Raw genomic sequence first — 144179 nt, 5'->3', positions numbered from 1 at the left:
GATGCCTGTTTGGGGGAAATTTGATTTAATAACTGGATCAGTAAAGCACCCTGATTGCAGCCCTTTCTCCAATTTGCATATTAATGTGGCACAATGGTTGCAGTCTGCAATGTTTACGGATGGGTGGGGCTGAGGCGACTGTTTTTTAATTACCTTTACTTTGTGCTGCTCTGGAGGTGTCAGGATAGGGCCCTGTTGTGCCGCAATGGAGGCAGGAAAAGGCAGCAATTCCCTGGTGGAAACTTTGTAATGCCTCTGCATATTTATTTATAAAAAAAACCAGGTATTTTGTTTGTGGGATTTTCTTTCAAACGCAAGCTGAAGAGAAATAATTACACCAGTACGAAACCACCCTCATGGATTTCTTTCTTCAGTGAATACACTCTGAGTCATTTGTGCTCCTCCACATAAATGAATACTTAAACTGTTATTAAATGTCAAACTTCGGGACAGAAGTCTGTCCATGGACACATAGATTATGTTTTAATGGATGTGTGGGGAAATACTGGGAAATCATTTTATGAATGTCTGTGCATTATGAAGATTTATTGGATGTTTGGAACTGAATACATATTCTGTAAATACATGAATTATACAACAGTTATATGGGAACAATATGAACTCACATGTTTCTCAACCTGGAGGAAAATTCAGCACACACACACACACACACACACACACACACACACACACACACACACACACACACACACACACACACACACACACACACACACACACACACAGACTGCGGGCAGAGCGAGGGAGATAGGAAGAGAGGGAGAGAGAAAATGGCACGAGAAAAAGATTCGCTATTTAAAGAGGCAACCAATAACACCTCAGCCACAATTAGAGCAATATAAATGTAGTTTTTAAGGGGCATGACATTTTTAATAATTGTAAATCTAACTATTACTTGAGATTTACAATAAATTTTCAGCTAATCCTGATCGTATAAGGAGTAAAAAAAAATCAAATTCCCACATATCTATTTTGAGCTGAGAAATGGTAGTATTACAAACAAGCAGATGTAACTTGCAGCTACCAATAGTGCTCAAAACATAAAGGATCAAAAAATCAGCAACGTACATAAAAAAATAACACCAGAGCATAAAATCTCTACATCCAATAATATGTCATATATGTTGTGTATCTAATTGTAAATTATAATTTTATTTTTTGTGCGTATATTACTGAGAATCAGATCATGCTTGTGTTATGGTCTCGCCATTCTCTCAGGTGTTGAACCACCTGATGTTCATCTACAGTTATCAACAGTATATAACCCCAGTTTTCCTGTATTGTTGGACCACACAAATACAGTAATGTAACTCAGCTCTTTTAATAATGAAGCTTTGCTTGCTTGGTGGTAACTGGACTTTAACCTGCAAGGAAATCAAACTCAAAACTTCCATTGTTTGTAGCTGTTTATCTTTCTGAGTTACTATAAATACTCACGGATTGTAAATTAGAATGTGTTCATTAAAATCACAAACACTGAACTCCAGCGCGTCCTGCCTTTGAGTTCCTTGCACAAACCATAATAGTTAATTTATGAATTATGTGAAGAGAACTAATCTTGTTTACATCACATTGACAAAATTCCTCATCTGAATTATATTTACCTTTACAATGTATTCAGTGGTTTAAAGAGGCTGTTGTCTAAATTGTTTTATGCTCCAATAGAGGAGACATGTATTATAGTACAAAGATGTCACAAGGTCAAAATGTCAAATTGTGCTTTGTGTGTACAAGATGTTGTGCATGTTTGTAATAATTGCGTTGCTCTGATGTTCAGTCAGATGGATTGCTCTGAAGGCAAGTCATCTGTAATCATCTGTTGGGGCAGGTGTGAATTAAAAACAACAGGTTCTGTTGTGAGTTGGTAGTATTTCACACAAAGTCAAAATATATTAGTTCATGTATCTACTATGAAAAAAAAATACAGAGCAAATATAATGCATATAGAGACAAACTTGTTCTGATTCACAATTAAAACTATTTAACTTTAAAAAAAATTAACCTATGAAGTCCAGTTTACAAGAGCGAGGTCCTGGAAATGGAGCACTTTGATCCAGCTATAGTTCTGTATATTTGTGGCTTACAACTACAGGTTTTTATAAAAAGGAGGTCTCATGGCCATGCTCTGGTGTTTTTTGATGGATCACATTTTTTTCTTCTTTTTAAAAACTGTAATTTGCCACAGAACAGAGAGGAAAGAGGAAAAAGTTCTGTCTCTTCAGACAGATCTTTTGATCTTCTGGGGAGAGAACAGCATCTCATTTCCGTGACATACAGTACATGAGGCCTGGTCTCTGACAGTCTTCCCACTTAACCTAGATTTCACTTTGTATGTCACTCTGTCTCCTTCACAACATTTTACTTTCCTTGCCTGAACTTTCTTATTTAGGCTGCCATATTTGATGTTTCCTGTATTCTATTGCTGCTCATGAGCAGCCCTGCATTTCTGAGCATGTTTCATATATCTGCACCCTGTCTGAAAACAGAAACTACTTTAATAAACACATCCATCCAGTTTAAATATTAGCTTCCAGCCAGTGAAAAATACTAGTAAACAAACCTGAGCGTTTTTCCCCCCATTTATAAGATTACAAACCTCCTACCTATACTGATTTTGGTAATGGGATACAACCCAATGGTGTTAAGTAGGTCGGACCAATTAACGCTAAACTAAAACATAATAACTTACTAAACACATGTCAAAATGTTTCCCGCTGGTTTAATGCAAAAAAGTAAATTTTGAAAATGCTCTCATTTGTGAACCATCCATTTACCAAACAGATTAAATAAAGCCTGTCTGATATCTGAAAATAACTGCAATTTCAACACTATTTCTCAGTTCAGTTTGCAGTGAGTCTATTGGCACTACAAACAAATTGTCATAATCCAAAGAAAGAAAACAAAGGCAATATTGTGAATTTTCCTGGTTAATTAGCAAGCTGTAAAAGTGAGAATGATTCAGATCTTTAGCTGATAACAGCTCCACTTCCATTCTTTACATGTTTAATATAATACTTCCTGAATCAAAATAGAAATGTTGCCATCTTCTCTGCAGTTTTTTAAATGGGCAATATTTCAAATGAGCTGAATTGGACACACACACACACACACACACACACACACACACACACACACACACACACACACACACACACACACACACACACACACACACACACACACACACAAATTGTTTAAAAACACTCATTATGACTATTATCCTGCTTTGAAGTTATGTTCAGAGTCTGGGAGGTTTCTTGACTTAAGTAGGCTAAGCAGTGCTTAACCTGCGTAACAGAGAAAATATCCAGTGATTCATGTTTTAGTAACACTTTATAAGCAATTTATGAAAGCTTTTGGTCTGTGCTGGTGCCTTAGAATGAGAATTTATTCAAAATAGCTCCTTATAATGTTCAAAATGATATCAGTTATCCCTTCATGTTTTGAACACTGCAGGCCTGATAGAGCAATGCTTTGAGAGGAAAGTGCCCATACTGTTTGCACCAAGTCTGAAACTGATTTCTTTCTTCAAACTCACCTCCACCAGAAGCACTAATATGTAAGCTTAAGAGAATTTCTGTAATATCATAATCATTCCTCGACAGTTTCCCGTACTTGGGCAGCAACAAAATAAAAGCTTAGCTGCTAAATATAAATGCTGTAGATATTCTGCATTGACATCAGCAATCGTCAGTTCCAGCAGGTTGCCTGAAACTGCAACTATTCTGCAGTGATTCTAAGCAAAAACATTATCCAGTATCTGTCAGAGACCAATGTAGGTTTGATAGGCCTAGCTGAGGAAATACCAAATGAGCAGATACTGATACCACCTGCAGTATCTACAAGCTACACATACTTTATTAAAGTAAGCAGAAGGATTCAGGAAGTCTTCAAACTTTCAGGTTTTCCACATTTTACGTATTATTTTTAAATTGAGAATTGTGGTTTTTTTTTGTTTTGTCATTAGCTTACTCAAAGTACTCTATAATGACAGGGTTTTGAAGTGCTGGGCACAAATCTTACAGGGAGAATTCTCAACTCTCAGAACATAAGGAGTAAAATCCTTTGGGGGTATAGAATGAAAGTTTATGTATTTGGCTATGATGTTCAGTGGTATATGTTTAGGAAACTTGGCATTGCAGATAGGAGTGGCTCTATTGTGCTATTCCAGGCAACTGATGATGGTCGATGTGAATACAGATTATGTACAGAGGCTATTTTTAGCTTTTAAAATATGCTTTTGTTGCTCCTCAAGAACAGGATACTGTTGAGGAGTGAAAACTGTGAGGCTTGCAGTGACCAAGAGGCTAGAGCCTCTCTATCCAATTTGGCTAACTTTGAACAATTTTGAAGAACTACAAAAACTTTCAAACAACATGCATGACAAAAAATATCAACTGAATAGAATGATTGAAATATTTTTGTAAAATTCTGCCCTCCACAATTACTGATGGCCCATTTAAACAAAAAGTTCCCTCTCTCTTAAAACATCACAGAGCAGGGTCACCTGCAGTTATCAGCGGTAAAAGCAAATGCAGTTTAATACTACTAATCATAAATTCTGGGACCTGCAAAACAAAGTGTTGTCACTTTAATGGATGAAGCAGACAAAGATTGGCCTTTTTTTCCATCATTCTGGGATTTAATGCTGCATGTGGAATGAGTCTGAAAAACACAGTTTGGGGGAGAGTGACCTTTGCTCAAAAAGCCTGTTGCCTGAAGCTCTTCATAAAAGACTCTTAAACATTACATGGAGTAATGGAAGAAAAACTAATTTGCTGTAAGACATTACAGTTTTGTTGATTGGCAGACTCACTACAGGAAAACACGCTAAATTTGCAAACAATGACCTTGTATTTTCTTGGTAAAATTCATAATAAAAGCCAATGCATATTTCACCAGTTAAATACTACTAATGTGAAGCTGCAACAGTGAACCAGTTAACTCCACGATCCTAAAACTGCAAATAGCTTATATGAGACTTACAATATGTGCATCAGTGGGCCTGATTACAATAGATTTGCTATCTAATTTAGACAGTGATCGTGACTTATTAAGAGAAATATATGTACATTAAAATCTTTGCAATTTTAATCCACCTGGTGAAAAAGTAATATAATAATTCCCTTTGTATATGGATGTGATTTGTGGCTCCTTTAGCATCTTTCATTTTTTTAGCTGGTGAAAAGTGTTTTCCTTTTTCTAAAAGTTTCTTTTTTCAGTTATATTGACTTACCAGCCTGTTATTGCTCAGCTTGTGGCTACATTGTGATGTTTGTATTTATGTATCCTGACTTCTTTTCCCTTCTGGCACACCAGACCTAAAATTTCATCTCTTTTCTCCAACAGCATCTTACTGTAATTACGGAAAGAGACATAAAAAAAAAAAATCAGTTCAAGGGTAAACCTTTACTGCCTCAGCGAGGAGTGCAGCGTTCTGACATCAGGTTATAAAATGGAATCGCCCGTGGTTGCAGCCCAGAATGGATCTACTGTCCTTCCTTCATAAAACAGCACCTAATGAGATTAGGGATGCAAGTGCTGAATCAATGGAAGTTTAAAACACAATTAAAGAGGACATTAATGAGGAAGGTTCTCCAAAGAGGTGAGTAGAGTAAATTAGCGTCTTCTCCAGCTAACCCATTATTCCATCTCGACACCCCGGCACCTTTGCTTGCCTTTAGAGTTCAAACATGAATATGGAGTGTGGAAAAAAATTAGGAAACTGAGTGCAAGTTATGTTTAATCATGAGGAAACAAATGTTCAAAGCCCTGTTCATAGCGTTTCTGTGTCACCTCAAGGGGCAGGGTGTAGAGGAAATGTTTACTGTGAATCTGAACAAGAGGTGGGGTGTTGTTCCAAGTGTGGCTGAGGGCACAATTAATGAGGAAGGTGATGTAAAAGGTTACAGTGAAAGGATGCATAAAACAAGGCTGGGGTGATTTGCAAGTTTTCCTTTCAGAGGACAGAAGTTGCTGCATGACCTACTGTATGAGTAGAAGGGACAGAAAGCAAATGTACTCTCAAGTTTAATCAAAGAGGAGTGTCTCAGGACCAGCTGCACTCACAAAGATGATTGTGTTTCAATCAAAACAAACCCTTCTTCTCGAGGATGGGTGCGTGATTAAACTGGAACTGGCTTTGCTTCTTAATTCTCGAGCTGTTCTGTAGCTCCTCTCCTGCCAATGAATCTCACCCCATGCACTCTATCAAGCCAGTTCTGTCGCTGCCACCTGCACTCAATCAGTCCGACTGCATGTGCGAATGCATGTTCATAACCACTTTAAGGAAATCAAACCGGCAAAGCCACTCTGTCGCCTATTGTTCTTTTTAGATTTCAGCTCTCCATTAATGGAAGCTGCTCATGCTGAGAGATTTCTGTAGGTTAATACGTTCTGTCTTGGTTATTATTCATGCAAACTTTAATTTTAAAGTTTGTTGTTTTGTTTTTCCTGGGGTCCTGTAGCTGTGACTTTGCACCATGAGAAAATGTGCAAAGTCACAGCTGACTCCAACAACAATGAAAAATGCAACTGCAGAAATAGCTAAAGGTCTTTCCACATGAACTTTCTTTCATACTTTACCACAAATGACATGAATCAACAACTTTGCTGTAAAATTATACTTTGCTGTCCAGCCTGGAATGATGAAATAATAACACAGCAAGTCATTTCAAACATTTTAACCATTAATTTAACCCTAATCCCAATTTAACATCTGAAACATTGTCACTATGAATTTTTAAATTAAATCCACAGTTTAAATTGGTGGTAAATGATTTTATTCAATCATTCAATTTACAGTACTGTGCAGTACAGCACTTCTTTCTTTATGTTTCACCTCCAATGAGGCAGACGTTCTTGTAATGTTTTAAAGTGGTCTTGAATATTGGTTCACTTATTATACTGATTGTCAGTCCTGCCCTTTTATTTGAGGACATTTAAGAGGATTGTGTTTTGTTTGTTAAACTGTTTTAACGCTGACCTATGTATCACTCAAAGGAAGTGTCAAAGACATCACAGTCTGACAGTCATAAAATAGCATTTTTGTATCAACAATGTGATTCCCAAATAGCTTTTAGCCAAAAAAGCTTAGCAATGAATCCAAATGGGAAGATTTTGTTTCAGATCATCATCAACATGTACAGAGGAGGTCTGGTAAAAGGTCATTATGGATCAGACTTTAATCCACAAACACGTTGTCTGATTGGCAGTGGCTTCTTTTTTCAGCACAACAACAATCCTGAACAAACTGACAATGCAGCACAAGCATACCTGGATAGATGCACAATGGAACAGTATCAACTATGCAGTGGTCTCCCCAGAGCCCGGACCTCAACATTACTGAAGCCGTGTGAGGATCATCTTGACAGAGAATAGAACAAAAGGCAGCCAACATTCAAAGAAGAACTCTGAATATCCTTCAAGAAGCCTGAAGGACATTCCAACGAGATGACTACTTAAGGAAATTACAACAAAGCTGCCCAAGAGCTTTGTTCAGGCTGTGTTGAAGAATAAAGTATACCAGATGCTTTCAAGCTTGTTAAACGTGTACTAATTTACAAATTCTGTTTTTTGCTTTACGTAAGATTTTTCCTTGTACTGTTGCACATGTGTCAATTCTTATGCTTCTGTTATATCATAATCACTCCATGACAGTATCCCATGCTTGAGGAGCAATAAAGGCATAGCTTAAATGCTAAATATAAACTGTACTGTGCCTTCTCATCCACAATCAACGAAGGGTCAATCTCTGCTTCCATTGCACTTTTGGAATGGCATGTAATTTGAATTAATACAAGATCCCCTGCAAAATGTGGTGTAATGCACATACATTTGTAGTTTTTGTCAGCACTGCGTCACTAGTGTTAATTCATAATTAAACAGAACACATTCTGAAGTGTGTAGAGCTGCTTTTCACTTTAGCAAAAATCCAGTAAAGTTCTTCTCATTACACATAGAAAATCACCCAAAATGCTACTAAAGCAATGCAGGGAGTATTATAAAGCTAGAAAGTGCAATATTCTTCAGTAGCTAAGTTAGTTCCCTAATCTCATCCTGACTGAACAAGCATTTTACTGAAGAAAAAACTAAAGGTAGAAAGATTAACACACAAATAAAAACTGAAGATAACTGATATAAAGGCTACGCATATAACCAGAAAGAAGGAAAATCACACGTTGGTGATATTCATGAGTTTAAGACTTCATGCGTCATTGCTTGCATTTTTTATGATTAATTCATTGAAGGCCTTGCAAATAGAAAACTGTTTCACAGGGGTTGATGAAATATTTTTGTTCAGATATTAAATCTGAGAATCCACACTTTATTCATCATACTGTATTCATCATACTCTGATAGAACAATAAAAACACTTATTTAGCTAATAAGCACAAAATCACCATCTTTCACTAATTATTATTTTTTAAATTCAATTTATCTATTCAACTAATACCTCTTGCTCTAACTTATAATATATTTTTCCCTCATATATATTTTTTAAAAACATTTGACATGTCGCTTCTGAATTTTTACTACAGTACATTTTTACACGCCCTGAATCACAACCACCTTTTTCAGCCTACTGTCTTTTATCCTTAAGATGATCCTGAGGAAAGATGGCACATAAGTACTGTTGCTTGGCAGCAGGGGTTTGTGCTCTGACAAACTGGCCTTAGCTGAAGATGATCTAGACTGACACAGATGTGATGATACAATACTCAAATGGGGTCACCACATAATGATTTGGTGCTATTCTTTATACCCCTGATCTCTGTCTTTGTTATTGCCACACCGACACCAACTGGGTGGCACAACAGCACATATGTTGGTCCTTGCAAAGCTCTCTTTTGATTCTTATCTGTTTTGAACTCTGTTTCTTTTGAAGAAACATTAATTTAAAAAGAACCCACTGCTTAAAAAATGTCATATTTTGTGGAATGGATAAATATTCCATTCACATTTCTCAGAGGAGTGCCTGTTTCCAGTCTCATGGCTTTATTTGTCTGTTTAGTATGGGTCACTATTTCCTTGCTTTCTTTATGTTAAGAAGAAAGCAAGAACGTTTGCTAGCTTGAAAATGCAGTCCTGTCTTTACCACTCATGGCCATAATCAGTCACGCCTAACTTCAAATACTATTTTGTGCTTATGAAACTATAAACTATAAAGTTTTTTAAAAGGTGAAATTCTATTTATACTATAGGTGATGTCTTGGTCTGTTGTATATATTCTTGCAAATTCAGGATGTGCTGCACTGCTTTTTAAAACCAGTTGCGTGTGTGTGTGTGGGCAGTGGGAGAGCAGTGAGTGGTGGACCTGTGTTAAGAGCACATTCAGTCTCTGTTAACTTTTATCTGTTTCTTTGTTAACCAGTTACTTTTACATGTGAAGTAATATTGTGGTAGCTCCAAAACCTTTATTTTTCCCAGTCAATACTGTTTCTGTTTGATGCTGTTAGATGCTTTGTACCTTTTTTTTATTGCATTGTGCTTTAAATGTCAGCTGCTACTGTGTATGAACTCATCGGGGTTCTCTTCAGCGTAGCACTTATTGATAGAAAGGTCATCTAGGATAAATCCACCATGGTTACTACAAAGAACAGAAAAGTTGAATCTACGATATTATTTTATGTTACAACCCCTGCAAAGCATGCACAAACCTTATAGATGAAAGCACAGAAATGAAGCACAGCGGGCTGTTGTCTCCTCCATGCAGCACAAAATGCCAGTATGGCTTCTGAAATATTTCAGTGGTAAATAATGACAAAGCTGCAATAAAAGGACTGCAGGTTGAGAATTTCATGCGAGCCGTGTGCTACTGTGTGGTTTGCATTTTATCATTTTTCTGCAGAAAGCATCTGAGAGGAGCTGTGGGACTAACAAGATTAAAGCAGATTGGAGCCTGACAAGCAGCAATAACAAAGAAGTGTCATCTCTAATGTAATACCTTTTACATTCTGTCTTTCATTTGCTGTGGATTCTTCTCGACCCTTTGCACCACCATCTGCTCTTTTTATCAGATGTTTTGCTTGCACTTTCAATTCACCTTGGTAAAATGAAATGTAAGTGGTTGCCGTTGCAGTTAAATTCAACGCTGTTTGAATTTTATTATCCTGCGTTCACAGAGTGCTGTGCTCTGTTGTTTTCAGATGGAAAATCTTTGGTGATTTTTCCAGACCTATAATTTAATGCAACCTTAGAAATGGTCTTGTCAGTATTCTCATGCTGTCCTTTCATCATCTTGTGATTTGGTAGAATAGAGTAGATATAATTATTGCATTATTTTAATTGGTTTAAAATGGTATCATTTGGCATATTTTGTGTGTTTAAGTATTTCAGGCTAGAAAAATAGCTTCAATATTATTCTAAATGCATCTTTTGTGCTTTGTATCTGTCTGAGCTAGGCTTCAAGGAAATAACAGGAACATTAACAACACAGACAAAGGAAATGTTACTCCTATTTGAGCCTTTCACGTTTGAAACCACATTTTCAGACAGATTTTTCACCTCTTCCAAAAATTCATCTAAGGTTTTTGAAATCAAAGTGACAATGAAATACAAAAGCATAAATGGTAAAGAGGATATTTATTTATCATCACAAATAAAAAGAACCATGCTTACTCATCACAGAAAGAAAAAAAGAGAGAGAAGCGCTCAGTCTTTGTATCTTTGCCGACCTTACTGTCGGATGGTTTTTTGAGAATGTGAGTAATAGCACTCTATGAAGTTTGAAATTCATTAAAAAAAAAAAATCCAAGCCTATACCCATACATTAAAGCCCCCAACCCACACCTCCCATAGTCTGTGCCCCCCACCTCTGACACCCCAGAACAATAATCACAGCATTTTTTAAATCAGTCAGTCTGAGGGTCCTCAGTCTCCAGAAGTCTTAATAACCTGGAAGAGTGTGACATTGTACAGCACCTGGTGTCCGTTGTTCCAGGTATAAAGGACCCTCTCCCTGGGGTTATAGTCCATCATGGAAATATGGGAGTATTGATTGTGGAAGGGGATGTCTGTGTACTCATAGCTTGATGTGTTGGTGTAATAAGCAAAATAGATCTTGGCACCAGCCAGGTGGGAGTTGGTGACATATAGTGTGCCGCAGATCATAAAAGACTCTCCAGCACTGCGCTTAGGAAAGCCTGTGTCCCAAGTCTGCAGCACCTCCAGACTCTGAGGCTCCAGGCGGCTGATGACAATGTTTCCAGCATTAGGGATGGTGGTGTAAACAGCCCATAGGCCATTCTCGTCCGCCATCAGGTCGATGTCAGAGGAGCCACCCCAGGAGTAGGGAAAAGTGTTGTTATAGCCGGCCCCACTCAAACTGCGCTGCACCAGCACACTTCGAGAACGGAAGTGGTACTTGATGATAATGTTGCTCTGGTACTTGTTGTAGTACAGTGAACCATTGTAGACCACATGACCAGTGCCAGCCCAAGGGTGTGGCAGCAAGTGTTGCACAAAGTTCTGGCCCTTCATGAAATCATTCATTGTGCGATATTCCAGAACCCGACGTCCCTTGAAGTAACCGTCCATGGACCACACCTGTGGAAAAAGGAAAAATGAATAACATCGGAAAAAAAGGTCAGAAAAATAAGTTAATGAGAAGGTCTCGAGATTACTGGAGAAAAATATTGTTGTGTTAAACTTGACCTTTCTGTAAGAAAATGTAAGTCACAGTTCATTATCAGTAGCTGCAATGGCCTAAAATAAGAATGTTTAGTGTGCTTGTTTGAGTGTGTGTGTATATCGATTCTCTGAGTTGTGCATGCATCGATGTGTGTGCAGAGCTACTGATCTGCCAGGCATGTGGGAGTGAAGATGTTGCCTGCGCTTTGCAGTCAACCACTGCTTGTACTCCTTGCCCTTTCCAGTCCACATTTACAGAAAATCAATCCATTTAGCAACTCTATCTTTTTCCTCAAGCACTCTCAGCGGATCTCTCCACTGACATGGCCCCTCTCTGGCTGCATTTCCCATCTCATTCCCTCAGTGCTCTCACTGAGGCACAGTTCAGCTTTTAATTGATTCAATTAAACTGCAGTTGGCTTAGATGGTTATTTTTCTCTTGAACATTTGAAGGAAAGCTTTGCTACGATCTACTGCTTTTTCTGATTCTCTTACTGCAATTTTTCTTTCTTGTCCCACTTTTGCTTGCTTCTCCATTGTAGAGTAAGTATTTTCAAATGCACAGAGGAGAAAGGAAGGGTATGGGAGGAGCTGATGGTGAAGAGACACAGCGGCTGAATTATGTAGGAGGGGAGATTATAGAGCATTAAGCGTTGTTTCTCCTATGCCTGCTAATTTGGGTCTCTAGAATAGAATAGGAGACAGAAATTGAGTAAAGCAAAGCTCTTGCACATTCCGATTTTTTTCCTCCTTTGCCTTTGGCTCATGAGCAACAATGAAATTTCCCCAGAATGATTATGATTATTGCTGCAGATCTTAATGTGGCATTGCTGATGTATCTGCCTATTAATACTCGGAGAGATTGAAGTGATTGAGCCAGGTGATTAAAGACAAAGATCAGGACATTCAGTCACAAAAATTGACCTTTTCTGTCCACAACACCTATTTAGGCTGTTATGATTCATTGCAGGAAAGAAAAAGGCCAAGCTCATCTCTCCTCTTAAACTTAATCAGTTTCCCTTCTCTTCTACACATGGCTAATAATGCAGTCTTCCACTTTTCCAACACCACCATTTCATCTCAGTCACCATAGACCACCCTTAATCTTCTATATTATTCTTCCCTTGTCTCTTTCCTGCTGCTTCTTGCCATGTGCCTGGCCGTACAAAACTGCATGTCATGTCTGATCAGCTGAACCCATTACTATATCATTTGGGTCCAGAGCACACTCCTGGTAATTACCCAAGTGATTTGGAAAACTTTTGCCCAAACATCTCATTCATTTCTCCACTGATGATGAAGTGATTAATCAGCTGGAGTTGTAGTGACAGAGGAAGACAGGGAGGAGGGAAAGATACGCTATCCATCAGTGGCACAGCTTTGGATTCCCATTTTTCTCACTCTCTCTCCCCCTTGAAAGCTCATGAGAAGTCATTTTCATGGAAAACAGTGCATCAGTCACTGAAGTGCCGTATAGTGGCACTGCCCTGACACATATTTTCTTCTTTTTTTTCCTCACTGAGAAGGTTGACTGTGGTTATCCTCTTTGCTTGGTTATCCTAATAATAACAACAACAATAATAATAATAATAATAATAATAATAATAATAATAATAATAATAATAATAATAATAATAATAATCCTGTGTTCCTGTATTTGTGAAATGCAGCAGTTGAGAAACTCACTCTGTTGTCGGAACTGGGTATCATAGTATCTGTCATCCAGGAGCCAAACCTTGACCCTGATGCACGTACTGTGATGGGATTACTGACGCCAGTGAGCTTCCCACAGCCTGGAGGTCAAAGAGGCAGAAGAATTAAGAAAGCATGTATGCCTACATACCTAAGAGGCCACACAGACGCACATGCACTCAGGTGATTTCTCTATCAGATCACACTAGTTTTCTTTTATAATTCATCTGAAATATGGCATTTCATTTGTTTTGGTTCAGATTGTTCAGTTCAATTGTTTTCACTGTAGAAGTTTAAATTTTTGTACACTAAGAAAATGTACTATTTGTATCATTATCTCAGATAAATGCGTAGATAAATATTTTGTGCAGTCATCTTCTGTTGTCTTGTTTTCATTTGTGATTCTCCACAATGAGATCTTGTGTTTGCTTTTTGAAATCTGTAATACACAAAAACTGGTTCACCGACTGACTTTGCGGCATCATTTTTATATTTCCATTGTTGTTTTACTGTCCTGGTTTTTACCCAGTACTCAAAAAGTGAGCATTATTTTTTTTTTTAAATTCTCTTGACATGTTGGTCAGTCACAGGAGCTCGTTCAGTGAGAGACTGAGATTACCAAAAAGCACCACTGAACGACACAGGAAATCATTCCTGCCTGTGGCCATCTCCCTGTACAACGCATCCACTTAACACACTGTTTGCTGCTACAACTACACATGTTTCTTTTCCAAATATTTATTTATAAGTGACTTATGTATGTATGTATGTATATATATGTATATATTGTACTATTCTTAGTTAGCGTATTGTCTGTCTTGTCTTAATGTTGGTTTAAAATGGAGCACTGTAACAAAAAATAATTTCCCCCAGGGATCAATAAAGTATTCTGATTCTGATTCTGGTTCATTTTCAAATGTAAAACTATAATAAAACGCAAATTAGCTAAGGGCTAAACTGTAACTGCAGTCTTTTTTGTTAACTCATCAGTTTATATGTGTGGGGTTTTTGTAAAATCATCAGTTTAAGCTAACATATTACACACAAATGCAATCTATTATTCATTCCATTTTTCTAGGCCAGTTTTTCTCAATTTATGCAGATCATTTGAGATCAGAGCAACGTGGAAATGTTAACTACATGCTACAGAGTTTTGACCAGCGATGATCCTAGTGTAATCATTAATTCTGTTCTGTGCAACTGTTGTCAAATTGATTAAATGCTGCAATGATATATGGTAATACATTTTTAATTGGGTAACAATGACCACATACAAACACCCACAATCGTTTCCATATATACCAAGTTTCTGCATGCAGGAGTGGAGTCTGGTTTCAAGTAGCAGGACTCTCTGTCGCAGCTCCTCATAATCGTAGGCCCCCATCTCCTCTTGGATAGCCATAAGCACCAAGGACAGATTCCTTACTTCCTCCCGAAGACGCAGGATCATCTTGGCATCAGTCTTGTACTGTTCCAGCACTGGCAACAGGGGGAGCAGCTGGGTCACCTTGTCTTTTAACTCCTGTGATAGTTATCACAGAAAAGGGGGAAGAGGATTACACCCTTAGAGAATAGTCAAGATAGGGGACACAACTGCCCTGTGATAGTCAGTACATGGGAGTGAGTGCAATCTTCCCTTGGTGTTTGTGGTTCATAAAGCTTATGTCTCCATTAGGTTCTGGTTTATCTGTTCAAAACTATAGACCTTTGATTTTTAATGAGATGTACAACGTCTATTCTTAATATTTTATGTCAATACCCTGAAATTAGATGTCCTTTTATCTTCTTTCAAGGACAAAAGGAATATTTTATCTATTTAAAAAGCAAATATTTTGTTTTTCCATGTCTGTAAATACAGTTTTACTTCCTTTGAAAATATTTTGGATTGGAAAGCCACCTATATGAGAAACACTATTCAAATTGGCCAAACGCCTGTGATCTGTTTTGGGTGATGAAACTTCACCTACTTGCTGCAGTTGCAGAGCTAGTTGTAAATAAACTTGGACTGTGACTCATCGTGTGTTTAGAAGTTAAAAGAACAACATGTCCGTAGGAGTACAGGAAGCTGCAGGAGAACCTGGCTGCCTACGTGGAGAGAAGTGGGTTCAAGAGAGAATTGGGCGTATCAATAAAGTGTGGCCGCCACAGGAGGGACTGTTTCCTCCTTGTTAAGGTTTATCGTAAATCTGGTGATGGAGCAGCTCTCAGCCCTGTGGCGCCACATCATAAATCTCATTTTCACTTTTTCAAGAAGAGAAAATTCACTCTCGTTAATCTCCCGCACTCTGCCATCGGCAACTTTAAGCTGCACACATTCATCAGCCAACCTGGTCTGGACAAATCCAGCTTTTTCCCCTCTTTGTTGAATTAAGATAGATCAGAAGATATAACTCATTTCGTTCTGCATATTTTAGTCATCTCAGGCAGTGCTGATGAATTGGTTAATTTTATAAACATCTTCATTACCTTCTTTGGAATGGCTTTCATAAAACACACTGAAAGCAAAACACAGGCATTCGTGCTTGTCCTTGTGCTGCAGTATGGACCCAGCAGTAAAGCACACTTATCATTTATCAAGCCATCTTTTAATCAAACTATTTTATGGTCCATCTAATATCTGTAAGAGTGTGAGAAATGTTAAAAAACCCCAGTAGGACAGCCTGCTGACAGGAAGACAAAAAGGCTTACTAATAATGGCAGCTAAGCCCTAGCTTGTAGACAGATAAGGTAGAGATAAATGTGAATGTATGTGCCTGTTATCTAAAGGCAGACAGCAGAATGTTAAGTATATCAAGTAGTAAGCTCACTGAAGATAGAGAACAAATGGATACAAAGAGACAAATGCAACCCCCCTCCCCCCCATAAAAAAACCCCATACTTTTTCTAGGTCCAAGAATTTAATCACTCATGAGTGTGCGATTTACTTGGATTTCTCTGTGCATGACAAAAGAACTCATATAAGACTGGAAATGAATTTGTGTACCTATGTTTATGCTGCAGTGCATCGCGAGTCATACAAAATTTTATTGTCTGTGAAGAGCAAAAGAGATTGCAATGCATAAGTTTGGCGAGCAGTGCCAAATCAACAGTGTCTGCATTCACTTGACAATAATATACACACATATAAACACCAACACACACACTGTACATGAGGAGACACAGAGCCAATTACCTGAAAGCCCCTTGGATTGAGGCTGCGGGGATTTTCAGAGGCCACCTTCAGCTTTCCATCTACCACTTTCATTAGACTCTCTGTGTTTCTGACATACTGTAGATCCCTGTACGTCCTTAGGTCCAGCACCTCCATTGACTGGCTGATGTTCTGAACCTGCGTCACAAAAACAAACCCACAATGACACTAATGATCGCGGGTTATCTTAGAGGAGGAGTTTTTTTTTCTCATTTTACACCTCAATCACAGATCATTTATTGTAAGTTTCATTTTTGCAGTTGTTCATTATTTAGTTTAAATTGCAGTAAATGAGTCAGGCAAGAAAAAAAGTCCTGCTGTAATCCTGCCTTCGTAGTTTGGGGTTGGCATGGGTTTTCCAGATACACAGGTGGGGTGAACTGAAAACTTTGTGGCCTCAGCTGTGAATGTGAAATGTCTATAAACTTGTCCTTTACTTGTCTGTAGGCATCTTTTTTGTAGTACTCGTGTGCAGATACTAAAAAAAAAAAACTAAAAAAAAACTTCTGCTCCCATTTCGTTCATATTCCAAGTTAAATATTACAGCCAAAGAAGAATGTGGAGGTGGCTCTGTTTTTGAATTTAAATATGTTAAGTTAAAGAAGTTGGTTGAAACTACATAATCTGTACTGTTTCATTCATAAGCTGTAAAAATTACTGAAATAAAGAATGGGCTTTAAAATGTACACTAATCACACTGAATATAGAATTAGGCATACAACTCTCAGTTTAAATAATTATGATGACAGGAATATTCAACAGTGATGACAATATTATTTCTATGGTTAAGAAATACAACTTCACAATCTATGAAATTTAAGAACATTCTTGAAGAGGTAGCTGCATCATTGTCACATTCTACAATCAAGAAATGCCTTCACGATAGGAAATACAGAGGGTTTACAAAATGTTACAAAATTGGTACAATCAAACACAGGAAGGCTCGACTTGGCTTTATCAGAAAACATTTCAAAGAGCCTACAAAGGTCTGCAAAGAAAAAGAAATCTACCTACCGTCTGTCAAACATGGTGGAGGCAATGTTGTGACATGGGTATGCGTGCTGACCAGTGGAACAAGGCAACTAGTGTTTATTGATGATGTGACTGCTGATAAAAGTAGTAGGATGTATTGCAAAATTTAAAGGGCTATATGCTCAGCTCAGATTCAACCAAATGGTGCAAAATTGTCAGATAGCACTTCCTAATGCAAGACCCAAAACATATTGGAAAAGAAACCCAGGAGTTTCTCCAGGTTAAGAAATAGGATATTCTTTACTGGCCAAATTATTAACCTGAAATCAATCCAACAGAGCTTGCTTTTCAGTTACTCAAGACAAGCCTGATTGCAGAAAGGCACATAAAGAAATGGCTAATGAAGGTGGCTGCAGTAAATGCCTAGTGGGGCATCTCAAGGGAGGGAATGTAGCTTTTCAGCTGAGTCTCTGAAAATGGGGGACTATGTGCAGCTAATCTAATAAAACTAATCAAAATTAAAGCTGAATGTCTCTACTTTAATCACATTTTCACTATCTGGTCTATAATCCATGGCAATGGTGTGCAGAGGCAAAATTACATTAAAATGTGTCATTTTTCAAAAGAAGTGATATAGGGGTAGGATTTAGTCTATAACTGCTAACTGTGTGATTTGTGGACTTTAATACATTTAATGTGCTGCTAAACATTTTTAAATGTGCGTTTTGGCAATTTGAGCACCACAAGGTCTTTTCCATTTCTTTTATTTATTTTCAAGGGAAGGCAGGCATTTCTACAGCTGAAGGTGTGCAAATCGCACATAAAAAACACTACAGGTCAGAAGAAAGTTATATATGCTTTTATTTACTGTCAATTTTTATATATATATATATATATATATATATATACATATTAATAAAAATAAGTAATGAAAAAGAAAGTTGGCAGCATGGGGAGGTTAAAAAGCAGCACAGTCCTATCAAATCTGTCGAGATAATAAACAAACAACGCAGCTATACATGACTTTCAACATGCAATGAAAGTCAACAAGTTTCACTCATATAAAAATGCTACAGCTATGAAAATAAGGATAGTAAGCTCATGATCATGACAGCGTGCAAAAGGTAATGGATGCCTATGAAATGTTACTAAACGAACCTCGTGGAGGAGCAAACATGCTGTTAAGTAGGCGTTTATTGAACACTCAGTTTTGCACTATGTTTAATTTTTACTAAGTACTCAGCTTATTCACTTTTGACAGCCCACTCTGTTTCTGCATAACCAACCTACTGATTCATGCACCCCCTCATCTCCTGCACGATGCACTGAACTGGCCAGAAATCAGTTGAACATTGATAAATATTACTGGGCTGTCGTGTATACTGGAGGCGTATGGGTACATATGTACAACTCCCCACAGCAACAGACGCCCACCCACAATGACATGCGCAATCAAAACTCCAAGCAAGCAAAATATACTTATTCATATCACTCCTAACATAAACAAAAAACAGGCCAAGCTCTCAAAGGTCAGTGTTTGGAACAAATTCTACTTTGCACCAAATGCTTTGCTTGCCTACTCTCTGACAACCCACTCAATTACTTTGTGTCCCTTGTTTTCTACAACCAGTTCATTCCTCATGTGCTTCATGAACCGTTCTGGTTATATTTGGTCAGAAAATATATCCCTTCACTAATTAAAAGTTGCTTTACAGCACTACATGTGCATTAGATGGAAGAATGTGGAAGGGTAAAATGTTCCAGCAGGATGGACTCTAAACAAATGCAGTGTCACCACCCTCCAGGGCAGTTGACAGCTGGGACCACTCAGTCCTCTGAGTTGTGGCATTTCATGCTTACCTTTGGTCACATAAGATTCTCTCTACACTCACCAGCTCAGATGAATCAGTCACAGGTGTATCTGCTTCTTGTCCAGCGCGATGACTCACTTTGTAACAAATCCTAAAAAGTGTCTTTATGTGTATGGCTGACTTTGGCCTCATATCACTTTTTTTTTTTTTTTTTACCTCAACACAGTTACATAGAGAGGTTAAAAGAGTCCATAAGGTGTTTAAAAGTATGTTGTGAGCACTCTTGCACAGTATTCTTCAGGTCAGCTCTGCATTAAATGGCATTTTGTCTGGCTTTACAGAAAGCTGAATAGAGATTTTGCACAAGGCTACTTTAAATTCTTTGAACAGAGGGGCTGTTTTGACATTGTTATTGTATCCTTGGCTTTCTTTGTCAGAGAGAGATTTTGTGGATCTGGTCCAATCAAACATTTCACCCGCATGCTCTGAGTTCAAATGAGGATGCTTGGTGGGCATGGAACTATAATGTGCTTATACACAGAGAATAACACGTAGTCTTTAAACTAACGTCTTGTGTGCAGCTGAAACAGCATTGACCCCAGGTGTCCTCAAGCTGGGCTGTGGACAGTAGTAGATGGGAGTGTTTGGTTCTAATAACTAGTGTCTTACAAGTAGTGTGCATGCAAGAAATTTAGTTTTTTCTTTTTTTTCTTTTTACAATGTTGCATAATTCCATTTGAGCATTTCACCCACCACAGCAATTCAATCAGGTCGATGTCTGGACTTTGGCTTGACCACTGCAAAACACTGATTCTTTCAGTTTTTAGTTGTTCTGCTGTAGATTTGCTGCTGGGTGTCTTGTTGCATGGACACATTTTGGACAAGGTTTAGCTTTCAGACAGGTGGCCTTACATGAGCGTTAATATTTAACATGCTAACTGATGCCTGTAGAGTCTGAAATGTAGCTCTCGGGTTTTTTTGCCATTTCACTGAACATCACATTGGGTGAATTTGTTGTGATATCCACTCGAGGGAAGATTGGCAACTATCTTTTCCACTCATGCATAATCTTTCTCATTGTAGAATAATGGACTTTAAATAGTTTAGAAAGAGCCTTAGAGCCATTCTCACCAATATTTGCTTCTTTGAGATCATTCCTTTGTCTTTTCTCCATGGCATTGTGTTAACACACACCTGGCCAGGAAACTACCTCTGCCGTTATAGAGGTGTCCACATTAGATGGTCAATTAATCAAGTGCATTTGATTAGAAGGACTTGTCTGCTACTTACCCTCTTCATTTCTAAAGAAGCAATGTACTTAGTTTTTCAGAAGACTGCATTTATATATGATTGTATGACTCATTTGAATCACTAAGGGGAAAAAAATGGCAAAGTACTGTAAGCCATTTATTTATTTTAATTTAATCAATCGCTTACTGTTAATCAATGCAGGCTGCTTTGTTACAACAGTGAAAAATAAAAATCTGGAGACGGGCAATAAACAAACTGACTTGATCAATCCATGCAACACTACTCCAGCCAGTCAGCAACAAAGGGGTGTTTGTACTTGTATGCAGGGCAGGAGGCCAGCGGGGAAAAAAGCTGACACCTTGCTTATACTGAACTCCAGGACATATTTGGAAACAATCAAAAAATAAAAGGTCAAAAGGGAAACCACTGAAAGAAACCACACTGGGATCTATGTCGGAAATGCTAATTATAATTTTACAATGGCATGCTACTGAAGAAAAAAAATCTATAAGAAACTACAAGCTTATTTTAATAAAATGTGTCATCCTCCAACCTGGATTAACAACACCGGTGCAACTGGCTGTGAGATAAGTGCTCAAGAACTGTATGCAAAGTACAACACCAAAAATTATATGTCGAAAATGACTTCACTTTCGTTAAATGGGTGGCACCAAAATCGAGCAGCCCTCTACATGCCGGAACATGGAATTAAAGGAATTAAAGGAAAAAACTCAGACAAAAGAGGGGGATGAGGAAATAGTATTAATGTGCACTTGCTTTGCATTCAGAATTAATCTAAAGTTTTCCAAATATAAACAGTATTTTATAATATGCACTTTTCATATACATTTTACCAGGTTATTTTTTTCCCAAAGGTTCAGAATGAAAATGAACTGAATCCTGTCAGTTCCCAAAGAATTATATTTACCAAAAATGAGGGGGAAAAAACATCAACATGCAAACAGACTAGTGCATTTTTATAGTGCATTATTATAAAACTGAACTTGCAGTCTTTTAATATATATAAAAATCTATTCTTTACACACACACACACACACTGTAAGAGCAAATATGGAGACTATAAAGGAATATATACTTTGCATCGCACAAATGTGTAGGTGAACTTCTCTCACCAGTTTTACTGAGTTTGTCTCTTTATGTTCAAGGCTCTTCCTTTTCTGTCGGAATATGCTTCGTTTCAAGTGTGGATGAGTGTGGATTTTGTTAGTGTGAACATGTGCTTTAAACAGGAGCAGACAGAGACTGTCAGGGGAAAAGGGAAACTTCAATGAGAATGAATGCAATATGTGAATTCAGGTGTCTCATTGATCCATCAGGACCTCGGAGCTTATTCAGCATCTCAATTTACCACCACCTCTCCTCACAAGACCACATCAATGTCAACCCCTCCTGTCTTTCCTCTCCTCCATTCTGCTTCTTTGCTCCTAGGCTTTCAGTTACTCGGTGAAGCCAGCCTCTCTTTCACCTACTCACTGGTTTTGATTGTCCAAGAAAAAAAATCAACTGTACTATGAATGAACTGGAGAGCAGACCGAAGATACTCTGCCATAGCCCATCAAGTACTTGAAAGGTGTTTAACATCATTTCTCTGGTTTCTACTGTTTAAACAGACATGAATACAAATTAAATGAATTAAATAAATAAAAAGAGACAGGTGTGCTGCCTGTAGATCTGGATATTTAACAAGCCTCTGCGGGTCATTTATGAACCTACCTGTTGCCTGACCTTAGTTGTGTGTTTGTGTTTGTGCACTAGGTATTAGCATGCTCTACGTGTCAGTCAGTAATGCTTTACTGCATCTAAATAATGCCTAGATTTATTCTCTGCCTGTTGAAAACTGCATTCATAATACACACTACATCATTAAATGCTATCAATATCACAAGTAAGCACAAAAGCTCTAATGAAATGTCCTAATCAACCCAGATTTGGTGACACAGTATTTAATTTACAAGTCTCCACCTAAAGTACTTGTAATCTTCACTGACTTGTTAAAAGTTAATTTTATTAATTTCTATCTCATAAATTTATATTTATAATAGAAACATTGTAAAGCTAAGGTTCAGTGAATTCAATTACATGGGTTGGTTTTTGGATATTTTTCATTAGCAATTCATAATTCATTAATTTTCAGGTACTCAGCTGCTCAACAACAGTCTTCTGACTGGTGTCATGTTCATATGCACAACTGATCAACTGCGGCGTAAAGGAAAACCGTTCACTTCAGCAGCCTTTATGTGACAGACGGCGTCAGACACGAGCCCAGTGTGGCAGTTTGTGCTTGCATGTCTGTGTGGGTAATACTCGTGTCCCAGTGTGGGTGTGTTATTGACAGCTGTCACCTTCTCCATGAGCTGGCGAAGCTGCCTGCTGCGTGGGTCGCGGTTACACATGTTCTGGGCTGGTGCAACGACGGTACAGATACACTTCCCATCTGCGTCCTGCGCTGAACTGTAGATCTCCCAGCCCTCCTCTGGTCTTGGGTATAGAGCCTGCAGAAATACAGAGACACATATATCTTACAGGCATAAAATAAAAAATAAAATATGGTTGTTTATGTCTGCAGTTGTTTATCTGTGCTACTACCAAATTGGATTTTCAAAATGCATGAGGGCAGACAAGATATTTTATTCTGCCAGCACGCATCAACGGTAATCTGAAAAGTGTTCCACCCTTATAAAACGTGTCTAAGACAATAAATTTATCTAATACTTAAAAGTGTTGCATAAAGCCTTTTGAAGAAAATAAAAGACTCTTTTATACATCCTATATCATGATTGGTTGAGCCTATTCTGTCACCATAAATTAGCTGCAAAGTCATAATTTCTCTATTACATTACTTTTTTCTTTGTGACTCTTTCAGAAATGAATCCTCTCCTAAGAAAATTAATGACAATTGCTCACCCCAACTATTCAAAACCATTTGCAGTTTAATTTCAGTTTTAACTGGAGATGAAGAGACTGACAGAGCTGGTAGTCACAGTAGTAAAAGACACCAGCAGGGAGAGATAGAGGATAGAAGAGTCATCTAGAAGATAATGGAGAGGGTGAAAGCTGAAATGGGTGTCGATTAAGATAAGACAAGACAGACTGGTGGAAAATACACAAATGGATGGAGAACACATTGACGTGACAAAGACAGAGCAAGAATTTTGTGGAGGATGAAGAAAGACAAAGATAAATTGGTGGAAAATGGGGATTTCAAAGAAAAAAGGAAGGAAAAGGGATCAGAACAGGCTGTACAAAAGCACAGCATCTAATAAGTTTGGACACAGAAAGGAAATGGAGCTGTTCACGATCGATAATGCAGCCCCTTACCAGTGAAGGAGGGGAGAGGCTAAAAGGATGGATGTTTCTCTCTCTGTCTAATCCAGTCAAAAGCAGCGCTGTGCGCTTGCAATCACACATGTATGCATTACACAATTTACGCAAAGGTTTTTCTATTCTGATTTGCTCATTTACATTGCATCTAGCATAGCCAGCATATGACGCAAGCTGTAATAAGACAAGAAAGAGCCGTTTTGGAGATGCAATTAAGACCCATCCATATAAGAGGTCGGAAAAGTCTAGAAATAAAATGTTATGTCTCAGCTCTGTGCCTGTCTCCTGCTTTCCTCTGAGCAGTGTTATGCTGTGATCTCGTCTCCTTGGGTCGGGGGATCAGATTAAAATGTCTTGGGGGACAGGGGGACTGTGTGATTGGAGTGTAAAGTAGCAACCACCCTGCGAGCCAATGTGCTCACTGTCACATCTTGTCATTCCTGCCAATCCCTTGGCACGCCACCCCCTCTCCACTCGTTCTGTTCCCTCTTTCACTGCCTTCTTCTTCCCTTGCAGTTGCAGAAAGAGTGTATCTTAAATCTGACTTACTTTAAATCGAGGGATGGCAAACAGACTATAGCTATGTGAGCGACTTAAATATCCTGTGCCAATAGCAACAATAAAGTTCTACGCGTAATTCTTATCACATTTTCTCTTTTTCATTATATTGAATGCATATTAAATAGACTCATGAATTATTTATATGACTGCATCTAAATTTAATTAAGCTAAGTAAGGAGAAATATTCTATTCATATAGTATTAAATAGATATATTAGCTATATTTCAGGATGACTGAATTTCTACTTTCCATGTGAAAGACTCACCGTGGAACGTATTGGCACACTGGTTAAAATATCTTTACAGTATTATCAGTTTTGCTGCATATTTTCCAGTCCCTGCAGTGACTTGCACCTTTTTCTGTCACTCAGTGCCTTTCTTATCATTAGTCTTCCTTCTCCGAGGCAATCGACCATCAAAAGTCTATAATATGGTGATACAGAGGCACAATAGCCAAAGCCAGAGTTAAGACAAAAGAGCCAGTCGCCACAGCAGAACCTTTCATCTTTGTCTGATGGTCTGTTTCATTCTGCCATTGCCTTGGCATGAGGGAGTTTGTATGTATGTGTGTGGGTGTGGGTGTGTTTGGTGGGGGGTGCATCTTTTTCAGCATCTACTTCCCTGCTCACGTCTCACTCACTGTCAGGTTTCTGTATGTGCTGAAGTCTGTGGCTATTCTCGCGTGTGAGAGCGGTCATCTGTGCTAAAACTTGTTCTGTCATAATGTCTATGTATATCAGTATGAGTATGCTTCAACATACAGTACTTACATACATTCTTGTGGAATAATACATACATTGTGGGATCACACTGAAATGCAACCACACATCTGATCCACACCCTCAAGATGCTATGTTTGGAAATTCCTGCAGCTGTAATGCATGCTTACTTCACAACTATAGAGTCTATGTAATGGCTGATATAATACTGTGAATGTGTGTAAAATACTAGAATGTGAAGTCACAGCTGGTTACAAGCACTTTCATTAAAACTGGTACCCTGCAGTGTGAACAGGTGGAGGTTTTCTAGATACAAACGGCAAAATCTACTTAAGCTGCTAATTCTTAAGGTGTCTGCAGTCTTCGGTAAAATAATTCTGCATATCCACACACCTAGGGCTTGTCCGCTTATGCACGAGATATTCACTTTGGGCTTAGCTAGATTTTTGCCAGTGGATGCAGAAGTGTGCATTAATTTTTCATATTGCTATCAGCTTCAAAGGGAGCCACGGTTGGTGTCGCACCAACTTTTTTTTCTTTCCCAAATGAAATCTTACGTAGCGGGCAGTAGAAATTCAGCAAAATAAAATCAGAGGCACGTTGAGTTTCGTCAGAAAGGCATCTACTGTAAAAACTTTGCCAAATAAAACATGTGGAGCTACTTGCTGTGGCGACCCCTTGCGAGTAAGGGAGCAGCTGAAAGTAGCTTCTTTTAATATCAGAGCCATGTCAGCCTATTATCATGCTTTCTTCATTTTCCAACATGTTTAATATCACGCTGTGCTCTTCCTGTGCTTTTCCAAGCCAGAGAGCTTTCACAGCAACCAATCTTCTCTTCTGTTCATTAAAGTTTCATAAATGCTGAGCTGAAATGAAGAGCTTATTTGAATCACTTCCAGTTTCATTACCACCCACCTATCCGTTCAGCACTAACTTCACCGTTCTCATCACAGTGACAGTTTAGGGAGCAGGAGAGAAAAGGTAATTCTTAAATGCAAATGTGCCTTGTCCTTATATGCTTTGTGCCCAGACGGATCTTTATATCAGAGCTAGTGATCTCTCACATTGAACATAGCGTCATAAACTTAAATATGTTTTGGAATGTATTAATATGATATTAATATGAGGCATCTCTACAGAATGGGTCATTGACATTGGTTCATTTAAGACAGTCAAAACTATGTAGTCTAGCAAACATCTCATTAGTAATGAAAAAGGCTAATTTCTCAATATCTTCCTTTATCCATAATTATGTTCAAGATATGCAGAGTGAAAACGAGTGTGAGTAATGTTTGCATACTGTATGCAGCTCGTGTATTAGTTTGCTACACTTGAGTAGTGACGATAACATAACCTGAGCTGTCGCCGTGCTATCAGTGCGGCTATCTGGAGTACCTAAGGTTTAAAGGATGATCCTTTTCTCCCAGACACAGATGGTGGTTTCAGCAGAGGGAAGGCGTTTAGCTCCCTATACCAGAAATTTATCCATTAGATGTATGGGATGAAATAAAATATGTAATGGACAGGTTTGAAACTGTAACATGGCTGCTATGTAAAAGCCCATTAATGGCGAAGACAGCAGCAATGAAAACAACAGGAAACCACAAAGGGTTGGAGAAATTAAAAATCAATTGGGTTTGCTCACTAAAATGAAAATTACTCGTTAATATTTCTGGATTTCCCACTTTGTGCCAACTCAGAGTCTCCTCCATTTCCATGACCTCATATCAGATAGCCTGGATGCATGACGTCCCATCACCATCAGCTGCAAACATATCTTCAAACCACAAACTTCCATCCTCCCAAGGGAAAACTGATTAAAGGAGGAACTGCTTACTTTCATAAGCAGAAAAGGAGAAGTTGTGCTTTCAGAAAGGCTGACGGAGAAGAGAGAAGTGGCTCTAATTTCCTCTAGCTTGGTTTAAACGGTATTCAGTTACAATGCTGATTGACAACTTTAGGGGAATCTGTGCTGAGATAAGTGAAGATTAGATGCTTCTCCACTGTTTCCTGCTGCAGAGAAATCAGAGCTGATTCCACCAAAAAAAACTTACTAAGTTAAACCATTATCTGAGTGATTCTCTGTAGCACAAAGAAACTAAGACTGCTTGGTTTTGTTAATGATTAGCAAAGTTTAGAGGTATTATCCAATTAGACATTTGAGCTGGTGGTATCACTGCTGATTTGCAGGATGGACTTCCTCTGGCGTTTCATTAAACCAACCCTGGAGCTTGCTGCTGTAAAGCCAGAGTTAAATGAGATCATAAATCTACAGCTCCCTACTTTATGAGCATGACGGGAAGTCTATTATAACTTTCATAAGCAGAAGGGGCAAACAGGCAGAGGCAGGCACAAGTTGTGAGATATGGAAGAGAGCTGACCACTACACTGTGAACTGTCAACACGGCTGAGAAATTGCAACACTACCGAGGATGGACAGGTTAAGAAGAGGAGGAGAGGTCGAGCTGTACACGGAGAAAGACAGAAGACATAGAAGAAGATGAAATCTAGACGTCATTGAGAAGGGGAATTCTTATTCAGGAAATAAAATATGAAGTTCTACCTAAATAATCTTTTTCTTTCCTTCATTGTCATCCAGCAGTGCCAGCTTTCATAAAAAATGCTTTACTTTACTTTCCTCTCTGTCAGCAGAATGATGCTTTATGCCAGGCATTAACATCCATCAGTACTTGTCCCCAAAAAACTAGACATCTGTCTCTGTTGCACAGTGTTCGATTTTATCTATATTATACCCAAACAATCGGTTCTCATTTTCAGATTTGCCAGTTATTGCTATAATTGAGTGTATATAGATAAACATGTCAATGCACACATTCACTCTTCAAATGAACAATCAGTAAATCCCTAATGCCAAAGCCAGCTGCTGGGCTTTAAAATAATAAAGACACCAAGTGAAGTCCCAGGTCTCCTCTGCTCCCAAGGAAAGTGATTAACACAATCAGCTCAGCATGGTTGCCAGTCAATAATATGAGTCATAAACTCATCATGGCCCTGTCCCTACTGCCTCATTTTGGCTCCCTACTGCCTTTCTCTCCGTCTTTCTCCATCACCCTCATGACTGCCGCCTTTCTCAGTGGCGTCCTGCTCGCTTTCCATCTGCACCCACAACCCGTTCCAATCCACCTCACACTTGAGTGACAGTGGGGGTGGGCATATGCATCAAGTGTTTTTTGAAGAGGGGGGGTTCTTGGAGAGGTTAAAGAAAATGACACTCGCTGGCACTCGGCATGAGTGCGCAACTGCAACTCTACACTTTTTCCAGCCAGCGCCGTGCCAGGTGCCGTAGTGAAAAGCATTTGGATTCTGCTCTTCTGTTGCAGCGATGCAAGATAGCTCTATCATGTCTGGTGCTAAACACAGGCAAGAGAGTGCCAGGGTGGCTTATGTGAGAAAACACTGTGTAAACTGTTATAACACAGTTAGTGTTTCATTGGTAGAAATATGGATTACAGAATTGCTTTTGAAAAATGGAGGAATTGCAACAGGCGTGAGTCCTGCAGGGTGGAATTATACTCTTATAATGACAAATGAACCATGTCAAAACCCTGATTCCCTTTTCTGGGATCAATGCTTTATGCTAGATGATCACATAATTAATTAAAGTTTAAAACAATTGAAAATGATCTTTTATAGATTGGCTGAGCTTGTCGCTGTTCCCACTGCATCCCATTAACCTGACGTTAGATTACACTTGTCAGAATCCCAACTGAGATAAATTTAATCGAAAGCAGCACAATGAATGTAAAAAATAAAGTGTGCAAATAAAAGCCTGCAGTCGTATTTAATTTTTAATCCATAGCTGAGAATCAATTTTTACAATACACTTTATTGGATTCCGCAGTGGAAGTGATAAAGTTTACGGTCTCACATCCTGACAGAGGCTGCGTGACCCCAATCAGTTTCTGTGTCCTGCCTCTTTGTACACTGACGTTTGTTGTTCCATTCTCTCCTCTGATGGTGAGAATATTTTATTCAGACTTCTTCCTCACAGCTTTCTTAATTTAGATATCAAAGGGAGCGTCACCACATGCATACACATCCAGGCACCCTGCTGCAGTTTTATTGAGAGGAACCTATCTATGCCAGTCTTGTGCACACATACATGTATTTATTTATTTATTTTTATCTATAATGAGACAGTTATCCTTGACTTATGCTGTGTTCACTGAAAGTGTTGAGAGATTCAGTGATTATTATTATTATGTAGAAAAGCAAGCATTTTTCATCTCAACAGATTTTCAGCTTTAACTTAGAGCACAGCAGGGTTCGATTCATGGACAAGCCTTTTTTTATTATGTGTCTCGCACTGTGAATGTGTCCTTTTATTTCTATAACTAAGGACAGACAGCTCTTTTTTTTTCAACGACAGTTTTTGTAGGTTGAACATACTAAGCTGAAGAACGCCAAACTGCATTAGAGACTTGGTGTATCTTGTGTCTCACAATTTATAGCAGGTAATGTTTGAATTGCAGTAGATGTTTATGGTAATTACTCTTTTTGGAAGGCAAATTTGGAAGTCTCATTATTTCTCCTAAACCTCTGCCCGAGATAATAAGTGCTCTCCTTGACACTGTTTTCAGCTTTGAACATCGTGCTACTTCTTTTACTTGAGTAGCACTTGTCACTTGTTTGTCTTGCGGTCAGACAGAGAAGATATATATGCTATACTAAGAAATTAAAACTCATTTTTAATCCATGCCTTTATGTCTCATTGACCAGAACTTGATAAATAATTGGAAAAAAGTGCAGAAATTTATCAGATATACCCCTGGTATCTGCTGTGTGTCCACACAGCACTTTAAGAACATTTCTTTTTAAACGTATAACACTCTTTATAGATGAATAAATCATTTTGCTATCATAATAAAAAAGATGATTTAGTGTGTACACTCTGTCTGGCAGGTTTATAGCTTTAACTTGTCTTAGCAATTCTTTATAGCCACGCTTCTTCTGTGTAAGTGTTTCCAGGGTCTCGTCTGCTCATTAAGGAACATGGTTCTGCACTACACAGATGTGTACAAGCACCCAGGCAGTGTTGTGCTCAGTGCCATCACAGAAAGGCCCACATGAATTCAGTCAGCTGTGTTCTTGGATCAGCTGGTTAGAAGACAGGCACAGAAAGCAAGTGAAGCAGACTTGGAAAATAGCTCTGAGCTTAGAGAATATGCAATGCAGCATGCATGGGTGCCAGGGTGGAAAGCAGGCAGGCAACAGCTACTGGCATGTTAGCACCAGAGTGTCACAAGACCACAGCTAGATTGTCTTTGATTCAAACTCTAAACAATTTGTGAGTCATGACTGCTTCTAAGATCATCACAGGCAAAAGTCTCATTAATAGTGATGGGACTTTGAAGCAAGGTTTTACATTAAAGTTTTATTTGCTGCCATTGTTTATGAGCGGAGATTATCCCTGTCTCAAAGAGAAGACATTTCCCATCACAACAGACTGTTACACAGTAATAATTTGTGGCACCATCAAACGGGCTCATCAGTTTTGTTAAAACTTTGATGAAATGAACTTCAGTAGCAACATTTTTCCTCCTTTGGCAGTGAATTAGGGCTGCCTCAAAGAAAATATCCACTCATGACTATTTATTGTATTTTATTGTATCCAGTCTTTTGAAATGCAAATGATTAAGCTTCTGATCTCAAATCTTGTTTGGAAAGAGTTTATTGAAAATAAACATGGCGATGTTTATTTTTATCCCATCTGATCCTGAGCAGAATGAGTTGGTATAGAGAAGAAATCAGCGATTAACTAAGCCATAACCTCTAAGGAAAACTGGAATAATAGAATAATATAAAAGACTTATAATCCAAACATTTCTTACCTTGAGTTCTGCTCTAAATTACCCGACATATGCGCAAGTTGTTTGAAAGATTAACAGTTTGAAGCAATTTTCCAGGTGCTTGACATTTTCAAAAAAAGATATTACTGTCTGAAAGTGTTCTTTAAAGGGGAAACATTTCCACTGGCACACCACTGCTACATTAGGAAGACATAAAGTGGTAGATTTATGTTTTAACAAGCCACTTTACATCCTAAAACTCTTCTTACCACAGATGGACCTTCACCCCTGAGACAAGAATGTCTAAACATTCCGTGTGTACATGTCTGAACACACAAACACTGTCATGCACAATATGCATGCGAAACCACACATCCAGATGGTCACAGACCTCTTGGGACTTTCAATTTCATTCTGTCTTTTTGAACAGACCAGAACATTTACTTAATGGGTAAGCTGCCATAGAAAGACACTCAGGATAGAGGAAAAGCGATCACTTACTGCAGATGATCCGGAAAATATTACATTCATTTCTTTCTTTCTGTTTTTGTTTGTTCCCTGTCTGTCTCATTGTCTGTGTTACCTCATGAGAAAGAGAGTACAACATTATGCAAGCATTAACCACTAAAAAATATTCAAAATAAATAAATAAACTGCTGTTTTATTTATAAAACACCTTAATTGCCCTTATGACCTTTCAGGATGAGGCCAGTGTTTAATTTGAGGCGATAACAATCTAAAATGCTTAAAGATAGACATAGCAAGGGAGGAATAAGACATACTCAAAGCTGTAAAACTGTATTAACCTCTCGGTGTTCCTCATCACCTCCTTCCCACCCTGGAGGTGACTGACAGATAGGATCAGCCTGAGCATCAGTCAGGACAGCTCTCTACCTCCTGTCACCCTGGCAAAAACATATGGTCTCCTGCAAACATCCACACTTAGACTGTCCGCCACTCACCATCACTCACAATCACAAGCCAACAATTCTGCATCCTTATACTTATGACTCTCCCACAAACATATGCATCATTCATGCTTCACTGAAACCTTGTTCTCACATGCGTATCTGTCTCCATCGTCTCTCTGTTAACACAACGTGGGCTCTTTTATTCTTACTCGCGTCTTCACACGTCTCTCTGAAACCTCTCTTCTGCTTCTTCACTTTCTCCCTCTGTCTGCTGCTGTGTCACTCTCTTTAATCTGTCACATTCTCGCTTTCTTTCTCACATTCACAACAGCATGCTCAAACAAAAACACTGCACACGCACTTGCAAATAAGCAAAAAGAATTGATACGCACGCTGACAATCCTTTCTGATGTGCCCCCTCTGGAGATGGTGGTTCCGTTGAGTCCCACCAGAGAGGGCAGAGTCTGAGACATCCAGTTGGTCACCATGGCCATGGTGCTGAGAACTGCCCCGATCTTTAGCATAGGAACGCTCATGTTTGCTTCCTGTGGGGCCCTGGCACAAATGGCCCAACAGCCAGCCCTGCCCTGCCCTGCCCTAGACCTCAGCTCCAGTCAACCCCACTCTGCCTCAGACAACCTAGCCAGGGAACCAGCCAGTCAGCTTGTGCCTGAGCCTGAGCAGCAGCAGCACTCCCCACAGCTGGTACAGCACAATTACTAGACCCACACACCACTGTTTCAGTCAAAGGGATGGGCAGAGGCTGGTTAGAGGAGAGCAGCTCACATCCAAAAGCACCACACTGGAGCCTTCCCTCTCAGAGTGACTGCCTTAGCTTCACCCTCTCCCTCCCTCCCCCACATTCTCGCTCTCATCTCTCTCTCCCTCTCTTTCCACCTCTCTCACTTCCTTACTCTCCTCTTAGCTCTCTCCCTCTCTCTCCCCTCCTCTCTTCCTCAAGATGCAGAGCTCCGCATTGGCTGCCTCTCCGTCTCATCCCCTCCCAATCAGCCCTTCCTCTGTTCTTTCCAGCCCTGTTTTGCATGCATGTATCCATTCTTTTTCCTTCCCCTCTCGTTCGCTGACATTTGCCTGTTCTTTTATGACTCACATCTTGATGTGTGCGCGCGTGCACTTATTTCTTAAGCAGAGAGATCTGAGACTGATTTCATAGGACTGATCTGTGCTCTATGTTAAGTGACATGTGAATGCCCAGGGCAACTGAGTGCAATGTTAGGCACAGGAGACCATCCTGCAGTTTCATCATCGTGTTTGTACTAAAGACAGGACTGAGAATGTAGACCGGTGGGTGTTTAGATTAAAAGGTTGGCTAGGGGCTCATCAGTGAATATGGGCAGGTGGTTTGGCAAAGTGGGAGACATGATGTGGGAGAGATGCAGGTGCTCCAACCCACGGCTGCTTCTGACAGCTCATCTTTCATTCTGCTTCATGACATATCCTAAATTAGCCTGTAGCTTGTACTTTTAAAGAATCAATGTCGGAGTGATAAGAAAAGTATCTAATGACACTAACTTCTTGATGCTCACTGTGTTAATTTACTCTGATGTTACGTCGTGTAATTGCAAACATCTGCAAGAGGACTGCTTTTTTTTTCCAACTTGGAATTTTGGCTTAAAGTTATAATAAACCTGCGTTTTCTCACTCATCCTGGTGCTGTGAGATGACCTGCTGAAAAAATGATGCTTAGATTACTTTTCAAGTAGCAGAGTTTTATTGTTGTGATCAAACAGAAGGTAAATCAGTATCAGATAGCTTACCAACTGTTTCTGTCTCATTTTACTGTCATTTCCCTTGGTGAAAGTCTGGTTTGAGCCTGTGTCAGGCCAGACATCCAGCATGTTCTGAAGTCTAGACCGATTTCGTGGAAACATTTTGTCTTTGAGATCATAGCTGCTTGAATTTTCCGCTCACCTCTACAATGGACCAGATGGAGCGGTATGAAAATTGAACCATGTCTCAAGCCTCTGCTCACAGCAATTACTGGAAAGTTATTTGACGACTGGCCGTGTCATTTTATGCCCTAAATGATGACAGAATGGCTTGCTCAGGCAAAACGGCCAGGTCATCCCCTTTTCTTGCCTTCTTCCTGGTCTGCTGACTTATTCATTTTGTCTGCCATGGCTGGGCTCCCTTTCTCAAGCAGTCACATTGGATGAATGATATGGGCTCTTCTGTGTGGGGTGTACAGTGAAGTGATAATCAGAAGAGACAGCTTTCTGAGCCCCATCCAAAACACGTCAGCCATCCTCAACTCACCTGCTATTGCCTAAGTCGTGCTTGTTTGTGCCCTACATGTGGCAACACTGACCCCTTGTGGTAGCCAGTGGAATTGTAAACAAGAGCCGTCAACATACAGCAGGTGATGGCCACTGCCTGTCGTTGTTATTGAGCAACACGGAATTTGTTGGCAGGTAGCTGTCACCTTATGAAAATTCTTCAAGGAGATATGAGGGTGAATGTGGCAGCACTGTTTAGAGTCACACTTTTCCATGTCTAACAGAGGTTTTAGTGAGAAAGGTAAAATGTAATGTGCATGATAGCACACGCACGCATTCACACGTGACCGCGCGCACATACACGTACATGCTTTCACCTGTTTCTTAAAAAGGTTATTCTAATGGAGCCCACGGGCATTTTAAAAATATACTCTTGTATTCATCTTTCATTATTAAATTAATAATATAACAGTTTGCTTCTTTTATGTTTTCTAACAAACCAGTTATATCTGTATATTTATCTCTGGATTATAATGTGCATATACAGGTCTCTAATGTAATTATATTTTTTAGAGCTGAGTCTTTTTGATTAGTTTCATTTTATTTCAGAAGGTTTTGTTCACATATGGAGGTTGAGGGAAGCAATATTTTACAAATTCCCTTACTGTTTGCTTCCTTGAACACATCATCTGTAAAGCATGCAGTATTGATCATATTCACAGGGTGGCAGCAAAGATTTAAGTATAGATACAGACATCTCTGAGTCTTTATTCCGTAATCAAATGAGCCAATCTTCTCAGGTTTCTCAAAGAAAAGCTGGTAACAAAGAAAGATGCCTGAGCGAAAAGGAAATTTAGGATGATGCTTAATATAGATATAGATATAGAGATCAAACATTCAATGTGCAGATGTGGCAACTAGAAGAAGTAAAATATATTTCACTTTGATTCGAAGAAAAAATCTATTTATTTGTTTTGTTCTTATTTTGTTTTTGCTTGTTTTTTTTGTTTGTTTTCTTTTTGTTTTTTTGTTTTTTTGTGGCTCCAATTTGTGCAGTTTGGCTGCTGAATAAGAGTTCAATAATGCATTATGCAATAGCAAGATAGCACAGAAAATGCTGAGAAAGTAAAAACACACACATTACTCTACACTTCCAAGGATGTTTTGACAGATTGCTGTTCCTAGCCCCTACTCAACAATTTCCATCATCAGAAAGACTGGCATCATGCCAATCTAAAGTAAAAACAAACTCTTATCCCCTCCTGTGAATGAAAATAAGGCAATACAGCTTCCGTTTTTCCACTATGTCATACTCAAAATTTCACAAAACATAAAAGGACATACACAGATAAAAGTAGTTATAATTTGTCTTTTTTTTAAAATCACAGACGCATCTTTGCATCAAGCTCAAGCTCTGAACTTTCTATTTTCAGATCTCAAAATAAACCAAATTGGTATCATTTAGGTCAGTTCAAAGAAAACTGTTATTTCCATCAGCTGTAATTTATATTTGGCAGCATGGCTCTCGTCTGCAACCAGCAGAATGAGAAATGTGGCATTAGGTACGTCAGATATGCCATAAAAGTTGGAGCTGTGGTGGTGGGTGGGCTGCAGAGTGGCCTGCAAATGCAGTAATGGTGAGAAGGCTAAAGCAACCTAAAGACCATGTCCTTTCTGAGATTTGCCAATTAGATGAGTAGAAGGGTATCAACTGAGCCTTCCGCTGGTGTAGGCTGACACAGGTCTATGGCTGAGCTGGATTTAATGGCCTGCCTGAACTATTGCTATGCTCAATTAAATAAAATGACCAGAGTTTTGATATAACCATCTACAGTCAGCAGCCATGAAGTATTCTGTACTAGTTATGTACTGCTCCAGCAATTAAACAGAGCCCCAGACATTGTCATATAATGTTCTCAGAAGTAATAGTCCAAATAGGTCAAACTAGCCAAAAAATAGTGTAGTCCTGTAAGGTTATTGTGATGGCTGCTTTGGTGTGCAGAACGGTACGACTGAAGTAGATTTGATATACATAACCTCAAACAGAGAAATGATTCATTCTAAGGAGCATATTTTTTTAGATGAAAGATTATGGCTGAATAAAAATGCATCAAGTTTCACATGGGAGGAGTTTTCTTAGCCCTCTATTTTCTACTAGCAGTGTACACAATTATGTATTCTTCAGTCTGATTTTTTTAGTGCCAGTAACAAAACCACATTGATTCCGTGCCTGCTAATTGTGCTGGTTAACAATATTGAAGGAGGCTCATGTAAGATCCAGCCTCATATCTTTTCCCCGACGTTTGACTTTTGCACATTTATCTTGCTTTTTGAAGCATCACTCAATCAAAGTCCGCTGCTGATAAGTGGTGCTTTAGCGGTTGCTGTATAGATCATGTTTCCACTGAGCTCTTTAAAATTCCTTTCACAGACTATGGGTCATATGCCATCTTTTGTGACTAGATGGACTAAATAAATGATGGCAAAAATGGGCGATGAGGACAATCTGTTATACTTCAAAGAATTCCAGCCTCTGCCAATCAACTGTCTAATCACAAAGTCTGTTGGCGGAACAAGCTTTTATTAAATATTAGCCAGAGAGGAAGTCAGCCATTTAACCTGTATTAATTTAATCCTTTTTGATTAATTTTCACTGCCATTCCATTCCATATCATTTTGACTCGAATAATTGGCCAGCATAATTTTCTGCATAACTCTGCTGTGTCATTGTCTGCAGTTTTTTGTCCCTCCCTTTTGTACTTCTTCACTGTAAATGTTATATAGCCTCTAAGAACCCTCACTGTCTCCCTTTTGTTTCTCTTTGCTTTTTGAATCAGAATCAGAAACTTTATTGTCATTGTCATGAGAACAACGAAATTAAGAATGGTCCCCGATCATTGCATCATCCCTAGCAATATCAAAATATAAATAAAACAATAAAATTCAATAAATAAAATAGATAGAATACTTAAAATACTAATAAGATATAACAGTAAAACATTCACATACATTCCCACACACATGCTTCAGACCGTGCATAGATTAACACAAGAGTGGCGTGATGGACATTTTTTTGTAGTATTCAGATGTGTTATTGCAGTTGGATAACAGCTGTGTTTGAGTCTATTAGTCCTTGCTCTGATTGCCCTGTACCGTCTGCCTGAGGGCAACAGTTCGAACAGGGAGTGGCCAGGATGTGAGGTGTCTTTTATGATGTTTTGGGCCTTTTTAAAACAGTGGGCGTTGTGTAGAACTTCCAGTGTGGGGAGAGGGCAGCCAGTGATCTTTTGGGCGGTGTTAATGATCCCTTGGAGTGCTTTCCTCTGAGCCCCTGTGCAGCTAGTGTACCAGATGCATATGCAGTAAGTTAGAACACTCTCAATGGTGGCTCTGTAGAAGGACACCAGCAGTCTCTGTGTGATGTTATTCCTCCTGAGAATTCTCAGGAAGTACAGTCTCTGTTGGGCCTTTTTCAGCAGCTCGGAGGTGTTCACACTCCAGGAAAGGTTCTCCTCTATATTGACTCCCAGGAAGCGGAAGCTTGCCACCCTTTCTACACAGTCCCCATTTATGAATAGTGGTTGGATCTCTGCCTTTTTCCTTCTGAAGTCTATTATGAGTTCTTTGGTTTTTGAAGTGTTGAGGAGGAGGTTATTGGCCTTACACCATGACGTCAGCTGCTCCACCTCGTCTCTGTACGTAGACTCGTCTCCCTTGGAAATGAGCCCCACCACTGTGGTGTCATCTGCAAATTTCACAAAGATGTTGCTGTGGTGGCGAGGAGTGCAGTCGTGTGTGTAGAGAGAGTAGAGCAGTGGACTGAGCACACAGCCCTGGGGTGAGCCAGTGCTGAGACTCAGGGCTGAGGATGTGTGATGGCCAACTCTGATGAGCAATGAGAAAAGATGCACATGATGTTTAACTCTTGTTCTGGCAATACATACATTACTGTGGAGGGATGCATGTTGCGAAGCTTTGCAGCACAGTCACACCAACATGGCCTTGTGTTGTTATTATAAACATCTAAAAAAAGGCCATTCTGCTCTTGCCTGTGGGTGTGGATATAAAGGGCATTTTTAATCAGTTCAAATGGTGAAGCTGCCCTCCAACTACAGAAATGGAAACACTTGTGCACACCCATGGGTGGCAGTAGAGCGCTACAAAGTCCAGAGGCTATAGGGACAAGCTTTGGGTGAGACTACAATACTAGGGAACAGAAAGCACCAAGCACAAGCAACATTGTCACCAAGCATAAATACACAGCCAGCTACAGATTCACAGCTAAAACACAGAACCAAATTACACCTCAGCTAATTACACAGACCTCTATCATCATGATGCAGAACTGTTATGACTGAAGTAGCAAGGCTTCGCAGAAATAAAGCCCCCGCCTGAGCGCTGAACGATAGCGGAGTCATCTGGCTCTAAGAATACTGGCTATTTTTCTGAGTCATAATTCATTAATTAGCTGATGGACACGGAGGCCCACTTCCTTCTAAATGTATCAAGATCAAAATCAGCTTAAACAAAGTGTGACCTCATTACCATGGCAACTATTTAAATCCCGTAAATAGGTTGTACCCCAAGGTTCAGGCCAACAGACACACTGGTATTTGCAACATGGAATGATTAATCTATTAATTGCTCCTGCAGGCCTCTGATTAAGGAAATTCATCTGGCGTTTTACATTTTACAGTAGTGACAGAGACCATGTGAGGACTGTATACACAATTCAAGACTTGCGTGCATAAAGTACAGAGGACACGCCCTTTTCTGAAGAATATGGTCAATAATTCAAGTAGTGAACAATCATCTGACCGCAGAGATGACTGACGATGATGAGTATGAATAATGACAGGATATATGACGCTTGCATTCAGACCTTGCATGGGAGTCTGTTAATCTTGAACTTGCATCAGGGTAACTTTTAAGCTTAATTAATCTGATGACAATTAGGTAACCTTAGGTACATACTGCCCGTGAGAGCTACAGTACAGCCCATTTGTTATGTTCCTCCTACGTTTCGATTTAAGTGTGGGTGTGTTCACATATGCATGCCGAGTTTTGCCTGTGTATGTCAAGGCTTTTTCACATTTGTGTCCACTTCCATGAGCAACAGCACTTTTTCTCCACTGAGCTGTGAATTTTTCTGCATTACCCTTTTATGGTGCTTGCGTGACAGTCCTGGTTAAGCTGTGCAATGCGGGTTAAAGTAAAATAAAACAAGGAACGTGACAGCATTAGCGTCAGGCTAAAAGCGCTTAGCTAAAATAAAAGTCATGAACAGGTGAGAATTTGTTCTTCTCACCTGTGGTGTAGGAATATGTAGTAAAGGAAATTAATTTGGTTAGTGTGTCTGCATGGCTATATTGACACCAACACAATACCTTACTGCTGAGCTTATTTACTGTCTTTACAATATAGCCCATAAATCCCATCTAATCAAATCACAATGAAAGCAAGAAGATCCATCCACAGACAAAGCAAGACTGAAGATTGAATACACATATCAGGCTCCTGAACCTCTAATATTCTCGACTGAGCTCACAGAATGGTCAAACTTACAGTAAGATTTCAAGAACTATTGTGCAGAGAGTGAGTAAAGCATTTAAATCCAAGCCAAACTCGCAGACAGTATTTCTCTTTTACCCAGCACACATGACATGAAAAAAAAACAATCTTGTATAATATACCGGGTAGCTTTCTGAATATACTGCTGGAACATGCATTCAAATTTATTCACAGAAGAACTGATTGCTCCTGATTGCTCCCTTGATTACAATCCTAACTGTCTATGGGGGGTTGTACAGTATTATTTGTAGGATACGATAAGCTGTATGTGTTTGGTTGAATCTTAGATAGCTCAATCAGGCACAAGCAGGGTGCCACGTTTTGCTTTGGGCTTGGAAAAAGAAAAGCCTTGATCAAACCAATACACAAGGACTACATGTGGCAATCAGCAGCAATGCATTCTGCAGCCCAGCATGGCTCTATGTTCTGCTCCTTCTCGTGCCCTCATCACCAGCTGAATGTGACTCAGTGCAGCCCTTCCTGAGGCTTGATACGCCCAGTTAAATTGACCCCCTCCCCACCCAGACACACACACAGAGCCACTGCACATATGTAGATGCGTGCAGACATGCATTGACACTTACAGATACTGTAATACTGTAGTCATTTTCTGGATATGTGACCTGTTTACCAATGTCCCACACACCAGACCAACAGCAGAGCCCATGCCACATATTGACCTTTTCTCCCAGCTAATCATTGATTCTCTGTAACATAGCGAAAGCTATTACTGTAAATGGAGTAATTACTGACAGCAATTTGGAAGTCTTCTTCACAACAGAAAGGTAACAAAAGCTCAAAGAAATCCTCCTAATTGAGACAGCCCCCCCATAGCTACCTGCCTCTTCAAAACAGCCTTTACTGAACTTACAAAATGATTTTTTTCATCCAGATTTTAACTTGTCTTATTCCGAGTGTTAGAAACCCTCAGATATTGAATCACTTTAAGACATTTCAGTTGATAAAATACATGTAATTGACATAACATTTACAAATCTCTATATACAATTTTGCTGTTTAGTCTTAAGAGCATTTTCAAATCTGCTTTAGCATGCAGCATAAGTGCTATTCCACCATCTTATCACTTTACTTTCAAACTGCTTTGTTTCATTAATGTTCTGTTCATGTGTGTTTGCAGTAGAGCTGGTAGCTATTCTTAGATAGCATGTATCTAGTACCTTGTTAGATGACCAAAGAGACAGCCAGTGGACAAAGTGGCTGTGTTTGGTCTTTGTCTGAGTCATTGTTTACAAATGTCACCAAGTCACAAAGTGAAGGTATCACAGTGATTAGCTAAGCACAGTGGTCGGCTACACAAAAGGAAAGTAAGCCAAAGATAAATCTGGAAACAGACAAAAAGGTTATAAAGGAAACTGTGATGCTAATAAGAGGCAGAGAGAAAGACAGCAAGACAAGGAGAAGGGTGTAAGATGTATTTTGAAGCTCCCTGAGGTAATGAATTTACATCTTTGTCGGTTTTCTGCCATGTCTGCAACAGTGAAACTAACAGGACCAGAGAGGAGTGGTGAGGTCTTGCCAATTGTACTTTGGTTTGCTGAGAGATTGCAACAGTCAGATACTAAAAAAAGAAAAAAACATGCTTGACATAGACAAGGAGCAAACAATGACCAGAACCTAACAGCTATGTACCGTATATTAGTAATTAAGGGACAGAACCAGCCTGCAGTCTTGTGTCCAACCTCTTTGTCAGAGCTCACATTGAAGCCTCCATTTGTATCCTCTGTCTTCAGGTCATTAATGCTCACAGAAGCTGTAACATTTAATTAGGGAGACATTATTAGTACAACACAGGCCCAGTGTGCAGCAGAGAGAAATCCCCAAACAGCCCCTAACTGAATATTACATTTACAGCCACATGGAATTATGAGGGTAAAGGTTAGCAGAAACTTGTAGATAAACAAATTAGCTTGTCACTTTATACTTTTTTGAGTTGGGAAGAAAAAGCCTGAAAAAAAAGGCTTATTAGAATAAACAGTCCTGTAATAGCCTGTGTTCTTCCTTTGCCTTCCTCCAACTCCCTGCCGATTTCAGCCATATACTATAATCTGCAGTGTCTGTGCTGCACATCAAAATGAGGAGCCACTGATCCATTCAGTGATTACACAAACAAACAGACAGGAAAATATCAGCAAACTGCAATGCGGTGCAAAAATGAGAAGTTTGTACAAATATTATAAAGCGGTAATATTGTGTGGAGTTAGTCAAGTGTGAGATGAGAAGATTGGGTGAGTTAAGTGAGTGGGGAGGTGATAGTGGGAGGAGGGTGGATAGGCCCTAATGGTAAAGAGTAGTTATAACGTCTTCTGCTATACCACATGGGACATTAGTCTGGATCTCTCAGCAACAGATGTAATGTTTAGCAGTTACAAAGCCGTAAACTAATAACTGTAGTAGCATTTGCTATGTTACTGTCTCTAGTCAGTTCTTCTTCAAACATATGAATTACACTGCAGGATTTATGTGAGTTTGTCTGTGTGCTAAACAAAGACAAGCAGCTTTGTGGATTTGTCTGCAGAAATTCTGTTGATGCAAGATGTTGTACAGCCTGCGTTTCACAATGAAGGCACTGCAAGATCTGCAGTGCAACTCGTGAGCGAATGTCTGCGTTCAGATAAGATAAGAGAAAGGTCATTCTTTGCACTAATATTTCATGCAGCACCAAGCACCACCTTTCTTTGCTAATCAATAACATAATTACTTTCATTGGTGGTCTTTAGGACATGGCAGTCTCCTATACTGCTCGATCCTCATTGGACAAACCATTGTTGACTTTTAGCTGATTGCCATGGGTAAAATGCATTCAAAATAAGATCTACCCTTTAAACAAAGGAGTTTCTAATAACAGGGAAAAGAATTCTGGTGATATTTTTTCTCCTCATAGACTAAATCATTCATTTAAATTTTAACGACACCCGTGCAAGGACCCACATCTGAACAACAACTGAGTGTTTGTGTCATTTTGAAAAGGAAAGACTTATGATTAAAGATGGCCCTTCCGAGATGCAGTCAATAATAATTACATTTTCTAATTTCCTTGATAATTTCCACTTATAAGCAGTTACCAAAATCCAAATCCTTTATGCTTAGATTTTTTTTTCCTCATTTTAAATGACCTCTTAATTCATCAAACTATGTATGGGCACAAATCGGTTAGTTTTACTTTGAAAGGAGTCCCACAGTTCACACGTAATACCCTCCTTCTGGGCTGTTTGGAAAAGTTTAGCCCTGATTTTAAGTATGGCAGCTGCAGATATTGATCCTGACATGCCAAGTAGAAAAATGTGGATGACATGTGAGATGTATTCTTCTGTGAAGATACTTGCACCAGCTCATTGCAAGCTGTTACTCTCACTGAGAAGAGTAAGAGATGAGAGCTGGGCCGAGAGGGCCGGTAGCCTGAGGCACTAAGGCGTAAAGAGAGAGACCTCTCCTGAATACCTATTCATCACATCACCATTAGTGTGGCTAAAGCACTCAGCTCTGCTGCTCATACCATATAACAAGAAATACTGCATTAGATCCCATTTCATAGTTTGACATGACTATCACTGCTGCCTGATACACAGCAGTACTTCAACCTGCTTGCTTTTCTCACCTTGTTATGCAACGAGATACAGACATAGTTATCATGCAGCTCATCTACACACACACACACACACACACACACACACACACACACACACACACACACACACACACACACATAAACTCAAAAGTAGACAAACAAGTGTGGACTCTAATCATCATGAGAGCAGGTTTTTATCAGAGCATGGCGCCTTTTTTTCCCTCCTCCAACAAAAATGCCACTCTACATCACATTCTTGTCGCATCTTGTCTGTCAACACTCATCCTGCTGCTTCCTGTGCCTCCCCCTCCCAAGCGACAGGATGCACATGTCATTGTTTTGTCATGGTCATGGCCGTATTGATTAAGCGATGTGAAGCTAATTAAAGACAATCTGCAAAAGAGTGTCGTTGCCAGTGAGGGGAATAAAATCACAATGACAAAGTGGTAGGCCTCTAATTATTATTCTCTTCTCGTTCAAGATGCGAGAGATAAAAACCCTGCAGACACAGTCGTAAGGCTCCCTCTGACTATTTCTCCTTCTGTCCCTGCTCACAATCTGAGTTTTCATTTTCAGTAACTCTACTCTGTCTTTCACTGTCTTTTCAGTTTCTCTCTCTCTCTTTCTATCACACACTCACTTACCAGCCATGCTGCCCTGCTCGGCTACTCCACTGGGCACTAATTCAAACTCAGTTCACATCCTTTCACTTTGTACTGATACTGCCCACCAAACCTGATCAACACAGCAGCTTTAGTTCACAGCATCTGTCCACAGTGTGTGTGCCTGTGTGGCAAAAACGTATGCATGCACACTATATGGTCTCGGTTATAGTGGATTAGCTTTTGGAACTACACTTTTTCCTACACACACACACACACACACACACACACACACACACACACACACACACACACACACACACACACACACACACACACACACACACACACAGAGTAGCTTTAATATAATTTAGATGCAATATGCATACGCATTTCCAAGAGTATTGCTAAGGGACAAGAGGGGGGAAAGGATGCTTTCTTTTCAGTACTTGAAGTACATTTTGTCCTTTGTGCAGGATATCTTCGTGTTTCTGAGACTGCCATTTTTTTTTTTTTTAAATAATAATAATAATAATAATAATGGATTGGATTTATATAGCGCTTTTCAAGGCACCCAAAGAAAAAGATGAAAACATTTTTGTTATGAAAAGTTGCTTTGCTCTAACAGGCTTATCTAAACCTGAGCTTTCTAATCTAGCATTGTGTTATCCATGACCCTACTTATTTCAGGACATTCAGCAGTGTCATGAAATAAACCAATGTCCTGTGCATATCATAGTTCTTGGTTAATATATATTCATGTGTTGGTTTTTAGCTGCATCATGGTCTCTACTTCCAGATGTTGCATTCACATCCAGTACTGCGCACTAATGTGTCCATGTATGTTTTATAGAGTTGGAGAAATCCTGGGGGTTTAGGCTCAGCTATCATAATGTAATGCAAGCTGGAGTTCCTTCCACTGGATCATCTTGTTATCGCCCCCTCTCCGGCATGTAGTGTCTTTATCAAAGGACCTTTCTACCTTGCTCACCGTGGGGCTGCAAAGAGCAGCATTGCCAGCCTGCTTGATATGCAGCAGTGTCTGGTCGCTGCTGAGCTCCCACGCCTCCCTGACTGGAGCCTTTAAGCCCTGGCGCAGTCAGAGAAAGTGAGTCTCCCTCATCAATGGCCCTACTGAGTGGCTGTGACAGTGCCACGTGGAAAACACATCGATTAAATGGTTCCTCTTGCCTTCTACTTCCTCCTCTACTGTGCTGTATAGCTCTCATCCTTCATTACCCAAAATGATCACCCTGCAATTGAGTTAGCTTTCAACATGGGAGGCAATGCTGTCACAGTCACACATGGCGGCGAGCAGACGATTCGATGGAACAAAGGTAGCAGGGATCACGAGAAGTAGAAGCAGGAAGAGATGAAAAACTGAGGAGATGAAAGGGAAATGAGAGAGAAGACGAAGGATAGCACAGTTTGAGCAATTCAACCAACATTTACTCTGTCACTTGTTTATCACCCCTCATTTAGTGTCAGTTACTGCTACAGCTCTCTGCTTCATACGATGGATGTCAGCAATTAACTAGGACGTTCAAAAGGAAAACAAAATCCACGACTGAGAATCTGACGTGAAAACCAACCGCTTTTAAAAGAAACAAGTTTGTATGTTGCCTAACGATATGAGCGAGCAGGTAGAGGCACAATCTGTGACTGGTGTTTTTGAATGCACAACGCTCCTTGATGTGTTTCTTCCAATAAAAGTGAAGAAATGTAAAGAGCAACGTTCAAGTAGCAGCTTGCCCAATCTGCTCAGTCTTATGAAAGCTTTTGTATCAGAGCGGGAAGAGGAGCTCTAGGCGCAACAGCCATATTTATATTCCAATCTTCTACACAGAAACCCACATTGCCAGGCTCATAAAAGATTCATCGAGCAGGGGAAAGCAAGGTCGTACAGAGAGCTGGTCAGGAGGTGCCTACTGCAATGCAAAAAAATAAATAATTTTTTTTTAAAAAGAGCCGATTGGCACACACAAACCCACACTCACGTACACCCCAAAACACTGGGTCACTCCCATAGTGACTGTTACTAGGGCTACATGTGTTGTTATCCTTATTACAGGCAGCTGTGTGTTCAGCACTGACCAAATGATCAAGCACGTCTGTGCACTAATTAGCATCTGTCACTTAGACCATGCACTTCAGCAGCCTTAATAGCTTTAGCCACGTTTGTTTGAATCGATTCTGTGAATTGTCTGGCTCTTTGTCTACTGTGGATCCGATTGCTGACATGCTTGGAAACTAGAGCACAAAGGCGAGAGAGAAAAGGAGACAAAGACAATGTGTATTTGCGAGAAGAAAGAGTGTGCGTAGAGGTGCATGTGTGTCTGTGCTGGGTGTTGTCAGAGAAATGTCACTCTTGCTTAGAGTCACAGACATAAACCTCTGGGAGTCCTGCACCCTCGAGCACACTCACACAGAAGGAAAGAGAGAAAGTGGGGTAGAGAATGCGATATAGGGATGATATTCATCCCACCAGTCAAGCCGATGCTTCTATACTCTGTCGACAGGAAGCATACAAATAACATCCTATGCGTTATATTAGCAGCCAGAATGTTTTGAGAAATTATTTATGCATGAGTCAAACATTGTAAATGCTATAGAAGAGAGATCAGGAGTCAAGGAGGGGGACATAATTTCAAAATATTTTTTAGGTCTCCTGTATGATTTTTTTTTTTTAATCATCCAGTTATTGCTGGTTAAATGTCAGGTTAACCAACCATTTATGTAGAAATGACAAAGCTAAGCTTTCTAATAGTGATTGCAATCTGTCCTCCAGTCAGACAGCTTGGTCCATGTGAATTCTAATGGTTGTTATACGACAGCAGGCTGCTGGATTTTCAACACGACAGAAAACAGCAATAGAGGTCATTTAGGGCCCACACATGCCTTGAGCAAATGTAGTGGACAGTTTGTGACTCGGAATGAGTAAGCGGTCATTTAAAGTGAAACTAAACTGTAATGTTCTATTTGATGCTGGCAAGCCCCTTTTCAAGTAATATTTAAATGTCTGCCAAGTGTGTTGAAGGTTTTACAAAACCTATTTTTTGGTTTGGCAATTGCAAAAGCAAACAAAACAAACACATAACCTATGTAAAAAGGTTATTCCATATGAAGAGGTATGGCCAAGCTTGTGCTAGCTCTACCTCTGGAGGCAATCATGACAGGGAGGCAGTATTAGTCTGAGAGTCAGGCCACTGACCTCACATGCTTCTCTACTCAGCAGTGCACCCGTTAACCAATTACCATGCAGACCACTGCCTGCCTGTGAGGCTCATCCAAGGCACCGCAGTAGTAAAATCAGCTACCCGTTTCACTTTGTCATTGAGACACACCTCAAATAAACTCCCCAGCATCATCAGAACCTAAGTCACCCAGGAGTGAGTTGCGAACAAAGTGATGAAGAGCAGGTAAATCATCATTAAGAACTCAAAAAGCACAATAACCTTCCTTTATCTGTCCCTGCACAGTACTACTTGATCTAAATATAACCGGCATCATTCACAGCTGTCCCAACTTTCAACTTTAATTTTACAACTCATTTGCTCATAGTGGGGTCATCTAATTGCTGGGGTTTTTTATTGTGGGGTCTTTACCTTACAATGGAAACTGAGTCAAACTGAATTTAAGTTTTTTAAAAAAAAAAAAAGTCTTACAGCAAAAAAAATAACCTCTTCAAGTCCTGATTTCCGTTCTTAGTCGTGAATCCATACAGTGTCGGTGCTTGTGAAGATTATTTGTCCCTGCAAACGCGATCACACACACATAAAAACGCCTCTGATGATTAAGCAGCAGGCTACATGAAAGCACATCAAACATTAAGATGAGGGAGTGAACAGTGGACAGCACAAAGGCTCGATAGCTCTCAGTGCATCAGCCCCTTTCTTAAGCAGTATCTCTTTTATAAAACAAATCTCTCACACAATGTGGTATCATTATCGTGCCCTAATTCAGGCCCTACCCTAATCAGTCATGACACAAGCACATACTACTCAATCTCTCCAAGCAGCAGTGAATCAGATATAACGCAACCTCATTATCTGTGGCTGATTGTGAAGCAGCACCTTTGTATATTGATGGGGAGCGCATGAAAGTGGATGCACAGAGGCTAATATAACCCTGCCTGCTCACTTACTCACCCACATCATGCTAAACATGATTGCTTCTGAGTCACAGGCAACACAGGTATTAGTTCACATAGGTAATTATGTGGTGTTTTATTCAAGAAACAGATGAAATTTACAGTAAACTTACATATTGTTGCCATGTAACGCAAAATATGTCTTTAAAACCACATTTTTTAGCAGTGAGTCAATTGACTCATCAGTTATGTGTAAGCTACACCAATACTATGTAATGCTCTTGGCGTATGAAGATATATCTTTGTTGCTGCTTGACCTTCTAATTACATGGGCTTGTGTGGTCATGCAGTGTTAATAATTCGTTCAAGCTCTGGAGCTGTCTAGTCCAGCAAGGTGATTTTATCAGCTGTGTCTTTGCCTCTCGCTGGCAGATTTACACCCATGCTCCTGCAGCTTTTCATTTGTTTAATTCTCTAGTTGGAGGTTATGATGCGGCTTGGCAGAGCACACTCAGTCCAGCGTGCTACTTAGTGTCCTTCTTCCTGGAAAACATAGATTCACATCTCTATTCTTAGAACATTATCCAGCTACACGTCTGTTTTCTCAACATTTATATAAACCTTTGCCTAGTGGGTTCTCTGATAATAATGGCAGTGGGAGAATTTCTATAAAGAAATATTTCTGACATACAATTTTTTTCTCTTAGATTTCTACTGTAATAGGCTTTTGGTGTGGAGACGAGGATGAACATTTAACATGGCTCTGTCACGTTCGTGTCTAGGGAAGGGTTTTTATTATGATCATGTAGCTTTGCTCTCATTCAGCTGGCACCAGGCAAAGCCATTTTTTTCCAAAGGGTCAATGCCAGGGTGGTGGATTATTTAAAACTGTCTCATGTGGACATTCGCCAACCAAGCTTTTTGTCCTGTCTGACTCTGAATGAACAAAGGTCTGTCCTTTTTGTCCTCACATGTAGAAGCACTGTAAACAGCTTTACATTAGGTCAGCTTACAGCATTATCGTTACTGTTTTTTGCACTTGTGTTACTAAAAGCATCTAGATTCTCTGACACTTATGCTGCATCGCTAAACTACTGTATAATTAGCTGAATGTAAATAAACGGAATGTTTGTGCCAAATGATGTTTTAAACAGCAGCCTGATTTACAAGTGCTTGTTCTGTTACACTGCTCGCCTTTCAGCTATAAATTGGCCCTGGCTGGGCAAGTTCCTCCTACAATCATGACACCAAACTAGAATGAGGAAACAAAATTTAACAAGGTCTTACAGGGTAGTATTTTCAAATTGGTTGTTTATCATGATCACTGGCGACAGAAGGGATCAAGAAAATTACTGAAGAATCTAGCCAATTGCTTACACAGGCTCCTGTCTCCCTCTTTGAGAACAACAAGGATTTCTCCCCCAATGCACTTTGTGTCTCAACGGCAAAACACCAAAGCAAGTGTTCATTTCCATCAGTCTCAACCACACTATTATCGGCAGGCTTCAAGGTGAGGAATCTTAAACCAATAAAGGCATTTCTCTGGCACTCACTCACTCGTCTGGGATAGAAGCGTTTGTATTTATTTATTTATTTATCAATTTATTTATTTTCCTTGCCCCCAAAGCCTAAGAGAGAAAGTACACGAACCAATCACTACGCCTTAACCAGTAATTGTGCCGCTCTAGAAAATGAAACAAATAAATCATTTGTTTAATTGGAACAAAATACACATTACATCCCCATCAGGCCCCTTGCATGCTTTTTAAAAGAGCTTGATTGTCGAGCAGGAATATAGTATTCTTCTCAAGTCTTTGATTGTAACATTAAAGTTATATCTATTGATGAAGAAGTCACCTTATTATTTATCTTTATTTCAATTCAATAATTCATTATTTTTAATGTATTACATTAGAGTAATTTTCCAAGCTGCAATACATTACACTCCCTATCTTGTTAATGATGAAACAAACAAAGTATACAATACATGCAGTATCACATATTGATGTAAATCCTAGCTCTTGATTGAGTTTACCTGCATTCTGTCATGCGTCACTTGGTGTGCACATTATAGCAAGACATCTGTGCCAAGGTCAAACAGGTGCCCATTTATATCAGTGGCACTAAGGACCCCTGGGCTTTATGGGCACTTAACAAACACACGCAGTGAACGAACAAGTGCATCTGTCTCATTAAAGCTGTCTAAATATTTCATAAAAGCCTGTGTTGAAACTGTGACTGAAGCTTACTGTGGATATGAGCTCTGCTGGAGTGTTATCCCCGTTGCAGTACATATGCAAGAATTCATCAATACTTTATGTTTGCAATGCAATCTTAAGACGATGGGTGGTGTCATATTTTCTTTCAAACCGTTCAATATTTAATGTAAACACTTACAACAAATTGTCCCCCAAAGGCAGCTACTATATAAATCCACTGAAGAAGAGGTTGAGATATAAAACTGTATCATCAGTTACGTTGTCAGGATCACATTTGCAAGTGTTTACCATTTATTGAAGTGCATCTGTGATGCCGTGTGAGTATTTGTTGAACAGAGAAAGTTGTGTAATTTACAAATTTCCTCCAATTTTGGCCAATTTTTTTGGTTTGGATTAGAATATATCAGTTTTTACTCCATAATTAAGCATCAGGGAAGTTTATTCATGCTGGGGTTGTGCTTGAAAATAAATTAGAGTTTTGCACGTTGTTACCACTCTAGGAGTTACACACAGTTCTCCTCTAATACCAGCTGTGCTGTACATGATTTATTTTAAATCTACCAAACAGGTGTATGGCACATCTACTCATCTCCTATAAATTGAAAACGCACAACAGCTTTCCCTCCTTTTACAGGTCAATTGTAATTGTTTACTCGGCTGGTAAACATAAATGAGTGATGTATGGCTAATGCAAATGCAATGCGAAATATTAGTGAATCTGAACAGTTCCAACAATATACTGCATTTTACAATGATAATCGACAGCTAAATGGAGTAACAGGCTGTGCTCATGTTTGAGATGAAAAGTCCATTAGTTTAACAGTATACATTTACTGCAAATACCTAAAGAGCCATTCTGAAAAAGAAATGCAATCGAAGACAATGTAATAGAGAGCTGATGCAATTCTATTGTCCATGAGTGACGGCCATATTATTCACTGTTATTTTTCATACCATTTTAACGTCGAGTATTTCACTGACCTTGTAAATGCACATATATTCCGTGTCATTTGATCTTTGGTGTTATATCTGCAAGACCCTGAGGCCTCTAGATGGCCTTTGCCAAATGGTGATACTCACCTCCAACGTATAAGGAGGCGCTGTCTTCGGTGCTAAATTGACTCAGGCGCGACACAGCGCTCTCCACGGTCCTGAATATAGCTTGGTTTGTTATTAAAGGTATAAACAGCGCTGACCTACAAGGACCATTGGCTAGTTTGTGTGATCCTAGTAAATGTGGAGAATTGTAGCTGGCTTCTCTGTAGACGTTACACTTTCTAATCCATCTGAGTTATGCTCATCACTGCACGTATGTTGACCAGCTGAACCCCTGCAAGTTCAAATGCTCTTGCCTTGGCCGAAAGCTTTTCTGGGTCAAATGATTTACCGTCCTTCACTTTAATTTACAACTGTCACATCAAAGCTCGTCATTTTTCCAAACGGGCACGGCTTTTCTCGAGTGTCATACACGAGAGCACGCCACACAAGCAGGCACACATCCCCAGAAACTACAACCATTTGTTGGCGCTGGTTTGGTACAGTATAGTAATTACTCATGTCTTGCATTCACGGCCACAAATCACACTTCGTTGCGTGACGCTTAAACAGCGCAATATCTGATTCTCGGTGAGCCCCGGGACCCCTCTGTCACTGATGTAGAGGTTGATAGGAAGATCTGTAAACAACGACCTCCAGGGCATCAAAAGCATCAGAGCGCCGACAAATCAATTACTATACTGTCAGAGGAAGATGGTACTTTATGTATTCTTACCATTCCCTTAAGGCAGTGACCATAAATTGCATGACGATATTCTTTTTTTTAATGTGTAAGGGCTCTAGTTTACGTGGATATGCCATCGACTGTTACAGCCCTTCTTATTGTTATGCTTGAACTTTCTCTCTATGTTTCAGTAGCATGATAGATTGCAGACTGAACTGCGATATTTTCGGATTAATAGGTCTTCGCAGTCGTTTAACATATTTTACCTTCTTTGAAATTGCGATGTTGTTCCAATCAAAGCGTTGGTTCACAGGTATAATGTCAATTTTGAGATTCGTAAATAGGTCCTTCAGGAACTTTTGAGCAATGCTTATTCATCGTATACATGCGTCCTTACCTCACCGGGCATGACAGCTAACATCACAAGTAGGAACATGGCACTGAAGAGATGCATTCTTGTCGAAATGTTCGCGTCCCAGCCGACACCGGTTCCGGCAGCTGTTCCTCCGTGTTTTTTTTTTTAATCGTTACTGGGGCGGTTTCTTCACATACAGAGGGATTCCTTCAATGCTGTATCGGCTGTGCGCCACCAGCCTCATCACCGGGACGCAAGGCAGCCCTATGTGGTTCGGTAAAGCAACCAGTCGCGTGTCTTTTGTGGAGCATAGACAGTTTTGCGGGAAGCGAACGCTGAACCTCCTATCTCTGAGAAGGAGAGAAAGGAGGTGAGAGAGAGAAAGAGAGAGAGCGAAATAGAGCGCAAACTCCTGAGATGCTGTAATGAGTCAAAGTGAACAGACAGCGGTCCCCTCCGTCCTGCAAAATAACTGCGACTGAGCAAAAGGAGCTTGGGGGGTGGGGGACCAGAGGTTGGAAGGTGACTGCTGTGCTTGCAAGGTGCCGACACTAGGAGCAGCACGTCTACGTGCCACGAGTCCAGAGAACGAAGTACCACTCTTTGATGCAGCCGAGGTTGGCTGTGCACCTGTGTGTGTGTGTGTGTGTGTGTGTGTGTGTGTGTGTGTGTGTGTGTGTGTGTGTGTGTGTGTGTGTGTGTGTGTGTGTGTAATAGATAGATAGATAGATAGATAGATAGATAGATAGATAGATAGATAGATAGATAGATAGATAGATAGATAGGTCCTTAAGAATCCGACATTTAGCATTAATGTCTTCCTGCTCATTATGATTGATAGGTAGAAAGGCTGTTAGATCAACATTAATACCATCAATTCAGCTCTGACGTATATCCAATTACAACATGCCAAAACAAAGGGTTTCTCTTGGGTTTAGGAAAATAATAAAGATTATTATTGTTCCGATTACAATTAAAATAATGAATGCTCCAAGCTTTATCCACTCAATTATCTAAGAGATAATTATCTAAGAGATAACTGAGTGATTCTGCTGACATTCATTTAATACCTATTGTCCGAGCCAGGTGAATATAGAATGGGTGTGCACACAGCTTCTTTGGTGTGTGTTCATGTAAGCTGTGACAGGCTGTGTTTGTGGTGATGGTGATGCTTTCTTGGGTATAAAAAAAAAGTATATATTTCAGCCTCTGCTTCCATCTTGTCCTAACCTCTTAAGGATGTTCTGGCTTAAAAAGTCTTTGAGGTAAATGCAAAGTGTGTCATCTGTGGCTCTGGAATCTCTTGACTGACCAAAGACAGCTAAAGCTGCAAAGGCAGGACATGAAACGAAAGGTGTATTGCTACTGAATAAAACATGCCTGTTTATAATTTTCATTGTCAAATCCACACAATACGGCAGTGTTGTTGTGTTTCTTATTTATTTTTCTTCTAAGGACACAGTAGTTAATTCCATAAAACATTACTCTTGAAAACAAAACCCCGTGGCTGCAGTTCAAAGCTTTCCAAAGCTAGAATAGCATAGAATAGTTCAAATAAAGGATATCAACTGTGATGAGTTGTTTCTACTATCCCTTTTGCCCCTGTATGGTTCGCGAGAGGGTTGACTTTCTCCACCCCTGCTGCTGCCCTCAGTGACATAGTGCACACCCCTCTATTTTCCCAGCAGGAAAAACTACAAGGAGGTGAAATGAGTAGCTAGAGGAGGGCGAAAGGCAATGGTGATATCTGAGAAAGACAAACATAAGAATGCATGAAAGATTCCTCCTTCCAGTCATGCTCTTTTCACCAGTGTTATTGTATTTTAGTGTTTCATTCTGGATGCTGTCTTTGCTCATACATACAGTAAAGCATGAGAAGCTCAAGATTGCCATAGTGTGTAAAATTGGTGATAAGTCATTGGCCAGGGTGCCACTGTTATTACTGAGGAAATACTGTACACTCTACTAACAGACTCATCCCTTCTCCTGGTTGCTCTACTCCATCTCCATCCCCTGTCACACTTTGCAGTCCTGGGGCATTCGGAAAATTGTGGGACTGCTTCTTGGGTAAATGCAAACAAAGCATGACCCATTTGTCAAACAATTGCACTATTTTTCTCTTGTTATCCTCAAGTCAGGCCAAAAAGGCCAAGGGAAAGAAGAATGAGACCTCCAGAGCCACTATATGTCTTCTCAGGCAAGCAGGCATAATCTCTCTGTTTCTGTATAAGGCAGATGTAGCACTAAAACCATGATGATCCCAGGGTTACTCTCAGTGATTATCTTATTAGTTGACTGATTCAAGATTCGGGGATCAATTTGACTGTGATCATGGAATATAGAATTGTGTAAGTTAAGTACAAACTTCTTTCATACTACTGACAAAAAACAAATAGATATATTTACATGGATGAATAAATAATTATTAAGAAATGTCGTGATATTGTTGTGGTGAAGGAATAATGTATTCTCACAGCCTGAGGAGAATACAGGCTGTGATAAAAGTTTGGTGGTATGACAGATAGCTCTATATTGCTTGCCAGATATTGTTTATAGCATCCTTTAGGCTTTGCTCAGACACCTCACATAACCAGAATAGCTGATTTAGCCATTTTTAGTTTTCATAAAAAGAACTATGTGATCAGCATCACAGGTTTCTGTGATATTGATTGCCATGAACCTAAAGCTGTTGACCTACTCTCCCTCATCTTCATGGAGGGAAATGTGTCTTTACCTTCTTTGTTCTATAAAACCAGCAGTCAGCTCCTTAGTTTTGTTTACTGAACAGTCGATTGATCTGGTGTTGTATCTGTAAGAGTAGAGTTCTCTCCTTATTTGGACAGTGTGGTTGTACTTCTATAGTATGAATTTGGGGTGGTGAATACACAACTGTAGGGAGCTTCAATGCTGAGAAGATTTGATTTGCGATCTCAACTGTCTGGTATTTTTTTGTTGGGATGTCCAGTATCCACGCCCAGGGAGGTTAATTTGTCAGTCAGTTTCATGGGGAATTTCTATTTAGGTGTTGTTATTTTCCAGACAGTATGAAGACAGGGAGGAGGGCATTCAACATGGCATCCTCTGTGGATGCAATGCAAACTGGTAGGAAGCTGTCTTTGATGTACTGGCGAACCAGCTTATCAAAACATTTCATCAGAATAAAGTTGATTGGTTGTGTGAATGCATTTCATGCTTTGTGGTTCAAGCTAGGATTACCTGAGGTGCTTTTCTCCGAGTTAGTGTGTGCATTGCTAAAATATTTGCAATAATGGAACACACTCAAAGTGGCCTAAGGACTATATTTAACAACCATGGCATCTTGGTGCTTAGGTGTATGTGTGTGCAAGTACGAGTTTGCACGAGTGTGTCTGACTGCCTGCAGGCATCTTGCTTGTCAAAGCATTCTTAAGCATTAAAACACAGCTGTGCAGATGGGGCCATTTATATTGAGCCACCGTTGCCAAGCCTATTATTATATAGATTTTCAATTTCCAAGACTTGACTCTCTTAAAACAATTGGAAAGCAAGAAGAATATTAAGAATACTCTGAGAATGAACTGTGGTATAGAAGCGCTAGAGAAAGAGTAACTACGCTTTGTTTGTGGTTCTAGTAAATCTAAGACAGGTGCATGGACCCAGGGAGTGACTAAATTGCAGAGCGCAGCACAGGCATACACAGACAGTCTAATTGGATTGTGTGACGTTGGAGTACATGAGTGGCTCCATCCATCTAGAAAACATTGGAGTCTGTCCCATAACAGAGCTTGTGGTTTTCATTGATCTTTGTAATGTTACTGCTGCTGCTACTGCAGCTGAGTTATTATGCAGTAGAACTGAAAGATCATGTGCTCCTTCAAAGTATCCAGATCTTTAGTCTATATATAGTATGTTCAGCTGGCATGTGGGAAAGTGTAGAGTTTATGGAGTTCTTAGTATCTGGCTTAGAATGTATGAGCAGACATTAATAACAATGTAAGATACTTCACTACAACATCAGCTTGTTGATAATAGTACAAATAGTGTAACCCTGGCATTCCAGAAAACATAACACAGATATCTAACAACAAAAAAGCAAAGTGCACAGCTTCCTAGAGCATGCATCTCACATTCATACTACCTAATGAATCTCTAATGCCTAAACAGCATGAAACATCTTATTCAGCAGTCCCAAAAGTACAGTGTCTTTGTGCAACCGAAGACTGCCACTGCTAACACTCAGCTGCCTGCTGAGTTTTCCTTTTCACTTCACTAGGGGAAAATCGTTGTTAATCTGACTTTGAAATTTTCAAATATCTAGTTCCAGAAGTCTAGGCTTGGTGAAAAGGGCAACGTGAAGTCATAAAATCTATTATCCTGATGTTTAAAGATTAATAATACAACAATGACAGCTTACTAAATCTCATCTTTCTCTCATATCCTGATAAACCTAGGAGAGAGCCTGGGTTTATCAGGATATGTCAAATAATATAAGGAGAAACACGTAAATGATGGCAAAGTTAAAGCAGTCAGTAGGACAGAAGGTTAAGAATGCAATGTGCCCGACGCAATTCTCGGCTGAGTGCCCAAAGGGAGAGGTGTGAAACCTTCAGTGTCTGCCTGAAGATAGAATTTAACATGGCTTTTCACACTCATCTTAAGCTGCTTCACTTCACTACCTGATCATAACCAAGGCAACGAAGACAAGGACAGCTCAGGTTCAGTTGGATTTTTTGCAAAGAGGCCTTGCCTTTCTTCCTGTCTGCGCCTCGCCATAAATCAGCAAACATCATCAATCACCATCTAGAAGAACTGTATGGCAGTGTGCTCATGTTGCAGAATCAAAACGGCGAGTTGCTGCCCAGCACAGACTCACAGCAACATAACAAATGAGAGGAGACGCTGGCTGACCTATCAAACATAGAAAGGGATTGTTTGCCAAGAGTTCCATCCTTAAGTAAAGCTATGTACACGCACAATCTTCCTATTGTTTTATCTTGTACTATCCTTTTTGTTGTTCATTGTTTCATTGACAAGTCTTCCTCTGTTTTGCTCTGCTTTTCTCTCCCAGAGTGAATAGTAGTGAGATGCTCCCTGAGTTGTTCTGTTGCCTGTATTTGTGCTTAATTGGATGAAAAGATGATGCATAATGCTGGAGGAAAGAAACATGAGAGAACCAAAGTCCATGTCGCCTGTGGCAATAGAAACCAGCAGCTATTTGTTGTTGACATTTTTCTCTGCTGTTTTTTTTTTCTGCTCCATTGAAACTGTGGCAGCTTCCTGTTTTTTCATGCATTTAGGGTTTTTTCTCCCTTTGCAGCCTGTCTTGGCGGTAAAGTTCCCAAGCATCACAAGATTTCACTCTCCACTGCCACACTCTCAAGGGTGAGCATGTGTTTGTGTGCGTGGAGCTTGTACACTGCGATATGGTGATCTCTGATGTACTACCGAAGGGGAGCTTTGATGTGGGTCTATCTAAAAAAGAGTACAGTCAGGTTCTCTCCATTAGGGACAGAAAGAATGATGTTTACTTCATTGCAAATAACCCGCAGCAGCCAGCGCACATCTTCACTTCCATAAGTGTGAAGCAGGAAATGTGTACAAGTGAACTTGAAAGAAAGAAGATATGAAAATTGCATGCACATTTCTTTTGAGCTGTACTGTTCTTCTGATCAGTACTTAGGAGGGGTAACAATAAGCTCCTCCACCAATAAGTGGTCAGGGCTTTGTGCTCATTTTTAAAGTAGCTCCAGCTAGTATAAATCCTTCAGTGCCCATTTTTATTACTCATTTGCCACTGTACTCTATTTTCCAACATCCACTGTACTCTATTTTCCAGCATCCATTAAGACCCAAATATGTGCCTCAGGTTGATAAGTCCAAGGATGTGTGTCCTTTTCTACTGCATTTTTACGATTTTCTTGTACATTATTTTCAAAATATGAGGCAGAGATAGAGATTGAGAGGGAGAGAGGAAGAGATAAAGACCTAGACATTAGTAGGATAGAAAAATGGTTTTACATAATTAAGCAGATAGAAGTGATTACAGCAGCTTATCCACAGAGCACGAACTGCGCACATTCAGCCTCATTATGATGTCAAAGACTCCAAACTGTCGCTGATGACTTAATTACAGTTTCACAGTGGTGCAAATGTTGTAGAGCCATTGTGGCGATTCACAAACCTTTCTCCTGAATGCAATCATCAGAGAAATCAGAGACGGCGCTTATATTCCACTCTATTTTTTGTAATCTTTTTCCTTCTTTTTGCTTTTCTCCTCCCACTGATATGTTTTATCATCTGATTCTGCTACATTTATGGTGAAAAATATAGAAATGAAGGGGATGGAAAGGTTCACTTTTTCCCTTCTGCTTGCATCACTAGGGCTCCTTGCAGTCCTCTGAGTGGTAGTTGTGGGCTGAAGTTGTCCCTCCAGCTTTTGCACTGCTTTGCCAAGCTCCATAGAGGAAGGCCGACAGGCAGCTGAGTGTGGATTCAGCACTTCTCCGGAGTTAGTTTCTAAAGCCAGTCACAGGGGTTCTTATTCTCCAGTCTGCTTCTGCAATATTGAATAAGTGAAGTGCCTGAAGCGTGGAACTGGACACAGCCGAGAGGCAAGATGCAGATTTGATTAATCATTATATTGCAGGGGAACACTGTGCAGAAACGACATGTAGAATATATACACTGGTAGAATGGATGGTATAGAACCAGAGCAAAGGATATCTTATATCTGCTACAATTGCTTATCTTTCCATTCTGCAGTTTTAAATGCCCACATATGTATATAGTCCTTGAGCGCGTACATTGCATATCACACCTGTACGTACATACAGTCACACACACATCCTCAAGCACACACATACAGATATAAAACACATAGTCCCGTGCTCCTTCCCCTGAAGGCCTTCATTAGATAAAAGGAAAACAGCTCTTTCCAGAGCTGCAGTGCAATTATTCAGTGTAGTCAAGCATGTCTCTGTGTGACAAAGCAAATTGCTTTTTCGGTTTGCTGTTCCTGATACAGATAGGGCTTTCAAAATCTGAGGGGAAGACTCGCGCCACTGCTCTCGATGCTGCAAGAGATACCGACAGTTATTTACCCCACTGTGTGTGCTCGTGTTTACAGATGACTTTATACATGCCTGTGTGCCACCTATTTGCGTGGAGATAGCAGTGTTTTGCGCTACATAGTGATGTGTGACAAATATCCTTACTGCATTTCACTGAAATCCACCTTGATTGATAGAGGTTTTGAGTGATATGGTCTGTTATAATCTGTGCAAAATAACTTCAGGCCCTGCACACTCCTTTGATAACATAAGATAAAACAGAGAGGCACCTGCTTTTTTCTGCTATGTAGTTTAGCATGCTCAGTACATTAAGGCTTATGTCCATAAACTTTGTAGCTGCAGTCTGTTTAATTTCAGTTTTAAAGAATAGACTTATAATGAGTTTCACTGACGAACTATAGTTCATACATAAAATATAATACGACTGAGTCGACAAGTTCTACCTTGAGTCTACAAGCCATTAAATTGTTGCTGAATCTAGTAGGTTTAGGAGCATGTTACAGTTGGCCCTGGGGATCCTTGTGGTGAAGGCAATAGTTGAGGCACTTTGCATGAAAGTAGCCTGAAAAAAATACATGACCACTTCCTCGAGCCTGGCAGATGATTATCCTTCCCTTCATGTTAGGGTGAGCGAGAGAGCTGTTCATGGCCACTGACTCTTTATTTATCTTATCCCTGCACCTTCCAGTAGGGTCCCAATCAATAACCTGGAACCTGAAGCGAGAGAGAGAGAGAGAGAGAGGGAGACAGAGGACAAGTCATCTGAAGAGAGGCAGAGAGAGGGAACAAGGACAGAGCAAAGCGTGGAGATTTATTTCTGCTGCCCGGTGGTTTGTGACCACACACAGGGAGACAAATGCATATGGGAAGCTTCAGGAATCTCCCCTGCAATTATGGAGACTGTCAATTGATTTTGTAGTGGTTTTCATCTCTGTACAATATTGACTAGCTGTATTTTATTCAGAGGTAATTTTAGTATATAATGAGACTTGCAAATAGGAAAACAGAACAATGAAAGTTTGGCATTTATTTGGAGGATTAATTATTGTTTTTGTCCAATAATCTTTTACAAAGACGTGTTAGATGGGAAGTCTTCATAGTGTGTTACTGTGGTGCTCAGTGTGTCTGTGAGAGGAGGAAAGGGCAGGTTAACCCCTTATGGCTCAGAAGGAGGTATTGATTATCATCTGCTCGCCTTTCACCATGTGACCAGGAAAACGCTTTGAAACAACACGACATGTTCAAACAATAGTGATTATTGTTGCTGGCCAGCCTGTTGCCATAGGAACAGGTTGTTGTAATGCTGCCAAGTTAGGTAGCATATAAGGGACGGGGTGAGGGAGGAGACCATCTTTCAGGCTGTGAATGCACACAGCTCAGACAAAGAGGGCTTGGAGGTTACATCAGTATTAACATAGGATGAGAGACACATAGAAAAAGAGTCTCGAAGTCTGCTGAGGAAGATGTTACACACTTTGGAAAGCAAAGTAAAAGAAAGAAATTTGGCATGAAAATGGAGCTAGAAGAGGAGGATTTCATCCACTGGTTCCACAGAGCTTTGGCTGCTCACTATAAGCAGTCTGAAGAGCCCTGCATGGGCACTTCAAAATACTCATGATTTATGCCCATCAGTGCTGTCCATATGTGCCTGGAATATCTGATCAATTCTACTGATGTAGCTCCACGCCTGCTGGGTGGGGGAGGGATAGACGGATGGAGGGAGGCAGGAAGAGAGAGGGAGAGAAGGTTGAAAATGGTGGAAAGGGAAGTACACATAGAAAAGAACAGGACAGGATGAAAGAAATAACAAAGGAAGTGCAACAGTGAGAGAGAAAAGAAGCTTGGGCTCACATGAACATACTGACATTTGACTTAGAGATGCTAAAAAGAGGCTAAGAAATGGGAAGAGAGTGAGTGAATGCAGGGGAGATAGAGAAAGAGTGAATGTGAATGGTGTTAGACCCAGTGGAACCCCCTGACCAGTCTAATTACACCCTATTTTCTTCAGAAATAGTTGGGTTTATTGTGAGTCAGTCTTCTGGGACCAGAACCAGTTCCTCATTTTCTCTGAGATTCAATTCCACTCCATCCTCCTCTGTCTTTTACATATAAAACACTTTCTTCAATTATCCCTCTGACGTTCATATCTGTATTATTTGACGCCTTTGCCTATTCAGAGTGACTGCTCATTTCGCCCCACTCTTGTGTGACTAGAATCAATCCCAGGCTCATTCCAAGATGTGCGGAGAGAGTGAGCGTGTGTGTGTGTGTGTGTTGGTGTGCTCATACACCCTCTATCTAGCTGTGTGTTGAGTTTGATTGAAGATAAGACACAGAGCAAGATTGGAGAAAAAGACAGACCAGGGGAGGCAGTGAGGGGTGGAGGTGAGGGCGGATATAATTTAAAAGGAAAGTGCAAATGAGTGTTTTTGTGTGTGTATGTGCACGTGCATGGAAGAGTTAGGCCAAGGAAGTAAGTGTGCTGGAGTGTGTGTTTGGTGTAATGAAGGTGTTTCCAGCTTATCCTTGCCCTGCTCTCTCCCTTGTGTAGGACAGCATGGTTTATTTGAGATCAAATGAGGCTACAATTACACGGTGGATGCCTTTCTCTCTCAATCGATTACAAACAAAAGGAGCATTCCATCAGAGTATTTTAACTTGGCATACAGCTGCATGCATGGTCATCTATAGCTTACTCCCTTATTGTTCCTCAGCTTTGAATCTTTGGGCTGTAAGAATACAGAGAAAGTGATTTTAAAATGTTTTCCATCTAAATAGATGTTTAGTATAAAACTGAAATTGGACTAAGCAGTCTTTTGCAGTTTCTCTCTCACGGAAAGCAGGTACTAATTACTCAAAAGATCTAAAGAAGTGTTCAGCAGATACATTATTTGATCAGAAATTGAATATTAATGTATATGCAACTTAGTTTCTGTACTGTTTTGTGTGTACTAAGCATAAACATGAGACATTTGGACAAAGAAAAGAATTAGTCATGAAAGTAGAGTAACGTAGTATGTGTCACAAATAACCTTTCAAAGTAAATTAATTTATTCTATCATTGATGCATGATTATTAGAACTGAGTGAAAGCATCATGATGGCCAGGTAAGAGTGATTCTCAACACAAAATGCACACTAGTGTAAGAAAATATTCACAGCTCTTATAAAAAACTTGATTGTGTTATAAAAATGTAAATGAATAAAATTCTTATTTCCCCTGGTGAATGGTATTCAGCCATTCACCAGGGGAAATGTCAAAGTAAAAACATAATTTTAGATATCTTTGCTAATTAATAATCAAGAGCACCTAAGCGAGTCTAACCGAGACAAAATGAATGATTTGGCCACAATTAATCCTGAATAAGGCAGTTATATTTGCCCTCAAATTTTCTACTACAAGAAAACTATTAAAGAAAATCTTTTTAAAGTTTATGATTTGGTTCCTTCTGAATGGGAAAAAGTGGCTTTTTATTATTTTATAACTAGGTTAAAACACAGCAACTGATCAGTCGCAAAGTTGGTCCTGGCTCAACACAGTAACGCAGAGATATCAGATGTGCTCCTAGAATCAAAGAGCACTCAATAATTATGAGAGGGGAGCAGTTTTAAAACCAGCATGGCTGGAGGTGGCCAGAGAGATGACCAAGAATCCACTGATCTCTCTTAAAGGACTTCATAAATACCATCCACTTCAGTAAACCAGGCCTTTATGACAAAGCAGAAAGAAGCCACCCTGAGTTGAAAGCATATGACAAACCGCTGGAAGTTCCTAAAACAAACTCAGAGAGCATGGAGAGAAATATTCTTTGGTCTAGCCAGTTAGAAACTGATCTTTTAGAGCACTGCTAATAACATTACATTACCTTAATAAAGGAGAATAAATGTAGAAAAATACAAAAATGTCCTTGAAGAAAACTTGCTCCAGAGTGTACATAACCTGAAAACACAGCTACAACATACAGATAAAGTAATACTTTAGTGACTTTAGGGACAAATCTCTAACTTTTGGTAATTAACCAAGCCACAGTTCACATTAAAACCCCATTGAACATCTGTGGACAGTTTATAGATGGTTCTATTCTTGTCTGAAAAGCTCGGCATGATCCGTTAAAGATGAATGTGATTAATACGCATTTGTAAAGCCAGCTGAGTCTCTGGGAAGCTTTAAGTGCTGCAAAATGAATTTCCACTAAATTAAAGATCTGAATACTTAAAGCTGAGATTCTAGCTTTTGAAATTTAATTTTAGGGTAGAACAGTTGCGCAGTTGTTAGCACTGTAGCTTCACCACAAGACAGTCCTGGACTTGAATCTGGTCAACTGGGGTCATGCTTTGTGGAGTTTGCGTGTTCTCCCTGCATGAATTCTCCCTACATTTGCTGGCTATCACCCATGATCTAACCATGTGCATGCTAGGTTAATGGGTTATTGTAAATTGGCTATAGGTGTGAACAGTTATCTGTCTCTTTGTTAGTGCTGTGATAGACTGGAGACCTTTCCAGAGGGTAACTCAACTTTACACACCATGACAGCTAGGCTGCAGCCCACCCCGTTACCCTCAAGTGGATCAGTATAAAAATGTCATTATTTTGTGGTTCTAGGTTATTGAGTGAAGACTAATTGTAATATTCAAAACTTTTCAAATATTATATTATTATAGTATATCTAGTTATATTGCAACACAGTGTATGAAATGTGAATGAATCTAAACAATTATGAAACATAATGCCCAATCCAGATGTTTTCATTGCCAGATAATCTCTGTTATTTCTGTGCAGTTCTGCCAAAATGTCTGTAGCCTACATTAGTTTACCTGTTACATTATGATTGTCTTAGCTCTTGTGATTTTGTCCTTTATCCGCCTGTCTGTTCTTTGAAAAAACCTGTTTTTGAACATGGTTCTAAGTAGACTGTAACTGCCAAGTCCTTTGAAAGCATTTGAGTCCAGCGTGTGTCCTGTTGCCAGTTACTGTGAGCATAGCTATCCAAATGAAAGAGAGAGCAACATGTACACCATTGAAGTTCTCTCTCTCGGCACATCTGAGATTTAATGCTAGTGGCATTTGATGGCTGAAAAATATGTATTGACTTCTTTTATTTTCTTTTATAATCATTCACTTAATGAGCACTGTGTTTGAAGCTTTCACTAAACTGTTTTTTGTGATGTGTTTGTCTGAGGTTTCAGCAGGAATTAGCACCCCTTACATATTACTGACATCTTTTCATTTGATCATACAATCTAGTCAATAATGCTTTAACTGAATTTCACAACTATTATGCATAGTCAGTTTTGTTTTTGTTCTTTTTAGAGCTCTAATACTGATTAGATAATACATTTCCAGTACTCCATGGCCCATATTTTTCTAAATGACAGATTATTTGTAGTTGTAATTTCTTTTCACCTTTCTACCAGGACAGGTAGCATTTCATGCTTGTTGAGTTTAATTGTCTTAGCTGACAGTGCCAATAAAATAAGTTCAAAACAGGGATCAGTGCACTGAAATCAACACATTTCACACCATATTTGTTTTTCACACATCAAGCATCAGCTCAGTCAAGCTTCAAAAATACGCCACGTATTACACAAAGTTATGCAATGGCTGAGTAAACAACTGACTTCCACACAAACAATATTTCCATGATTTCCACTATAAACCCTCAGAGCTCACAGAGTGTGAAAGCAAGCCATGCATATCTAAGATCAAAGACTACACTATTATACATGCACAAATTAGTTTATAAGAATGGTTGAGATACAAAAGCTTGAATTAGGGCCAGGAATGAAATGGTGACAGGGGCTTAAGTGACTGGGTGAATAGAGACGGGTGAATAATGGGCTTGGAAGTACTCTGGAAGTGAGACCGTGTGGGTGGGGTGGTGCTCATTGAGTAATGATGTCATCATTCAGCTATAGCTCCTGTACAATAAGAGGATGAACTAGCATTTTGGGTGAATGGATGGTTTCTGGGAACTAATATAATTACAAAAGCTGCAGCACACGGACACCTCCACACATATATAGATAGGGGTGGAATTAGGGCAGTGGATGTTAATATTTATTTTATATTTCTAATAATTTTGTCATGCTTAATAAATAACTTCAGCATTCACTTCTGTGTCACTGAGGTCTCAGGGCCTTTTGCTATCTTTGATTGTAGTAATGAATGTTAAGCGAACATCCAGAGACAGGAACTCTGATTTAAGACTGTGTCTTATTTAGCTGTTTTGCTATTTACTTTTTGATAGATAGAAAGTTAGTAGTAAGGCTTTTGACAGATTTTTGCCTTCTGGCTTTGTCCGAACAGAGAAACAATATCAGCAGCTGCCCTCTGCATTTCTTTTCCCACCAAGTAAGCTAAAGAAACTGTGAGGAAAGAAGAAAAAGAAACTTTCTTTTAAAAGTGTTCATTTTTTATGTCTTGACAGCTTTCAGAAATGGGATATGTTGTTTTAAAAGAAGAAAATGAAAAAGCTTACTTAACTTTTGACATGCCATGTAAAATATCACATAATGCTTTCAGTATCCTCCTGGGTTTGCCTTCTGATTTCAAGGAGCTCCAGTTTCAGACTGAATTATTTGGAAGAACAGCATGTCACCATTAGAAATGTAATGAAACATGAATGTATGTCCAATATCTAGGTCACCTTTCTTTGGAATTTTTACTTTAAGTTGTTAAAATGAAAGAGACAGACTCTGGAGGTAGCACACAATTCCTCATAACAACAGCATAAAAAGTACTGAATGTCACTTGTTCTGCCTTAGCTGTAATCTTTTGTGCCTTTTGCACTCTGGACCTCATTCAGAATTTACATCTAGAAGGTTTTTCCATATTCAGCAAGGGTCTTGCCCCAGTGGGAGTGGTAGGTGCATACAGGTAATAGCACACGGTGCTCATGCTGTCAGAGGGAAAGGCATGATTGGCCTCCACTCGACAGCAGGCACAAGGGATCCAGATGAAGGGGATATGAACTGTGTGGATGTCTGTGTGGTGCTCATGTTGTTCACCAAATCCCCATAGGATTGCACATATGTGTGTGTATTTTCATATTGGTGTGTTTATGTGCAAATGTGTGTGTAAACATAGAGGAAGGGCTGCTTTTCCAGTCTGCTGGCTGACAGACAGTCTCTTGGTTAATGAGCAGCTGTCGGCCATCACTATTCATGAGCCCTGTCACTCACCTCCTCTCTCAGCGCACCAGCACCTGAAACCCTGAAACCCCTAGTCTCTCATTAGTACTGCAGCAGCAAAGAAACACATCAAAAGTCTCTATATCACAAGGATACATTCAGTCTACATCATGACTGTAATACTTGTACTTGCACATAAAAAAGAAGATATACCGTACGCAGAGCATAAATGAAGCCTGGATCTTCATTAGAATTCAAATTGAAGCATTGTGCATTAGAAGAGTAGGTTTATTCAGGAGGCAATGAATTCAATCAAAACATCATTGCATTTTCATCAGATGCTGAAACAAGCAGACATTTGAGACTTACTGTAACTAGAAACCTCTGTTTGGTGTGCCCTGGAGGAAATGAATAGAGAGCTGGGGGTTTAACTAAAGACCTCTGTCTGTGCTCCATTCATACGAGAAAAAGTGAAAGAAAGCGAAACACCAGCATGAGTTTTTTATTTGAACATTGGCCTGTTTGCTATGTCTTTGTCAGCTATATCCCAGAGAAACAGGTCAGGACTTATCAGTAACAAAGACAGGAACCTTTATCTATGTGTAATGAAATAAAAAATAACCTAATGTTTGAGGGGTTGAATTTACAGAAGACTTTGTCGAAAAGCTGGAATTCTTCATGGATTTCTTTAGATTGCAAAGTGTAATTTATAACAGACACTGATTCTGTCACCAAAAAAAGAAATGCTATTCATTATCAACTTTTCCTGGATGCTTTTGCACCAAAGAATTCCCACTGTAGCAACCAAAGCCAACAACACACTCCATTCGTATGCACAGTAAAGACAGCATGGGGCTTTTAAGCGTTAGTGTTCGATTATGTAGCGAAAAGAGGGAATCAGAGTAAGTGAGTAAGACAGACGGGTAAAAAAAACAGTGCCTGGAAGAAGACTAATTCCCAATTGTAGTCTGAGAATATTGCTTCATGTCTCCAGTTAGTTCTAAATTATTAAAGAGCGACAAAGTCAGGCCCAATTGTACTCATTACTGTTAAACACATGAAAGCATAATTCAAATGCTGTCAGTTGCGCTGTCAAGCCAGGAGCAAATGATGCAGTTTATCTTTCTAGAAAGAGTATTGATTACTTGGACTTATCCATTTAGGTAGTATAAATATAAGCTGGTATAAATATATAGATTACATTCCACTGGCAGGTTTATACAACCAACAGGGAAAATGTTATTTCCTACCATTGAATGGCGTTTAGCACCCGCACACTTCAAGCAGAGTATTTTGTCTTTGCAGTTCACTTCTGCTTTGCAAGATTTATGAAAAGTGTCCAGGTGCCCATGAAATGCTGCCACTTCTGATTCTCTCTGATAGAATAACAACCTTGTTAGTGCCACTACTGATGCATTGATCACTCAGTGAGTGAAGTGAAGACAGAGGGAAAGGAGGGGGAAAGATGGAAGGGGTGTGACTGAGTAAGAGGTGGAGGATTTCTTTGCATTCAGGTCCACAGACAGGAGACAGGACTCACTGAGGTGAATGGAAACAATTTGTTTCCCTCGCTTTTCAACTGAAGTCTGAGCCAATGTGTTCTCAGAGCTGAATCATTCGGTCTCTGTCTTTCCTTTTCGCTCTTTTGCTCACAGCCTTGTCTGAGTTATGGCAAAAAATCATTTTGTATTGAGCGATGGGGTAATGCTGCTACCACTCTCTCACTTACTCTTGCTCACTAACAAGTCAGAAGCACACATGCATGTGAAACATAGCTGAATACAAGCCCCCTCTGATTATTCCTCATGTCTTTCTGATCAGGGCTAAGTTTGTTCATTAACACTGTCTGCCTTGAATTTATGAACATCTGTTCATGTTCAAATTGCTCTGAGTAATTCATCCAACTCTTGCCTGTCTAGTGAATGACTACCACTCTCTTTTTCTCCCATCTTTCTGATTTTCTGCATTGCTCTACCTCTCATTCTGTCTTTCACCCAATCTGGTAAGTAAGACACACTGATTACTTTGGCTGTCAGGAAAGACCAGCAAAAAAAGTTGTCTTCCTTTTACTTAGGACTAAGTTAACTTAAGTGAGGCTGGCATGGCGGTAGCAGTGCTTGCGGATTTAGCCGTGGTGGTGCTGAGAGTTGCAGCAGACGGAAAATTACGAATAGGATGTGTGTGCTGGAGGTGGCGGGGGTGTTCTCAAGCTGTGTGTTTAAATCTGGGCTCTCTGTCTGCCAGATAATCATCTGACACTCTCAGACACACAGGGCCTTGGGCTTCCGAATCATCACTGAGCTGTTTGTCCACTCGCCCAGGGATTTCTGTTTCCCTCCCTCGCCTTCAAGTCATTTTTTCAAACTGCTTTACTAATGTTAGCTTTGTTGATAAGCGCTTGACGGAAAAGGCATCCGTGGAAATGATTCCCCCAACCCTTCATGAGATAAAGGAGCTGTGGATGGGACCTGGCAGGCGAGGTGCCTGCATGCACGCTAATAAGAGAACCCCTGCTCAGCGGCAAATGCTCATGATTTTTACATGCCCACACAGACACACACATCCAAGCCTATGCATGAAGGACCATGCTCGTGCTTGAAATGATCCAAGTTATTCCCCACCAAATGTACAGTACAAGATGCTAAACTGAGAGCAGCATGCACACGTGCACACACATCAGTGAGTTGGAAAATAATGTCTGCTGTTATCTACTGTGACACAACATCCGCATTTGGCTGGACGCATTGAGACCAAGGATATGTCCCCGTTCTCCCAGAAATGTAAATGTTTCCACTGACTCTCTCTAATTAATCGTAACATCTGTTTAATTTGTTCATTTCTCACTGTGACTTTGTGACACGTTCAGCTTAGTTAGAATCAATGTCACAGGAGAGGAGCTGAGGGAAGGGAAAACTAGAGGGAGAAAGCGGGACGACCAGACAGTCCGACAACAAACAATAGAAAAATATCTAACATTTTCAGCTCCAGAATAATGAGACACTGCGCAAGAGAGTAGCAGCCACAGGGAGCGAGATAAGAGAGAACAGAGACAAAAAGGATAGTTCAGGAGATGCCATCATGTTCTTTTTCCCAGTATGTGGTATGTAAGAATTTTGCAGCTGCGTTACAAATGTAAACCTGGGTCAACTCATTTGTACCAGCTCCAACCATTCATAGGTCTTATCAGATTGTTCATGGAGTAGATGCAATGCAAAGCTAGCCAAGACCAAAGCTTACAAGGTGATATTTTGTGCATCACACGGATAAGGGTTTTTCATTAGAGTGCAAACGTAATTAAAAAACAAAACACCACTGTACCATCTTGTGGAAATTGCGCCTTTAGCAGTATAACATTTAGCAGTATAACAATGGTCAGCAATATGAGAAAAAAAAAAAAAAGATAAATTCGTTTTTGTTTTAGTTTTTTTTGTTTGCTAATCTTATGCAGAATTATAATTGTAGAAAACAATTGCTTACATACAGTTTTACCTTTCTTTTCAACATTATATCTTGCATTGTATTTTTTTTAAATTTGATATTGGTAATATGAAACACGTCTGAAAAGAAATAGTAAATCCGTATTTCATGGTACGTTGTTTTCCCATCCACAGTTTTAAGCACCACTCTTTGTATTGGGTATGTTCATATCTGCATGCTTAAAATGCCATTTTCCTGACACGAAAGAGCAATTCCATGGTATTCTCACAGGCTTTCACAGAGCTGAGCTCCCAGATCAGTCGGATGAAGAGCTCCTCTCAATGCTCTGTGCATCTGTGTGTGATGGTAAAAAACACACCACAGTGGTTTCCAAATGATTGTCATATTTGACATCGCAATTATGAGGATTTATTTGGCTATATCAGCATGTCAGAAACATTATCATCTATCAGCAGAGATGGTATTTGTGCACAGCACTAACAAAGGCTTAGCACACAGCAGAAACAAAATTTTGGAAACAATGTCACAGGAGTGGTGGGCCCTAAGATGGAATGTGGACAAAAGAAAAGGGCACAGTACTGTGGAAATACCATATTGACAGTCACATTGCCCTTCTGCTTGATCATTATTCTGAGATAGTGGCAACAGATGACCTTTCGTGGTCAAGAGCTTAATGTGGTTAAAATTCAATTGAGTGGAAGAGAGCAGAAAGGAGAAAAACATGGTAACCTTTATTCTGCCATTGATGCTAACCTTGAACAATGGTCCCAAAGGGGATGAGAAACTTGTACTCTAATGTGAGCAACAGAATGGGCTTTAGAGTGTGTGTATATGTGAGTGCTGTGTATTGGAATGATTCTGTGAGAATTTACTAATCATTTGAGTCTATTTCACATAAATAGTCATTTTCACAGCTCTCCCTTTTCTAACAGAAATGATTACATTTCCACAGCTTATCGTCTATTTCTTTACTGACCCCGTCTCTTATTCCTGCTATCCACTGTTTCATCATTCCCTTTCTGTCTGATCTCCACCTTCCCTCTTGAGAACCAAAAGAGCGCTAATTGAAATAAATGAACTGGAGAACACATCAGAGTAGATTGCATCTTCTCTGTGAGGATTCTGACTGAATGCTTGTTAGGCGAATGTTGCAGAACTAGTTTGTATTGAAGAGCATGTCTTATGTATTAAACTTTGACCAGTCATTGCAGACAGTGACATGTAATCATGGCCGTTGTTCTAACCTGCTTGCCAGGTTGGGAGAGGAAAACAAAACTAAATAAACAAACAAATAAAAAAAAATCTGAATTATTTTTGTTTGTTTTTATTTGGACACCAACGTTTGACAAATGCATTCGTTTTTCATTCACACAACAGGCTATTGCTCATAAAGTTCTGTACAGTATATAAAATTAGTACAACAAACACTATACATAGGAGGGGCAGTGCATGATGGGACAGGAGGAGAGGCGTTAATGATGGCACTGTATAAATGTTAGGGAAAAAAAACAGAGCAAATTAAACATGCTAGATACAATTAGTCAACTAATTATGTTACAGGAGGTATTTGGAGGATTAAAAAAATGTAACTTGCTAAAGGAAAAACTAATAAAACTTGCACAGAAATCTAACTTCTGTAATATTTCACAGCTCCATTTGTTAATTCAAAGAAGACTGTTTAAGCCAACGTACAGAGACAGACTGTAGTAATAACATTATCTAAAGCGAAATCCCAGAGCTGCTCCACAGACAGTGAATAATGGAATTACACTTGTGACACTACAAGTGCACCCATGGTAATTTTACTGAGACGTGACAATCTCTGATGCATAGCTCTACAATAAAAAGGATTTTGAAAAAAAAAATCTCCACGGAAAATGTATGATGGATCTACTTCTGCAACATTATTAACTCCAGTTTTGATGTTATAATTTCTACTTTAGGGGCTATTAAGCTGCTATCTAACTGTAATAGCAAAATATAAATTTGGTTTAAAGCTGGTTTTTCCATTTAAAGCCTAAGTGTTCTGAATTGTTCCTAACCTCCTCTTACAGGCCCTGTGAAATTGGCCAGAAGATGTGCAAAAAACAGGAGACTAGTCCCCATCCTCTGAGGATGGTTCATGCTGCTGAAAGAGCAGTAACCCTCTCACTCTCTAGTCCTATAATCCTGCCCAAAGATACAAACAAACAACATAGTGACACAAAAATAACAAAATCGTATTTAGCACCACTGAAGAGCAAATTGTTCCAAGTGAACAGCAATGCACTTTGTTCAGATAGCAAGATATGAACAATACAGAGAAACAAAAACCTCTGAGCAGGGCAGAAAAATGAAAACAGGTTGTGTCAGCAATTCTAAAAGCCTTTAAGAGAAGCTTGAAATGTCTTGTGGTTTGAAGGACTGCAGTTCAGACTAGAGAGCATTTAAACAGCATATTCTCAATTTGTGCCTTACCTCAATCCAGGTATTGAGGTATGCCACAGCAAGTATACAGTATACCACAGTAGGGACAATATTACGATGACTTACACACTACTCTGGTCTGTAGAAACATGGGCTCAAAAAGCAGTCCAATCAAGGAAACAACCTTATTTGTTCAAGTAAGTGTCGAGTTCAATAACTAGCTACACCAAATGAATACAAATCAAGGCAATTCACTGAGCAAACTGCAGTTGAAGGGTAAAAAGGATAATTTATCATTCCAGCACACAAGAAATTAATTATAGTGCTTCTGTGTAATTAATATGCAAGGCTAGTTCACAACTGCTATGCAATTGGCTTTAGAGTAAAATCCAAGCATGCAAGAGTGGCAACATCTCTGACTTTTTTCAGTCTCAGTCTTTGTTAAACATGAGATACGAAGCACCACTCAAGTGACCATTACCAGTAAAATACAGACTATTCCTTTGTGTGATTGGAGAGATCCATCTTGTTTGTGAAAGTGGTCATGGTCAAGTGGCATAGTCCTTGAAATTCAAGAGGATCATTTACAGCATAGTGAAACAATGAGGAAAAAAACAAAGACACAAGAACAAATTAAATATATTTAACTGAAATAATTCCCTTTGGTAAACGTGCTTTGTTCTCATTGTTGCATATCTTCTTTCTTACTATTATTCCCGCTGCTGGAAAGCCATAGAAACCATGTCATTGGCTGTTGAAGAGTCTTAAATAAAACCCACCACATACAGGATCATAACATAATAAATATTGTTTGGGGCAGCAGTTAAAGCCTAGTTTCTCTTGCTGAAAACTTGCTGCGCAGGCCTTTGTATGGGTTTGTCGTTGCCAAAGCGTTAACCATTGAAGCATACTTTTCCAACTTGGAATCCAAACTTCTGGTTGCTGCCGCCAAAGTCTGCCGGAGCAACATCTATAATAGGAAGTAATTCTGCTGAGGGGGAGTCAATCTCTAAGACAGTCTTTTCCTGACCTTTGCGAAGCTGAAAGAGAAGAATGAAAGCAATTAATGGAATTTGCTCGGTTTAAATCGACTACTACCTCTCTCCACTTTCCTCTTAATCCTAATTCAAGTCACTGATTTGGTAGTCACCCATGTACTGAATCAAACACTAGCCGACAACAGCAACACAATTGACAAACACATTAGCTTCATTAAGGTTAATTCCCATTTGTGCAGCTAGTCCCTTTCCCTGGCACTGTCACTGTACTGACCTGGCATCCATCATGCACTGCATTGATGAAAGGGCTTTTGGCTTGTGTCAGCTCCTCATCGTTGCTCCCCCGGAAGCGGAGGGCATGCTGGTAGGAGAGGGAAGTGCTGTCAAACCAGCCTGCTGAGTTCTGGCAGTTATAAGTGAAGGACTGCTTGGCCGTGGCACTTAGTAGTTTCAGGAAGGTCAGCTGAACTACATGAACAGGGTTCCCATCTCTGTCATTGTAGGAGAACTGAATGCCACAGATACACAGGTATTAGTGTTCAAGCTAAGCAAAAAAAATGTTCAAAACATCACTCAAATCTCACAGAGTACACGGAACCCTCCACTTTCACCCCAACAATAAGGCTGCACCTCACTGAGATTAGGAAAAAATAACTTGTTATTAAATAGTTTCAAATTATAATGAAGGCATTTACATGTGCAAGGATGAAAATGACAGTGAAGGAAAATTAGAAAGCAATGGAATTAAGGGAAGGAAAAAAATAATCTATTCCAATGACCTGGTGTGAATGAGTCAGTGAATTACAACAGGTCATTGCTGTGATTATCTGAGAGGGTTATGAGACCTCTAAATAGGTGCACATGAGAGACCATGAATACTAGTCAATGAGACACAGCTGCCAGTGACTGTGTGAGTCATTCTGACTGCTGAAATCAAAGGCTGGCAATATCATATTAGCTATGTCATTGCATGTGATCTACTAAATTATTATAAAATTACACAGTAAAGAGATTTACAGAGAAGCACAAAAATATGTTTGCAACCAGGTGCACTTGGATGGACACACAAACGTACATCTACAGAATCACATGAACATAATCCTAAACATTAGTATCACTCAGGTAAATTACCCAACAGCAGCTCGGATAAGTAGTTTACCTGAAAAGAACTGCCAGGCGTTTGGAACTACTTGAGATTAATGCTAGGAGGTGGGGTTGGTTAGGTTTAATAATATGTTTATTTTTGTTGTACCTGCTTGCCTCTCCTGAATTGGCTGTACCAGCTTCCTGGTTTCTCTTTGTTCCATGCTGCTAATTTCACCTAGATACAAAGAAGAACACAAGTACTGTTTGTAGTGCAAAATTATAAGGATCGAGGGATATAGTGAGCAATTTGTTGTCTGATTTGTGCATTTCAAAGACTTCTATCAAGAGACTGGAGACTCACCATCTCCGCCTTTTTGTCAGGGAAGAGACAGGTCTGTCCATCAGCAGTGAAATTACAGAACACCTTGATGGAGTCTCTGTTACACCCCTGGTTAGGATCTATCCAGTAGTCACCTGCAAAACCCACAGAATAATGGCATCAATCAATTACACCAAATGCTGATATAATGAAAACAACTAAGGTAACAAAATGGTGAGCAGCCTCTTGACTTAAAAGGGTGAGGGTTAAAGAAGATGCACATCACTTTTCTTTGAAGTAGATTTCTGATTAAATATTTGTTGGCAGCAAGTGGTGAAAGAAGCATTAATTACTAAGCATATTTCTTGCTAACCATCTTTGTATTTCGGTTGAACCATCATGAGCTCTTTGCATGTCCGAGCAGGGCTCTCAAAGGATCCAAGAGGCCGTCTCATGAGCTCCACTTCGTTTTTCATAGAAGACAGCGTGGCAAACACTTCTTCCATTCCTTCAACTTCCTCCAGAGGCTGGTCTCCTTGGAGGGGCTCCTCCATGTCCAATTCTATATTGTCATCCCTAGGTGGGGCTGCTCTTCTTGTCCGTTCCGAGTGCCTTCTTCTCTTCCGCCTGCCTTCCATGATAGGAAGGGGCTCAATGATTGTTGCAGGCAGTCCCTAAGGGAAGCAGAGTCAAAAAGGGGTCAAATAAAAAGAAAGAGGATAAAACCAGAACTGAGGTCACAAAGTGTATTATTGCAGGTACTCACTGGAGGTCCTGGGGGACCAGCAGGACCCGGATCTCCTCTGGGACCAATGACACCCTGGGAAATAGAAGGGGACAAAACTTTATGTCAATCACGTCTCACCTGTAGCCTCTCTAGGGCCTCTAGGCTAAATTCTGACATTATCCGGCCAGATATGGATGCCGCTTTAAAGGATTATCCAGCTGTGTGCATCAGCACGCTGTGGTCAAAGCCTTCACTCTCAAGACACACTATACTAGTTTTCATAACATCACACAAACCAGAGCCAAATCCTATTAAAATGGAAAAATGGAAAAATCAGACACAAGGCAAGCATGGCTGTACAGCAGGCTTTTAGTTCCAAAGACATGCCGTAAACACAGCAGAGTATTATGATTATGAAGCATGGTACATTTAAGCCAACAAAGGTACTTTCTCTCTCTTCCCCAGCATATGTTCCCAGCAGCTGCTTACGAAGCAGAGGTGTGAACACAGGAAGAGCAATGTATAAATAAGAGAAATTACTTAGCTCACCGTTTCTCCCTTAGATCCTTTCTGGCCAGCTGCACCCTAAGAGAGGAGATGATGAGTATGTTAGTATTAAAAACATACATAAATTTTTAGCAGCTATTAAAGATTAGAAAATGATCTAATTACTCAAGAAAGCACTGCAAAATACTAATCAGGCACCTTCTCAATAGCAACAATAATCTGCAAGCCAGCTGCTATGTTGGGTCATAATAAGTTATTATTTATTATTTATGCATTTCAAGCTTGTTGAGGTGTGTTTTACATTTGTACAAATTATTTTACGAAAAAGTATAAACAAGACAAAATTTACTGACATAGCTGCATACAAATGCTCATGCAAATACTAATGTTTTGGCCTTAGCAAAATCTAAGGATCCACCATGTATGGCCACTCAAAACGATTATTTATACATGCATGCAGTAGATGAAAAAGAGGACACTGTCTTAAGGGCTGCTGTGTAACACTTACTGCGAGTCCAGGTGGTCCTGGTGGGCCAGTGGGTCCAGGAGGACCATTCATACCCTGGATATAAGCAAAGATTTATCATATCTTGTTTGTAGACTGACGTTCTGCATGTATTGGTGTTCCTTGCTGCAACCATATATACCTCATCTCCTTTGGATCCTTGTGCACCCTGGTTTCCTGGCAGGCCTCTGTCTCCTTTCTCACCTGGTTCTCCCGGGGGGCCAATTAGACCAATCAGCCCACCATGACCCTGCAAATAGAGACATGGTTCATCATCACTGTGTCATTATATTTAGACTGGTGCAAAACGGCCTCTCTGTCGAAAGCTAAACACTCACTTTATCGCCCTTGCTACCAGGATCTCCTCTTAATCCTGGGAGTCCTGGTGGCCCCTGTTTACACAGTCAAATGTATTATTTACATCAGTAATGTAGAGTGTACAAAATATAATTTTTTCTGTTTTCATTATTTTATGAAAACCGATTCAAATATTAGCCACATATAAGAATCCTACTATTGGTCCTGGTGGTCCAGTCTGCCCTAGCGGTCCATTTAATCCTGTTTCACCCTGCAAAAAACACACACACAAAATATCAATGTGTATGGTATTCAAAGTCAATTTCAGTTTCCTAATATTATGCCACCTTTGAATAAAAATACAATTTTGCATCCATATACATACCGCTGGACCTGGAATGCCTCGAAACCCTTCTGGACCAGACCTTCCTGGCTGTCCTTGAGGTCCCACTGGGCCTGTCTTCCCCACTGATCCCGGGGGTCCACTTGTCCCCTACAGAGCCAGGAGACAGATGCAAGAGCAAGGCATCAATAGCAAAATAGATCAAAAAAGGATTCTTCAGAGAGATCACTGTTTTTTGAGCTTACCTTAGCTCCCTTCATGCCTTGCTTTCCTTCTTTTCCTGCAGCACCGACATGGCCCTGAAAAAAACAGCAGAGAATGGCATGAGCATGAGTATTATCTGCAAATAAACACTTCATATACCTATACATGCAAAAAAATATATATACAATATATATACTGTAAACTACGATTACCCTCCTTCCAGGTGGTCCTGGAGGACCAGGCTCTCCTGAAGCCCCTGGCGGTCCCTGCAGAAATAAGAGGGGAAAAAAAGAAAAAGAAATTCCCATCAGTTGGAAAGAAACTGGCAACCTTTACTTAATGTCACTGTGTCAACAAATGAACAAGATTTCAATTAATCTTATAAAAAATGAATGTTAAAAGAAACATTGCTGTTTACTGCTTTGCCGGGATCTCCACTATCTCCTTTAGGTCCTGATGCACCATCGACTCCCTGAACAAATCAATGTAATGTAAGAATAGAGACTAAAAAAAATCAACAACAACAACAAAAAAAAACAGAATACGACAGTAAATAGAAACATTAGCTCTGACCTTGACACCAAGCTCACCAGGGGGCCCTGCATCTCCAGGGAATCCAATAGGACCCTACAGGCAAAAGCAGTAGTTAAAAAAGCATCATATGTGGCACTAAAGGACTAGCCGGCCTAATAGCAAGAAAGCAATAAAATGTCACTGATCTGCAGAGACTAACAAGGTTGCCTTTGGGTCCGTCTTCTCCTGGTGTTCCTCTGGGCCCAGGGGGGCCAGCTGCACCGGGAGGACCAGAATCCCCCTTTTCTCCGACATCGCCTTTGGGACCCTGAGACACCAGCAAATGTAATGACAATCCTTGAAAGGTTAAGGAGCCTAAGGAAAGATAAAATGAACTTAAAAAGACCAGAAGATGGCATAAAGGTAATGTGACTCACAGCAATGCCAGGCTCTCCAGCTGGTCCAGGGTCTCCAGCTTCTCCATCATCACCCTGATGGTGAGGGAAAAATTGATAACACTCTATACACACAAGTTCACGTTTACACAAACCACTACTATTCTACTGTATGTGCATATGCACACACGTGTCTTTACTAATGGGAAACGCTGACCTTCTCTCCAACAAGTCCAGGCTGTCCGACTCCACCAGGCATTCCAGGTGGGCCCTGTGGCAGGAGGAGAGAGAACAGCTTGAACTGCAGCATCATAAAACAAGAGTGAGTTTCAAATATTCATCTGATTTTTGAAAATCAATTTTTGCAGCATTCTGCAGTATTTTGTGTTTGTTTGTCAGCAGTTTTCCCACAGAAGGCAGAAACTGGAACAGAGTTTTCACAACACAAGAAAATACTGTCAGATTTGCTGTGTGGATATTGTCTAAATCACAGAGGGTGGATATTCTATTTCCTCTCTTTCTATCACTTGGTTTGTTTGTTTGTGCAAGTATGTTATTATGCACACACATATGTCAGTGTACTTTGCCCTGTGTCTAGAGACAAACCCAGAAAAAAACATGTTTTTGGTAGAGTGCACAAGCCTGGGAGTTGAATACAGCCACGCACTACTACTGAACTCCTGCTGTCAACTGCTTTCCTCACATGCTGTCTCACCCCCATTTCACTCTTTCCCACTATTCCATGTACCGGTCCATTTATGGATCCAACCACCTCTGCACCGCTGTATTTCCAAGCTTCCTGTGATGAAGCAAAAGTGTGGCTCATATGCTTTCTGCAACTTGCTGCTAAATAATTGACTGGCATGAGAGGCTGTAGAGGGACGGCCATTACTAGAGGTAAATATAACTGCCTCTCAAGGATAATAGTCTAATACTTCTTAATGATTCATAGAGCAGTAAATATAACTCTCTCCCAGGGATTATATCCTAATTCTATTTAATAATTCAAGTTTCAAAGGCAGCGTGGAAGGAAGTGCTGAAAAGAGACTGTATAGATGAAGGGCTGGAAAATACAAAGCATTGTGCTTTGTATTTCACCGCACGAGCTATTACATTGGTATTTTTGATAGTACTGTGTATCTGTTATTTTAATGCTTGCACAAGGTGTGTGTTACTTCAGTATTTACAGACTTTCTACTTTTAAAATGTATTAAATGACAAAAATGCTAATGAAATCTTAATGACTAATTTTCCTAAAGACCAGATCAAGAACAAAGAATAAATATTTTCAAAGCTCTGAAAATGATCTGAAAAGTTACAGGATCATGGCAGAGTAATTATGAAAAGTTATGCACATCTATTCATCACGAGAGGCAAATTAGAATATCTGGTAATACTGATTATGCTGATTAGCATTACTAAATCAAGCAAACTGTGCTGGTGCATTTATTGTTTTAACTAATTTAACACTTGTTTCTTCACTTTGTGCATTTTCCAGTCCATGTTTTGCATGCATATGAACAGCTTTATAAACATTAAGACTAAGTCCTGAACAAAAATCTATCAGAGAATTTTGTAGCCAAAAAAGATTTCAACTTTCAGGAGAAAATGCCTCTGACATTAAAATCAGTTTAGATGAAATAAAAATGAATTTAGATCATGCTCCACAATGAGTGCTTTGAGATTTTTCAAGACTATGGGCAAGTGATGGAACTTTTTGTACATGTATAGTTGTCTCTTTCTTTATGTTTATTGAAACTACCTTTGTAATAAATGTAGTATAATAGTGCAGTATTTATATCTAGGTATGTAATTAAAAAAGATATTTTAAAAAATGAAAAAACTACCTCTCCCCCAATTGGCCCTTGAGGACCGCGTGGACCCAGCTGTCCTGGAGGCCCCTGTGAAGACAGAAATGACATGTTTAACTAAAAATTATAACGATAATAATAACAACAGAAATGCAGCTGAATGTAACTGAATGTAAGTAGTGCATTAGCTAGTGCTTTTAAATTAAAGTCCATGTTGAATTGTTTATGAAATGGAACTAAGTATCTATGATTGCTATCGTAGTGACACGGTGAAGACATCCACACAGGTCAGACAGTTATCCTCAGTATGACACAGGCTCCGATTCGTTCTCAAATTCCCCAAACATCCTCTCTCATAGTCTCTCTTATTAATAAGAAACATCTATCCTGTGATGTGCAAGACCATATTCTTCAAACCAGGGACAGCATGTGATTTGACTCTTCTGTGTTGCTCAAGAGAGCGCCAAGCAATTAATCCTAAATGTGCTCGGCTTCAGTTTCAGTTGAGTAGATGCTGAGCCGCGCTCTGAATCACTCTGAAGTCTTGGAGGGAACCTTGTGTTGCAAAGACACTGAAACAGAAAGACAGACAATCTGCCCAGAGAGAGACTATGTGGGACTAGAGGAAACACATATCCTTCTGGTGGAGAAATACTTCGGCATTAGGGGGAAGAATTCTGTGATCCGCGGCACTCACACATGAATGAAACTTCCCCACTGAGTCCTCAGCATCTCTCTTCTCTCCCTCTCTCTTGTTTTGGTTCCATTTTAATGCATTCCCTCCCTAATCTGGCTGTGGAGAAGAGGGGCTATAGAGAATCTTGTTGAGCGTGTGTTCATGGCTGACAGCGTTGTGAGATGACTGTCACAAAGGAGGATGCTCATTAGACGGCCAAGGCTGAGGCTAATCTGATTAGCAGCTGTCACACCGTCTTCCTGCTCACAATAAGAGCCCCGCCTCTTCCTTCCACTCCATTGCTCCACTGCCTCCTTTCTGTCACTGCTTCTTTTTCTGTTTTTATTTATCTTATTTCTTTCTTTCACATACAGAATGACCTATTCATTTCCTGGGATAATCTTTCTTACACATGAAGCCAAGGTCTATTGGGTACTACTACTTTTCAATCTTGGCCTTAAATCACAGATTAAAAATGATGTAGCGATATTACAGGTTAATGCATTTAAATAGCTTTCTTTCAACTAATAATAATTATTTATAAAATATAACCAAATGCCCAAATTTACATGCCAGATTTTAATGACTGACCTGTCAGCATAACATTGACTGCTATGGAGCTAATGAGGGACTATAAGAAGTCTTAAGGATTGCTCATTTGTTAAGCGTGTCATTATGTCACTGCTGTGATATGTCTCTACTAAAATCTTTTGCTCGCTATGATATTGTGCATGCTGGCTCTCTGACACGGCTTACTGGGATCATTACCTGGAGCGGAACCGTAGTTAACATTATTAGTTTCACTTGTGCTTTTGCTGTTATGACAAGTCACACTGCCTGCGTATCAAAATGTCTGTTATTGGGAAAACACAAATATAGCTAGGTTTTCATAAATTCCTCCAAGGTGGAATTTGTCAGCTATTACGGTTTTCAAGCATGTTTTAAGGGGAACACTACTGGAGGCATTTTCTTAAGCACTTGTCCACATGAGGTCCCAGAGCAGCTGGAGCTCAGCTATCACTGGCCAGGAGGTGTTGGGCATCCTAGGAAGGTTGCCAGTCCATTGCAGGGACACATACAGTGATTCCCACTCACATCCATAAATAAAACCAATTTAGAATCACCACTTAATCTAATGTGCATTTCTTTCGACAGTGAAAGGAGACCAGTGTATCCACAGAAAACCTACACAAGCTTTGACAGAACACCCTTATTTCAGGATGTAGTTGACTCCTCTTTAATTTGTGTGCATTTGGCTCACAATAAACTGGAAAAGCCAAGACTGGATTTTCTTTGGATATCAGTCTTACCTCTTGTAAAAACATCAGCACTAATCACTGACCTCAGAAAAACCAGCCCCACGCAACAACACATCCCCCAATTTCAGGGTGGTAAATGTTAATGATTATCGGCAGAGGAAAGGGTGACTCACAAGTTTAAACCGCAGCAGCAGATTCAGCACAGCTGGTGCTAATGAACTAAATAGGTAGTACTAATTAAAGCTCAGGTGGGGCGTCTGTGTACCAACTATTGACTGCAGATACCTTAAAACTGTGCAATACAAACACCAGAATCTTAAAAATAAAACAATTTTGCCTCCTTTGTTGTCTCATTAGAAGTCTTTTTTTTTTCCATAATAAGCAATTTAAAGAAAAAATGTATATCCTAAAATAACATTTAGCTATTACATCTTTTCATTGGAGCCATCTCTCTAAAATAAAGACATATTCTATTATACACTTACTGAATTTCATCACTTATTCTTTCTTTAATTCTTTTTATGTTTATTGTCCTGGAGAAAACTATCATACTCATAGATATTCTATTATTTTTGTGCAGCTGTGTATATCTATCCAGAAACAGAAATTGTAACAAAACATAATGAACTAAATAGTGGTGCATTTTTTAATGAATTATTCTAATCTTGCCAGCTTTGTCTTTCCATCTCCTTTTAGTCCCACAGAAAGGGGATGGTATTTGTTGTTCCGCGGGAAAATGCAAAAGTAATAAGTCAAAAGGAATGCTGGGACCAAGAAAAAGCAGTTTCATTTGTATGAGCTGGGCAATAACTTCTATAATCTCACACATAATAATGCTAATAAGACCATTTTCCTCCACTTATCCAACTCGGGGCTAGAGTGGGGGCTGAAGCCTATCCCAGCTGTCATAGGACGAGATGAGGGTTACACGCTGGACATGCTAGACAGCCTGAAATTTGCACTCACACCTACAGCCAATTTAAAATCATCAAATAATATAACTCAGATAATTGCATGTCTTTGCACTGGGATTCAAACCTTCTTGCTGTGAGGTGACAGTGATAACCACTGCACCACTGTAATGCCCAATTTCCTCATCATGGATGAGGAAAAATGTATATCATGTGAATGTGTAAAGTGTAAATTTACACACTATTTGCAAAGGCTACGGATCCTATGGTCTAATATCTTTCTTGTAAATAATTGTTTCCCATTACTAAATACATACATACAGATACAGTTTTCAAAGAGATTAAACTGTTCTTGATAAAGTGAAAAAATTAAAGAAACATATTTAAAGGTTTTTAGATGAAGTGAGAAATAGTGTTTAATACTGAAAAAGATTATGGGTAGTCAAAAAGATAATGATGTAAGATCTCAGAGAAGTGATGAGTCAGAAGCAACCTGAAAGCAGCAGTGGACCTAATGGACATGAGATGAATGATGTATGTGCTGAGATTGCTGTGCAGTATTCACCATTGAGCCAACATGCCCACTCTCTCCTTTCTCCCCTGGTGGTCCTGGCATTCCCTACAAAGAAGTATAGTGATAGGCATGAGAAGGGAAAGGAAATACTCTATTATAATTATGGAGACATAGTCACTCTTGAAATTCAGTGCTTTTTTTTTTTTTACCTGTAGTCCAGAAGGACCAGATCCTCCCTTAAAGCCTCTAGGTCCTTCATCTCCTTTTGCCCCATTCATGCCCTGCTGCCCACGAGGACCTGGTTCACCATCTGCACCCTAAAACAAACACAGACGCAGACAAGTCCGCATTGCACAATTGCACAGTTCAAGCCAACCTTTATGGGTTTTTTTATTGTTTTTAAATTGTGGCACATACCGGCAGTCCTGGCTGACCCACAGGTCCTTGAATTCCAACAGGTCCTGGGGGTCCCTATAAAGGAGCGGACTGAAAGTTCAATACATATTTACTGATGGAAGAACACGATTAAAGGCTCAGGCTTTCTAAATTATGACAAATCATTCATAACCCTTTATCCCCCACCTCCTGGTGATTCACAGTCATGCTTATACTTAAAAACGCATACTCACAGCTTCCCCTTTGTCTCCTTTGCTACCCTTCTGGCCTGGTACTCCTGTTTCTCCCTATCAAGGTAAGTGCAAACACATGAAAAACTAAGTCCAAAAATCAGCAAGAACAAAGGTTGCAAATGTTAACTGTTCACTACACCTTGTCTCCATCCTCCCCTGGAGGCCCAGGAGGTCCTGCAGCCCCTGGCAGCCCTCTTGGTCCCAGTTCTCCATCACGCCCAGCTGGCCCTGGAGGTCCTTTCTCTCCCTAGCAAACAGATAGCAAAACAGCATATATCTATATTATATATTATAACTGTTATTCTCATTAAGCAACACAACACATTGATTAATGTGTCACACCAGGAAAAAAAACCCACTTTCAGGAAAGCAGACATGATCACACTTATATATCCTCTCACTGTCTTCTTTACCTTTCTCCTGCTCTCTGGCTCATAATATCACATTCCAAAGTGAGAGCACACGTTGCTTATTACCCAGTGGTGGGAGGTGATTGTACCATACGTGTTAGTGGACATTGTTGCGTAAGAAACAAAATTAGCAATGTTCCAAATCTTACTGGCTCGCCTTTCTCTCCCATCGGCCCAGCAGGACCAATGCCGCCAGGGCGTCCTGGCTGGCCAATAGCGCCAGCCGGCCCAGCGGGACCCCTCTCTCCAGTGGAACCCTGGAAAAAAGAAGAGATAGCGAGGTGAGAGAACTATATCACATGATTCACTATTTGATTTAACGCAACGGTCACGATCACTGGTCACCATGGAAACAGCCTCCTGCTTCATATGTCCTAGTATTCTATAAAACATAGCGGCAGAAAATGGAGCAGGGAATAGGATGGGAAAGCAATTTCAACAAATTAGACGTACAATAGGTCCAGCGACACCTGGTAGGCCTTCTCCCCCCTTCAAACCTGCAGGACCCTGGAGACACAGAAACAAACAGCCTTCACAATCCTGGGACAACAAATCTTTTTACACCTTTAATTTGCAAAATTCTTAACTTGGGATCTAAAGGCAATCACATGAATTAGAGTACCTATAGTAAATGTAAGTACTCTAATTAAGTGCAAAAACCTGACTCATCAATTGCTGTTAGCAGTCAGCACAGTATAGATATTAGGTATATGAAAATTTTTGTTACTGTTTGGCCAGGCGTCCCTCTGCTCCCTCTGAAGCCTTTAAGCCCAACAGGGCCACTCTTCCCAGGGGCACCTAATGGACCTGGGTCTCCCTAGAAAGAGCAAATAATTGGCCTTCATATACCAACCAGACAGTCACACCAAGGAAGAACATTTATCACTTATAGGCCATCATACACTCGAAACTGTCTGGTTTCATGTGTTGTTTATTAGAAAATTAGAGGACAGGATGAGATCCAAGAGATATTCTGGCAGTGCTGAGAGAGTCTTTGGGCTTTATCTAATATAACAGTGATAAGGCAATACTGGTAGGTGATTATGAGCCAAACATCATGATGAAAAGTACTCACCTTGGCACCCTCTTTTCCGGCAGTTCCTGGTAAACCATGCTCACCTGGTGGCCCTGGTGCACCTGGATGACCTCTATCTCCTGTTGGTCCTGTCTCACCAGATTTGCCCTAAAAGCAACCATAGCATACAGCACATAGCAGATGGTAGGTAGTTATTGTAGATGTCATTTGTGAAAAACAACCAGTTTATTAAAAATTGAATTAAAAATTGTTGATTTTCTTACCTGTGGTCCAACCACACCCGGGGGGCCTGGGGGCCCATTCTTTCCTTGGAAGCCCTACAGAAAAAGAAGTGCTAGTTGTGACCCTCTGTCACAATTGAGGGGAGCTGATCCTTTTATATGATGATTGATTATCAAAAGGCATTGTGTTTTTATCAATTGTTTACAGTAGATCAAAAGTGACTCACTGGTTCTCCCCTCTGACCTGGATGGCCTGGTATTCCATCCTTTCCAGGTGGACCCTGCAAAAGAAGAATTTTCTGATATGACTATAATAAACAAATCATCAAAGGTCAATATAAATATTGGGTAAAGTAAACCAAAGGACAAACACATTGTAGCCCACTCACATTAGGCCCTTTAGGTCCTGGTTCACCGTGTCTTCCCTGTGGTCCTTGAGGACCCTAACAGATAAGGCAGGTTATCAAAACATAGCTATGATGCCAAGATTTCCCACACAAAAAAAAGGTGCTAAATGTATCATATTTATTATGAAGTAGTTAAAAACATTACCTGTTCTCCAGGGGACCCTGGAGGACCATCTTGTCCAGCAGCACCCTAACAAATTAAAAAGGCAAAAGGCAAATGAATGTATAGCTAGACTCAAACTCAACTCAAACATTTTTAGTTTTCGGACTGCCAACAAATTTTTAGCTTTCCCAAATTGCTCTTTGAGGGTGAGAGTATAAATTGAAGTATCCCCTTCTAGACAGTAGCATGCCAGATGGCCTGCCATCAAGAATTGCAAAGCAACAACCAGTTTGCACTTTGTCAAAGCATTAATCCATACTTTATGAGTTAGCCAGGTGTGTGTAAATGTGTGCATGGACATAATCTTTGTTTATGACACTACATGTACCTTTTCTCCAGGCTTTCCAGTTGGTCCCTTTCCTCCTCTTCCCCCGTGGGCTCCCTATTGGAAAACAAACAGCAGGCTTATTAGCACATTGATGAATTATCAGGAGGTGGAACACAAATATGTTGTAATATGACAACATTGTAGTGATGTAACCGTGTGAGTCACAAGTTATCACATTGATATACCATATATAATTAGACTGAGTATACTTGGGTTTCTATATTAAAATAAAATGGTGTGTAGGCAGGGCACCTAAAGCTGTACTCACAGTAGGACCTCTTTGCCCACCGGTGCCTTGCTGACCAGCTGGGCCCTGCATTGTAAAGGGTAACAAGTATTCATCAGTCAGTTACTTCAAATACATATCCCCTACATAATAAATGTAAATGCAAATCGTGTGAAAGTCAGAATGTAATGTGTATTAAAATGTTCATATAGCTCTCACCCTTCGTCCTTTCTCTCCTGGGACCCCGGCCACACCAGGGAAGCCAAGTGATCCCTGGAGACACAAGTAGAGGTTAATCAGCCTCAGCCCTCCATTTATCAGACATCACCCCTAATGTCTCATTAACTTATAATTAACTACTGTATCAAATTAAAGCAAATCTAATCCATGAGCTCAACACAGCCTTAAACACACCATTCATCAACATGTAATGAATTGATGTCACTAATGAACTATAAATAAAATAGCCTTTTTTAATATGCTATTCATCATCCTTTATTTTTAATCAGACAGGAAACAGTCCAGCCAGTGACACACATCTTTCTTCTTAAAGCTCTGATAAAGGACCAGGGGATACATTAACTGATCATAATAGCCCATCAACACTAAATCACCTTAGGACCTTGTCTTCCTGGGTATCCTGGCAAACCGGGCACTCCAAGGTTACCCTGGAGAGAGAAAAGACAAAAAAATTGAGAAGGAAGAAATAAGGCAAGTATTAAATAGAAAAACCCATAACCAGTCAAGATATTTATAATGTACTGCACATTATTATTGTGCCAAACCAGCAAGCAATGTCTGTATTACTGCATAAAGTGATGACATAAAGATTAATAGCTAATACATGCACACCGGTGCAGTGGCAATTTCGCCTCAGGACTGGGGTATAATGCGTCGTAATAAATGTAAGGCCATTAAAATCCATATGTTCAGTATTTTTGTGAAATTTTAAACTGTGATTTTATAGGAAAGGTTTGTCATTAAATAACTGAAAACTAAGCAAAACTAATACATAACTTCGCTGCTCAGTTAGATACAAGTTTTCTTCTTTGGCAGTCTATCTTGAAGAAAAATGTTTGTTTGTTGTTGTTTTTTTAATAGCTCCACCTTCTCGCCAGATATCCCTGAAGCACCAGTATCTCCTATGGGTCCAGCTTGACCCTTTGATCCCTCTGGTCCATCTTCTCCACGAGGACCTGTAACTCCATTATCACCCTGAAGTCATGAATGAGAGCAGAAAGCAAGTAAGAAAAATGTATCTTAGTCAAAAGACAATAACTAAGAGAAAACAACATAGAGGCTTGTTATTAGATGTCACTCTCACCATGTCTCCCTTGACACCCATGTCACCCTTGAACCCAGGGAAGCCATCTTCTCCCTGTCATTCATTGTGAAGTGGTAATAACTGGACTTTAAACACCATCATAACGATAAAATTTGTCAAGTGTCCTTGTAGTTGCAATCCATTGTTTGGGCATCAGCAGAAAAAGAGAAGTTCACAATCTATGTCACTCACTTTCTCTCCTTTGCTCCCCTTTAGACCTCGAACTCCATCTGCTCCCTTTGAAAAACAAAAACATCCAGTTTAAGAAAACTAAGAAACCAACATTCAAGAAAAAAACTCTGGACTTTATATATTATGCAACTCACCTGTATTATCACAAATGAATCAACTTAAAATAAAACAACTGTAAATCTCTATTGATTTTCTCTTTACATAAAATTGATCCATTTTCCAGCAGTTATTGGCATTACATTCATTTCATGGTAAAAAATCCAACAAGGGCTTCCCCTGGAGGATTTAAGAAACCCAAACCCAAGCAGAAAGCCTTTCTATGACAACTTCATATTTTATTCCACTCTTTCAAAAGCATAGTCAGTCAAAATGGACTACTTTACTACTGTATGTAACATTTGTTCTATCCATCAAATGCTTCTCATTTGTCTATTGGCAGTCCCCTTGAGAACTGAGGTGCTCTCCCTCCATGTGTCACCATGTAGCTTGTCCATCATTGTCTCACCTTTACTCCCCGAATCCCTGGGTAACCAACTGGTCCCTGAGCCCCTGGTAAACCCTACATGAAAATATAACATTATTATAGTACTCTTTTTAAAATAAGAAGTAGCCAGCAAAGAGGCAATTCTCTTATTAGATATGGATAAACAATGCACTCAGTGACTTTTTCTCTTGTCAGACAAAAAGGAAACAAGACAAGCGGATGAATCTGAGTGCATGCTGCTTACACTAATGGACTTAGGCTTTTTTATAATAAAGATGGCATTGTAGGGACACAATGATCATAATGATAAGCCTTAATGTTAATACACAGATGTAGATTTGGAAAAAAAAATATGACATTGGCATTTTGATATCTTGATCCATTACTGCAATAGACAAGCTTCAGACATGCAGATACCCACTTGGATGCCTTTTTCTCCTGGGGGGCCCTCTCTTCCTGGGTGACCCTAAGCAGGAACAAAAGTACCCGTTTGACTTATCAGTAAAATACATGATTATTATATCACCTCAACATAGGAATTTCTGTTTGAAAAGTGAAAAGCAGGAAGCTGCATCAGGGCTGAGAGTGAAGCACCATTATATCTCACCAAGTTTTGCAAAAAAGTAATACAAGAACCATTATGTATAAAAATGTGTTTGACTTCCGTCTAAAATTAATCCTTGTAAATGAGAAAAGCTTCACTGTAAAATGACTATTATTCAAAATGCCTTGCCTTGGATCCTTGGATCCATTTCAGAAAATGCCTCCTATGTCCCCCTACCGGCAAACCACAGAAAGTGTAGGTTAGCCAATTTAATCCTTGCCTACTTTTCTGCATTGTGTGTGTGTGTGTGTGTGTGTGTGTGTGTGTGTGTGTGTGTGTGTGTGTGTGTGTGTGTGTGTGTGTGTGTGTGTGTGTGTGTGTGTGTGTCTACATACAAACAGCTGTATGCATACACAGTTTGCTTAATTTGCAAGGCAAGTTTATTTATATTGCACAATTCAACAACATGGTGATTCAAAGTGCTTTACAGAGAAATTAAAAAATAAAAACATATAAAAAGGATGATTTAAAATGGAAAAAAAGGAAGTTTTAGAATTTAAACTTAAAAATGAAACAGATGCAGTGGGTAAACAACTCTCTGTTTCATAAGCTAGTATCTTTGTCTAATAAATAGGCTTATTTATTAAAATCTGTACATAAATGCTATGTTTAAACTGATTGCAGTACATCAGCTGATGGTGACTGGTGCATCAGTAGAAAACTCTGATACTGAATATAAGTTGTGCACAGACACAGGTTTGCGTGTTACTTACGGGAGGTCCGTCAATGCCTGGCAGTCCCTGCATGCCTTGTTTCCCCTGGGGACCCTGTATGGGACATAAAGAGGTATTAATACTAGAGTCAAGCTTCAGATGCATAAAACCTCAACTCATCACTGAGTGAACAAAATTTCCACTTTGCTGCTACATATTGTATTTGTGACCAAGTCTTTATTATTTCTTTTATCAGTCTGGCTTTATGATGTGCAGCACCCAAGACTGTCCCAGGTGTCTGTTATGCCTGTGTGTGTTTCTTGTGTATTGATTTCTTGTCTAGCTCCACATTGCCTGAATGGGTGCCAGAAGTGGCTTGGTCATACTCCCCTGTTCAGCCTGTCTCCTTTGAGTGTGTGATGACAGGGTTCATAAGGGCACAGCTTTAATTTTAAAATTAAGTGAGAGACATGCTCCCTACCTTCTCTCCTGGCAATCCAATGGGACCCTGAGGACCAGGCAAGCCCTACACCAAAACAAAGCATCAATCAAGTTAAGTGTTGCGTTTAGCAGACGGCTGGGAGCCTAGATTTGCATGACTCTGTGTGTTTTAATATGGTGCATTTATGTAAGAGCCGTGAATAATAATAGGATCTATCTGAAAATATGACAAACACTTCTTTACATGACTGTAATGTCATTGACAGCATTTTAAAATGACACTTTGTTGCTGTCGGGTACAAAATGTTGTTTCTACTGAAACAGTCCTTTCGTTAACTAACAAAACAGCCTCTTATATTGAATCCTTTATTGAGTCATGCAAATGTATAATTAATTTTTATATGCCCAAAAGGCCAAAGATACTTTTTAAACCTAGAGAAGAGCAAGTAAACCGTGAGATGGAGTAACAATGCAAAGAAACAAGTCTTCATGCACAGAAAATGCATTCTCGATGCCAACTGTGTAATACTGAGGCGATTAACTCTCAAAGTAACTTTTCTGATGATGAAATACCTGCACTCCAGGATTCCCCTGTTGACCTGGGGGCCCCATCTCTCCAATTGGACCCTAAGAACAAGAAACCCTGGTGATCATACAGTCTGTCCTCACATGATCTTGGTCCAATGGTTGTATGCTGACATCACATGGGGCGATCGTGGCTCAAGAGTTGGGAGTTCGCCTTGTAATCGGAAGGTTGCTGGTTCGAGCCCCGGCTTGGACAGTCTCGGTCGTTGTGTCCTTGGGCAAGACACTTCACCCGTTGCCTACTGGTGGTGGTCAGAGGGCCCGGTGGCGCCAGTGTCCGGCAGCCTCGCCTCTGTCAGTGCGCCCCAGGGTGGCTGTGGCTACATTGTAGCTTGCCATCACCAGTGTGTGAATGTGTGTGTGAATGGGTGGATGACAGGTTGTGTAAAGCGCTTTGGGGTCCTTAGGGACTAGAAAAGCGCTATACAAATACAGGCCATTTACCATCACATGACTGGTTAATATTTCCATTAGCAGTTAAACCTAAGTTGCTATGATTTTTCTAGTGTAAATAAAGCCAGTAATCATTGGTACATAATAGTAGGTTTGAGAAGATGTGACTGACCGGGTTGCCCTTTGACCCTGGTACTCCATCAGTTCCTTGAATTCCCTGACAAAAAATGCATGTCAATAAATGTTAGAAAACAGCAAATTTAATGTCAAAGTTTGATCAAAATATGGAGATAGTTCGACAGTTTTCTTGTCCATCTTGCATATCGATGATTCATGCAATAGAGAGGCCTTTATAGAGTTGAAGCAGCTGAATAGCTTTGATCCTGTAATTCAGTCGATGTTGACTTACCGGTTGCCCAGGTGGGCCAGGTGGCCCCCTTGGCCCAACAAGACCTCGAGGACCCTGGAGACAAAACACAGCAAATAGTCAGCAGCTAGCCTGCATTCATGATGAGACTGAATGAGAGTGGAATACTAAATCATGAATAAAAACTAAGGAGAGGGAGAAAAACAAGGAGAGACATAATACACTTTGGTGTGTGTGTGTGCATGCATCTGCTTTGTATGTGCTAGCCACGGAGACTGTGCTAGCCTGTTAGCATGAGTGTGTTTGTGTGCTCTGTTTTTGTCAGCCTTCCTCTTTGTAGGCTGGCCAAGCCACCTGTTCCAAAGCCACATCTGTGATCTCCTGGGAAGTGATTGATATGGAAATATAATCATTCGGGCCAGGATTTTATCTCTTCTCTCTCCTACTCTCTCTTTCCACTTTCCTCACTCCATCTCTCTTATCTCATTCACCACCAAACAAATTTCTGTCTTGTGTTTGTCTCTTACTGTGTCACTTTTTCTATCTTCCTCGCTCTCATCAACAGTTAAATCCTCTCCTCTCCTACGACTTTGTAGTTGAGCACAGTTTTCCCAACATGTCTTACTGCGCTCCGTTTCTTCCTGCACTCAGTGATCCATTTGGAGGGACAGAACCCTGCTGAGCCCTAACCTCATCTACGGGGAGAAAGACAGTGTGACTCATAACCAATTAACCAATGTTCACTGCAGATGCACAAAAACGACAGCCTCTTCAGTGGTGCTGTTAAAATCTTTCAGGGATCCTATAGTAATCTCTAGGTATAATCTCTATGACAGAACTAGAATGCTATACCTTTGTATTTGAGATGCCTTTTTTCAGTGACCTTTTCATTTATAATGCAAAGGTGAACCCTGTGACAGTGTTACTTTAATAAGGTGTGACTGTCCTAGTGTTTTTAACTAGGCGCTGTGTATTGCAAAATATTGTTCAGTGTTTCTGTACATGAGAAATACAAGCAGCACAGTTTATACTTGTGTAAGTTCTGCTGTATGCTTTGGGCAGAAACTTCAGTCAGCTGCTAAATAAAGTAATCACCGGCAATCCCCTCTGGGTTTGCTGGAGAAATCGGTTTCTGTTTTACTAGTTTTTTATTTTATTTCTGTATTAAAGAGCGTTTAAAGCACAGACTAATGCATAGATTAATGCATCCTTTGAATCAAGAATTTATCCCGTCGAGGAACGCTACAAAATAAATATTTTCATTAGAGACATGCTGTGATGTGTAACTACATATATAAACAATATCACATTTAATTTTTCTGTATGTGGATACTCACAGGTTCGCCTGGTTGCCCTCGTGGCCCAACAGGTCCATTAGATCCCTAAAATAAAAGGAAGGACACACATTCGACACAGATTTTGTGTGCCTTTCTTACTCAACCTTAGGCAGGGATACATTTATATCCCCAGAGACATAATCTGTGGAAATAGCTCATTAAAGAAATTCACTGCCTGACAGATAAGGCTCAACTATCTTTGAGCAAAGACTAATAGACCGCCCTCTCAAACCTTACCCGCCAGCTTGCATAAATTGATACTATCCTGACAGAGCTTCTATCTTTCATATTTTCAATTCTATTGCAGGGTTGTATTAGCTAGCTTTTTAATGTATTTTGCAAATGTAGTTACCAAATGAACTCAGGCTAGCCAAGCGGAAATAAAAAAAGCAGGAAGTTATAATATAGACCTTTCATTTACTGTGAAGTCTGCTTCGACATGTCGTGGTTAACTGAATAAATGGTTTTATTTAATGCTCTGTGAAGACCTTCCCTTTAACTTTCCATAACAGAAAAATTAGAAAAACTATTTTCAGCGTGAAATTAAATTTTGAGAGGCATTGCACACTTACCCTCTCTCCTGGTTCCCCGACAGGCCCCTGAGGACCAGGCTTTCCTCTGTCCCCCTACAAGAAAAAAACATTAGCGACAAGCCTCAAGATGTTTAGGTATGTTCTGTTTATAGCGAATGCTTTTTTTTAGTGCACCCTGTCATCACAGAAGTCACAACAACCATTACGGTCACATAATGGAAATAAACATCTGCTATACGATGTGTAAGGTATTCATGCATGCTATGTTATCATGTTGGTGTCTGAATGACTAAGTGCTTGAAGTACAGTGACTGTATCAAGTAGCCAAACGTAACTCACTCTGTGCCCCTTGTTTCCTGGGAGACCTGGGAGGCCGTCAAAACCCCTGTCGCCCTGCAAAGTAATAGAGAACCAAGTGCATTAAACCCTGAAACACACACATATGGTAATGTGTAAACATTAGCAGAATTGTAGTGAAAGTCTCCCCTGGCAGAGCCTCCCATCTGCTCAGACTGTGCATCGGGAAGAGAAAGTGTGAAGATTAGCTGTAGGTCTGCTAAAATGCTGCTTTGACTGATAAAGACTCTGCTGTTCTGTCAGACACATCAGGGAAGACTGAGTTTTTTACTAAGCGCTTCCTGCAGCTCTTATATATTGAGTTGCCTTGTTGTCAGTAACATATAATAAGCTGGGGGACACTCGACACCTAAAGGCTTACTCTTGCAAGTGGAGATAGTTTGTTATTGTTTAAGACCTCGCCACCTAAACATGTGTGTTACTGTGTTCATGGAAACAGGACAATGAATTCAAGTAAAGTTAACAGGAACAACAATAATATCGTCCTACAAATTACAATGCAGCATTCACACAAACACACAATCTAAATGAGATTGTAGAAGAGCCAAATGTGTGTGTACTGGGTGTAGCTCATTTGAAGGGCAGTTCAGTATAATTACAAAAAAACTCACCTTTGTGCCAGTTTCACCTGGAGCGCCACGACCACCGTCCGCTCCAGCACGGCCCTATGAGATACAACATCCAGATCTGATTCACCGTAGGCCACTCTACGCTACAATATACTTTTTACACAAGCTGTAGACATAAATGTTTTCAGCACTTAAATGTCCAATATTTAAGATATCTCACCCTCTTGCCTGGCCTCCCATTAATTCCAGGGGAGCCTGGCAACCCGCGTGGTCCCTTCATGACAAATGAAGAGAGCAAGACAAATAGGAAAAGGTGTTAAAAGGAAGGCAAGAGGACAAATGGAAATCAATACCATGACAAAAAAGATAAAGAGGCTATAATCCAAGGTAGGCGTGAGGTAAAAATTATGTCTAGTCTTACAGCAGAGCCACTTTCTCCACGTTCTCCTTTGAGCCCAGAGGAACCAGGATCACCCTGGGAAATAAAAGGTCATGCATGACATGACAAAGAGGGGAAACTCAACTTTTTCAAATGTATATACATGTATACAAACATACTCCTCAAATATAGACCCAAACCAAAAAATTAAGAATGAACTGAAAATAAATCATCTAAAAATTGTTTCATTTTTCCATCTCTTGGGTTTTTTTTGGTTGTTTTTTGGGGGGTTTTTTTTGGAAATACAGACAAATTTCTCAATTTAAATATACCGAGCAAGCGTAATGATGAGGTTAGGGTGGGAAAGAGTGACATGAGATTGAGCTTGGTCAGATAGAGTTTAAAGCTGGGGGTAGAGGACGTAGGAGCCCTTGAGATATGATGTAAATTTGATAAAGGTCAGAGAGAGAGATTCATACCAATGGGCCCGGTCGCCCTGTAAGACCAAGCGGGCCTGGAGGCCCCCTGAGTGACATCTGAAAGAAAAACAACATTATGCTTTATGTAAGCTAAAGAATGTACCTACTGACTTGCTACATGCTAAAAAATATTCTGATGGAGAACTAAATCTCAGTATGCAGTAATGTTGTATTGTGAATTTGCTTCTTTGAACTATACCTTGGCCTGTTGCAATATAGCTTGTGCTTGGGCCTGCTGGGGGGACACCACTGGCCCCTTCTGGGAATCACCTCCAAACTGAAACTGGAGGCAATGACAAGCAGAAGTCACTACTCACTGCAGATTTCCCAAGCATAAAGCTAGTTCAGTCACACAGCCCCCCCTTGTGGTCTTACTACTACACCACATGTGGAAAAAGTGTACTCTTTGTGCGTTTGTGTGGGCATGTTTCAGTGTGTTTAAGGTCTTACTGGTAGCATTAACAGTGTTCCTGGAGGGCCTGGAATCCCATCAGCCCCGGAAAGACCAGGCCGTCCTGGGGGACCCTGAAAAGTGAAGACAGGAAAGGGAAGAAAAATAGCTTGGCAGTGAGTGAGTGAGTAAGATTGAGAGAGTAGAGATTGAGAGAATTTTAAGAGGATGGGTTTTGTTTTTAAGATTAGGGGTTAAAATGTCACAAGATCCAGTTGTGACTTAGCTTGTGAAATCAATGCAAGTCAAGAAGATGTCCTGTGAAATCATGAAAGTTCTATGGTGTGTGCAGCATATCACTGGGAGAAAGTAAGAGAAACACTTGGAAGCTAGACGAAGAGGAAAACAATCCAATCTTTGAAAAAATAAATGTTGCTTTGTTTCTACAGCTTGTCTCACAAACGCACACATGCACATCCACACACAAGACTTTATATTCTGTATACACATTGTGTGAGTTGTTTTATATTTTCTGACTACTGAATGAATATTTTAATAAATCAATGATATTTTTCCAAAAGTTGCCTTTAGTCTTGAATTTTTAAACCATTTCCAACAGTAACACATAATTAGAAATATTTACAATTGTGTGATCTCAAGGGTAAATAACTTTCCTTATAACAACACGTTGAGAATAGCCAATAAAATAAGTGTTAATGATTTGCTGAAGTATATGTCGACAAAGTGGACTTGAGTAAGTGTTATATAGTGCGTTAAAGATATTGTCCGTGAAAGTCTATGTCAAAGCATGGAAAAACGCTGGAGCATAAACATCAGTAGAGTATCACCATAATGCTTTTCACATCTTCATTTGTAATACTTAGAATAAAAGTTAAGCTATCCAAAAGCATTATATGTGATAAGTAAAGATCTGTGAAGAAGAAGGGTTGTTGCATTTACATTAGGCTATTAAAATAATCCAGTAAATATTCTATCTCTATAAAAGTGTCAAATTGTCCTGTGATAGGAATAAATGTAATACTAAATAACTGTTCAGATGCAGTTCCTCAAAAGATCAAGCCAAGGTGAACACTAAGGTGGAGGAATGTTGTTAGTGCTGCTTGTCAGTTTGCCTTTGTTTCATTAAGATTCAGGTGCGACTCTATCTCTAAAACTGCAAGATAATTTTCCTTTGTGGTTGCAGTAGCATTTATTCATCCACTCAATTTGTTTTTTTTCTGCTACTAGGAAATGACAGAGCATCTGCTGGTGTCTCTGTATGTAATTTGGCATATTTTCTATGATGAATCATAGACAACAACATTTGTGAGCCAAAATGAATCCCTGAACTCCTGCAGGTTCATTTCAGCAAGCCAGGACATCTTGATACTGCGGATGTGTTTCACATTAAGGTCACAGTTAAATTCAGAGTTGAGTCTCACAGGTGATGGAAAAGACTGAGGTCAAACTAATTCACTCTACATTTAATGAGTGAACCCAAGTCCTAAACCTCACTCACCAAGTCACCGGGATCTCCCCTGGGTCCTGGAGGTCCTACTGGACCAGCTGGTCCAGGAGACCCCTGTGGAAGATACATTTAGTCCATATTTGCTTACATAAACGCAATAATCGTTTAATCGATAATCGGCTATACATATCAATTCTACATACTAACTACTGTTCAAAAACTTAAGGTGCAAGTGTTAGGCATAACAATGTCTAACACTGAAAATCTCAGCATTTTGCACCTCATCTGAAAAGTTCAGGTGGAATTTGTTTACCTCTGGCCCTGGTAGCCCTGGGGGTCCTTTCACTATTGTACCCTAGAAAAACATGGAGAGTATCAAGTTATTTTCCATACTCATAGCCAAACTACTAGCCTATTCATTAAAAGTCTGTAACAGTTCACCGGTTCATGAATAGCTGGCTCTCCCTTCTGGCCTTTCTCTGCTCTGAGGTTACCCTGAGGAGGGGTAAAAGATGAAAAGATGCGGACTGTCAGAAATCACTTAACACAGGCATGACCACTCACTTGATGTATGAGGTCACTGTGAGATTTACCTCTCCATCCCATGTCTGAGCCCTTTCCTGCTTTGCAAAGTCAAAGCCATCCTCGTACATTTCATACTCCTCATACTCTAACTCTGTATCATTCTTGAAATCCTCATATTCAAGAATCTGTTAAGGAATAACAAACTATTAGCGACTGGTGTAGTGAAAGCCAAATAACCTCACAGTGTTTCTATGCTGTGCAGAAGACATTTCTTGCGTTTGCGTTTAACCTACCTCATATTCAGTAACATTTGGGCCGACTATTACTGTAGAAACTGAGAGATTATGATAAAGGTCTTCTAAAAGGTCATCTTCATACTCTTCCACCACTGGTTCCCTTACAGGTGTGTCCTCCTGCAGGCGAGCACACAGACTTAAGTGAGTCAGAGCAGAGATTAACCAGGCGGCACTGGGCATGTCTCTGTGCCATGCACTGCCTAATAAAAACACTGCATTGTACCACATGGATGTTAGCAAGACAGGTGGATTACATGGGAGTACACTAGTTAACCAAGATAAAAGCTTACAGGTGTGCAGTTAATTACAGTGTTTACAGTGTTATTAATTGACAGACTACATCAGAGTCATGTGACAGCATGAGAGAGGCTGCTGCAGCAGCAGAAGCAGTGTGAGTGTGACAAATTAGTTTATGTGCAAATTATAAACAGACAAATACATAGTGGTGGTAAGTGATTGCGGAGGTGAGAGGAGGAAGAGGTGCTCTCTAAATATTAGGGGAGTGATTGGTTAGAGCTGCAAATAGTGGGAGGGATTGGAACGGACAGCATCTACAGGCAAATTTGTCTACCTCCTCGGTAACCTTTGACACAGGCAATGTCCTAGGTATGAAAGTAGAGGCTTCAGTTGTGAAGTCAGGTTCATGTGTTGGTATCTCCGTGAAGGTCTTGTAGAAAACATCAGTTGGAATGGTAGTTTCTAGGGTACTCTTAATTTCTGGCAACTTAGTTGCCTGAAAAGTTTCCTGGGTTTGATATGGAGGCAGTGTTGTGGAAACTCTAAGGAAGCCTTCCTCCAGAGCTTCCTCTTCGTGTTTTTTCTTTCTGGATCCCCTCTCTCCCTTGTCCTTCCTTCTACGTTTGCCTTTAGAGTCTTTATCCCTCTTCTTTTTGTCCTTTTTTCCTTTCTTCTCCTTTTTGGGGACCTCCTTTGGTTCAGCTGGCTGGTCACTTTGCATCAAGGCAACAGACCCATATTGGGAGGTCTTTTATGAAAAAGTAGAATGCAAGATGAGGACATAGATGGAGGATGGAGAAAAAAACAAACACTGCTGTAAATGAAAATCATAGAAATAGCCTGCTTCAGGAAAGCCAAGAAATGTAATCAGGTCCCATGACACCCTTACAGATGCCCACTGTAAGTTCCAATGAGCTGATAAAAGCCTGACACAAAATATGAAATGAGAAGGAATACACAAATATAGATTCTAACAAAACACATTTACTTGATATTTACTTGTGTGCTTAGAGGTCACAGTGCCTTTAATGCTACAAATTTGTTAATTATATGCAAAAAGTGTTCTCTACTAAGTGAACAAATGTGAAGGACTGCACCCTCCACAGCAGCCGTAGTCTCTCATGTTGCCCCTTGGGAAAATTAAGTGCCCACCCCTGCTCCAGACTGACGTCCGTTACATGTCAGTGTTAGGAATGGCCCCTGCCTGAAAATGATGTTGTAGGTAAAGTCTGTAAAAGACATCAGCGACATGAATTAGAGCCACTTTTAAACAAGCTCAGCGTGTAAGGGAGAATGATGGGAAGTAGGTCAGTGAAGTGACAGATGCTGACATATTCTGGACTCAAGAGTTCATTGCTCAGCTGTAGCTCTTTAAAAGCCAGCTGGATGACTATCGAAATGGACACACAGTCCCATTAATGAACCGTTCTTACATGATCATCAGTGGCTTGGCTCAACAAGTTGTGCACTCATAATTTTTTCACCTATGTTCATGTGGCATATGCACAAAAAATAGACAAACACAGAAAACATTGCGTGTGGTTCATGAAACCGACACACACAGCTGCTTCCTTCCTTTCATCTTATCTCTATCTTTCATACAGAACCAAAGACATATACAGTAATTTATGTCTATGACAGATACATCCCTTAAGGAAAGGAAGAGCTATTATATCATATTTGAGTTATGGGCTTCTGGCACTGTCTATTTTGCCAAAAGAGCATCTGACCATAGAACTGCTCCACTGCTGGCTGTATTTAAAAGAAGATACACTTACTTGCCCTATTCTGTGGTAATCGTCCAAGTCTCTTTTTAAAAGCCCTCAGAACCTTTGAAACATGTAGCTGTGTGCTTTTGCTTCTTTAACTGATTGGCTGTGAATTAAGTGTTTGGCAGCCAGAGAGACCTGCCATTAGGGCAAGAAGGAGAATTTCACGATACTGCTTAAGCGTTAATACACAATGTTGGGCTAGTATGAAAAAAAGACAATGACACAATATGTACAGCATTTTAAAATTTCCAGGCCTTCATGTTCAGACAAAAATATAAGCCAGGATTCTACGGTTATTTAAGGTCACCAAAAGCTTGGCTTCACTGTAATGTTTGAAGTGTCAAACATTTTTCCAGTAGGCATCACCTCCTCTCAATGGCAGTACTGACCTCCTGCAGGTTCAGAGCTTGGCTGTGATAGGGCAAAGCTGAGTCACAGTCTGGTATGTAGTTTACACAGTAGTTGGCAGCAGCCTCACTGTCCTCCACAATCAGCAGTTGTTGAATATCTCCCTGAAATAAAAAAAAAAAAAAGTCAAAAATAAAGAAATCATGCAGCTGCTACTGCATGCTGAAAAGACATTTGGGATGGAACAGAAAATAGAAATTAAACACTCCAACTTGACAGATGCTATGAGAACATCTGGCTACATAGCTAAATGTAAAGCAGAGGGTTGTAAAGGAGTGCCACAAACTGTCAGCAACAGTAAAATTGTTACTGACTATTGGACCTCTTTTTGGCCATAACCCCATGAGGGGCCCAAGTGTGTGCACGAAACAGTCAAGCAGCTCTCTACCATCCTGCCCTGTGGGCAATGCCAGAGTGTATATATAGACACACAGAGAGACAGCATGGCTGTACCCTGCAGCACTGAACCCAGAGCCTTTTTTGGCTTTAGCGGCCTTAAACGCAAGACAACTGTAAACTTCTATCAACATCATATTTCACATCAGTCCTTCTTGTACTAAAATTTACAAGGTTAATTAGTTTATAATGCCAATGAATACTCATGATACAGATATTATCAAGAAAAATATCAAAAATAATGTTTAAATAAAATTATATAAAAGTATATTTAAGAAAATGTTATATTTTAACTATTTTTTTGGCTGAGATCACAACATTTTAAAGGATGAATAAATACAAAAATAACAAACACAAGCTTCATAGTAAAAGAATAGGAGCTGCGGGGCTAATTTCTGTGAGACATGGATCAGAGAGTAATTGACAAAAAAACACAGTGCTGCCAGCCCCACAGGACAGTGGCTGATGAGGTTTTGATTGAATTAGTGATACAAATCTATGTAACTGACACGCTATAGCAAACATACTGCCTGGTGAAATGTGTCCAGGGACAGTTGGGCAACCATTTATAATAAATTAAGTTAGATTAAGCATTTGATTTTGTGGTAATTGTAGCCCCATTGTAATCTCTTTAATTAAGATTTAGCTGCCAGAGGTGAAATAAATCTAAACACATCACTTCTCCTTTACCCACCGCCTCATATTTCTTCCAGCACAACTCAAATCAGCAGCGCATGTCTATGCAAAGCCTTGATCATCGTGAACAAAACTGTAATCCTAGGAACTGTTCAAACAGTCATTTATGCTTTAATGTATTAAACATGAAAGGATTTGTTATCCATTTATCCCTTTTTTCTTCCTGTTTTGGCCAAAAGCCCATGTCAAGCAAAGAAAATTATTGCACTCTAAGGTGTGATAGAGAGAGAGAGGGAGAGAGAGTGAGAGCTGCAGGGAGATGGAGAGAGAGCGGGAGAAGGCAAAAAGGAGCTAATCCAATCTAATCCAATCTCAATTCAAGATCAAAGGAAATGCTTCCACAGACAAGTTTTCCTGTTTTTCTTGCCTAGCAGGAGCCCTCTCTTCTTGAAAAACACAGCAAGTGAGTGTTGCACCAAATTGTGTGTACGCTGCCATTATTCATTTAGATTGGGGCAAGGACATCTAAAGAGGCTATGTGAGGGCGTGTTGAAAAAGGAGTACACCTCAGCTGAACCTGCAAATTTCCAGTGACGCCCAATCTTCTTTCATGTTGTCACACATGTCACTGTGGGCACAGGCTCATTAATGTTTAAAAGTCCACTCCACTTCCCCCTGCTGTCTCATATAGGGTGTGTTGTGCCAGATAGCCAATAATCTTCACCAAATCATAAGTAACTAGGCCTTCTCTGTGGAGTTGTCCAGCCTTCGCCTAATCAGATTTCTTGTGTGAGTCATAATCTTGTGTGAGTGAAGGAGCTAGAATATAATAAGCGATCTCACTGCAATAAAACTGCATTTTGACACTAACAGATGCTCACGTCTAACCAAAAACATCTGACTATCATCAGCTATGAGTCATTAGCGAGACAAAATTAACTTTGACTTAAAGAGACTTTGATTAATACTTCTCTAGTTTTTTAATGGTAAATCTATGTATGCATTTCAATAAAGCTAAACTTTAAAGATATGCTTGACAAACTTTGTTTCAACATGCCTTACAAGCAGAGCCAAAAATATTTCTTATTTCCTGTACTAAGCGAGACAGAAAGAATTTCCTAACAAATAAATAGTGGGCTGGATTTTATCTGCGCAGTCAGCATGTTGGAGACATACAAACAGGGCACATAGCAGCCAAAAAGGAGTCCAGTCAGACCTAAAATTTGCTTTCCTATAAAGAGCAGGGTATGAATGCAAAACTTCTGCAGTCATTTGTAAGCAATCTGGAAGCAATAGAGACATTAGTGGCTGACCAAAGTCCCCATGCTCCCACGCTGAGCTCCCACGGTGGGAAAACTGGGCTGGAACATTGACCTCCTCCCCAGAACCAGGGTCTGGGAACAGAGGGCCAAAGGTCAGCCTACTTAATTTTTTTTCCCCTGTGGCACCAGCCTCACCCAAGGTGTACAACTTTGATAATCAGATAACATATGTGAGAAATGTGTCTTTTATCGACACTTGTATCAACAAAAATATAAAGTTGAACAAACTATTTTGGGTTACTTAACGCTCTACAGCAAACAAGATTTAAAGACTCTGATAGACTAAGCTGATTGCACACTTCCTTACACGTGACCACAAAAATTGCATGTATTAAAGTAAAGGATGGATCTGATTAAGGATGGTCTGAAGAGTATTAGTCATCACCACACATTTGGTATCATCATCATAACTTTTCACAAACGAAGACGAATAAGAGCATGGGAGTGTTTTTGGAGCAAAGCCAGAGATTAAACAGTCTCCATTGCTTCTGAACAGGGAAATTTATAGAGCCCACAAGGAGACACATTTCTTAACTGAAGTGGGGATATAAAATAATTTAACAACTGGAATGCCTGAGAGGAAAGGGTATGAAGGGAAGAGTGACTTACAACATGAGATGGTCAACTAGATTATTGCACAGGAAAGATTAAAAAATGTATGGACAGGGTTAAGGAATTAGTTATTGATTATATATGAGGTAATCTGTTTCTATTGGTCAAAAAAAAAAAAAAGACAGAGTGAAGTTATAATAACCCTTCCTCTGGATGTTCATAATTTCAGATGCAGTCTTCCTTTTTGCAGACTGTGTCGCTGATGGAGAAGGAAAACTATTTTATTAACCCAACTATATAACTTATACCTCTACTAAAATTAACATCTTATACCTTCTCTTTTTTAAATTTTTTCTTGCTCAATCGCTGAATAGAGACAAAGCCCTGGAGATATAGCAGGGGAAGGGGCTTGAGCCCATCTCTATTTTATGCTGTGGATGACAGACTTAGAGTGGAGCTTCATTGGGAATGACAATGGGGCAGGGGTTGTGTATTGTTATGGAAAGCACACAGAATTATTTATGACAAAACAGAGGGGAAAAAAAAACACAAGTTTTTTTGTTATGGGTTTCTTTTTTGGCTTCTCCTTTTTTCCATGCATATTGATACATGTGAACAAATCTTTGTAAGTGAACAAGGATTAAATCACCAGCTGTTTCAGGTAGTTATATGCTGGCAACCCCCCTCAAGAAATGCATAATTATTGGATTTGAGGTGGGCTTGATTAAACTGGTCATATCTCCTTGCTACTTCCTCTGAAACACATTTCTTTTTATATTTTTTTTGTTCAATAGCACTTGATTAACATTAGTGCCCTGTCATCCCATTCTTTCTGCATTTTCCCCTTTTTATTCTGTAAAATGTTGGGTTTTTTTACAGTTTATACTTTAAAGTTTGTATTTTGTTGTGCTGTTTCACAGGCTGATGAATGCTATATTATGGCAGACAGACAGATAGATAGATAGACTCATCTTAGGCAATAAAGAGCTAAATTGGTATTAGTATAAAACATTAAGAAGTTCGAGAGGCTCATAAACACGAACAACTCATGCAAATGAAAACAAGGTCATCTTGTCAGATCATTCAATGTGCCCTGCATTGCATTGCATATCAGTGAAACTAGATATTTGTATACCTCAATAAATTAATGCACAAAGAATGCACACTTGATAGGAATTGACTGCATGGTTTGCCTCAACTAACTCTGGGATGCAATGTTTTGCCCAAGAATATTTTAGCATGTGGAGACTAGAGGAACAATTCATAGCCAACGTAAAAATAATCTATTCAAACTTTTATTTTTTGTCTGCTTAAACAGATGTGCAGAAATCTTGAGTGAATACTAAAAAACCCAAAACAAACAAATAAAAAAAAACAGAAAATTGTACTGCCTGAAAAACTATAGAAACATTTAGATTTGAGCTTTATTTTTTCATAATGCCCTACCTCAAATATTTCTTCATCCAGCAGCCGTGTCCCAAACACAGTGACACCCTCTGTGCTGACTACAGCATTGTCCCCTCGCAGCAGTTCAACGGTCTCTACTTTCTTGCAATCCAAGTAAAGGGTCACAGTTTTATCCTGCACACTATAGGCTATCCGGTGCCATCTGAAAGAAACAAAGATAAAGGGAAACTTAACAAGCTGCTAACCTTTGTCTGTTGAAGGATTAAGAAAGTTATTGCAAATGCAGTTAATATCATTTATGTATTTATGCTGGTGCGCTGGTTTGATCTACCAAACACACAAATCACCTTCACTCTAAATTTTTATAGGTCTTATGTAGAAGATATCAGCCCTCAAACTACCCACTTTCCATCAGCAAAGTTGACCTTCTTGAAAATGGGGTACAGTTCTGGTGCTGGCTGCCCGTCCTGATCCTCATATAGGAAGACAGGTGACCGGCCTACTTCGAGCCCCAGCTGTTGTACTCCCTGGTCATCATACAGCGAAAGCAGGAAAAACTGGGAGCCCTCTTTAGCTCGCATGGTAGTCATCAGGGAGAAATTCTCAGGAAATGTGGTATCTGAAGGGAGAGAGGAGACAACAGGAGAGAGTTGATAAGTCATACAAGAGAGAGCACAGCAGGGACCCGTCACCCTCACTATAGTGACAACTGAGTAGAAATAATAATGGTAAAAACTATTGCCAATGAAAGACGTCAGCCCAGGAGGAGCAGTACGTGGAGTTTGTTCATACTTCTCATGGAGTTTCTTTCTTTATATTACATTGAAAAACTACTCTGTATAAGGTCTTGTAGGAAAAAAAAATAGCCCATTACCAGGGAAGAGCTGTTTGGTGGGAGCACTGAGCTGGATCTTTTTGATCCTGTAGGCCAGGTCTGTCTCCTCTGTGTCTCTCCTGCTGGTGCAGAGACCAGCCTCCAAGGACACCCCCTCCATGTTCTCTGACAGCTTCAGCATTTGCAGAACATCAATGGAATTAGCTGGAAGTGAAAGAAAAGAAAAGAAATTAGCCATCTGTCTGTAGTTCTACATCAGATAAAACAATTTAGTGGGTTTTTTTGTTTCTCATAAACTGAAGCTAATTTTCTCTCTTTCAACAAGGTGATGTTAACTTGCCTGACTTCCATATTTTAGCTTTATTTCTGTATTCTTGTATAAAGAACTATAATAAACATGCTGAGTGGAGGTTGTGTTTTTGCTTGTCACTTTAAAACTTAAATTCTGCCAGTGTGACAGCACTTTTGTGTCTGGCTGAGTTAAGTGCTGGTTGCTACCAAGCTGAAAGGCAGGGTTTAATGAGGCTGGAAGCTTGTTTGAAAGTGTGGAGCCTTCCTGCTTCCTAGGAGTCGGAAGAGAAAAGCTCCTCTGAGATGTGGCGGCAGGTGGCCAGACTACTGTGGGTGTTATTATAGGACTGGGGTAGTACAAAGCCTAACCATAATCCTGCTCTAGCACACCTGGCAGCTGACACCTGCACACCACTCACCCTGCAGCAGCTAGCAGCAATATGCCCCCCATCTTGTTTATCACACTGAACAATTCACTGGTTTAAATTAGTTCATCAGTGATTCATTACTTAAACATATTTAAGTAAGATATCTAATTTTAATATTAATTTTTTTCCTGAAAAATGTAACATCTATGGTAACGGGGTGACACTTCTTTTATTCCCATGAAATTCCCTTTGCACTTATCTGAACAATAGACAAAGAAATCAAATTAATACCATGACGGTACCTGATCACAGTAAAATGACTCATTCCAAAGCTGTTGAAATCTAAATGGACTAAACTTCATTACTACATCAAGCAAGAAAAATCTTGAAAGTAAGAATTTGTTTTCATGTAAACGCATATATCATTAAATTATACTTATTTGCAATAAGCAGAGCAACTTTTGGCCTGACGGATATGAAATGTACTCCAGTATTAAGTCTCTCTCATTATAATGAGCCTGTGCTGTATGCTGTTCGTGTAATTTTAGATGTTCCGCTGATAAAATGCTGCTATGAGCATTAGCCAGGATCAGAGCTTTGTGTGCAGCCAGTCCCCCACCAGCTGCTACAGAGAGCCACTCAGCACTTAGCATTCCAGGCATCTGAAATGAGGATCCTAAACCGAAATTGCCTCCTGAAGCTCTTGTCCCTCGAACAGAACTCTCCTTTTATCTCCTTCTTAATTAAACATATGGAATGAGTTTACTGTTGTCCAGACAGTGCTTACCGAAAAAAACACTGTGTTACATTTTATGCCATTATTTATTTGCATAGCATACATCCTTTATTCAAATAAGCTCTGGGAGCTCACCCTCTCAGAAAGCCAGCATGGCAACAGGGTTGTAAAGCTAGTAGCCAGGCTTGAACAATGTAAAACAAAAAGGACAGATCTAAAAGTGTTTAAGATCTCAAAGATTAAATTTTGCATTTATGCGCAGTTTTAAACAAGCTTTGTAAATTAAGTAGTTACAGAAGGTCCTATCTTCTTTCAACAGAAACTTTGCACTGTTTTACTCCCACACACTGCCCACACTTATAACCTGATTGAGGACTGGCATTCCTTCCTGTTGCAAATTTCTGGTTGTGGTTTTCAGTTTCTCATATTCTCATATCTTTAGGGAGGCTGTGTTAGTTCTTATTATTTTCACTGTGCAACGTTTTAAGAGTTTTCCTCAATACCTCAAAATTATCAACAATAGTATCACAGAGATATGTTAGAGGTACCTGAGTTAACACTATAATTGTATTAATTTCATATTATCTTGTATGTCTCTTTGCTGCGTACAACCATCAGGTTGAAAAATAATGACAAATGGCTAATGGCAGTGTATTTATGTATGTAATCCTTACATGTAGCATTACACACGTAATAATGCTTTAATCAATTTATTTATTTATTTATTCCCTGCAAAAATACATTTATACTGAAACTTATTAAAAGACTTCATTACAACACACAGCTTCTCTTCTACCAATCCCTGCACACTAACATCTATAGCCATAGTTACTATTGAAAATACACAAAAAAAATGCATTTAGTTGTACCTTTAATTTATAAATTTGATATTTACTAAGCTCAGCTTTCCTTCTAAAGATTTTGCTTACTTTGAAAGAAATATTAGAAAAACATGTTTTTTAATTTGAACTCGTGAGTATAATTAGGCAGAGAAGAGTGACATAATAAATTAAGCACATATTACGTATATTACAGGATCAGGTGCTGAGAGAGGCAATAAACAGATGGGTAGGAAAAGCATAGCAAGACTCTTTGAATTATTATTGAGATGTGATCAATAAAAAATTATATGCGCTGTCCTGCTGGTTAAATTTGCTACCAAAATGAACTTGTTATAATCAGTTCACCTTTGTGACACTTACAGTTTTTTACAGTCGCTAACAAGCGCCTACCCATACTTCAGATACTTTTTTTAAACTCTTAACACAGACCCACACCTACAAAACACAATTGGCCAAATGGATAATATCCTTCCCAAAAATACACTTTGTTAAATATATACTAACTCCTCATTTCAAAATTAGAACACATCTTTCTCTGCACACACTAACTGTACAAAAACACTATAAATCTGATTCAAAATGAAATTAGTCTGTCAAAGAATAACACTTGTTTTCACTTCACAAGGTACATGCAGTCAATCAAAGTACACCAGGTTTCAAAATACTGGCTATTATTGACATTACAAAAACTGCATAGACTTTTATGTTTCAGTGTCACAGGTATTTGCATGCGAAACATGCAATCCACCATATTGACACCAGAAATGTCTTGGTTGGTAACTGTATGTCCACATGTACAGTAATGTTCACATTCAAAAGCATTCCAGTAAAAAGCAAACAAGTTTTTGTTTCTTTACTGTTTACCACAGGAGGTACAGTAGAAACACGGTATGATAGGACAGAGAAAGTTTTACAGTATTGCTTACAGTGAACAAAATATCCATGAAACACACAAGAGCATTCTGAACAAAAAAACAACAGCAAAAAGCCAAGATAAAAAGGGGGGGAGGGGGAGGGGGGCTAAAAAAAGGCAAAAGATTTGCATCTAATCTCTGCGATCTTCAGGGTTAGGCCACATGTTTTCATCAACATCACATCTGATGTTATCCAAGTCGATGCACCTGGGATAAAACCGCCTGGTATGTCGGATCCACCGACATATCATTGCAGAAGCAGAGGTTTTTATACTGTATCTAAGGTTTGGAATATTGTTTTTGCTATTGTGGGATGTTGTGTGTTAACATTCGTAGATACTACAAGAACAGTCCATAGTTTTGTTGGGAGGTATAACTTGTCTGTTAAGAAAATGTAAGCATTGTGGAAATGTGTTCACTGACTGCATATTGGGTGAACACGACATGAAATGTGTGAATGGTATGGCCACAACAGACCGATGCTGTGCTAATTGTGTTTAGAGTTTTGCAAATGTGACAACTGTTTGGACAAACGCTTGTTAGCGACTGTAAAAAACTGTAATATAAGCAAGTCACCAAAAAAAAAAAAACTAGGAATTTTCTTAACTGCATGTGCAGTTCAGGGTTGCAGGAGCCAATCACAGCTGTCAGGAGAAGAGATAGGGCACGCTGAACCTTAAACATGCAACCAGCCGACCATATGATGCCAGAAAACAATTCATCCTCACATTCATTCTAATGACCAATCCAGAACCACCAAGTAGCCTAACGTGTCTTTGGACTGTGATAGAAAGCCAAAGTGAATCCATGTACAGAACAGCCAACTAGTAAAGCCAAAACCAAAACATTTTGCCACGCGACATCAATGACAACCTATAACCACCACACCATGGTGCAAATTGATGGTCAGATGGATGGATGACCAAAAACTCTCTGTTGACTGCCTATGGAGAAGCAAAAGACGTAGCACTCTAGAGTCCCCTTTTTTCATCCAGCTAAATTCTCACTAAATAGTTAAGCGTTTACATTTCTGTCTTTATTTCTAACAAAAGTTTACTTTGGACTTCTCCTCATGTCTGGGATCTAATCCTTAATGTTTGTATTTCATTGAATTGGTAGATTCTCTGTCTAATCCCAAGAGAGTTCTTCATTGCTCTGGTGTGGCCTTGTTTGATTCCTGACTGCAAATCAATTTCCTTTGCAAACGTAAGTCCAAATCCAGTATACACACAATGTTCCTCTGTCTGAGGATGCGAGGTCATGAGGCAATGATGTTTGGAACAGTCTGAATAATGTTTTAAACTAAAGTCTTGTGGTTTTAATTATAGAGGATTTGTAACATTCTGTCAGCAGAATTTAGACCAGCACCTGACAAAATGACCAATGTAAGCTAATATAATTTGCTTTTGAGCACAATTGTTAAATTACCATCCACAGATTCATTTAATAATGCAACTACTGAGTCATAGAAGATTTTTTTTCCTCTAATCACTATGAGCTTTAAAGCTGTTGACCAATTCCAAACATTTTTTTAAGTATGGACTGACAGGAGACTCTTGACCTCTGTCTTTCACAAGATAACAAAGAAAAGTGGGAAAACACAACAATGTCACGGGGAAAACTCTGAGACAAGCAGCAGGAACTCCTTCGAAAAGGATCCATCCATCAATTTAATGGGCTACACTGAAAGAAAGAGAAAAGAAATGGCCATGGATCTGTTTGGTAAGCTGACTCAGAGGGCATAGGAAGTCACTGTCCTGACTTCCTATGTCCTTAAATCAATCAAACTTTCACTGCTGTTACAGCTTGATAGATTTAAGGATGACTATCCCTATTTCACCTCACACCTTATCTGGCATAAAAGGAAGAACTAAGAGTGGTGGAAGATTGCCAAATGAAGTCTGGATCAGTGAAAGAATGTTATCTATTCCCTGCTTTGGAGTCTCTTATGTCACCTTGAGTTGTGTCAGTTCTTGCATCCTCCTTACCTATCCTGCAGCACTGACTGTCTGAACAGGTTCTGCTCGCATCTCATTATGCTTTGCAGTATTCGTGCCCTTACCTCACCCTTCAAATTATGTTAATTCTACAGAAACTTGGGAAGAGTAGCTGAGCATAAAAGAGAACATCTGGTACGGGCTACTGATAAACAAAACGGTCCCCACCATTTGGCTGAATGTGCTGTGAAACAGCATCAGAAATTCTCAAAGGACTGATGACTCAGAATGTTTTCCAATCACGCCAAAAGGTCAGACTGTTTGGAAAAGGGCTGAAATGTCCAGCAATTGCACAGACACCAGGCATTTTTTGAGAATACTCACAGCTAACATGCACTGAACACCATATGATGATACACAATCATCCATATAAATGCATACAGTTCAATGCCGTAAGACACTTGTCAGTCTGTTTTTTTGTTTGTACTTTTATCTTTGAGAACACCATGTCTGCCCCACAAGAATGACAGGCACAGTTTTCCTCATAGTAAAAAGCTCTGCAGTCCAACTCAGAGTTCCCATGTAAATACAGCCAAACAATCCACATCTCTCTGTGCCTTCTCTGGCTGTGTGACACTTGACATAATCTCTCCATCGCCTGCGGTCATACAACTTAGCACCACTTCAGTCGTAGATAGACATAATGTGTTCTCTGTGTTTGAAAAGCAAATGTCTCCAAAGACATTCTCCGTGACTCATACCACCTACGCTCACAACCATCCCTGAAAATACCCCTCACACACACACTACTCTGTCAAAAAGTACTGAATCCTGAAACTGGGGACTTTTAAAAAGAAATGCAGCCAGGAAGAAATCTCAGCAATAAGAACTTCCCATAGTATCTTGGGCCACACCCTGAGATGAGTGGAGGAAGAGAATCTCACATTTAAAGACTGAAATACTTTTCAGATGTAGCTTATAACAAATGAGACAGAAAACATGTGCACATGAAGCTGAAATACACAGGCATTGAATTATTCTTTTTAGATGGGTATATGAAATCCATCTAAAATCTATTTATTAAAATCCAACTCACCACAAAATCTGCTGTTGTGACAGAATTTCTTCAGAAAATGGGAAATGTTGTAAAATATTGAATGGTATTGAAAATGATGACAGACACAGCGGTCGAATAAATCCAGACACATTTTCCCCCGTGGCTGCAAGAAAAATGGCCTTTAATCTAATTAAGACTTGGTGTGACCTTTTGTCTGGGTCACGACTGTGTGTGGACAGGAACTCTCTGAGCTGCAGAGAGCTAATGCATGCGGAAGAGACACGCAAGCACAGAAAAAGAATAATAAACTGTCTGCACACCTAGTCACAGCAGAATAGACAAAAACTGTTTATAGCTCAGTTCTAGCTTTAACATTCCCAGAGGAAGAGAAAAGCACTTTGGAACACTGCCTTTGTAACAGTTTCTCTCTCACTAAATTAATTACTGTGTCAAACACTTTACTCGTTTGCTTATAAATAAAAGTAACTGAAGCACAAGAATACATTTGTGCAAACTACTGCAAAAGCATTTTTTTCGTTCTTTGGACATTGCTTATATACTGAGGCCACAATAACCTAGTATTGACTAAATATCTCTCATGCCATTAAATCATCAGTCATAGTCAAAGGATCTTTAGAGATCTGTGTGCATGTGTGGATCAGGCTTGTTCTGGCACATTCAGCTGAATCTCTCTGAGCTTAGGATCCGGGGAATCTGGAGGCTGGATCAGTGCCTTGGGCTTTTTGTTGTGTTCCTCAAGCTGTCCCTGTGCCATTTTTGAGTTGTGGAGTCGCTGTTTAATGCTGGGGAAGCTGCTGTTTTGAGAGAATGCCTTTGCCTTTGGGGTTGTGTTTGGTCTGGAGCAATGTGTAGGTGAGAGTATCCCACACGAATGCCAGGACCAAGGACTCAAGGTTTTGCAGAAGACTACTGCATTTGAACAAGATGATCTGTGTCATTTATACAACATGGCAATGGTTTAAATGTTGTGGGTGATAGGATTATGTCTGTCTGTCTGGCTGCTTGTCTGTGGGCAAGATAAAGTCATCACACTGGTGACCAAAATAAAGGTTGACTATGAAGAGAAATATGTAACAGCCCACAAAGAGACTTTTTAGTAAAGGGCACCAGAAACAAATACCCAAAGTCCTCCTTATCAGATGTATGGATAAATATTGTTACCCTGCCAAGCCAACTTAAGTGCTTTTTTTCCACAGCATGTGACTGTCTAAGAAAGTGTGTTTCACAGTGTCATCATGGCAAAATTTGCTCTAAGATACACCTTGGGGGTGGGGAACGTCATTGTCATTTTGGTTTTTTGGCAGAAGCTTCAATGCCTGTCTGTATGTCTTTGACCGGATTTTGTCAATATGATGGATGTGGTCGGAGTCAAGTCAAAGTATTATTTTGAAAGCCTGCAGTGCATAAAAATGCAGAGATATTTATTACACTGAATTTGTTGTGTTTATAGATCTGCTTTTGGTTATCACTGACAGTTTAGGAGCGTGTCAAGTCAGCAGTTGCACAGATGGTGGCTGGGAATTTTTGTTAATCATTTTCTCAGGGGTAACGAGTTAGGAAGTCCTATTAATGGGGTCAATCAAAGCAAGGATGTGAGTAAACAGGACAACCTAATTGAATATTAAGTGTTCTGTATTATGTAAACCAGGTATCTATCATATGCTCTCTTCATAATAAGAACTTGATCTATCTCAAGTCTACGCTCAAAATGATCCAAACAGGTGAACGGAAACAAATATTACAACAACATTGCTGATTGTCAATGTAGGTCACTGGGCATATGTGGTTGTTTGGGCTAATGCCCACATCAGTAATACTTTTTGTGTTGACACTAAATGGTGGAATCCAGTTACACATTTTGCTCCAGTTCACATCAGTACCACATTCTTCAGTCTCCACAGTTTGTTTTGCTCATGTTTGCTCACAGCACGACAGGCTAACAGGCCAAAAGCTGTTTGGCCCATAGAGAAAACACCTGCCCATGAAGGCCCATAACTGGACAGGCAATACACACAAACATACATAGAAACACACACATTTATACTACTAGGCTTGTCAGGACTTTCTTTCACTAATGTAAATCCATTATCTACTGCAAGGCTCACAATGGTCCTTGTTGATTCAAATCATCAAGCCCTGGGCAATAGTGAGGAAAAAACATGCACATCTATGCATGACCAAGCCCATTTTAGTTTCAAACGCAAGCTGTCATCTAGACTTTGATACATAACATTAAGGCAGCTTTATGGAGAGCAACAGGGTTTCTAAAATCAAAGCAGAACACAGTATTATAAAATAAAATATTCACAAACTATGTGTAATACAGGTACAGACATGACTATTTCATTTTTGCTCCAGAGAAACAGTATAAGTGGAACTCAGAGACCAAGATTACTGCAATGTTAGTGGTTGTACATGGTTTTAAATGACTTTGATAGGAACTCTTAACGATTATTCAGAGATGGTGCACGTGATGGATGACTTTGAAATAACTTTTCTGAAGTTCAGAAATGTGGATATTAAAGCAAATGACATGTGAGGATACATGGACAGAAAGGAAACTCATCTGATGTTTGTTTATTGCAAGTCCACAGGAAGCCGTTCCAGCTAGTCTCCCAAAAAGCTGCTTGGAGCATCCAGTGATCAGGAACTCAGAGTCATAGAAGCCTGAGGGGAAGGGAGTTTCTGGAAGCCAGATGTCCATTGAATACTATAGATTGAGGTTTGGCGCCACAAAGCGTATAGGCATCATATCTAAAGATTAAACACTTGGGGGAATTCCAAACAGTCTGCTTCATCACAATGTCAGAGAAGCAGTTTTGATGTGATACTTGCAGCATCAGCAAGTAAGGACAGATATCAGCATATCTAACACTTCTCATGTTTAATGATTCAATTAGAATAGCTTGAACTCATTTCGCAGGAACTAACACTAGAGCTGTAATGCCTCTTTTCTCATTCTCTATGCTGATAAATGCAGCAGCCTTTTTTCATGTGTTTTTATTTGCCAGTAATTTGTTGCTGGATCAAAGGCGAACAAGCTTTGCTGCCATCCTTTGGGAGTCTGGTGAAGGATCGGCAAGAAGACTGAATCAAACGGGACACAGTGAGGGGGCTGTATGCACAATTTGCCCCCTATCACAGGCAAAAGCAAGAGGAGCAAGATGATGTAAATGATGTGATAAGGCACATAAAATAAAAACAAATATCCCATACACCCAGACTTTGAGCGGACTAAAAAAAGAAAACAAAGAAAACAAAACTGAGCAGAAACACATCGAGGCAGCACAACAGAGGATTCTAAAAGAAATGAACCATGCACATGTCCAAGAACATCGCACTTCCTGTTAGCAAACATGACTACAAAGTACTCTCTCATCTCCCGAACACACACAGAAAGCATATGGGAAAACATTCTTGAACTGCAGTACACACAACAAACACACACACACACACACACACACACACACACACACACACACATGCATGCTTAAATTCACAGGCACAAGACACACACATTATCAGCCACATGTGCATATCTAAGACTGTCATATCTGTACCACCATATGTCCTATTCACTCTTTTAATCATGTGAGGCTCTCACTTCACAGATCCTCAATAGAAAGCAATGGACACCATGGACAACCGCTGTGCCGCCTGAATGCCACTTGTGTCTATTGGCTCACTTCCTCCTCTCTTGATGTTGTTTGAGCCAATGAATTCCAAAAATCTTGCCAGTCATAAAAGTAGGTGAAGCCAAAAAACCAAGACTGACAACAAAATATGTGTAACTACTTTGGAAAGACCACAAAATCCCTTCATCACCAAATCTGTAAACTGCAACTCTTGTAAAGAAGTAGTCTGCATCAGTTAATGATACTTGTGCCAGAGACCTGCGTGGGTGACAATTAGAAGTGAGCTACTTGCCATGTCGGCAACAAGCAACTCTTAAAATGGCTGCATCAATGGCTGGTTTTTATTTATTTATTTTTGAAAGTGCAACAAATGTGAAGGCCTGGACACTGTGACAGACAGATACAGCTGTTTGATAGTCACCAGATGTCTTCTTTTTTGCAGGTGGATAACTGGAAAATGTGTCCAATGATTACATTCCACCATAGTGGAAGTGGGTCATATCAGTTACTGTGCAAATGTGATCTGAGATTCAAGTCTGCAATAAAATACATCACTATAAAAGTGTACCAGAATCAGGAAGGCAGTAGTGATATGTGCATTACAGTTTTTCTCAAATGTTAAAACACAAAAGCCAATCCTGTAACCCAAATGACCAGTAGTCTAAACACATTTACTAAATGTAGCCACCATATTCCAGTACCATAAACACATGTCACATGAAGACACAAGTCACAAAACACAACCCTCTGTACTCATAAATCTAAACACATTTTTCCTTGCTAAAACACATGTTGCAAAACAACTCTGCTCATATCCTCAAATGAAAGCCCATGTGATGCAAAATGCTTGCCACAGTCACCAATCTTTGAACACAGGGAACACACCTGGCGTCATTCACTACACACAATGACTCAAAATTGAAGACACTTGTTGCTAATGCTGTACCCACATGTAAAAGCAAGTTCAGAGTGCACAGTATGCTGAAGGTTCCAAACAAACACAATGGATGAAGGCAGAGTCAGGGGAAGAGGAATCTGATGCAGAGGAGGGAGAAGAGCTGGCCCTGGAAGAAGAGGAGCAGGCCAATGAGGAAGAGGAGTTCAAATGAGAGGAGGAAGAGGAGCGACCAACGAGGAAGAGGAGAAGGCCAACATGGGAGAGGAGAAGGTCCAGGAGGGAGAGCAAGACAACCTCGCACCATCATTACGGACGAGATGCGAGCAACAGCTCAGCGACATGATGCCGCACAGTGATTGTGGTGTGTGTGTGGTGTGAATAACGTAAATAAAAAAACTTCACACCCTGTTCATGTTTTCAAGATTACTGTTGTGTGCAATAGATTCTGTTTTTGCATTGAGTTGTGTTACAGTAGTGTACGTACATGCAGGATTTTCTATAGATTTATACTACTCATATGAAACTCACAAATCTAAATGCCTAATCCTCTGCAGAGATCTACGACGATCCGTTACTGTATAGTTTCTAAAATATGCATTGGCAGTTATGAAACAAAGAACCTTCTCACAAATTGAGCATTGTGTTTTCAATTGTTTTGCTGTAGTGTGTAATGCTGTGTATAGTGTTTACAGTTTTGACAGCTTCGAGCTGCTCTCTTGGTGTGGGAGTTTGAGTTTTGCAGTGGGAAGGTGTGGTTGTGTTTATGTAGCTTTAGAGAAGGGTGTTGTGTTTGGACATTGGGGGACCTGGTGGTAACGTTTGTGACATGTGTTTTAGCATTTGAGAAAAACTGTAATTTAAGATCTGTGTGCATTAAACAGATCCATGGAAGGAATTTTAATCTGCCCACTTGCAGTGTTTCAGCCATTCGCAAGCCAACGTCAAACCCTCTTTCACAGTAAACCGACGCCGGTCACAAGCAAACTCAAACATGACATCACACATCTCCTTAAATCGCTGATTTACACCTGACGCATGAAGGACATAGCCCAATTCAAATCTTGGAAATATCTTTGATTAAAATGCAACAAGAACAGGAAAAGCTGAGGAAGCTGCTAAATACCCTCCCAGTGCAATGAGGCGGATAATTAATCTGTCATATGCAAGAAGGGGTTATATTACAATCATCTGCACACCTCTCAAGCATTCCGACAACTTCTAAAAGTCATTTGAGTCAGCTTGCAATTTTAATCCCAGCCCGAAGCGACTCTGTAGAACACGTAGCAGCATCAACAAACCATTTGCAAAGATTTAAATGAGTCTAACACACCAGGAACCAAACTGAATCTAAGATGAAGGTGTGAAGATCTGCGCTAATAACTTTGTGTTGGCTAAAGGCCAAGTTATCAATAAAAGAGTCTTTAAAAATAGTCAGGGAAACTTAGATGAAGGGGACAAAGCGTCAATCAGACAACAGAAAAGTCTATAAGGGGGCATAAAAAACATTTTTGCATTTTCAAGGATCTGTATTGTACATTTGAGTGTCCAGCTAAATACTTTACCCGCTTGTGTCGTTGTTACATGAAGCAGAACAAACAGAAACAGTGTTAGTCTCCAGCGCGACCAGGTCCTTATTAAATGGTCCATCTTTCAATGCGGGGACCTGTTTCCAGACCCAAAACTTTAGACTGCAGGCGTTGTTGCTGCTGGAACTAGGCAGCCATGCGCGAAGAAAAGGAGACAAGCCAGTGTGCAGCTCCACTTGCTTGACTGTTGAGAAGTTTTGTTGTGGTGTCTTCTCTGAGGTTCGCTCTGCTCCTCTAATTCAATTTCTCCCTCTCGCCATCACTCCTTCCCTCCCTGTTCTCCTCCTCCGCCTTGTCCCTCCCACAGGACGGTGCACTGCGTCGCATGGCTGCGCGGTGCGCCTCCAGGGACTCCATCATAAATCACGTTTATTACTCGCGTAATTTGTCAGTTCCCACTTCTGAGAGGTTGTCATTACCCACAGACAGCGTGTAAAGTACAACAAATTTACCTGGTAACTTGTCATATAGATTTTTTTTGCAGAACTAAATTAGAACAGGATGACACCTGAGTCAATTAGATACAAGATTTTTAAAAACGGATCACTGGAATTTTTCGTATTTTTATTTTACGTAACAATGACCCTACTAATGCTCATGTTGATGGTAATATATTTTTTAATATATGTAAATGTCAGTATTTCATTATTGTTATTTTGCTTGAACACTGTTTGTTTATTGGCTGAATGAACTCAGAGAATGAGCCCACCACAGCTCAGAGTCATCATTTTAGAAATTAATAAAAGGGGCTGGGCGGGTCCTAACTTTAATTTTAGTGGCTATCCCATAGTAGATGTCTCTAATTTAGTCAAACCCACGAGAAAATAGCAGGGCTCTATCTGCACAAAACACAAACATCCACATTGTCTCACTTTTTTGCAATTTTTAAATGCCAGTTAATCTGACTTAAAATATCAAGAAGTAATTTCTGTTTAACGCTGCTAAGAGGAATGAGAAGAAATGTCTTAGGTATAGGTGACATCTTTCCCAGTCATCTGAGCTCAAACGTGTAGCGATCATCACTTCTGGGAGCTGAATACATTCTGCCAAAAATCTAATTAATTCCAAGACAACTGTATTCAGTTGAGACATGCTTTAAGATAAGACTTGTGAAGGCCTTGTCTAATTGGAATATTACCAAAGATAATGATTCTAGAATCCAAGCTACAGAAGGCTTTTGTAAAAATAACTGGGAGATGAAATCCCAGAGAATATTAAAGACAAAATGAGCCAAGTCATAATATCTCAAGGGAAAAGAGCCTCTAACCACAGAATGTAGAAGGCCTCAACTCAGTCATTTTCCAACAGAGCGTTTCCATATCATTTCAGTCCAAGCCAAATGCTAAGCCCCAAATTATTCAACATCATTGACCTATGATCTGAATCCAGAATATGTTCTTTTTTTTCTTAATGGTTAAATAAATAAATTCAAACTGTTAAGTTCAGTATCATTAAAGTTTGTTATCATTTAATAATCTTCCTTCAAGTTCTTTAAAATAAGAAAACCTTTAGGAATATGAAATATAAATGTATTTCCTGAATTTCCCCAAAGTGAAATAGTCCAAATTGTGGGAATAAGTGTGGGCCTAATTAGAAAGAGTACAGAAAACTAGTGGTAGCAAGAGATTAGAGGAGCGTTGACAGAAACAGATGACTGGACACACTGATGTTGATTTGTTAGGTAAACAACAGTCTCCCTGACCTCCCACAGTACAAGTTTAGCTTTAGCCTGATTTAGGGCCACATTCCTGGTAGCTTTTAGCAGATAGTTACTAAGAGTCTAATAGGTAGTCTGAACTTTGAGTGAGAAATACTTTTAGAGCGTGTGCTATGTACCTTTGTCCTGTGTAACTTAAAATCACATAACGATGGACAAAAGAAGTTACAGTTTCTCCTTTATTCAAAACAAACAAACAAAAAAACATGACATTAATTATCCCGACTTTACTACGTGAATTGAAAATTGGGACTCAAGCATAATTTATAATTATTCATATAATGTGATAACTAAAATTAGGTTGATCCTTTTGACTCATTGCAGCATTTTCTCATCTTCAATGAAGCAGAATCCATAAAACAGCCTGATGATTTAAATAGATTTACCTTTTCAAGAAATTTACAATAAACACACAGATGTTTAAAAAAAACTCCCAAATCAGTTATTCTCTTTATCCTGAACTACTGGAGCCACTTTTTCTACAAATTACAACTCACGAGGAAACACAGAGACTTTTTTTTGGTGTGCATTTATTAGTTTAAAAGTAGGAAATTGGAGATGAAGTTTGGCAAGAAATGAAGAAGAAAAAACAAACAAACAAATGAAGAATCTGTTTCTGTTTTAGTTTTCATCACTGACATTCCTGTTTCTACATTTTTATTTCCTGGAAATGATCAAATTATAAACACAGTAGTGGAGTGTAAAGTTAAAGGCATGTGACAGACTGAAAGCAACTCTTTCTCCCTCTGCAGGTCACTCTTTGCTGATAAATAACTGTCCAGTGTTTTTTATTACATTATCACAGAGAGAGTGGAAGTTAAGAAATCTGTTGTTATCATGTATTAGACTCTACTGCAAAACCCAAGTAATCCACAAGATGAGCACATGAACACTTAGTATTACATACTAGAGATAAAAAGACGAGATTTCAGTAAGATCTGTCTGCTCCCAGTGTTGGAGAACTTGCTATAACAAGACAAGAGGCCAATAATCAGGAACAGAAATATGTATGTTTTCAGAAGGAAACAACAACTGACTCTCTCAAAATGCCAAAATATGATTTATGATCAAAGATACTTTTAAAGTATTTTTTTCTAGTATGCAGTCATTATGAAAAAGTTGAATTACAGAGCATCTCGGATCTCACAACATTATTTCCTTATGGGCTTTCAGTGTCATTCATTTACGAATGATATAAAAACAATGTTATTCACTTTAGCCACTGTGGTAACTAATCCACTATGACTTAATTACCATTACTTATGAAAGAATTATGACTAAGCCTTGGACAAAAAGTGTTGCATTTTTCTCTGCAGACTGCTAACATCTGTCTGTAATACAAATTACACAGAGAAGCAATGCGGATTCGGTGCTCTTAGTTAAAACAATGAAAGATGTGGTTGGATGTTGGCGAGTTCACAAGAAAAACAAACAACTGACATCCCTATCCGATCAACTGACGTTTCCTCTATTTGTGGAGAAAAATGTAGGTTAATCTGTCAAAGGCTGTAAAACCCCTGATCTGTCAACGCATCCCAAGAGATACGTGAGCGTGCCACCCACTGTCTGCTGATGATAGGACTTCAATATATCAGACAGCATGTGCTCTTACATAAGAGTGTTCACATAACCGCAATTACATACCAAATCATCACATAGTGGGTTCTTTTGCAACAACGAATGGATGCAGGATTGCTTCATTAAACATATAACTCTACTCTACACAGCTCTTTACCAAATCCTGCTATAGTGACAGTTTCCACATTGTTCCTCTGACTCTAAGGAAGTATGTGGAAATTTTCACTTTTGCATTTGGCTGGCAACTAAAGGAAAAACGCCAGTCTGGTGATAATTATAAACATTAGAGATGGGAGGGGGGGACTAAACTAATTAACATTTAAGGACCATGTCTGTTAAATGAGCTGCTCAAACAAATAGGCTAAATGAGCTGAACCAATGGCCACACTCATGCTTACCCTCCTGTGTATCCTTGTCTATGCCGTGCCACCATGATTGTGCTTTCTTCTCGAGACAGAAAAGTAATTAAGAGGAAAATTGGTACGGTAAAAAGAAAATTTCAACACCAAATGAAATTCTTCCACACATATCTGGAAAGCTGCAGTCATCCACAGTCCATGAGGACATTTAAAATCAGCAAATTATTTGGTCTAAAGAGTTACAGTATGGTTCCACAGTGGAAGAGTGAACAGCCCTCGCAGGGATCCATCTGTGTACTTTCTTGGCAAGAATCAGATGCAGCTGGCACCATGCTGTTGTTTGTCTTTGCTTTCTTTTTTGACCGTCCTTTTACTAACCTGTAGGTGCATGACAATGTTTTCCTTTAATTTATGCAAAGAAATTAAGGGCCATAGTAAATGTTTCTTTTTTTATGTAGCCACACAAAAAAGGGTTGTGAACCAATTTTTTTTGATCTTTGAATATTGAATGCTGATGTCCAAATTATGCAGAATCGTGAGCTGTTATAAAAAAGGGTATTTTTTGTGCTTAGAGTTGTGACTTTGTTTTTAGAATTGCTGTCAAGGTTGTTCATTGTATGTTCATTGAGTGATCTGTTACAGCAGCAACTTGAACTCTTCTTCTGGTGCAGCCTGTGAGCTTTTCTTTTAGCACTTCAATTAACACTTTTTTTGCCCCAGAAGCCCACAAACACTATCACTGCTTTCTTTGCACCCATTCTTCCCCTCTTCGAGTCTCCCTCCCGTGCATCGACCCCTAGCTTCTCTTTCCCTTCTTCTCTTTCTTCGCCTCTGTTCTCATGAAGTTTGCATTCCACACCTCCTCTGCAGACTGGACACAAAAGAGCAGAAAGCGCCACTCCTGACCTGTAGCAAACATTCCAGTCCTCTAGACCTTTTCAAACAGCTAGAGTCCATTATCCATTCAGGAGCATCAGCCAGAGCTGTCTTGTTTTTAATGTTACTGCACTGAGATACAACTAACAGAGGGTTAAAACGATTAAAGTACGCCTGGTACTGTTTGATGTGAAGTCGTGAAATATTACTGAGAGAAAGAAATGTACATTTTAAGCATAAAATTAAAAAAAATGAGAGGAAAATGTTTAAATGCTTTGCTATTAATTTGTTATAACAAGTTTTAAATTTCACTGTACATTTAGAACAGTGTCTCTAATCACTAAATGTATGTTCAATTATGAAGGAGGAAAACTTTACACTGTCAGCTGGAAAAACAGTGGAAGCTCAAGGAGCATCTGTTCATGTATCCTTAAAGTCTGTATACAGGAAATTGACTATTAAGCTATAAAAGTTAGGGTTAGAGGGAATAGGAGTGCCATTTTCATGACTTGGACTTTGGCAATGAGGTTAGAGATGATTTGGGTCTTTAGGGCACAGCTGTGCTCAGAGGTGTCTGAGTGAGGTGAAAAGTTCTCAGCAAGTATAATGAAAACCATTCTGCTTGAAATGAGGATTTGATGCTGCAGGCATACAAGTATAGATGTGCAGAAGAGAAGGTGGAGAGGAGAACATTTGAGGTTAAATGAGGAGGAGGGTTTACAACAAGGCATTTAAAGCAGAGAAAGCCTATGTCATGGAAACGCACGCATGGGCTTGCATTATACCTTCCCCTTTGTCTCTCCTAATTCCTTCTTTGTCTTAGCACCTCAGTCCTCTGACATTCCACACAAATAGCTCAGAGGCTGACGGACATCACTGACTGTCCAGTACACCTCCTTTTCTGCATCTACACCTGCCCATTTTGTCCAGAGGCACAAGAAAAAGCATGCAAGGAATGTCCAGGCATTACTCCAGCAATTTACATTTACATTAATTTTTCTTGTACAGTTCTTCTTGTATCCAGTGGCAGATGATCATCTGGGCTCTCTCAGAGGAGCACAACTGACTCCATAAGAAAAATAACAAATAAAAAATATAGACAAATGATTTTAACAGATGCGGGACACTTTCCCCCCCTAACAACCACCTTTAACGGCAGTTTAATTGGTCAGGAACCATGTTTGTTTTCTTGCATCCAACCATCAATAATGGGCAAGAATTTGGGTTTTACTCCCAATACCCCTACCTATTATCAAACTGTGGTAACTTGATGAAACCCATGCATCATATAGTTAATGTTGAGATAGGTGTTGTTTGTGTTGGATTTATATAAAGGAAAGCAATTTATATAAATTAAGGAAATTTGTGGCAGAAAAATTCAATCGTTGACCTAAAACTAGCACAACTGATGGTAGAGTTTTTAGATGTGCAGCAGATGTATCAAGAGGGCAATGTTTTTTTGTAAAAAATAAAAGAACAAAAAAGATATTATGAATGTAGAACGTAGTAGTCAATAGTGTATTAAATGTTGCCACAACTTCGTGTATCACTATGCAGGGATCCAATGCAAAATGTAACCTATTTATAGATATTTTCAAGCAAGAAATAGTGGAGTATGTTATCAGAATCAGAATCAGAATACTTTCTTAATCCCGAAGGAAATTAGGGGATTTTGTATGTTTTTTGACTTTATCATCTGTTTAATTAAAAAGAAATCCTAATTATTTTGCATATATTGGTGTTTATTTTTCTTTAGGTCTTATCACTTCACTATTATAATTCACTATTTGTAACTAATTTCACCTTGATTTAATTATGTATAAAAAAGACAATAAGGGGTACCACCAGTAGTTATAATGCTATTTTTTAGTTCTTGTTATGTATTTACAATTTTAATCTTAATATATTTTGGTTGTAAGAAGATCTACACTTCACTGTTTTCTTTTAAATTTGGCTGGACACTGACCCAAAAATCCACTTAATTTTCTTTTGCAGCTGTCTACCTGGCTCTTTTATGGAAGCCATCCCATCAAGTGCTATGTCATAGAATAGCTCAGCCTGTATTAGACTATATGTGTGTGCTCAGTTCAGTGAACTAACTTAAAGCTTTAAAGAAAAGTATAAATGTTTTTGTACTTTGCATTTTGATCTGTGTGTTATATTTATGAGAGTGAATCAAGGAAAATGTTCATAAATAAATGTTCCTTTAAACTTATATGTATTTATTTTCCTGTAGTTTCTGCAGGTAGTTTTAATATACACATTTATATATATCATAAACAGACAAGGAACCATATATATGCTTCATTGAATTTGATTTGTAACATAAAAATAATGCATTTTGGAAAGTCCATGTATTTTAATGAGTAGCCTATGTGGTGACTTATTTTTGTGAAGACGACTCTTGCTTTAAGACTAGTTTCTCCTAAGGTCTGAGTGATGTTTTATTCAATTTTATATATTATATATATGCTCAGGCCTCAATGGGCCATAAATAATATAAAAGGTCATTAATTTGTTGCTAATAATTGCACAGTTTTTTTCTTATTTTGCAGAACCATGAATAATATATAGGCATTTTTTTTTTCATATATTACTACTTTTGGTTGCTTATGGTTTTACTGATCTGTTCTGGCACTTAAATATCAGTAAGCCAAATGATCGAGTATAACCAAGTATATAACCTTAATTTACACTGAAACACCTGCTGTTGTAAAAGTCTGGTTTATCTGACAATGCAAATTCTGTTACTTTAATGATCTAATTTTAATTTCTGTTTTCACTGTGACAATTAGGTTTTAAATAAGCTGTCATTAGCTTTGTGAGACAGCAAGAAAAAAACTGGGTCTCAATCAGTGTAGGCTGAAAGTCTGCTCTGTGTTGTCAGCAAAATATGGTCTTTATCACAAGCAGTGATGACTAGAAGTCTATGACAATCACTTTTGTACTGTGTGTTCTAATTTTGAATAGAACAGCCACAGAAAGCATTCAGACCCCTTCCACTATCATTTTAAATGAATATAATTGGCATTTTCCCAATGTACTCTTATGAACTCATGATAATAGTGCAATTTTGTTTATAGAAAGGATTAGAAATTTATTAAAGAGAAAAAAAAGAAAATCTCTCATATGTAGATGTTTTTATACTTTTTGCTGTGGCACTCTGGTCTGTAGTCGGGTGCATCCTGTTTGCTTTAAATATCCTCATGATGTATATACAGCTTTACTGGAGCCCACCTGTTTCAAACTAAATAATTTAGAAAGAAACGAATAGATCAGGGTAAAGCAAATAAAACCAGGAATTCAGAAGCGCAGTAGCCTCAGTAATGGATGAGGTTTGAAGCTACTAGTTGTCCTGCTGTATTGAGTAAAAGGGCAAACTGGGAGGTGACCAAGAACGCAAAAATCACTCTCAAAGAGCTTCAGGACCTGGAAGAACATGCCAGCACCTCAACAAGGTTAGCTGAATTTAACCAGTCTGGCCTTTACGGTTGAACAGTCCCTGAGCAGAAGGCCTCAAGATATATTTCCAAAATAGCATTTGAAAGCATTTGACAGATGACACAGATGACATTTCTTTTGTCCAGTGAGTGAAATGTTGATCTGGGCAGACCTCAAAACATTACATTTGCTTAAAACCAGGCACTGCACATCATTGTCTAATATCATCTGTTGTTGAAGTGTGGTGGTGAAAACATCAAGCTGTGGTGTGCTTTGCAGCAGTGGGAACAGGGAGCTAAAAGAAAACATGGCACTTCACACCTGCTTTTGAATCAGTCAGATTAACTTTGACAGGATTTGCCAAAAAAGTGTAAAATTGTGTAAAAATGGGTAAATTGTTCTATTTCAGCAGTGCGAATCGTGTAAGGACTAAACCAAAAAAAAAAATGCTACTGAGTGCCAATAGGTGCCAAAAGCCCTTAATTATCATGTTGAATTAAGGTTCTTATTTGATTTATTTAAATACAGTAGCAATCCCTAATGTCATGTTTTCATGTATTTAATAATTGTTGTCAATGGAAAAATGCTAATTCTATTTCTTAGCTGAACCAGCAATACCGGGGAAACAAGCAGCTACAGGCAGCTACAAGTTTACACCATCCAGGTCCACATAGTAGTTAAATAAATGCAAAGACTTTTGTAAAAGGGAAATGTAACCATAAGAATTGTAAGTGGAAGTATGTGAAATACTGATTACTTTCAATAGCTTATTCACTTATTAGTCACTTTAAAATAGGCTCCAGCCCCCGTGATCCTGATATGGATAAGCAGAAGAGAATGGATGGATGGATAATTACCTTAGATTACTCTTTAGAGCAAGGGCTAGAAGCATCCACCATATATGTCATACCATATAAAGCAGCACAGAATGACACCAAATGACCATTTCTCAGCATCTCTTCTTCTGACTATCACAGCTGACAAATCTTTCTTGACATTAACAAATGCAGCTGACATCAAATAATGACCCTTAACTAATCAACCAAACAAAACGACATTAACCTCTGAACAGACGTATTACAAACACTAATTCACTAATTTTATGTGTGCACTCTTCCCCAATCATATACCATCTTCCTGAACAACCAGTCAAAACTTTGATCAAAAAGCATAAATGTTTACTCTTCTACCATTGTGTGAGAATCATTCCTTTTTCAGTGTAACAGTTTGCACGTGCTTGCATCACATTTAGCAACAGGCCCAAACATGACAGACGCTGAGTACTGCACTACAGTATTTCATCAGAAAAAAGAAGCAAGTTTCATTTGAGGTCTTATCAGAGCACCTTTGACCCCTCACAACATGAGCCAAGAACAGAGTCCACTGGTCAACATAACAGCCATTCGGTAACAGCACTGCTGAAAAACAAACTCTGAATATTCTTCCTATGTTTTTAATAGCCTTATTACCTGAATGGACAACAATATCGCAGTTAACATTGTTTATGTTATTTTGTGCGGGCACGATGAGTTCAGAAAGCCTCGGTGCTATTTCAGTGCTCTGCGCCTACCTTACCACTAGGTGTCAGTGGAACGCAGAGCATTAAGTAAATACCTTTCAAACTAAATTTCAGCAAAGGTTGGAATGTTTTATAAATAACCTAAAGCTGGAGAGTATATGTGTGTGTATTTCTCCGTGTGTCTGTGTGTGAAGCTATATGTGGACCTGTTATTTTAAAAGCCCGTTTAAATAGTGTGCTTTAGCTTATTTTTAGTTTATGCTAAGTAGATTCTAATTAAATTAACGTATTACAGTGTTGAATCATAGGATAGGCAACTTATTGAAAAAGCCCTGATCAAGGTTTTATCTGGAGCATTGTGACGATTAACTCCATGATTACTGTTACAGTTGCTGGGGTCACCAACTCAGAAATCAAATAAGCACTGCCCCCTCCACGCACGCGCGTGCACGTCCACACATTTTTAAGGAAATTAACTAGGCTACTTTTTCTAGGGCAGTCGGCACCTATCAAGTAACTGCAAGGGGTGTTTGCGGTATCACGTCTTTTTTTGAGGGGGGGGGGGGGGTGTGTTTACTGATTTTTATGAAACATGTGACTGAATTAGGCGCTCACATGGCTGCTGTGGCTGCATGATCGGCTTTAGTTTTTTAAAGTTCGGTTATCGGTAGCTCCCTCGGCTGGGACCATCTGGAGCAGAAGACCCCTGAAAAACACTGCGCGTATACGGACAAATCATGGCGAACAGTGGGCAGAAAGTTGTGCTGATCACCGGCTGCTCCTCCGGCATCGGGTTACGAATTGCCGTCATCCTGGCCAAAGATGAAAAGAGTCGTTACCATGGTAAATGCGCTTTCTTCTACATTGTTTGTTTGATCGGACCTGTTTGTAACAAGCCTGCAATATTGTGGTTCGCTTGAAATACAATTTCGTGCTTATTTTTCCCTGCAACACGCTGCAAGCTTCCTTTACGCATAAAGTTTGATCAAGTTTCATGCGCAACGCTCCGTCTAAACGCTCATACGTGATCTAGCGTGGGTTAAATTAAAATGCTAACCCCTGTAATATCGGATCCATATCCCTTTGTAAGCACTGGGATTCAGTCGCCCCTTTGACTCGACTATTATCATCTGAAAGCGCAGTTTCCAGGGTAGGGCTCTGCAAGGATGCCGCTTGCCAGGCAGGATTCATAAAAGAGGTCTTGTCAGTTCTCTTTCAAGTGACTTCTCCAGCACAAAGCCCCCTTTTATTGCAGTGAATTGTAGACCGCCTGCTCCGGTTTAGTGCCGTGTCTAATGTGCCCATAGTCCCCTCACTGGAGCGAGTGTTGAAAGGGGGACAAAGTTTGAGACCTGTACAAGCGAGGGTTCACTCTAAAGCAAGGGCCTTGTTTGAAGTCTTCATTGGTAGGCAGTGGAGTTAAGGTTTCACACTTTGACACTGTTGGTCCTCTCCTGCTTCCCAGCTATTATTAATGTCACTGGAGGAATTAGAACTGAATAAAAAAATCCTCCTGTGTCAATCTGTGGAGCCTCAGACAGAATTATGTTAGAGGGGTTTGTACCAAGAGCCTTGTGACCAGATTTTGTTTTTAGCTATGACTCTAAACTGTATAATTTGCCATAAAGCTACAGTCAGCCCTTTCTTACTTTGACAGGTTATGGACAGTTAGAATTGTCATTATTAACATGGTATGAACAACTGGACAGGGTTCAGTAAACCTTGTTTTTTTATTTTGTTTTGTTTTTTTCTCTGTCTCTTGTTAGGGGCCACTGGGATATGATGGGATTTATTACTGCGAAATAGATGAGGAAAACAAAACCTCCCTCCCTCCCAACACTCGTTTGGTTTGAACAGTGTGACCTGCTTTCAATAAGGCCACATCTTGGCGATTGCATTGATCTGCTCTATTCCTTAGGAAATCCAGCCGAGATTAAATATTGCGTTGTGCATAAAGTAGGAATTAGTTGCAGTGACATGGATGAAATTCAGAGAAGGCCTTAAAATACCCCTGTGTTTGCAGTGTGGTTCATTCAAGAATAGTTAAGCTGCCCAGTTGTAATTCCTTCAGGAGCATTTAGAACAATAGACCTCTTGTTCATGTCTCAATCAAAACGCAAAGCTTTCTGTTGCTTCCTTGAAACCCTTCCTGGACACCCTGGTCTCAAGTAGACCCAATTACTCTTCATAAGATGTTGTTTATGCGTAGAGCATATATGACAGACACACAGACAGACAGATAGATAGACATTGTTATACATCATGTTGCATCAGTAACACTGCACAGCAGTCCAAGCCTCCACAGCAAAGTGGTCCAAATCTGATTACTTATCCAACCTCATCTCTGTTCACATGAGAATAAGGTGAGGATTTGCTTTTGTCTGCCAATGACAACAGGTAGACTTAGGTGAAAATTTGAATAAGAGGTTGTTTATTCCTGCCTATTGCCATTGTGCAACACCAGTGCCTCTGTTTTCTCAGTTACATAACGCCAGTCTGCCAAGTGTAAGCAGAGCACACAAAAAGGAAGAAGCTGTGGAAGCCAAGTCAGCGGCACTTATATTCATTGTTGTTGGTCATGGTAGATTCCTCCGCTTTATGTAGGTTAATGTTCCCCAGCGGGTAAAGTTCAGAGGAAATCAATTCTGTCCCCTGTAAACTAACAGGCGTGGTCTTTTCCAGGAACTCTGACCCACACGTCTGAGTGTCACTATCTGAGCATGTGTGGGTGCTTGTTTGTTTTTACACTGGTGTGTTTGTCCAAGAAAAAAAGTTAATTTAGTAACGTCACTTGAGTCCTCTGTCACTTCCTCAGCATTAAAAATATAATGATTGCATTAATACTTTCATATTAAATGCAACAGTGATAGTCAGAAAAATGTGTAAAGGCATTAATATCTTAAAATAATAAACTATTCCAGTACTGATAATTTTAAGTGCTCCTCACATTCCTAAACATTTCTTTGCCTCTTCAAGTTGTGTTACATGACACTTTTCCGCTATCATATCTATTTTTGCAAAGTCTGAAGCCACATTATCTCCATACAGTTCTCTGTGTCTCCCTATCAGTCATTGCCACGATGCGGGACCTGAAGAAGAAGGACAAGTTGGTGGAGGCAGCTGGAGACGTATATGGAAAGACCTTGACGTTGCTTCCATTAGATGTGTGTAGCGATGAGTCCGTCAGGCAGTGTGTCAATAACGTTAAGGACCGCCATATTGATATTCTGAGTGAGTGGGACACAAAGTGTATATCTCTTTAAAAAGCAGGTCATGATGATCGATTCTCTGTCCTTGGATAAGTGTATGTTTGTTTTTTTATTATGTGTTTTACAAGAGTTTATACACAGAATTATTTTTTTAACATATGATGGAACACTATCGTTCTGCTTCATTTTATAGTTTTGCGTATTCAATAGAAAGTCTATGCTATTTATAATATCATAGACATAGATTTTATTTAATCACACACTGGGGAAATTCAACTGTTTACAGCAGCTCAAGAATTAGAGATGTATGCAAAAACACTATAATATGTACAGATGGTTACAATATGAACATAAAGTGCAGTGGGAATGATAATAATATACATGTATTTATAAAAAGTAAAGCCCTGTGCTATTGCTAAAGTTATAACAACAGTTCAGGACAAAGGCTTTGATTATTTGTTAAACAAATATTTTAAACAGTAGTTGCACTGCGCAGTTGACACTTAGAGTATGTGGAGGGAGGAGTCTGAGTCTTAAAATTCCAGTGGTCAGAAAGATTATGGACCAAAACTGAATGGGCTACCACATTAATAACCCGAGAGAAAGATAGCTGAAGCTAAGCTTACAGCACTGTGCAGCTGCAATACTTTATTTTTCTGAATAGTAATCCTCACAACTAAAATCTCACAATGTGTGATCCAGAATTTATCAAGTAATTTTATAGTGCAGTAAAGTCCATTTTACCAGATCTTCTGAATACGTAACGCTTTTCACTTATGGTCCTTAAACCTTTAGCCTGGATAAAGTATCTATTTATAAACCTGTCTCCATCTTAGTCTAAATCCAGCATTAAATCCCCTTTCGCCTAATTACTCAAGACCCAAAGGCTCTTCAGCCTGGTTTTACGTCAGACCTTCATGTTGTTGTCACATACTGACATCTGGTGGCAGTATCAAGTAAAACCAGCTTTATCAAAGGAGCTTGTAAAGAAAAGCGTCTGGACTTCTTTAAGTTGCTTGAAGACGTTTCACCTCTCATCCGAGAAGCTTCTTCAGTTCTAAGGTCAATCTGGGACTCTCTGCCATTTGACCTTAGAACTGAAGAAGCTTCTCGGATGAGAGGTGAAACGTCTTCAAGCAACTTAAAGAAGTCCAGACGCTTTTCTTTACAAGCTCCTTTGACTACGATGACCTGGATGACTGAGAACCTTCACAGACATAAAACCAACAACTAACTAACAAATGGTCTAATGAAGTAATAAAGTCAAATATCGCTCTATTTCTGTTTGTTTTTGTTTTTTGATCATTGCATTTATGGACAATGCATTATCTGTGTGTCTGTTTCCTGCCAGTCAACAATGCAGGTGTGGGCTTGCTTGGACCTGTGGAAAGCATCAGCATTGAGGAGATGAAAAAAGTATTTGAGACCAACTTCTTTGGAGTGGTTCGTATGATCAAAGAAGTGATGCCAGACATGAAGAAGAGGGGTTCAGGGCACATTATCGTCATGAGCAGCGTCATGGGTCTTCAGGGTATGAGTATAATTAGTTATGCATAAGAAAATTTGTAGTGCTATTCTAACTGAACGTCAAAAACATTTTGAGAATGACAAATTACAATAAACCATGTAATAGACCGTTTATTGTAATCTATTAAGCTACATGTAGGTTCTAAATCTGGCAACTTTGGTTGGTATAAGGCTTACTGGATTCCTGCATATCAAAAGAGAACATATTGAATATACATTTTGACGATTAAACAGTCAACAGTCTCCATAATCACTCATAATGACTTGCAAAACACTCTGCACGTGTTCCAAAATTTTAGCTTGGTATAAGCTGACATTGTTTTATCCAAAAGGAAAGTTAACAGCAATTTTATCTTTATGGTTTGAAGTTATATCTGTAGATTTCGTAGATGAAACTGTTAGGTAATTTAAATGATTTTTTAAAATTCATTATTATATTAATATTATTATTCGTTGGTCTCTGTTTCACATTTCCAGTAAAGCTCTGACAACTTACAGTAATTTGAGTCAAACTGCAAGTTCTTGCAAAGAATTTTTAGTGTTTGTTTTAACTTGTTTGAAGTAGCATAATGGTGGCCTCCAGCAAAGCAGGTTGGACGCTTTCTGATAAACTGCTGAATTAGCTTGCATAATGTCTGACACTTGTGTTGTCCTGCCTGCTACTTTTTTTTAACCCTAGTCCTTTATCTGTAAATCAAGTGAGTGATTTCTATTCTTGATTGAGTACTTTGAAGGAGAGGTGCATTGAGCTTCTTTATCTCCTCTTGTTGTTCTTTAATCAGGTGTGGTATTCAACGATGTTTACACTGCTTCTAAGTTTGCAATGGAGGGCTTCTGTGAGAGTTTGGCTGTGCAACTGATGAAGTTCAATATCAGGTAGATTGCCCTCTTTCCGCTATTCTTCCTTCACATGTGTCTTTATTTTCTACTGAAAATACCATCCCCACTGATCACACTGTATCTAACTTACCCCAGGTTGTCCATGATTGAGCCTGGCCCAGTGCACACTGAATTTGAAACGAAAATGTTGGAGGATGTGGCTAAGATGGAGTATCCGGGTGCGGATGCTGACACAGTTCGTTATTTTAAAGACGTTTACCTGCCATCATCAATAGATATATTTGAGGCCATGGGCCAAACACCAGATGACATAGCTAAGGTAAAAGAATTGGTTTCTAACTCCTACACTGAACCCAGTTCAGGAATTTGTGTTGATGTTCTGCGTGCAGCCGTTAAAATGTTCTGTTGCTTCTTATCTTTTCCAGTGCACTAAAAAGGTTATTGAGTCAAACAACCCACGCTTCAGGAATCTGACCAACAGCCTCTACACACCCATTGTGGCCCTGAAATATGCCGATGAGACTGGAGGCCTGTCTGTAAACACATTCTACAATCTACTCTTCAATTTCGGCCCTCTCATGCACATCACCATGAGCATCCTCAAGTGTTTGACGTGCAGCTGCCTGCGTAGACGCACCATCTCACCTAACTGAAGATGGAGTGTGTAATTCTGTCACTTAACTTTAACCTCCCAGTTTGTTGAACGGAGGTTTCCTGAACAGACTAGACTAGAGCAAGTAACCTGGAGAGAAGAGCCACCTTTTAGTTTAAAGACAGAGCCACAATAAGCTTCTCAAGACAACATGCACAGCTGCACAGGTTTGTCACAGAAATGTTATATATAGGGTGACCTCATGTACTGACACAGAAACATGCATACACCACAACACAGACATACAAACAACACACACATTGGATTATTGTATATATAATATGACGAGGAACTCATGCCAGAGTCTGGGTAGTATGACAAGAACTGAACAGCTGCTTTGTAAGTTGTTGGATATATATGTTGTTAAATGAAAACGTAAAGATGGAACTTAAGATTGAAACACATGGACAGATGTCAAAGCACAAGAAATAAATTAAGATGATGAGAGAAACCATAAAATTATAATGTTCACCTTAATATAATGTTCTCATGGTCATAACTGCTGTTGAATCATATTTCTAATCTTTGATAAACTGAATGTTTGTTTGTTTTGGTTTGGGTTTGTTTTTTCAAGTTTTACAAAGGGCTGGATCAGATACTTTTACCAAGCAAATTAATGGAAAAAATAAAGTGAATTCTGATTTACTCTGAATGTTTTTTTAAGAACACAAATAACAAAAAACGTGACCACTTTGACTTTGAAAGCTCTCTGTCTGACAGACTCAGTCGACACCACAAGGGGGCGGCATTTCACTGTTTTACCCTGATTCCGAACCTGTGGATTACACGGGACATGCACTGATTTTTACAGTATTATTCACACAAAAGCACAGTTTTCAACAAAATATTCCATTTGCCTGAAGTAGTTCTGGGGTCCTGACATTGTGCTTTCTGGCTCACCAGTATGGTTTACTGAGACATCTGGTGCAGTGAAATTTACTTCACCTGTGTTTTCCTACTGCTGAGAAGCAGCTGAAGTTGTCCAGGAACTGGTATCTACTTGAGACAGACAAGTAGGACAATATTTAATTAAATTAGTTTGAGAAACTGGCCATTACACTTATTTTTCACTAGCTATATTTGTAACAATTTATCTATTAGTAATAAATGTATCAAGGTTAAACCCTATGGATATTTTGAAAATACTGGTTGAAAAAAATATAATAAGAGAATGTGTTCAAAAATCATTTTTTAATTTCATACACAGGTCAAAACAAAAACTCCTGCATAAGGCCAATTTTTGAGCACACACTTAAATTTTTGTCAGTGAGACAAATTGTCTGTGCTCATGCACAAAAATTAGCATGTGTTTGCATGCATGTGAATGTGTTATAAGACCATGTCTATGGGCCAAGATAGTGATCTGTTGATGGATATAAAGAGGTCATGGCCTGCTCCCCATCAAAACCCCTCCCTTGAACCTCCAACCCTCTCACACACACACCCGGCTTTGTGCCGTGTGAGAGAATGTGACCTGGTTCCCATCCCTGAGGAGGGGTGAAAACTATTGACAACCTCAGACACATTTTGCGCAGCCCCGAGCCTCCCTCTCCAGCTGGCCCTCTTAGCCTATCAGGCCTGGACCCCCTGGTCCTGGTCCACAGTGGATGAGGCCTGCAGTATGGCCAAAGCAGTCTAGCCATTCTTCCTACGCACTCTGCCCTATCACATTTTGCTATGACCTTCCATGCACAAAGCTGTTTACGCACACCTAGTCTGAATGCACGGACAGTGCAACTGGTTGCAGACCTGTAATTTCTGCACAGTGTACAATGAGTGCAGTGCCTCGGCTCTGTGTATGTGTCTTCATCAGAGGCGACAGCTCTGCACAATGGAACAAAGACACTGTCAATCACAATCAAATGGGTGTGTGTACAGGGGTTGGAGGGGAAGGGGAATAGGGAATCTGAGGAGGTTGGGGGAGGAGTCTGTATGTTCTGAATGTTCAGGGGGATGCCAAGACCCAATGTGGGACACCGAAGGCTAATGGCAGGGGGTGGTGTGTGTCGCACTTGGGAAAATGAGAATTAGGGTGCCTAGACCTGAATGGAAGACCTATTTACTAACTGAATGAACACAAGAGTTAAAGCAAAGTCTCATTAAACAAGAGGTCTTATTAAACCATTGTTTTGTACCTTTGTTTCACAATTGAGAATGTCATTGCAATATAATGAGGGTAATGCAATGTGGTTAGGTCTTCCCTTAATTGTAACCCTGTCACAATTTCTGAGCCTGTAAACATACTCTGGCTCTGCCCTTATGCAGCCTTGATGTGTACTTAGCAGTCAACCACTTGCATTTTCGGACAGAAAATATATGAGTACAAACAGCTGAATGAAAGAAGGAGAACCTCAGTAGTTATCTTTGGCATGTTAGTGGGATACATTCTTTTCAATCTGTCTGCATGGGCATTTTACCACATCCAGCTTTCACTGTCATCATCACCACCAAATAACCACACCTAAGCCTGAAACCGACAGTAATAAGAAAACAGAGAGTCAAAGATCAAAAAGAAAAGATAGATGCAAAGGGCAGAAATTTGTGAGAACCAAGCTGTGAAAATGAGGGCAGACAGGAAGAGAAGGGAAGTGCAAAAAGGCAAAGAGAAAGGGAAAGAGACAGAGCCGTGGGATGCTACTCAAAGTCATGCTGACGTCTAGACAGGGTGCTTCAGTTTCATCCCAGGTCAGCTAGGATTATCCAACTTCTATTTTTACTCCAATTTCTATTTAAAAACATTTTGACTATCTGTGAATAATATTACAGAAAAAATAATAAAAACGGCTGCATTCATTTCCATAGGAACAGAAAGGTATAATTGAGAGATTAACTGTGTATGCCATAACTATACTTTGTACTCTTCTGCATCTTTCTGTGCTCTGTTGTCTTCTCCTTGCACACATCCTTACTCGTCTTCCTTTTTCACAGGAGGCTGCTGTCCTCATAAAAGTTTATCTGAGCAAGCTCCTCCTCCTCACAAATTGTTGCAATTTATTTCATTTTAAACAACACAGCCTGTGTGTACAGGAAACAATTGAACATCATCATATCAACCAAGAATTTGCAATTTGTTCAAAGGAGTCAGAAACTGCTTTACTGGTACGCAGTAGACATTAGACAAAATTTAAGTTAAAGCAACAGTTCTTAAAGGTTTAATGCTTATGGGAGAAATGGGTTTAAGTGGCAGAGAAAACCTGGAACGAGGCTGCATAGGGTGAACGAGGCTGTGAATGGAGATGTAGCCACATGGGGCACATAACTATCCTTAAAGTTGAAGTGAGGTCTGAGGGGAACTATCTGTCTTCATATAATAAAAACAGGAGAAGCCCTAGTTGCCCTGTGGCTGACTTTTGGTAGCTGGGTTCATTAGGGCAGCATAATCCACAGAGAGAAACAAAAAACACAACCTCTTCTCCATCTCCCTTGTTTTCTGTCACTTCTTGATTTCTGACATTCCCTTTCTCTTTCCTTTCGTTATATCTGAGCCACACTGTCTGGCTCCCCTTTCCACTGTCCTCGATAGCTCCACTGTGCAATGACCTCTTACAGACTCAACATGGGTCACTTGGAGAGGGCGTCATTATCTCACATTCTGAGTAGAGCTTGTTTTCAAGGTCATTCAGGATTATTTAGAATAAAAAATAAATCTTGGCCCTCGCCATACAAATTGTTTTACAGACACAGAACTCCTATTGTCACAGTCATTATAACATTAGTGTTGTCCACTTTCACCACAGCTCTTCCAGAACATAAACACTCTGTCAGGAATTTCCAGACCACGACTCAGTTTGCCTACTACCAAGTCGTATTGTTCTGCTTTGTTCATATTCTCAAAATTACCAGTTTGACAGACTGCCGTCCTGTGATTAGAGGGTTCAATTTGTGTACAGGCATTATACATCTTAAACAAGGGGATGGTGGTTGATTGTGCGGGGCTTAAAGATGATGTAATCTGAGCTGGGGTAACACGATCAGCTTTTTTTTTTTTTTTGGACAGTGAGGTCAGCCTGGTGTAATATTCCATAAGATAAGCCTGACAGCAAAGCCACTGGCGTCATTGCACAAATCTTACTCAAAACCAGAAACTCCTGTTTGAGAGGGCAAGACAAGGCAAGAAGCATGAGTCCAAAGAGAAATGAACAAAAGCACAATCACCAGTATGACCAGGTAGATTAACAAATCTCTCTTTTCATACTTTTTAGACAACTCCTGTTTCTTTCTCTAAGTTATAATCTCTCACTACATCTTCCTGTTTCTCTTACTCTGCGTTTTAATTTAGTGTCTGGGAATTTCATGCTGTGAAGCATTTATATTTTTAATTTACAGAAAAATAACAACAGGCTTTGCTTTCTGGTTCAACCAACACAGAGGAGGGAATATTTCCAACCATCGGATGCTTTTAATTTGTTTCTCAAGGATGGTTGTGTTTCCCCTTATGCCTCTGGCAGCCAGAGTTTAGTGGATGTTCATGTGCATGCATGGATGAGTCAGATGGAAAGAAGACTACACAGATAGCCCTTAGTCCTTACTCTCTGTGTGATACAGTTACCTCATCAGAGAATCTATTGCTGTTGAAGTTTTCCCTTGCCTGGCAACCCTGGCTGTATCCCAGCCTCTCTGATCAGCCCTGCCATGGGTATGATCTATTTACTGTCGCCAAAGATGAGAAACCTAAAAGGGTTCAGGCACACCCACGCCAGGAAGCCTGTCTTAACCCAAAGAGGCCAGATCATTGTTTATTCAGCTTGAGTGCATCACATTTTGGCAGCAACGGTGAGAGTGAATAGACATTCAAAATCCAAGTTCATAAGAACCTAATTATAACATAGTTTAAAAAAGTCCCTCACTTAAGCATATGGAACATGCTCACAGAATGCAGAACCAATAGGCATGTGATCATCTCCTTCATTTAAGATGAGATGAACAGTCTTCTTTGTGTGGCATTTATGGCTCCAGCAAGACTGATTCTCCTCACCCCCCCACACACACCCCCGATTTGATTTATTTATTTATTTTATCAAAACAAAAGAATGCCTCCTCCGATTGACCGTGAAAAGATGTTCATAGCTTTGTGCCGAGTGAAGAGATGTCTTTGTTGTTATCTCCACTGGTGTAGCCACCTCCATTTGGCTCAGTCTAATCAGAATACAAACACGCCTCTGTCATTTGGCCGGACTCCCTCTCCATTTCTGTCTCTCTCTCAGTGTGTCTGTTATTAACAGATACTTTCAATGACTTTCTTCTGCTTCCCCTGCTTCCTCATTTTTGGATTTTAAATTATTTCTCCTCCTAAGTCTAAGCAAAGAAAATCACACCACAGCTCTCTTCTTCTCTCTGATTTGTTTTCTTGCTTTCACATTCTTTCTATCTAATCTACTAGATGATGTGTATCTCCCTGAGGCTCTAACAGAGAGACCTCACACACATTAACTTCGCTTGTATGTGAAAAGCCTGGTTGCGGTTGCTGGGGGGGAAGTGTTGCACTGTAAAGGGCACCCCTGAGGGAGAAGTACTCTTATTCAAGCTTATAGTGCAGGTAAAGGTAGCTACATGAGCATGAATCAAAACAAAATGCCTTCAACAGAACCTGCTCAGAAATGCTCTGGACAAGGAAAATTTACACAGAATTTAAGGCAGTATCACTGAAACCCAAAATATATATACAACATAAATTTGTATGTATAAAGCTAGCACTTTTTAGATTTTCAAATGTCACTTTCAGAAATAAATAGTTCGCAGTTTTCAGTATTAAATATTTAAAATCTTATTGGGAAGGGCCTCGTATTTCAAAACAAGGACAATATGTGCGACTGCAACTGCTCTCCCTGTAAACTTCAAGCCTTCAGGCAGAGGGAGGTGGTCATAATGTTGATAGTGTATATGTGTTGTGAAAAAAATCTTTTGATAATGAAAATAAAACACATGTTCATTTTAAATATCACAGGTTAAAAAAAAAAGGCATCTCAGCTTTGTGCCAGACTAAACTTAAAATATTTCTTTCACAGTTGGATTTGGGTATTTTCATAATTGTTTCTGCATAATGCTAGAAGCAGATTATGTAGTCATTTGCCAAATACTTACTGGGCTGTAATGAGTAAAAGAGCAACAATGGAGTTCACTTGGGATGGCAAAACCGCAAAAGGGGTGCAGTTCTCTGCAGGTATCTGGACTGCCAACAGACTGGGAATGCACTCTCCCTGCTGAACTATAAATTCCACTTAAGTATAATATTTATCATGGACTAAATTAGGAGAGGGTAGGGAGCAAAGAGGTTAGCTTAACTGGATGTAATAACTTATTTATTACAGAACAGACACTGCTGTGAAGCTCAGCTTAGTTCAATGTTCGTTATCTAACTTTGCAAACTTAATAGTGCAGTGACATCAGTTGCATGAATAAATTAGATAGATGGACAGTAGAGGAGATGTTAGTATGGTGGCCTTAAGAAAGTTCTGGGTTAGAATCTGTATGTCTTCTTAATTAATAATTCTAAATTGCTCATGAGTGTGGGTGTAAATTTTTATACTGGAAAAGAATCCCCTGAACTGGAAAAGCTGTCAAAAATGGATGTATAGCTAGACAGCTGCTTGTGAGAGCCAAGGGTAAAGAGATCTCCATGCTGGTAAATACTTGAAATTCATTAAATTGCATGGGAGATACTACTGTGGCATTGGCTGAATGTAGGCTATGTTAAATTTCTAAACCTTTCTGTATGCTACAGTAGTGCTATTCAAAGACTAATCACTCATCCTGCACATAATAGCAGCATATAACATGTCCTTATAAATAAAGTTTATAAATAAATTACTAAATTTGAATAACTTTCCCTATATCCTTTACATTTGTTTATATTTTGTATATATTTAGGGCCTGAGTTAAAACTAACTTGAGAAAGCTGTGTGGGGTATTTCTGTTTCTTCTGAATAATCCGAATAAATACAAAATATAGTTGTTTAAATTATGATTTGATTTGTTAGGGGAAAAAGAAAACAGATCACTCATAAGTCTGTGAAGGTTCTCAGTCATCCAGGTCATCGTAGTCAAAGGAGCTTGCAAAGAAAAGCATCTGGACTTCTTTAAGTTGCTTGAAGACGTTTCACCTCTCATCCGAGAAGCTTCTTCAGTTCTAAGGTCAAATGGCAGAGAGTCCCAGATTTAAACCCAGTAGGAGTATCCCCCCCAAAGAGGGACAAAAGGACCCCCTGATGATTCTCTAATCACCTGAGCCAAGGTGTGAAAATGGGTGTGGGTCCCAATCAGCCAGGGTTTTGGATGAGCTCATTGTGAAACCTGGCCCACCTTATCATGCGATTTCCTGAGGTCAGATGGCCCAGGATGTGAGTGGGCGTTAAGGCGTCTGGGGAGGGAACTCAAAACTGGATTATAGATGGCAGACAGTTGGTGTCGCAAACCACCGCCTCTGTTCAAAGATGGTCGCTCACAGTGGACATAGATGGCTTCTTTCACTCCTCTTTCAAACCATCTGTCCTCTCTGTCCAAAATCTGAACATTGGCAACCTCGAAAGAGAGTCCTTTATCCTTAAGATGTGGATGGACTGCTAAGATCAGTCATAACTTTTTTTTAAAAGCAATACACTATGTTATAGTATTTTATTGCACTAATAGTTACATTACTTTCTCATTATTTCATAAAATGACCTGAAACACACTGTCTCATAATTACCAGTCAATAATATAAGCTCTAGGATCTTTCTTTTAGTATTTACATACAAGCACAAACCGATTCCACTCTAGAAACATGAACAGCTAGAAATGGAAGCTGCAGACTGACTGTTCATCATTGCTTTTGTTACCTGTTGAAGTTCAGGGTCTGGCTGCTGTGCTGAGGTTGGCAATGGACTCAGATTTATTATCATTGTGGGTTCTTGGCTAGCTTTGAATTAGCATGCTGTCTGTACAGATGCTTGCAAAGAGCTGAAGCTGAAAACAAGTGAATGTAGCACAAGAGCACAGAAGCAGGTTGTAACTGTAATGTTATTACTGAATTTAGTGCAGTAATAGTTACATTAGTTACATTACAGCAATACTGACAAATGTGTGATTATGGCAGACCCAACACTCCTCAAATGGCAATGTGAGAAAAAAAAGTAAAACAGCTAGAACTTGGAACAGTGGGGAACCTTATCAGGAGTCACTGGCCTACCAAACAGCTTGAAGAGCCCCACAACTTTTTGGGAAAATATTCTGGGGACTGGTGACACAAAAGTTGAACTTTTTGAAAGGCTTGCACTGATTACATCTGATGTGAAACTAATACAGCATTTCATAAAAAGAACTCGCACCAACAGTCAAACAGAGCAGTATTAGTGTGATCTGGTCACAGGATGTTTTGCTGCTTCAGGACCTGGATGACTTGCTTTAACTAATGGAACTATGAATTCTGCTCTCTACCAGAAAATCGTGAAGAATGACCAGCCATCAGTTTGTGCAGTGAATCTGAAGCAGGCTTGGGGCAATGATCAGAGACACATAAAAAAAATCTTAAAACAATGAAAGTTTTGATTGGCCTAGTCGGAGATTATCTGACATGACCGTAAACTGGCTGTTTATGCTTGAAACCCCACCAATGTGGCTGAATTAAAGAAGAGTGAGCTAGAATTCCTCCACAGAGATGTGAAAGACTCATTGGCAGTTACTGCAAATGCTTGACTGCAGTTCTTCCTGCCAAGGGTGCCACAACAGGTTATTAGGCATAAAGGAAATCATATTTCAAAAACTGCATTTTACATTTACTTGGTTAATCTTTCTCTAATATTTGTTTGATCATCTGAAACATGTGAGTGTGACAAATATGACAAATGTTTGTGAAAAAAAATCTGGAAGGGCACAAATACTTTTCACTGTGGATCTCTATTGTTAGTGTTCATTTGTGCTTAGGTCCTGTACAGGAATTTGGTCACGAAAATCCCAGAAGACCCAAATGTCTTCAACCAGATTATAATTAAATGTTTCTATATCAAATTAGAAGGACCAGACCTTTCACCTAGATCAGGGCCCTCTCCATATTTTCCCTGACCTATGGAGAATGGCCTAACTGTGGTATTTGCCAAAGGTCAAGTCTGCCATGAGTACTGGGCAGGACCCCACTCAAGTGATCGCCCACTCCCTTGGCATTTTTTCAAAAATGAACAGAGTAACATGTTTGGTTCATGGTGGGAAAAGCATCCCTTGGAATGTGACTTTGAGTGGACAGTGTGGGACCAGAAAGAGGGTCTTCCCTTTCTCAGGAAAAAGCCCTCTTCTCCTGAGGCTGGGGGGAGGTCAGAGGTTGGATGTACCCAGTGCCCACTCGGTGCAGCACACAAAACCCACAGCTGATGGTGAAACTCCATCCAGGAGCCCTCGGGGCAGGAGTGGAAACAGCTCATTGCACAGCTAGCAACTCAATTCTACTTATGCTGATCATACAAATAGACAAATGCATCTGTGTTTGCGACTGTCTGGCTGTTGTGGGTTTCGCTCACGTAACCTAACTGTCAATGTGACCTCAAGTGTGACGAATGAGCAATGTTCATCAGTCATGTAGAAATACTAGGTGTTGAAACTTGCAGCCAAATCTTGGAAACAGGGGAGGACGACATAGTACAAACAGGGACATTCCTGTATGTTTTCATTGTCTTGGTTCTTGAGGTTAGGGGTTCTCATTTTCTTGTTCATAGCCAACTAGTGGACTACCTCACAAAGCCACTTTTCATTAAATCCAAACCTAGTAAAAGGAATGCTTACTATTACACGATCAGAGTTGTTAACCAAATCTTTTGGACAGAACATGTTTGCCAGGTTCCTGATATTTTTATGGCTTGTTCGTATTCAAAAATCTGTCATCTCAATCTCTAGAGGTATTCTCAATGAAACATGAGTGAATATTCCCTCCAATATGATCCCCACCTCCCCCTTTCTTGCTCCTCTTACAACACAAGCCCTCACAGGAAAATAATAAACAGATGAGTAGGATGGGAACAGCTCCCAGTAAGAGCAGCCAGGCACTTAGGCAAGCGAGCTTCAGTGTTTTGGTTCCCAGGGTGGAAGGAAAAGGGCATGCCTCAGCTTGACAGTCCCAGTGACTGAGCAGAACCAGAAAAACTTGACAGAAATTACCGTTATCTGTCAGTTTCATCCACAGTTTCCAGTTCTACACACCCACTTGCACAAGTCTGTACACACAATCCAAGGAACTGAGAGTAAAGCAATAATTTCAACATAAAAACCCTCCGTGAGGGTAAGTTGTTCTGTCTGTGCATGGTTTTGCTACAAGCAGCTCCTGATGATTGCTACGATGTCTGTTTGTAATAGGTTGTTCTTGCAATTGGGTAATCTTGGATAGCAAAGGATTCTCCCAAGCTTGTGGGCACAGACCTGTGCCAATGTAATCGGCAGACATACACAGACTATTAATTATGCAGTTTTGCAGTAAC

At 39.6% G+C, this 144179-nt stretch overlaps 3 protein-coding genes across 5 annotated transcripts; 1 reads left to right on the top strand and 2 right to left on the bottom strand.

Annotated features, from left to right (window-relative positions):
* Positions 1 to 10579: 10579 nt before the first annotated feature.
* On the bottom strand, positions 10580 to 52754 carry olfm2a (olfactomedin 2a). 2 transcript variants are annotated; one of them, XM_085404248.1, is made up of 6 exons: positions 32303 to 32753; positions 22932 to 23081; positions 16517 to 16672; positions 14647 to 14866; positions 13339 to 13445; positions 10580 to 11568 (listed from the first exon to the last, which is right to left on the bottom strand). In XM_085404248.1, the coding sequence occupies exons 1-6, from the start codon at positions 32444 to 32446 to the stop codon at positions 10894 to 10896; spliced, it is 1452 nt and encodes a 483-aa protein (XP_085260374.1). In that variant the 5' UTR covers positions 32447 to 32753; the 3' UTR covers positions 10580 to 10893. The 2 variants fall into 2 exon arrangements, with proteins under 2 accessions (XP_085260374.1, XP_085260375.1); XM_085404249.1 differs by lacking the exon at positions 32303 to 32753 and adding an exon at positions 52333 to 52754 and having other exon boundaries at positions 10581 to 11568.
* An 18461-nt stretch (positions 52755 to 71215) lies between these two features.
* Positions 71216 to 118301, bottom strand: col5a3a (collagen, type V, alpha 3a). Of its 2 annotated transcripts, XM_085404246.1 has the most exons (67): positions 118002 to 118300; positions 105780 to 105944; positions 105311 to 105524; positions 104945 to 105107; positions 100574 to 100696; positions 98747 to 99160; positions 98173 to 98292; positions 97948 to 98064; positions 97796 to 97849; positions 97668 to 97709; positions 97406 to 97468; positions 95946 to 96020; positions 95695 to 95778; positions 95496 to 95552; positions 95059 to 95112; positions 94858 to 94911; positions 94680 to 94733; positions 94051 to 94104; positions 93751 to 93804; positions 93179 to 93223; positions 91884 to 91937; positions 91647 to 91691; positions 91070 to 91123; positions 90537 to 90581; positions 90116 to 90169; positions 89220 to 89264; positions 88820 to 88873; positions 88315 to 88359; positions 88123 to 88176; positions 87906 to 88013; positions 87413 to 87466; positions 87018 to 87071; positions 86841 to 86885; positions 86573 to 86626; positions 86227 to 86271; positions 86064 to 86117; positions 85902 to 85955; positions 85717 to 85770; positions 85493 to 85600; positions 85145 to 85234; positions 84871 to 84924; positions 84567 to 84674; positions 84147 to 84254; positions 84008 to 84061; positions 83796 to 83849; positions 83588 to 83695; positions 83430 to 83483; positions 80055 to 80108; positions 78425 to 78478; positions 78250 to 78303; positions 78033 to 78140; positions 77873 to 77926; positions 77718 to 77771; positions 77512 to 77565; positions 77341 to 77394; positions 77138 to 77245; positions 76970 to 77023; positions 76794 to 76847; positions 76598 to 76705; positions 76459 to 76512; positions 75993 to 76028; positions 75483 to 75536; positions 75090 to 75390; positions 74759 to 74871; positions 74564 to 74632; positions 73586 to 73819; positions 71216 to 73353 (listed from the first exon to the last, which is right to left on the bottom strand). In XM_085404246.1, exons 1-67 carry the CDS (start codon positions 118084 to 118086, stop codon positions 73207 to 73209), a joined length of 5619 nt encoding a protein of 1872 aa, XP_085260372.1. In that variant the 5' UTR covers positions 118087 to 118300; the 3' UTR covers positions 71216 to 73206. The 2 variants fall into 2 exon arrangements, with proteins under 2 accessions (XP_085260372.1, XP_085260373.1); XM_085404247.1 differs by lacking the exon at positions 98747 to 99160 and having other exon boundaries at positions 118002 to 118301.
* Positions 118302 to 127994: 9693 nt separating this feature from the next.
* rdh8a (retinol dehydrogenase 8a) lies at positions 127995 to 134388 on the top strand. The gene is made up of 6 exons (XM_085404245.1): positions 127995 to 128358; positions 130585 to 130746; positions 132076 to 132255; positions 133034 to 133127; positions 133227 to 133410; positions 133517 to 134388. Exons 1-6 carry the CDS (start codon positions 128253 to 128255, stop codon positions 133742 to 133744), a joined length of 954 nt encoding a protein of 317 aa, XP_085260371.1. The 5' UTR covers positions 127995 to 128252; the 3' UTR covers positions 133745 to 134388.
* Positions 134389 to 144179: the final 9791 nt, after the last annotated feature.

The sequence above is a fragment of the Rhamphochromis longiceps genome, linkage group LG4 (assembly GCF_057381845.1).
Source record: "Rhamphochromis longiceps isolate RC_006_pf linkage group LG4, R_longiceps_female_GT1.1, whole genome shotgun sequence".
Lineage (NCBI taxonomy): Eukaryota > Metazoa > Chordata > Actinopteri > Cichliformes > Cichlidae > Rhamphochromis > Rhamphochromis longiceps.
Note: the sequence above shows the minus strand (reverse complement) of the source record. Positions and strands in the feature narration are given on the sequence as shown.

What these genes read in the sequence shown, in the direction of transcription:
- olfm2a (XM_085404248.1), bottom strand. Translation starts at nt 32,446, where the DNA reads ATGAGCGTTCCTATGCTAAAGATCGGGGCAGTTCTCAGCACCATGGCC. An exon ending in CATCAGAAAGGATTGTCAGC is followed by an intron (nt 23,082 to 32,302) that starts GTGCGTATCAAT and finishes GTATTTCTGCAG; the next exon opens with GCTCTATACCCAAGACCAGA. An exon ending in TACCCAGTTCCGACAACAGA is followed by an intron (nt 11,569 to 13,338) that starts GTGAGTTTCTCA and finishes CTTTTTCCACAG; the next exon opens with GTGTGGTCCATGGACGGTTA.
- rdh8a (XM_085404245.1), top strand. Translation starts at nt 128,253, where the DNA reads ATGGCGAACAGTGGGCAGAAAGTTGTGCTGATCACCGGCTGCTCCTCC. An exon ending in TGAAAAGAGTCGTTACCATG is followed by an intron (nt 128,359 to 130,584) that starts GTAAATGCGCTT and finishes TCTCCCTATCAG; the next exon opens with TCATTGCCACGATGCGGGAC. An exon ending in CACCAGATGACATAGCTAAG is followed by an intron (nt 133,411 to 133,516) that starts GTAAAAGAATTG and finishes TATCTTTTCCAG; the next exon opens with TGCACTAAAAAGGTTATTGA.
- col5a3a (XM_085404246.1), bottom strand. Translation starts at nt 118,086, where the DNA reads ATGGACCATTTAATAAGGACCTGGTCGCGCTGGAGACTAACACTGTTT. An exon ending in CAGGAAGACAAGGTCCTAAG is followed by an intron (nt 87,072 to 87,412) that starts GTGATTTAGTGT and finishes TTGTGTCTCCAG; the next exon opens with GGATCACTTGGCTTCCCTGG. An exon ending in CTGGTAGCAAGGGCGATAAA is followed by an intron (nt 76,706 to 76,793) that starts GTGAGTGTTTAG and finishes CTCTATTTGCAG; the next exon opens with GGTCATGGTGGGCTGATTGG.